The following is a 126762-nucleotide window of genomic DNA, read 5'->3' as shown; positions in this document are numbered from 1 at the left end:
AAGTCAGCCCATGTTTGCCTTTCCCTGCTGATCATCTTTCTATTCATCTTCTATTCTTTCATGGCAGACTGAAAAATACCTTGAAAAAAATATTAATTGATAACTACACATATACTCATACCTATGTCTCTGTCTGAAAAATACCATAGTCTTTCCCTGCATCTAGAATTGAAAATAATTGTCCTGTGTGTAACATTTATTTTTCAACATTATTGGTAATTTGTTTTTATTTTACACAGTATCCTAAGAAGCAATTCTTGTGTTGTGAGTGTTATGAAAATCGCATTTTTTTTTCACCTTTACCTATACCTGTTGTTGAGAATTCACCCTTCAGGATAAATGAGAAAAAAAGCCCACATCTTATCTTCCTAGATAGGAAGTAACATGAATTTATGGGGCAAATAAAGACCTTTTAGAGGTACCTAGCAGCTCTAGGGGACAGGTCTCCAGTCAGAAGTCAGCAGGAAACAGTGAAAGGATATCCATGGAGCTTGTCTTAGCCACAGGAGCAGCCAAGATCTTCTTAGTCCAGGGGCTGGCTGGATACATACCTGAGGTCATTACTTGTATTTCCTGGTGTTTGTTAAATGATGGAATTAAATTAAATTACAACCAAACATGAAGTATGGAGACTTGAAAATACTCCTCCTCAAATTGTCCCGCTTCAATGGAGCACTGGCTCAAGGCTTTTTAACCAGGTACACTTTCTGACAGCATTTTAAGGGCAGTGACTTTGATTTGCTTCCATCCCCATGTCAACAGGAAGACTTTTAATCTATTATTTTCACCAAAACATTTTCAGTTGCTTCCCTTCCTGTGTGGGTACCTGGAAGTGACACAAAGGAAGATATCCAGTACCCAGTTGTGCACCACACAAGATGTCCACCTCGCTTAAGGTATGGAAATCAACAGCTAATAATCTTCAGATTGAATGAAAATAATGATGATGAGGATGATGGGTTGGCTTTTTTTTTTAAAAGATCTCAAAATTTTACGTTACAAAGTATTTGCTAACAATAAAAAACAATATATAAAGTTTTTTGCAGTTTTTTTAAATTAATAACTATATAATATATAACATGAGTAGAGGTACTCATGTTATATAAACTTAAGGAGTAGTGTTTCTTGAACAAATTAACTGAAAAAAAAATTAAATGGTGTCTGTTCCTAAATCCTAAAATATGAACATAGAAATTTCTAGAGCACCTTGAAACAAACTTAAGGAACTGAAGGTTCTGAGGTACAAAGCGTGACCAGCAAGAGATTTCATTTTACTTCTACTGGGGCATATTAATTTCTATTAATACCTTCTGGTGCACTCATCATATAAAGGACTGCACTTACGTCACTTGTGCAACAGATTGGATGAATTAACTATGTTATTTGCTAGGCAAATGTGTTTCAAAGTCTTTGTGCAATAAAGATAAAAAATTCCTTTTTTAAATTTGAGAGCTTGAGAGCTGTGTAGGGTGAGGATTTTTTTTCTTTTTTTGAATTTTATCAATTTTTCCTTAGAGGTGTGAAGAGACATGCCTGTGTTCAAAAGATTTTCCATACTGAGAAGAACTGAACTGAATTACTACTTAGTGAGATAACACTACAGTTTCATTGAACTCTTTAAAAACTTTCCCATGAGAATGATACCTGAAATTGCTTGTTTTAACATGGCATTAATTTAAACTGTTTAGGCATTAATTTGTTCTCTGTTTTATGAGTGTGTTTTCCTCTTTTTTTTCTTCTTCAGGATCAGATTCATAGCTGGTTACAATATATGCCATTAGAATTGGGGAATTGAAAAGGTCAATGTAGATTTACCGAAACCTCAAGAATGAGAGCCATTTCTCAAAAGAATCTGGAATACTCTCCCTCTCCCCAAGCTCTTTCACTTTAGGAGCTTTCCAGATGTATCAAAATAGATGTGCATATGGGGTCATTGCCTGTAATAGATGACCACTCACCATGGGTGACAGTGCAACCTCCTCTGCTCAGCCAGACTTGACCTAGAAACACCAAGCAGCTGAAAAAGCTGACATGCAGCTGGACCAAGACACTGTCAGTGTCTCATGTACCACTGTGGGGTACAGAGGTTTGGAGACAGTCTAGTCTGTGGGTTGTTTCACCTCTTTAAAATGGTCATTTTACTTCCCATTTCCAGCTGGGGACATAGCACTATGCCTGCTGTGAAGCAAATGCAGAAGCTGGGCAGGGGAGGAAAGAACAAGGGGGAAGAAAAAAGTTTGTCTGCAAATATTTTAAACACAAGCTTATTGAAATGTTGACACCTATGTGGAAACAGCCAAGAACAGACCAATCTTCTTCTTGAAGAGCTAGTTGTGGCCTTCTTGGTAAGCTGTAGCATGTGTTCATGGGGATAAAATGTTCATGAAGGATTGTATGAAATGTGTATATATATATATATAGTATCTTTAGGATCTTGGTGTTTCTATGTTAGCTTTTATCTGTATTTATAAGATTAATTTTGTTTCTATCTGCAACATTCCAAAGGGGGGAAACAAAATCAAAGCCACAACATCTAAGACATGGCCTAAGCCAAGGCTTAGAGCAGGAATCAGTTCACAGTCATAGCCTGTCCCATGTTACCTGGGTATGATAGCATCCCCAGCATCTGTCCTGCTTAGGATGCTTGGGTTATTACAAACTACTCCTGCTAATAAAAAGCAGCACCCCAGAACAGGCATCAGTTTTATCCCCAAGCTGGTGGATCATATATAGCTTATGCTAATAATTTTCCATTTCCATATTACAGCAAATCCATAATTTTCCATTTCTAAATCATACTGCAGAAATCACTGTAAAAGATAAAATCAGACAGGGATCTTGCAGGTGAATAATTCAGTTTCTTTAAGCATCTTTGGTAGTATTTTCTAAGCATTATTTTAATTGATTTAAGGTAATTCCAAGCAGTGAATATGCTCTTTCTGTTCCACAGTGAATCTGATTAGAAAGCCAGTTAAAATTAAGAGGATGCTATTTTGACATGTTAGTCTTGTTTTTCACTCTCACCTCCTGAAATCTCAATCCCCCTGAACAGCTTAATCAGCTCAGGTTGTGCCTGCTTTTTCTTCCCACTCCACAACTGCTATGGCATAGTGGATATGTCATTGTTGAACAGCAAGGACACCACCTCTGCTGCCTCTCTCCCTCCTTTTCCTTAGGTAGGCTTCACACAGGTCCCTGCTGAGCCCTGGAAAGACAACACCTCTTCTCCTGAGGCTGCAACATCAAAGGCAGGTGAGTCGTGACTGAGTTTTCCTGTTTCCATACTGGTGTCTTTCCTGCTGCTGCTGCTCACCCTTACCCAGGCAGCCATTCCTGCCAAGGTCAGGTAGCACAGCCAAAGACCTGCCCAGCACCAGGAGGGCGAGCAGGTTCAGCATTTCTGCTCTTGGCTGCAGCACGGCCCAACCACCCACTTCTGCAGACCTCACTTCTGCCTTTCAGATGTGGTCTTTTCACTGTGTTTTTGAGATCTGGGAAGGAATTTGAAGGGGTTATTGATGCCAGCTATAGGCACTGCCAAAAGAGGTTATTGTGTATTAATCCAGCTTTCTGATGCTATGGAGCTAACCTGAAAACAGCCCTGGCCACATCCCTATAGGCCTCTGCCAGGCATGTTACTTTAGCTTCTGTAATGATACCTCTGCAGGAATGCAAGCAGAAACAGAGCTTACGACAGAGACACCCTATGAAAACTTGTTCATGCCACATACAAAATTATTTGCCTGTTTATATTTTGTAAGACTACCCATAGTACCATTGCACTATGTATATTTAAAAAACCTAAGGATGATCCATGATTAATGAACAGATTGACATCTGGAAACCCAAGACCTGAATAATGACTTTCCCAGGTTTTCTATGCAACTTGTACTAACCTCTTGCAGATAAATATTTCAAAACCAGTGGCCTGACTTTAGATACTCTAATAAAGTTGGTGTCTTTGCCAGAGCCACTGAGTTTAGTTGCTACATATAAGCTATGCACAAACTGTGGGTAACTCAATAATTCTGATAATCAGGCTGCCATTCTTATTTTAGATTACTAAATTGAGATACATCTCAGCACAATTAGAAATTCATCTTTGTAAACCTTGTCCTCTGTTTTGATGAAATTTGCCCTTGAGAATCTTATATAAGCATATAAAGCCTAGATGAATATCAAGTTTAGGACCAGGAATAGGATTTTTCTTGTCTGTGTTTAATTGTAAAATGGAGTTACGGGCATTAACCTGATTCACCAAAGGCATTAATAAGCACATCCATTAAATTTGTATATTGCTAATCTTCTGTTTGAGGTTCTCCAAGATCAAGGACTTTTTGATCAATTGAAACTGTCCCCTGAGCCTATCCTTCACACCAATGAGATCTTCTCTTTTTCGTGTTCCAAGGATTGTCTTTCAGTCTTTTCTGTCATGTTGTGTTATCATTCATGATTCTCAAAGGTAAACCAGACAGAAGACAGAGTTAAACAAGTTTGGAAGACTAAAGAGGCAGTAAAAAGAAAGACACAGGTAACTGGAAAAGATTAATATGAATGAGCGAAATGCAAAAGGTTAATTTCAAATTTCATAAGACAAACAAAATACCAGAGAAGAAAAGTTCAGATATGAAAAATATCCAGAAAATCAAGAAGAAATGTCCAGAACTGGTTTTGTTGTTTTGTTTTGCTTTGCTTTTTAATAGAAAATGTCATACAGCCTATTATTAACATTTAGGATTTACATGCTAAAAAAAAAAAAAAAAAGTCATGAAATAGATTAGTAAAGAAAGACAAAAGAAAATTAAAAGAAGGGGAAAAGAAAAAATGTTTGTGTTTGTGGTAACTTACATTGCTTTTTAATGATAGAAATGCAAAGACTGGGAAAGTTACAAAGAAAGACATCAACCCTTGTTTAAAAAGTCATGATTACTACAGTTAACTGTAATGGCTTTGGGACTCCTCAGCTTTTCTTAGCTAAAATCCTCACTGCTTAGCACCTATGAAGGTTATAATATTATAAAGCAATTGCAGGAGATTATGGGATTACTGTGCAACAATAACGACTTTAAACATGCCTTTAAAAATGCAGAAACTTGACATTAATAATTATTAATGCAATAATATTACTACATAGTTTTAATGTTAATATTTAATATATTAATGCAGAAACAGTATTTTTCTGAGATAGTGTTATAATTTTTCATCTTCTGTTTCATTCTTCCCTGGGCATATTTACTTCCCTGGGCATGTCCAGATGTCACTGTTTTCTTGTCTGACTGCACTAGACACAGCACAAGAGACAGAATCCATACCCAAGTGAAGAAGGCTTAAAATTACCCATGAAAACGAAAAATGGGAGTGGCTTCACAACCAACAATATCTATCCTGTTCTGGTGAGGAATTGTCCTTCCTATTCCTGGCTTTGATGCCATTTCACAGAAGAGGAGATAGGGTAGGAGAACAGCAGGATTTGAGCATGTTCATTGCTGGGCAGGGTCGGTGGGATTTACATTATTTTAGCAGCATGAAGGTAAGGTGCCTTGTCTCTCCTACACTGCACCTACACTCATCTTTCACTGGCATTTGTTTCCCTAAAACGCTCAGCAATTGTTGGCTAGAACAGAGGTTAGAAAACTTGCCCAATTCATTGACAGCTACAGAATGGAGAACAACCTCAATTCACAAAGTAGCTGAGTCCTTGCTGAAATACATTCCTGCATCTAGTAATCTCTGCACAGGTTGTGGTGTTTAGGTTCATAAATATTTGCTTTTGACCAACATTTAAACACTGAGGTAGTGAACAGATCCTGGTGCTGTATGAGATACTGAAAAGTCTGTAATGTTAAATACTAGCAATACTAGCTCCCTGCCCACCTCTGTCCAGCTGGGAGTGTATTATGGTTCAGGCAAGGGACTTGTTACTGTTACTTTAATATGTCCCATTCTCTGTGCTGCCTCCATCCACCAGTACATCACTTGCCAATGGTGGTAATGCACTTTTCTTCTGACTCACCATATTTTTTCAAATCCTTTCAGTACTGAAGGTTCTGAAGGTTTCTGTCTTTTTTTTTTTTTTTTTTTTTTTTTTTTTTTTTTTTTTTTTTTTTCCCGAGAGCCAATTCCATAGAGCTAGTAACGAAACAAATGAGAGGGAGAGAATCAGTTCCTGCAGGCCTTTGAAAAGGAATTTATCTACTTCAACTTGCAAATCACAATTCAGGTGGTATTTCTAACACCATGTCCATGCCTAACCTCTTTAATGCATGAGGGGCTTGGAACCTATGTGCTTTGGGAAATCTCTGTGTATTTGCCTTCATCTTTAGATGTGAAAAACAGAATCTTAGAATTTCAGTCCCTCTTACAGTTTCATATAAAAATAGTGCCTCCCTACAACACGGATGCACTTTGAAGAGAATTGCACAAAATTATCACTTAAAGATTCTTGGATTCTCTCTTGTCAGGATCTTATAAATTAAACAGCAGTGTTAGCATGCTTTTTTAGTTGCTGTGGTGTTCCTGCTGTTGGTTTATTCTGGTATGTTGATGGCTTCAATCGGACCAGCTGATTGCTTTCTGTTAGGCAATATTTCTGTAAATACTTCTGGTATTTTATACTTATACTGCAGAAATTCAGACTGCACCTGCAACTAGCACTATGCATTCGACTCCTTCATTGATCAGTTTTTCTCTGGCACACACCCCCAAAAGAAATCAAGTCTTTTCAATCCATCATGAGCTGCTGTAAAAATTTGCTTCATAGAATCTTGCATTTTCCACTAGTGACAATCAGAGCTGAAAAGGCACAACAGCTATATGGAGCACACTGCAACCAAGGACTACACTCATGAAGTCATGGAAGAATAATCTTGCTAAAATTCTGTGCTTTTTTAATAAAGGATCACATTTTCAAAGTTGGAGCCATAATTTTTAAGCACTTTTATAAAGCACCTTCAGTGCTGAATACCAATAGCAGGCACAGAAACTTAGATTTCCTCAGCACCTCTAAAAACCTGTTTACACGCAATTTGGCTGCACGAATATGAGGTAATATACCTAACCCAGGCCTAAAGACTTGTTCTATGCTATACAATATACTTCCAGCTTAAAAGTGGCACATTTCAAAACGCTCCAGCTATACCAAAATAGAAACTATGCCTCTTTCATTATTGAAAGATTCCCTTCCTTCTCCTCCCCCTCAACCAATCCACTACCTTTGGAAGAACAGACACCATCCATTCTGGGCACCACTGACTTCCAATAGAGCAACACTGGTCCATTATTGACCTCTTTGATGAAAATATCCTAATAACCAGCACATGGGAGCAACAGAGAGCGTGGGAGTCCCATTTCTTCATCATGTTTCAAATTAAATGAAAAGTTGTTCATGCTTGTGTCAAAAAGGAGTAACATTTAGCATCTCTACCATGTTTTTATCAGCTGCCCTGCCTGAGTACACAGAACCTTTGTGGTGGAGCTTGGCTGCACTGACACATCAGTTACTACCAGACATTGACCAACAATATTGATGTTAAATATTTGGCAAAACCAAAATTATTCACATGGAAAACTAAGTCACATTTAACATTCTATTCACTTATGTGTTCTAAAGCATGGTAAATATTCCAGTTTAACAATCCATTGGACACACTTCTTGAACATGACAAATAAAAAAAAAAAAAAAAAACCCTGAGTAGCAATCCCAGCACATATTGTCTAGAGCATCTTGGTAATTATTAGTCCCAGCTTTATCAGTCTTACACAGCATGGAAATAAAAGGAACAATCAGTATCATATTTACTGGTAAGAACAAAGGAAAAATAGGATGCCTGCAGTCCAGCAGCTGGTCTATGTTCAGCCTACAACTCTACAGCTTGTGAATTGACCATTCACAGTGTGCACTGTGAGACTGTACAAAGCACCTGCATGATTTACTGACTTTGATGCCATTAGAATGATTCCCAAATGTTTTCATATGTTGTGCCCCAGGGATTAGTTGCCTTGGGAACCACTTGTATTATTTACCATTATTTTCCTTACTGACATAGCATGATCTTGAGTGATAGCCTTAACTGGTACAGAGGTGGGGGTAGTGTACTTCTTGACCATCAGCCTCATACTCCGATGTAACAAAGCTGCCATGATTTTAAAGATAAGTAATCCTTCCCAAGCATATAGCCAAGCTTGTGTTAAAAGGTCAATTTATGCTATTTGTGTCTTCAGCAGAAAAAATAAAGCTAACAGGAGTTAAAAACTGATCTGTATAGAGCCGAGGAGTGTGTGTAGTGGCATAACACTTACCATGGATATGGCATCTGGGCTCAAACACTACATGTAGCTCCTGACAAAACATTTTGTTTTGTTGTCTTGCTGTATTGTATAACTTGAAGTCCATGAAGCTCCTACAGATGGGTGCATTCATAATAATAATAATAATAATAATAATCATTATTATTATTATTACATGGGAATACCTTGTTTCCAGAAACCAAAATACAAAAACAGATTAAAAGGAGAACATTTTCAGCTTTTGGGGCTATTTTGTGTGTTTATTTCTAACAGGGATACACATGTTTTTGGTAGTATCTCTAAGTAGATGGCATTCTAAACTGCCCCAGATTTTAATCAAGTTTAGTGCTATCATAATTTCTATGACAAATTTCAAGGAGTGGAGGCATTGTTGCCTGTAATTATTGCTCAAGTGTACTTATAATGGCTTTTTGGAGCACTAGTTTTTTACATACTAATACTACTATTATTCATTTTATGTAGTCTTTTGTTTAGCAAAGAGATAAGAGTATTTATTATCCAGAAAAGTGGGCTAATTTTGCAATGATATGCAGAAAACCCACCATACATTGTTGAACAAAAAAAGCAAACATAATGACAAATAACTAAGAGCATAAGTCATAAACAACACAATGTACTTGGTTTACTTTACAGCAGCAATTTTAATTCCTTCATAATTGACTTGTAAATTACCTTCCTTTTAAAAAAAAATGTACATCATCTGTTACTATCTGGGTTTTGTGTACTTCACTCTGAAAAAACACAAGAGATTTAGGGTAAAATTGATTACTTGCTCCTCTAGGTCTACCACTTCTTTCTGCAATGGCGTGAAGGTAGTTGTTATTTGCCTACAGAACAGGTCTCCAAGTTCTTAAGATTCATTAGGTTTTTCTCAGACTTCTAAGTCTGAGAACATTAAGGCATTTTGGCAGCTCTCATTAGGCAAATCACTAAAATCTATCTGATCTAGACACAAATCACATAAACCATTTTTGGACATTTAGTGATTATACTACCTCAACATGGCAAATCCATTCAAGGTTTTGACTTTACCGGACCTTTAAAGTCTAGAGACCAAGTGCTGTGCCCAGGAGGCTGTCCCTGCCCTTGGAGGCCATGCATTGGGTACAGCTGCAAAGCATCCCTGTAAATTCATCTGAACATCCAGACTATGTAAAGAAAGGAATTTATACCATGGGTACAAATGAGTTCTCATCAGGGCTCTACACAGTCCGTGTCTTTCCTATGGAAAGCTTTGAATACATCAGAAATCTCTTCTGGTCTTGTTACAGAGGGGAGTTTAGGAATCTTCTGGTGCTCATTAACATGAGTATATGTCTAGTTTGGGAGTTTACCAGTTGTTTTACTATTGCTGATCTCAAATGCAACACTTCACTGATTGCTGCTTAATTTTGTGTTGTTGACAGATCAGTAAAGCACTTGGATTCCAATTTGCTTTAAGCCATGTGGACTGAACAGGTTTCCCCTGCAACACTCAGGAAAAACAAATAACCGACTCAGTTGTGTAGATCAGTTTAAAACACCTCAGCTAAATATCACTGAAGGAAAGGGTCCTGTATAGAGGGTAGAGGTTGAGACATTGAGAACATCTCAGCCCAGAAAGTTTGTCCACACCCTTGCAATGCAGAAGGACTGTTGGTCTCTCCCCCATAAGGCTTATTTCTAGAGTGGTCTGAGAGGGAAAAGGGAAAGCCACCCAATGTGTCATTGGAGATGTTGGTGTAAGCCACTGAAGATGGATGAATTCCTGTCTGAAATGAGGAAATGCTTGTGTCTGTCTGAAGAAACTGTTCTTTTAAGCAAAACTCCAATATTCACATTGAAAACAGCAGCAGAAAATGGTACTGCCTCTGCCCACTCCTGGTACAAAACAAGCATAATGATCTCTTAGAAACAACCAGGAATAAAAGATGCAGGCACACAAGCACACATCCATACCTATGCCTGTATCTATCCCTCCAGTGAGCTCCTGAATTAGTGCAAACAAACCTCACATTCCAGCAGCACTGATAAGTGCAATGGAGGGCCTGTGCTGAGGACACCAGTTAGAGACAGCAGAGCTGCATCCAGGCAAAGCTGGAGGATGCTGCAGCAGCAGTGCTCTTGCAAGAGCTGTTCATAAGCAAAGGCAGGAAACAGAAACCATGAAGGAGCAGCTTGTTTCCAATTTGTGAGATGTCCAGAACTGGCACCAAAAGGGAAGGGTCAATCCTAGAAGTAAAAGCTCAAGAAATAGTGACCTCCCTAGCTGGGAGAAGAGCCAGGCCATGCAGGGAAAGAGGCAAAGGACTGAAATCTCTGTGTTAGAGAAACACATTGCATGCTCAGTAAAGGGCAGCACTGCTGAGCTTTGCTGTGCCAGGCGAAGGAGCAGTGTCCTCTGGCACTGGCTGATGTGTCTGTTCCTGAGCCTCACTGTCAGTCCCACACCAAGGGTCTTTTCATGGAAAGAGCAATCTTCAGAGCCTGTAGATCCCCCAGAGATGCTGGAGCCCCTGTCACTGTCATAGGTACCCACAGACCCACACCACAAATATCAAAAGTAGGGACTTGCAGAGATTTCTGTGGCAAAGGCTACATTTCAGACAGCTTTTCAGGTATCATCTGATTTCCTGACCACATAAACCACCTGTCTTCTTACCATTCCTGCCAACATTCATCTCACATTGATGCCATACACTGACATGTACAGATAACACATTAACTTTGGGATTAACACATTCTCTTTGGGATTGCTTTAGAATCAGAATGTTAAGGAGGTGGAAGGGACCCTAAAGATTATCTAGTGCAAACCCCATTGCCATAGGCAGGGACATCTCTCACTAGACCAGGTGGTTCCAGGCCTTATCCAGCCTGGCCTTGAACACTGCCAGGATTGGGACATCTACAACCTCCCTGGACAACCTGTTTCAGTGCCTCACCACCCTCACAGTAAAGATCTTTTTCTTAATATTTCACTTAAATTTCCCCTCTTTCAATTTTTTTAAGTACCCACATATATGTACCCACATATTTAATATATTACAATTCACTAGGTTTACCTGTCAAACTAGTGAGGAGTTAGCATACAAATATTTCCTCCACGTATTTTCTTACTAAAAACCTCTACAAGACCTAAACCATAAGGCTTAAGTACATAAACTCTGAAGTATCATGGCACTGAAGGAAAAATCAGAAACTTGTCAGTATTTAAATACACTACAAAAAGTCTCCTGCCATGTTCCCTACTAGACCTTTCTGCTTTTAGGAATTCTGTGTACAGAGGCTAGACCCAATGCTGATCACAGAGAATCCTACTATCCTACAAGGGAATGTGTCCTCTGAAGCATCTCAGTGGGCTCAAAGCAAGGAAAGTGAGCCTTGGAAGGTCTGAAGTTTCAGCCTGAGGAAGAATGCATAGGATTCTTCTTCATAGGATTATCTAAGGATAAACTCTGGTTTTGAATGTGCTGAGTGTAAAAGCTGAGCTGTGGCTTGCTCCTGTGACACTGCTCTTTCTTGTTCTTCTTCCCTCAGGTAAAAATATAGTGAGAAACAAGTTAAGCCCAAAGAGCAGTGTTCCTCTACGAAAAATGTTCATACAGAACATAAATTTCCTTTGTTGCACATGCTGTGTCTGTGAAGAGCTGCCTGTTCATCATCACAAAATATGAAATAACTACAGAAAACAAACAAACAAACAAACAAAAAACCCCTAGCATTCCTGAAGATCAATGAAACTTAGAGTTCTGCTACAATAGCAGCAGATTAGCTGCTACTCAAAATTTAAAAAAGAAAAAAGAGAAGCATAACCAAGGCTGTCTCTCAATCTGTAAAAACTTCTACAAAGAAAGAGCTCTAAAGAGTTAAACCAATGTCAAGAAACCTTCAGCCCAATGAAGAACAGGATGGGGAAAAAAAGGCAATGGATCAGTGCACTATTTGCCACAGTAGATAGCAGAGACATTAGTAGGAGACCACTTTTGATTGAAAGCTTTTAGTCTAGAAACTATTGCAAAGAAAAAACCAAACCAAAACAAAACAACAAAAACCCAAACAAACAAACTACCACAATTTTCTTTCTATTATGAATTCACAGAGCACGTGTGTGCCTTCGATGTATGAACACACACTCTCCATTTTGTAATTTAAATATCCTAAAGTTGAGAACAAGGTGGATATTTGTTTATCTTCTACCCAAAGAGACATTAATTGTATTTGCTCTGTGTGGGCAATGATGCTTCACTTCTTGTGATCCTATTCTGCGTATCTCCACATCCCAATCTGAGGTCAGAATAGTCAGAAGTGATTAGGCCAAAGTGCTCATGGAGCAAAATATGGTTGTAACTCCCTTCTAATTCAACTTTTCTTTTCTCTGTTCCTCTTCTCTAATCTAATGCTGGAATTCAGACTGCTGCAAGCCTCTAAAAAAATTAATTGTCCAGGCAACAGACAACTTGTCAGAGAAAAAAAAACAAACCAGAAGTCTTGAGGAGAGCTGGTTGTGTGCCCTCTATACACATCATATTGCTCCTGCTGGTGATACAGCCAGAGGAGCCAACAATAAAAACACTGGCCTGTACTTATAAAAGGAGCAGATTAACCAAAGGTTACTGTGTTTGTGAGCGTTCCTAGGCTGCCTTTCTATACAATACAGGAACCTGGCACTACCTGTCTGACACATGCAGACATTGGCCTTTGTAAAGAACAATTTGATCTCTGCAAAATGTTTTTCACCTTCCCACAAAAGTTCACAGCACAAGAAGCAGCAGAGCAGTGGAGTTATCATCTGTCATTCACAGATTCTTTTGGGCACCTTTGAATTTGGAAGCACAGAAGATATTTCTTCGGTTACTTTATACAAATGTGCATGACAGACTGAGCCAAAGACTGATTTACAAGCAATCATGGAAAATCCTGAAACTCAAATTTTCTACTCAGCAAAAAAGCTGAAGAAATTGTTAGTATGCTCACATACTGTACACAACCATATATCTCGCTCCCAAACATGTTGTTTTTTATTTCCTGTATCTTAGCTTACAACCCTCCCAAGAAGAAACAATAAGAGGAAAAACATGCCCGCAGTGTCTCACTAGCTCAAAAACAGAGGCTCTCAGAGGTAGAGAGCAAACTGTGCTCATCTCAAAAGCAGGAATAAAGCATTTAAATGGGGAACTACCACTTAAGAGCTTAGCCAAACATTCTTGACCAAAACACCAAGAAAAACCAAGGATCTGCCATTAAAAGCAAGAGATGGTTAATACAGCCATGTAACCTTTACCAAACCTGGCTGTCATCTACCCTGCCTACACCAAGCCTGTCCTCCTGGCTGCATGGAGCGGGTGATATAATTACTGTTTTCAGACCATCACTGCATATGTAACTAGCAGGGAAAGTATCCCTCCAAATCAGTCCAGACTCCTGACAGCAGTAATAAACTAGCAGCCGCTGCAACTCTGTGTCTTTGAATGACTCAGGCTTTTCTTCTTTGCTGAGGGAGCTACCTACTTAAACTGACAGCAAACATTGTCATGATAATTTTCTTGCTTAGTGTATGCTGATTCATTGCTGATGCAACAAGCGTGAGACCTGCAAGCTATTTTGAAAACAGGCCCCTCTCAGCAGCACCGCAAACTCATTTTAGTAAAAAAGAGTGGATTTCTCTCATGAAGTTTGTCATTGAAATTATGGCTGCTTCAGTCTCTAGGGGAAGCTTCTCTCCTTTCATGCAAAGTACATAAATTCCACTGGACAATTTAAAATGCATTAGCCATCCTGCTATGAGTAATTTGGTAATAGGTATTCCGTAATTCAATTCCCTTTTCTCTCTGTGACCACCTACCCTGCTGCTGGAATTCTTTCAATGGATATATGGAGTCATGTTATGCAGCATGTCTGAATTGTCTAGTGAGGCTTTTTTTCATGGCCTACCTTTTCAGTGTCAACTTAGCTACCACTACAACGAATAAAATCAGAGAACTGTGCCTTGCCTCTATAAAGTGAACACAAATCATAATGCAACCCTGGGGAAAAAGAGAAACAAATTTCAACACTCCAAACTGTCAGATCTCAGGCTTGTAATGCAGTTAATCACAAAAGGTTAAAAAAAAAAATACAGTTTAGTGGAAGACGGTGCCAATTCAGGCCTTCCTTTTCCCCTTATTTTGTTCCCTTCCTGTCATTTCTCTTCCACTTTCCTTGCTATCCATAACTCTATTGTCCCCTTGTTTTAGGCTTTAAAACAATGATGCCTTTACCTCTTGCAAAGACAACTGCTGTAAAATACAGCATAAAACTTAATTTTCTAAGACTAGTCCTTAAATCAGTCCTTTTTTTTCCATAATCAGTCATCCCTTCTTTGAATTTGGTTCCTGTCCTGCACAGACTATTTTGTTTGCCCTCACTGTCCCAGTCTTTAACACCTCATGCAGAACGAGCCATGCCGATGCCGACCCACACAAACGCTCCTCCACTGCAATTCACAAGTGTCAGCAAACCAGAAATTTAGTCATGCCCAGGAATGGTATTTGCCAACTCTATCTACACAGGCAAAATTAATATAAGCGTCATGATGCCACCCAGCCCAGTGAGACAGTGCCCCTGCTACACACTAAACCAGTTTCTCAGACAGTGCTCCTTAGTCAGCACTGTTTCATTGGAAGAGCTGTGTCACTGACTTTGCCTGTGTCCACTTCAGCAGGCTGGGCCATAGGAAGGCATTATTATATAGGGAAATCATTTTTCCAGCACAAACATGACTAACGACCATTAGCTTTGAGAAGGCCAATTTTCAGAAAAGGTGAACAGCTGGTAGAACCAGAATGCAAGTGAAGCATTTTGCAAAGAAAATGTTTCTTCTTATCACTTCCCCATTTCTCTTTCCTTTGTCACAAAGCTAGTGAATTTCATGGGTTTAACTCTTGATGCTAATATAAAGAATAAGAACATTTTATGACATCTACACATCTTAGTCTTCTCCTTCACAACACTGGTCCAGCGATATAAAACCACTCTTCAAGAATAAATAAGACAGAACTGACTCCAAAATACTACTTTTCTGAAACTCGTCCAAATTTGGTATGATTTTGTATCATCAATTTCATACTCTGAAAAAATAACTGCCCCACTTTCAATCCCCACTTTCATCACTTTCAATAAGTGATGCAAATTTACTTGGAGGTTTTATCATCATACATTAAAGTTATCTACAGTAGATAGTTTTGTTTAAATTTGTTTGCACATTGCAAACATGTTCATGTAACTTCTTATCCCTCAATAAGTCAGACCAAATACCTCAAAACATCTTCCAAGCAGCTCACAGCTGAACAATATAATAGCCTCTCTTTCAATTTCTACCCTCTTCTTCTCTCCACAGTCTTGTTTCCAAGTTGTCTTGTTTACAAAAGGCAATAACTCCTGGTGTGAATAACTCAGAGGAGGTTCACACTTTAACACTCACTTGACAAAGACACAGTTAATACACAGCTGTACCACCCACTCAGGCTCCCAGACTTGGTGTGGTGCTATTCACTGTATCCAGGACACTTTAGAAAGCCATGTTTCTCAGAAATACAGAAGCAGCTGCTTAGCTATGGATGGAGGGAAGTCTTATCGTGTCTAATGATGTTCTCCTGAAAAATGTGGAATCATAGAATGTTAAGGGTTTGGAATGCACCTCACAGATCATCTAGTCCCAACACTCCCTGCCATATGCAGGGAACACCTCTCACTAGACCAGGCTGCTCATGGCTTTATCCAACCCAGCCTTGAATACTGCCAGGGTTGGGGCATCCACAACTCCCTGGACAACTTACTCCCTTGTTCCACCACCCTCACAGTAAAGAACTTCTTCCAAATACCTAACTTAAAATTCCCTTCATTAAATTTGTACCCATTACTCTGTGTCCTATCACTACAGTTCCTGACAAAGAGCCCCTCTCCAGCTTCCCTCTAGGATTCTTCAAATACTGGAAGGCTGCTGAGGTCTCCACACAACCTTCTCTTCTCCAGGCAGAGCAGGCCCATCTTTCTCAGCCTGTGTTCATGGGGGAGGTGCTCCATCCTTACATCAACTTTACGGCCTCCTTTTGGCTTGTTCCAATAGCTCCATGTCCTTCTCACACTGGGGACACCAGCACTGTGCACAGCACTCCGGGTGGGCTCTCAGCACACGAGAGCGGAGGGGCCGAATTCCCCCCCTCGCCCTGCTGGCCCAACGCGGCTCTTGATGTGGCCCAAGTCCGATTGCCTTTCTGCCCTGCGAGCGCACACTTGCCGACCCATGTTGAGTTTTTCATCAACCATCACTCCCAAGTCTTTCAGCTCATTCTGGCACTGGACTGTCCTGGGGAGGGCTCGAAGCAACGACCCCCGGGGCAGGGCCAGGCAGGGCCGGGCCGGGCCCGGCAGCCGGGGAGATGGCGGTGGGCCGCCTCCCCCGCCGAGCAGCTCATGCGGACCCGCCAAAGGCCGACCCCGATCCCCGGCCCGCCGGGCCCCGCCGGAGGGGCAGCCGCAGCCCCGCTTTCCCCGCCCGCCGGGAGCCGGGAGCCGGGGCGGGGCGGCAGCGAGGGGCGGCGCCTCGGCGATCCCCGGGCCGCGCCGGGGGGAGGCGGCGGCGGCGGATCCGGGCCCGGCGGAGGCGGAAGGGGCGGGCGGACGTGGCCCTGACTCTGCGGGACGCGCGATGCTGGTGAGTGCGGGGAGGCCGCGGCGTTGTGTCGCAGCGAGGCCCGGCCCGGCCCGGCCCGGCCCGGCCCGGCCCGGCAGAAGGCGAAGGCGGCGGCGCGGGGCTCGGCACTGAGTCACGCCGCGGGGAGCGGGGGAAGGGGCGGCCGGGCCCGGCCCGCCCGCTGCCCGCCCGCCCGCTGCCCGCCCGCCCGCCTGCCTTTCTTCTCCCGGGCGCGCTCCCGGCCCCGGGGCGCGGGGGCGGCGGCGGTGGCCGCTCGGCCCCTTCGGGGATCCGGCCCCGGGGCCGCGGCCGGGCCGGAGCGGGGAGGCCGCGAACTGCGCACTCGGAGCGCATCGCCCCCGGCGGGGAGCGGGAGCGCCCCTCGGGCTGCCCCGGCCCCGCAGGACCTGCCTGGCCGCCGGGGGGCTGCCCGCTCCCTCCTCCCTCCCTCCCTGCGTCCTTCCCCGGCCTTCCCCCGTGCCCGCGGCCCCGCATGGCCGGGGCGCCTCGGTGCTGCCCCGGCCTTTCCGTCCCGCCCCGGTGGCTCCCGGCCCTCGGGCTCCTCCCGCAGCCCTCGCTGTGCCCCTCGGCCCCGGGACTGCCCACCCCAGCCTTCCCAGGCCCTGCTCGTCCCACGCCTCTGTCCTCTTTTTCCCTGCGAGCTTTTGTCCGTAACCTTTCCGGGCACTGTTTTGGGGTGTTCACCTGCTCACTGTCCTCCCTGCCCTTTTCTGTGCTGCTTCCTTTCACCCTGTTGTATCCCGGCAATCCCTAGCGATACTCGTGTGTGTCTAGGAGCTTTTTGGTTGTACCCAGAGAAATTCCCTGGTGCTCCCGGTACCATCGTGGCTGGGGGATATTTGCCACAGTTCGTCTTTGTCACCTTCTCTGGCTTGCTCTTGCTCTCAAGGACTGTGCACCAGGCTTCCCCTTGTTGCCACCTACTGTTGTGGCCTTACCAGAGAAGGTGCCCCCTGTAACCTTTTGTTTGTCCGTTAATGTGTTTATTGTCTCTATCCAGATGACTAGTCCTGCATATTTTGTTGTTTCAAATAACTAGCTCATTTGTTTCTCCATAACTTTGCCACTGCAAGCTATCTGTGTCCTTTCTGGGATCCTTTCCCCATCTTTCTTGTTTCTTCTTGAAGTTATATTCTAGCACCATCATTATCCCTCTGTTATCTTTCCCCTTCCAGTTTTCTTTTTCCCAGTAACCATTTCCTTCTTCATGTTTTTTTTTTCCCTTCTGATCTTACTCTCCTGTCATTAAAACCTTCCTTATCATCTCACCTAATACTCTCTTCTTTCCACATACTCCTTTCCTTTGTAGATTTATATGCTATCTCCCCCACTTTGTATTTGAATCTTCTAGCTATGCCTTGGAGGAGTAAGGAATTTTACCCTAGGTTATCTGAATACTTGAGTTCTGGTTTCATCTGGGGTAGAGTTAAACACTGAAAAGGCAGAGATGACTTACTTGTTTTGCTTTATTTTGTTTTGCTTTTTTACTGACTTCCTCAGCAACCTTTCCCTTGGTACATGTGTTCATACATAATCACATACCTCAGCCCTAATACAGACACATGCCCTGATGCTACTCAGGGAGAAAAAACTCTGTATTGGAAATCCTTTTGGCAGGACTGGGAGGAAGAGTCCACAGGGGCTAGAATATACCCATTGACTACATAGCTTGAATTAGGCCAAATAATGTTTGTAATACCATATTGTGAATTGGTACTTAGTTGATATGGAATGTATTTGGGATGCCTCCTCTTTGGGGAAGCAGTAAGATACTATACAGGTACCATGGTATGTGGCTTTCACTCACAATGAACTGCTGTAATGTTCTCTGTTGATGGTTAGGTGTCCCTGTGGCATTGGCACGTGGTGTCTCTGATGGTGACTTGACCAGAAAGAAGTCTTTTTCGTCTGCTTTGTAACTTCTTGTTTGCAGTATTTCTTGTACAACTTCTTATTTTGTGTCTGTTTTAGTTGCTTTGGTTCTTAAGATTGGTTACATTTCACAGTCACCTCATGAGCACGCATTTGAGGTGCAGTTTAAACACTGGACACGCTTGCCCCATGGCAGCATGGTGAATGCATTTTAATCCCAGGAGCCATTTGTACACCTAACTCTGGAATCCTGGTTCAGCACCTTGTGTTAACAACGTCTCTGGAGGAAACTTTCCATTGCTTATCCAAGCATCATGTAGAAAACAGTCTTAGTTTGGGCACCTAAATTAGGCATATGCGTTCTGCTCCTTGGCTGACAAAACAGTGGTGGTGGTTTAGCAAAATGATTCTTCTTCCACCTCACTCCTTTGTAGGCCGGTTTGAACTGGCCTTAAAACTTGGGCCTCTTCCTCGGACTGTCAGCATCAGAAAATCGCATTGCTTCAATTGAAATAACCTAAATTCATTTAAGCTAAATGGATGCACACCCTTATTTGGATACTGCTTTGGGGGTGCCTCTTTTTTGATTTAGCTTATTTGTAGTCTTGATGCAAGCTCTTGGATTTTAGATGTGTTGTTATGAAAACAATACTGAACCCTTAGAGAAAGTTCTCAGATAGTCAGCTTAAAAAGTGTTATCCTACAACTTGTATGTTAAGATCTCGGAGTACTGCTTTTCATCTGTTGTGTTTCTTAGGTGGTGCCTAGTTCTGTGTAGTTACAATTATTTCAGTGGGGCCTAACTTAATGATGAGTCATATCCCGAGTGCCAGTGGTTGCATGAATTGGTAATACCTGGAATCTTCCCTCTTGCCACTGAAGCTTGATTTTTTTTTAATTAATCAAAAACCCCACAAAATTATAGTAGATGAAACAGCTTTAAAGATGTTCCACTTGATTACACCACTCTCAACATCAAAAAATTGTTTTATGAACATGAAGTGAGGGATTTCCTAGTAAGAGGTCAGTATGTTACCAACTCTGCTGTTGTACTTCCCATGCTGTCCAACAGGGTCTGTCTCTGTGCATCAGAAGGAAAGCAGGGCAGATGTCCCACTTGGATGGGATATCAGGAGGATGTGCACAGGCAGTCATAGCAGCCTGCAGGTTGATACAGTCTTCCTGCTGCACAGACCTGGAAAAAAGAAGTGTATGGAAAACTTGGCCTTGGAAGTTCTGCATGTGCTTTAGGAATGCATGATCTCATTTTAAACAGAATATTTAGGTGCTAGCATGTTTTTTAGGTAAGAGTACATGAATAGAAAAATTTTAGTTAACTGTATTTTTCAAGCTTATCTCCATGTAAAAAGAAATGGTTGTTGGAACCAACATTTAGAGGTCTAACTACAATCTATACAGCCTGCAAACTTAAACTACTATTTTTTTTTGGTTTGTTATGGAGACCACTGTTTCCCTTGCTTGATAAAGGAGAATTTTCAGTAAGAAAATACAATGATTGGAAAATTATAGAGACATGTTGAGCTTGTCTACATGAGTAACTTACTGTTTTATTGTAAGAGTTGCAGGTTTTTCAATAGAAGAACTACTAGAACAAGAACAGATTGACTGTTCGTGTTTCGACAGCGCTGCAGTCCAGACCTGTTACAGACATGACTAAATGACTTGGTAATAAAATTGCTATGAGCTGATGTGCCCTGCTGTAGTGCTGTAACTTGTAGCCTTTAATGTAACCGCAGATTTAAACACTCATTGCATTATCCCAGCTTCTGGAAAGAGCACTGTTTTAGGAAATGATCTGTGTCCTGGTGGGTGGTTCTCCATCAGCTTTCTCTTTACCTACAGAACCTTTGATGTCACAAGAGAGAGCCTCTTCCTGTTGTTCCCTTACCTCTTATTATAAATAATACAAGTCAAAATCAAATGCATTTTTTTAACTAAATCAAACATTGATTACATTCCACTTTATTTAATGTAGTGTTTTGCAAATCCTTTTTTTATGAACTGTAGAAAAACGAGTGAAGGCTACTGTGAAAATAGAAAATTTCATAGAAATAGGAAAATAGAAAAATTTTGCACTTCAGGGAATGGATATAGAGTCATATGTAAATTTTTGCCAGAGTTGGTGTCTCTTTCTCTCCAAAATTGCACTACTTTCTTTGCCAGTTGTATCCTGAACTTGTGAAAAAGAAGGAGGTGATTCTCACCCTCTGTGAGACCCTTACCTGGAGCACTGCATCCAGCTTTGTGGCATCCAACCCAAGAAAGACATGCACCTATTGGAGCAGATCCAAGGGAGGGCCACAGAAGTGATCAGAGTGATGGAACACCTCTCCTAGAGCTGAGAGAGTTGGGCTTGTTCAGCCTACAGAAGAGACAGTTCCAGGTGACCTTATTGAGGCTTTCATTCAGTCCATAAAAGGGCATTATGAGAAAGATGGAAAGAGACTTTTTACGAATGCCTGTAGTGACAGGACAAAGGACATAAATTTTAAGTGGAAAGACAGCAGATTTAGACTGGTTATAAGGAGGGAATTCTTTACTGTGGTGGGTAGTGAGGCATTGGAACAGGTTAACTAGAGAAATTGTAGATGCCCCATTTCTGGCAGTGTTCAAGGCCAGGCTTGAGCGTCCTGATCTAGTGCAAGATGTTTGTCTGTGGCAGAGAGGTGGTTACTAGGTGATGTTTAAAGGTGTCTTTCAACCCAAACTGTTTTATGGTTCTTGAATAAACAGTATAACTTCAATGTGATGGTCTTCCAAAATCTCAGGAAAAAAAATTGTATTCATTTTCTTTCCCTTTGGATTCTTCTGGTTTTGGTGCCAGAAGGTTCCCTGCCTTGGTTTGATCTAGTGGATACAAGGCATTACTTCACAGCAAGACTAAGAATAAAGGATTAAGAAAATATATTTTCTCTGACATCTTTTTAGTTATGCACTAGATTTAAATATCAGTTCAATACCATTGACTTCTGTTTTTCTTTAAATTAGAAGTACCTAAAGGTGATATAAAATTCTCCTTGTCTTTGGTTTTCATTAGATTTGCTCTAGTTTATGTTGCTGTATGTCTCAAGCTTGGTGTTATTGTGCAGAAGAAATGGATTTACATGTAGGATGGTGAGGATCATGATGATGGAAAGTTTCTGCAGTGCAGGGAGCTTTTCACTCTGCTCTGATAATGTACTTATCTTTTGAAGCCATGCACATGCTTCTCCCATTTTATTGGAGACTGGTGGCTTTGCTACTGGAACCCAGATGTATTTGATTCATTAATATACAAGGTAGACAAAAGTGAAGCTTTTAAATTTGAAACAAGGACCTACAAAAGTTTGGGGTATTAGTAAGGCAGTCTCAACATAACTGAACTTAGAAACTTGTATTTTTAATATGCATTTGATGTAACTTGGCTTTTTGTTGCTCTGTGTTTTGGATTGTACGGTATCTTAATATGGATTAGAGTTCATAACTAAAGCTGGTGGTCTGACCTTAGTTCACCCTGTTTTGCTCTGTAATTTCAACTTAATTTCATATGTATGTTTGCAAGCTCCTCTGGTGTCACAGACAGTGGAGACTGTCACTTGGAAGTTTTATCCAAAGTTAAAAGGACTGAATTACGGGGGAAAAGGGATTTTAGGATTTCTTCTTGTTAGCTGTTAGTCTTTTCATCTTGCTTTTCATGGTAATAATTTCATGGGCAAATGCTCTGCTTGCTTTTGGGTAGCCAGAGGATAGACTTTTCACTGTACAATTGAAAATGCTTTTTTAGAATGTTTTCGTTTTCTTAAGAAAACAGACTCTTCTCTTACTTTCTTTTTTTCAGAGGTAACTTTGGAAAAGTTGTATTTCTGAAAACATGCCTATGCTAGGATACCATCACTAAAAGGAGTTGTATAAAATCGAAATTTATATCCTTAAATAGTTAAATTGATTTTGTTAGATTCTAATGCAGGCTTAGCTTTAAAACTTAATGGTGCAAGCTTAATCAACAAGAAGGAAGCTTTAAATGTGGGGTGTTAGGGATGTATGACAATTTTAACTTCTACGAATTAAGTTACATTGTTTCCCTTCTATACCAAGGGTGCCTGCTGCAGTCATTAGAAATCAAAACTGATTAAAAATTTCCTGAAAATGATACTGAATTTAAGCAGAACTAACTTTTTGTGAGGTATAAATTCTTTGCTGTAAGTTGAGGCTGCGAGCATTCAGACTTGATAGTTGAACCAGAAAAATTGAATCCCTTTCTAGATTTTAATCTAGAGAAAGAGAATTATTTCTCTTTAATGTAAGAGAAAGTTGTCATTCTTTTTTGGGCTGACTGTATTTAGGGATCTGGAATGAAATATATGAGAAGTCTACTGTTCTTTGCCAAGAGTGTTTGCAGCATTACACCACAGCAGGAATCAAGATCACTAGCACATATATCTGTGCACTTAATGTAGACACGATTTAAAAAGAAAGTAAGAAAATAAAGAGAGAGTGGCTTTCACAGGTCATGATTTTGTCACATGCAGGAAATGAATGTAAGTAACTGCAACAGTCCTTGATTTATCCATTATTTGTCACCTCAGAATGAAACAGTAGCATGAAGGTGAATATAGGAGGAAACTCTTAAATACTTAAGCTGTGCTCTTGTGGTACATTCGAATGTCTGAAAATATCAGAGTGTTCACAAGATTGATCGGTGTGACCGTCATCTTTATTTATAAATTGAAGTGGCAAACTGGATTGCATTGACCAGTCAAGCTCTTGCACAAGTAACAAGAAGGAAGAAGTTGTAAAATTAGCCAGCTGTTTGGAAGAGATTCCAGCCAGAATTATTTTTTGCTTGTTAGCAAGATGTTAATGGTGAAAATTTTTGTTGGTGTCTTTAACAGGGCAATATAAAAGTGTATGTTGTGGTGCTTGGAGTGCTGTTATAATGTTGGGGGATTTGTGTTAGGGTTCAGGGGCTTGCCCTGGATATTCCTGGAGGAATGTCCTGGAGGATATGCCCTGGAGGTCATGCTGGGTCTGGATCAAACTGTAAGACAACACTAATGTTTTCTTGGTGGAGATCAGTAGGATTATGATGTTTTAGCTTATTAAGTTGGATTTAGTTGGAGTTTTGATGTCTGGTAAGATCTTTTGGGGAAAACGGTTATGTGTAAGAATTGGCCTTGCAGGATCATTAGGGTCTCTAAACTGGCCCAAGGTATTTCAGAGTTTCTAGCCTTCTGTGTTTGTTCCTTCTGAATTGCACTGGATTTAACTCCCTGCTGCTGTTCAGTTTCCCCCTTTTTTTTCCTTGTTTGTTTCATTTGTTTGTTTGTTTCTTTTTTCTTTTTCCCTTTCTAAGAAAACAAGATATATTTCTGTATCTTCTGCTTGGCGTGTTGGGTATCTAGCAATTTTCATGGCTTGTCCTCCCTCATTTTCCTTTTCTGCATCTTTATGTGCGTTGTCCTTCAATATTTGTGTTTATTTGGGTTTCATTTGGCTTTGTTTAGTTTTTGCTTTCTTGTTTGTTTTGACTTTTGTTTGGGTTCGTTATGCAGGTTGTATCATATTTATTATTTAAGCCAGAGAGAAAGTGGGAATATTCAAGGCTCTTAATCTTGTGGTTGGACCCTGGCTGGATGCCAGGTATCCACCAAAGCCCCTCCATCACTCCCCTCAAGTAGACAGGGGAGGAAAAATACAGTGAAAGGCTCATGAGTTGAGGCAAGGGCAGGGACAGATCTCTCATTGATTACTATCATGGGCAAAACATACTGGACATAGGCAAATTAATTGAATTTATTATTAATCAAAATCAGAGCAAGTTAATGAAAAGTAAAACAATTTTTTAAAACACCTTTCCCCCACGTCTCCCTCCTTCTTGGGCTCTGCCTCCTCCCCACCAGCAGCACAGGGAAATGGGCTGAGGCACCGTGAGTTCACAAGAGGCTGTTTCTACCACTGCTCAGGGAGAAGACTCCTTCTCCTGCCCTAACATGGGATCTTCCCACGGGAGACAGCTCTCCATAAACTTAGCTTGCATCAGTCCTTCCCATGGGCTACAGCTCTTTGTGGACTGCTTCGATGTGGGTCTCTTCCCACAGGGTGCAGTCCTTCAGCCACAGCCTGCACCAGCATGGGTAACCATTCCCCACAGGCTCCTAAGTCCTGCCAGGAGCCTGCTCCAGCATGGGATTCCCAGGGACTCACAGCCTCCTTTCAGGCATCCACCTGCTCGGACAAGGGTCTCCTCCGTGGGCTGTGAGTGGATCTCTGCATCCCTGTGGTCTTCCATGGGCTGCAGGGGCACAGCTGTTTTACCATGGCCTTCGCAGGCTGCACGGGAATCTCCACTCCAGTGCCTGATCCTCCACTGACCTTGGTGTCTTCTCTGAGTGCAATTACATCTGTGGAATAATTTATTTTCCTTCTTAAATATGTTCTCACAGAGATGTTACTGCCATTTCTGGTTGTCACAGCCTTGGCCAGTGGCAGATCCATCCTGGAGCCGACAGGCATTGGCTCTCTTGGATTTGGGGGAAGCTATGGCCAGCTTCTTGTAGAACTCACCCCTGTAGCCCCCCTGCCACTACCAAAACCTGGTCACACAAACCCACTACACTTCTGTAAAACTTTCTTCCTTCTCTTCGTTGCTCCCATATCTTGACTTGATTCTCTTTGTTCTTCTCCTAATCTGCAGCATTCCTTTTTCCAGGGTGTAAAAGCTGACCATAATCAATGTTTGAAGAAGCTATGAAGCACATTAACTGCAGGCTCAGTTGAAAAATACTATAGGGTCTGCATCCTGTTTTTGACAGAGGAATATGCAAGACCTTAGGTTAGAAAGAGCATTTCAGTTTAGGAGCAATCTGCAAACTTTGCACATAAGGATTACTTCATCAACAACAAAGTGAACTCTCTCTGAAGATGGCCAAGCAAAACTTAAAAAGTTTTACCTGTAGTACTTAAGGATATGGTCCCTTGCACTGTTTTCCACATTGATGTTGATGCAGTGAAATGATCGTGAAGCTTATTGTTGGTGGGAGTCTAAATATTGACCAGGGTTTACTTTGGGTGGAATTGCAAAACAGAGAGTTTGCTTGTGTAGAATACAACAACAAACCTTGTTGAGTCTAGATCTAGCCTTTGTTTATGAGGCAGCTTGTATATGTTGGGGATTGATGTGGGTTGTTTGGGGGTTTTTGTATTAGCTACAGCATTATTGTAGGGAGATATCTGTCAAAAGCTGCTGGACTTGTTTGTTCAAGGAAGACAAAGGTAAAGCCGAAAGGATGAAATAAAGAAAGAATGTTGGAGAGCTGGTAAAAGAATAGGCAAAGAGAAGGGAAAAAGTGGCACCCTCCAGCTTTCTTGGTTTTCTTCTGAGGAATAGTTACTGATATTTTAGAAAAATCCTTGTATTCAGGCATCCAGATAATCCACATCAGTTTAAAAGGCTTTTAGTGAACAGAATCATGGATAATTTAAGTAAATAAGAAAAGTGTGAAAACTGCAATTCCAAATTACTTCCATATATCATGTTTAAATTTGAACATAAAAGTGAAATTTAGAGTCTTTATAGCTGTGAAGAACATGTCCAGGCTTTGTTTTATTTTTTCAGCTGGCAACTGTATCATTGGCGCATGAAGTAATGTAGGAGTGTATTAATTACAGTGCTTTAGTTATCATCGATCAGAGCTGTAAAACATGGAGGAGGGGGTGCGGGGAGAGCACTGAAGCCCTAAATGAAGTCATCATTAGGGAGATACAGTATTAACCACCCAAAATTTACACCAAATTTACACAACTTGGTCTTAAGTTACTGCCAAATTACACATACTTGCTTCTGCTTTTTTTTTTTTTTTTTTTTTTAATGCTGCACAGAATTTTTTACCACCCAAAGACAACTTTTGGAAGGGAGGAATGCATGCATAAATCTCTGCCTTTTCTCATAATGAGCTGAATTTAACTCCCTTGAAAATAAGATGAGCTAAAGCTTTTCACACTACATGTAACTCTGTTTTGTAATAATACAGAGGAACTGAACATTGTAAATTTTGTAAGTTATCTCTTAAAAATCTTTATTGAAAAGGGAGAAAAAATTCTAATATTTATCTTCTGGTACTGATTTCTGGAGTAACCATATTTTACAGTAGTTGTGTAATTTTGCTGGGGCACAGTGAAAATGTCTGCTATAGGCAGGTTCTCCAGATGTTGATTAATTACACATTTGTAGCATGTGAAGTGCTACAGACATTGTGCTTGTTCCTAGTCTTGCTTTAAGGATTGTGTCATGTGAAATGCATAAACTGTCTCCCTAGCTTATAGCCATTATATTAAGTGACTTAAAATAATTCTGGGAAGAAATACAAGTGCTCTATAATGTTGCATGTAGGACCATGGCTCAACTAAGCAATGTTACAGTTTAGAGCTCATAATGCTAACCTCAGCCAAAGTCAAATAAGCACAATATTAATTTGCAGGTACATGGATATGAAAGGTGTCTTTGAAATAATAAATTGTGTGTGCAAGTGATTATAGGAACAAAATAGAAATATTTCGCTTGTCTCTTTCTGTTCTATCAGACAAATATGTGCTGGAATGGAGGTTGCATCCTTCAGGAGTTAAAGCATTTTTTAACCTGGAAAAAATTTCAAGGAGATAGCTTGTAAATTGTAAAGGCAAAGAGGTAAAACGTGAAAACAAACAAATTTTGAATCTCTCACGACCTTATATTTAAATACTCATGTAAGTATATACCTATATCAGTATACAAGTATATACTTATGCAAGGCTCCCAGCACTTATATCTAATTAATCATGTAGATTGTATCTTACAGGCTAACTCCACAGCAGTGGAGGGAGGTATATTGTTCTTAGCTCTGTACTTAGTGTTTGCATGCCTTTTTCAAAAGGTGTTTGCATGCCTTCATGAAGAATCTTAAGCCTGGTTTGTAGGCTGAATCACTGGCAGTGTCCTTCCTGTCTCTGAAACTGTCCATGTTTGGTAAGAGAGGATATATGAATATTGAATTGACTGCTTTGGTTGCAACAGGGGTTTGGTTTATTTTTTGGTATGTTTTATGTCAAGCTTAATGCTGAAAAATAGGTGTACTTTTTGATGGGAATTGTAAGGCAAAAACTTAGTAAATAATCTGATACGGTAGTACCTAAGGGTCACTTCAACTATAGCCATTTTGAAATTTATGTCAGCTGGGGTATAAATTAGCATGCAGTGTTTTAAGTTGTTTTTAAAATAATATAAGAATAAGCACACAGCTTGTGCTAGACCAAAGGTAGTGTTTAGTGTTCTTCTGTTTCAGGTTTTTTAAAATACTTGTGTGATTGTGTCATAGAGTGTTCAATCAGTATTGAATATCTGGAGTAATCTGAGTAGTTGCCTTGGCTCCATGAAGAGACTTTGAGGGAATAAAACTGGTCAGGAACCTTATTGAGTGTTGCTGTTTGGTAAACACAAGAGCGTCTGTTGAATTTCTGGATCAGACTTGCTGAAATACCACTAAAGGAGAGCAGAATAAAGTAAGTTAGAGGAGTTGGGCTGAAAAATATGGAGAAAAGAGTTTAACAAGAGGAATTTCATCCTGCATTTTTAAGGGTGTGCCTGTACTAAATGTAGTCACTTTTAAAGCCAAAGATTAAACTTTTATTATGCTTTATTCTTTTAGCCAAGAAGGCTGATATTTTTCTTTTAGTGGCCATAAAAGTGAGCATGGTCACTGCACCAATTTTTATGAAAGATACCAACCTGCAGCCACTGTGCAAATGAACTAGCGCTGCACTCTTGTTACTGGAGAACTTGCATTCAGTTTTAGAAAATGGATTTGAGGCAGTGTACAAAGGTGAAATTCTGACTTTTAATACATATATTTGTCAACTTTGGAAACTTCATAATGCTGAAGGTTTTTGAACTTACTTTTAGTGACATTCTTTCCACCATAGCTTATTTGTGAAATTTCCTTCTCTTCCCAAATGGGTTTGGATTTAGTATGATTAAAGCCAGTCATTTAAACTCATACTATTAGACATGACAAGAATGTTCTCCTCCTATTTCAAATTAGACAAGAGATAAAATAAGTCTAGAGGTTGTGCCTCTTTATTGCATCTTTAAAACAGTGCTATCTGGGCTCTTGCGTCAGCTGGGAAACCTTGCTCTGAACCTGTAAGTTCTTACTGTGCAAGAAGCTGACAAGTTCAAATTCTATCTGTAATTACTGAAGTAAACTATCTTGAAGTATGTAATTTAGAAATAAAGGGTTGTGGGAGAACAACAGGTGATGCACCAGCCTTGGAGCTGTAAAGCTGAAAGTTATATTGTGTTGGGATGTAAAAATTAGATATTCGCCCCAGCAGATGGCTTGGGATGCTGAAATTCTCATGGGATTTATTGTGCTTTTTAGATGAACGCAGGGTTAACTGTCATATTTTCCTGAAGACCTCTTCCAGCATACACATCGTTTTCCAAAGAGGTGGGATATCTAAAAAAATATTCTTTATTTTTAGACTATCAATAAAAACAAGCCCAGTATTTTCTAATGCAATGTGTTTCGTTGCATATGAGGTTTATCTGTCATGATGTGTGTCCCCAAGTAACAAAAAAGAGGGAATAACATTTATTTGAAGAAAGCCTTTGAGGCCGTTTTAAAGTTTTGGCAGAAGTGTTACCTCCTTTTGTTTGGACTGTTTTAGTTGCAGTACTTCAGGGCAGGGTGGAAAGATTGGCTGGTATTGAACACTGTCATCCTGCTGCATCAAATTGTGCATATATTGTCTGGAAACAGCAGGAGAAATATTTCTCATGCAAATATAGCTGTGTCCAAAGCTGTAATGAACTGGGTTCTCTGGTCCAAAGCCGCAGAGTGGATGTTGCAACTCGGGCAGCTGGTTTTATCCTTGAAGCAGGTCAGCAGCAAGTCTGATCTGTTAGGGCGAGAAGGCGCAGTGATGGTCAGTTCAAGACCTGTTTGTGCACAGTCCTGCCAAGAGCACTTTGCCAGGGAGGGATCTCACTGATTTAAAGGTCATGACTTCATGGCGAGGCTTTAATTCAGGCAGTTGCGCACAGCCTGGGCACTGAGAAATCTGGCTTAGGGACTCTCCCTCTTTTTAGCGATTGGGATGTTGGGTGAAGAGATGTAGTGTAACTACTGTGGACTTGATTTGACCTTTGAGGTTCTTTTGGGTGTGAATCAGGGATAATAGCACTTCTCACATGAAATAGAATTTCATATGTTTACATATAATAGCAGCTGTGCCAAGTAACAAAGCCCTGCTCTTTCTATAAATTTAATACCGTAGTTTAGTTTAACCTCTAAGTACAAATAAATCTTTTCATAAATATGCTTTTGTAGTTAAAGAATTCTTATGTATTGGATTTTTTTTCTTGTTAAAGTAATATATTAATAACTACTTTTCTGTTTTTCTGCACATGAATAAATCTGGAAAAAATTGATAGTAGCTTATAGAATTATTCATCTATTGCCCTATTTTCTGGTTGTTAACCAGTAATTTACTGGAAGAAGTAAATTGTTTTGAGTCTGGGAAGTTAGCAAGATGGTATTGTCATTCTCTATTCATGTGTTTAATTGCAAAATTCAAATTGGAAGATGGTGAGGTAGTGTCAAATACAGTGGATTTATGACTTACAGAGAATATTTTTATACAGTGGACTGCATGAGAAAATAAAAACCAAAATTAAGTTCTTTTTCATAGCATTGTTTTTAGTAGCTACATCCTGACTTAAATACAGAGGTTTACTTTAGGGGAAGTGAAGGGAAAATTAATAAAGAGTGAGGAACACCTTGAATTGAAAAGATACTGGGAAAAGGTAGTATTCATAGATGCACCAGAGTTCATAAAAACTGGGAGATGTTTAATTAGAGAAGAGAATTAAATATTTCCATCATCATAGAGGAGGAGACTCAACACATGCTGGTTATGCTTTCTGCTAGCTTGCAAGGGATTGGCCTTTTGTTAGAAGCTCTTACACAGCAATGAAGTATTTTGTATTAGATGCACCAACATGTTTTTACACAAATGCACACTAACCTCAGGCTGCTTGCTATTGGCAGATGAATAAGCAAGTGACAGTCAGTTAATTCTTACATGTACTGCAGTTGTCGTGGGGTTGCAGATTCCAAAACTGTGTCTTCTTCAGTACCAGATTTAAGAAATCAAAGTGTTTCTGCTCTCCTGGATTGTAGACATTGAATTAATTTTCTTGCTTTTATTGCAATGCTGACTTAGGATCACAGTCCAAGACTGTGGGTGTGTAGCATGCACAGAGTATTTCCCACAGTGGAGGTGAATTGCCACTTGTGGACCTTTGTTCTTCCTGGATTTTGTTGCTCAGTCCTGGAAGCCCATCGTCAGTAGTACTGCAGCAGGTTCAATTTCCAGAAATTAAAGATGTTAAATGCAGACAAGGTATGATCTAGATTGCCCTTCAGCATTATGATGCATAATTGTCATGTGTCTTTAATAAGTAGCTTGCTTATTAATTAGAGAAATTAGAGAAACAAAAATGGCAGGGTTGACTTTTAGGCATGTGTTTTCTAAGATGGATATTGATTGAGTTCTTGCTTTTCCACCTAATCCTCTGACTATCTGTTTCCCCTGTAAAAAAGAAAACAAGCTACATAATCAGTTGTATGTCAGATTAAAATGAGACAGTACTTGCTGCTGAGACTCACATAATGAAAATACTTCTTGGTATTTTCACTTAGAGCTTGAGATTTAAATGTGTATGGGTGATGGGAAAGCAAAGGACTGTGAGAAGTGGTAATTTCTGTGTTACTGTAGTAAGGCTGTCATTGACTGAAAAGAATGAAAAAATGTCTCTATCTCAGCTGGTCTTTTTAGGGTCCAGAAGAAAAGGCAGAAGAGAACTTCAGATAGTTGGGTGGAGGTCAGGGAGGGTATAACAAAATACTTAATCTTCAAAACTCTGTGCAGCCTGGAGTGTAACATAGAATAGCCTAGAAGTATGACTTAACAGTAGGTCCTGAAGGAATATATTATATTTTATTTTCTGCTGCTCAGAGGTCAAGAACAAATAATAGGATTTCTTTGGTCTCAGCCTATACTATTCTTGATATTACAGAAGGGTTCAGATGAGCCTTGGATGACAGATTTATCATAAAGATGTATTGTCTGTGGAAGAAAGGAAAGCCATAATGTTTCACTGTGGTTTGAGTATTCCAGTCAGTGAGCTCTAGGGTGCAGAATGACAGAGTGGTTTGGGCTGGAAGGGATCATCTAGTCTAGTCTCCTTGTCTTGGGCAAGGACTCCTTCCACTAGATCAGGTTGCTCAAAGTTCCATTCAGCAGGGCCTTAAACACTGCCAGCATCAGGCATCTGAACTTCCTTGGGCAGCCTGTTCCAGTGTCTCACCACCACCCCCACAGTAAACAATTTCGTCCTTATATCCACTCTGAATCTACCTTCTTTTAATTTAAACCCATTGATCCTTCTCCGGTAACTACAGTTGCTAGTAAAAAGTCTTTCTCCATCTTTCTTCTAAACTCCGTGTATGAATGGAAAGACTCCAGTAAGATTAAGTTGGTCGTGACTTAGTACAAATCTTATTTGTGGGCTAATTTTTTACATTGTCATTTTCTGATATGTTCCTAATTTTGTCACTTTGGGGGATAAGACATCTTAAAATTGCAAACGTATTTTTATGGACTTTTGTAAAAATGGATCTTCACTGCTTGATGTTTTCAGTGGGCCTTTCCAGGAGAATATGTTCCTTTTCCATTATATCACAAGGCTGATGAATTGGTAGCCATCTATTCACTATGTCCTAAAGTTTGTGCATCTAAAACTCATGGGAGTAGTGCATTTTCTTACTTTCTGATTGTTTAGTTCACAATTCATTCAATATTTATTCTGTGTATTCCTATTAGTAGTTCTTTCTTCCCACCATGTTCTCTTGCTGGTAAAATGACATTGAAGGAAGTGGTGTTCTTCTACTTAGCAAAGAAATTAATGTAAGCTTATGCTTGCCAGATAGAAAAAAATCTCTGGTACCAAAATGCCTTGGCCTTTCAGGTTACCTGTAATAGAATCTCAAGTCTGGAAGAGTTACTGATAACTGAAGAAAAAGTTATTTGTAGTATCTTCCAGTTAATCTTCCATATCCATAAGGATGTTTGTTAAACAATGAGCTACCACAGAACCCAGAGTTGCTCAGAAGTACTGGAGTTTTACTGTTGAATGGGAAAAAACTGTTTTCCATTGCTGATAAATAATGTCTGCTCCTTGGAAAACTTTTTAATGTTATGTTTTGTTGTTAGCATTAGGTTTCTGTTGTCAGCTGCACTGGTCTAAGTACCTACAGCCTTTGGATAATTCTGGGTACTGTCTCATTTTGTAGTGAATTGCTGGACTGCAGAGTTATGGTTCTTGGTTTTGGTATTTCCCGTCTTAAGATGGATTTATCATCTGTGTAAATGAAAATATTTCAGTGAAATAATAAAATTTGTGTCTTTAATAAGGATAAATTTGGACTGTCATATAATGTATATGTTTTCTTTTCCTATTGCAGGTTATCTTCCTGGGAAACATCACTTTTTGTGTGTAAAGAATATCTCGCTGAGTTGCTGCAACTGAGTTTAGAATGTTACTTGACTTGTGATTCTGATGGAGGAATAACAAGAGCTCAGGCTGCTGCACTGGAAGACTTTAAAGGAAATACAAAATGTCATCGAATAGGAGTCAGAACCCACATGGACTTAAACAGATTGGTCTTGACCAGATATGGGATGACCTAAGAGCTGGAATTCAACAGGTTTACACCAGACAAAGTATGGCAAAATCCAGATACATGGAACTCTACACGTATCCTATTGCCTATGATAGTGCTTTTGCTGCTGGTAGATTAGAGATAGCTTTTTACTTTTTTAGACACAAAATTGCTCCATAACTATTTCGCTTAATGGTTTTTAAGAATGCATGGTTTTGTTTTGAAGATTGGCCTTTTCTATGTATTATTACTGGCAAATAGCAGGAACATTCTGTTGTCTGGAAAACTGGCTTCTGTAATTATTAAGACTACCTCTGTATTTCAGGTCTGATTACTATTATCTTTAATAGAGCACATGTTTAAAAAGATTTTATTAATAGGTCAAATTTTGAGTCCATAATGCACACAAAGAAAACAGAAGTTCTTCTTCTTTTCTGTTAGTCTCTGGCATTATGCTTCAGGTCTTATTGATAATCATGTCCAGTTACCTGGAAATTTTTCAATTGTCATTCTCTATGTAGTACTTTGTTCTTGACTTTCTTGTGTAATTTTCCAGCTGGAGTGAGAATGTCTCCAGTGGATTTTGCTTTAATTCCTAGCTTGGGTAGAAGAGAGCTATTTTCCAGTATGTCCCCCTTCTGGGTGTTGTTAGAAGATGCTGGAAGGGGGTTCACCTCCTTGGACAAATGCACTGAGTTTGGAAATTTCTAGGGAACTTGTTTCTGTCAGGTAGTGTATAAGGATTTTTAAAAACTAATTTGAAGGAGATGTGTCTCTTGTTGTATTATAGCTTTGGTGTTTGTCTTTAGGACTTCATTTAGAAAGGAAATTCTTTTTTATTTCACCTATAAGGTGGCATGTAATGGATTCGATGACCTTTGTTTTGCTTCTTTTGCTCTGCCTTGCCTCTTGTAGCCTTGTATTGCTCAGGAAAGTCAGCACTGCTTGAGAAGGTGGTGGTCTGCACACTTTGCTGTACATATGATAGAAATGATGACTGAACACGTTTCCTATCATTAAGTAGTTCTGCTGGTTTTCTCTAGAAAATTTAGAGTTGTGTTTTTTAATGAGGTTAGTTTGTGAACTGATGTCTATAGCTGTTGCTGGCACTGATTTGGAACTGCAGCATATAAAATTTTACTCTGTATTAATTTTTTTGAAAGGACAGCTTTTGGAGGCTATAAACCAGTCAATTCTGTAGCTTCTTGGACTTTCTAAGGAGGTAGAAAAGTTTTTCTGTGCATGTAATCTTAGCATCAATGTGTAATCTTTTCTATCTGTGCCTGCAGAATCCATGCTCCAGGGCATGGTGGGAGAAGCCCTTAGTAGCCTGCTGAGTGTTTCTAAGATACTTCTTTTATAGTGATGGGAAGATGAAATAACATTTGTTTAGGGTCAGAACTTTTCCTAAGATTTAAAATTAGTGATTTTTTGCAGCACTAGATTTGACATTGCTTTTGACTCAGTGAAACAAGTCTGTAAAAATTGAATGTCTGATAGAAATTTGACATGTGTAGTAGTAGAACCTCTGAGAGTTTTTTCTTCTGAGTGGTTTTAATATATTCTTGTTGGTGATGTCTCTTAAGCAGGGCAGCAGAACACTAAGTGCTGATTATAATGGTAATGGTAAAACACTGGCTTTTTCCCTCTCCTGATGTTCTCAAAGATGCGCAGAATGAAGCTGTAGAAGGGGTATGCTGTCTATTAGTTACTCATTTCCTCCTTGCTCCTGCAAGGGAGTTGTTGGTTCAAAAATAAGGACTGTTTTTGTTAATTTCGTAAGTAAATAATTTAGGGGGTAATTTTGGTGGTCAACTTGGATTAATGTAGTAGTTCAATAACTCAGAATATTTGATACTGGTTAGGCTGAGTATTTAATCTACTATGAAGATAGCAATGCATTTTGCATCCTATACCAAGTACATGTGTTCAGAAGTTGTGTTTAAAAGATTACACCCCTTTCAAAGCAGTAACTGTGACATATTTGCTCAGTCTTTTTGTACAGCAGGTCTTGTAGTCTGGTGGACTTTTATTTCAGGAAGCTTTGCTTATCAACCAGCTTAGTTTGGAAAGCAGAACAGCTGCAGATGAGCTTCAGCTGCAGCTGTAATTGGTCTGAAGATCAGTCCTCCTTACAAGAATGTCTTGACAATTGACAGTTTAGTCTTTCCACATCCTCTTTTGGCCTCTTTCTCTCTTTCCCCACCCACTCCCCTTTTTTTTTTCTTGTCAGGATATTCCTTCTGAAGTAGATTTCATTTCATCTCTCTAATTTATAAGAGGGGAACCATGCATACAAGCAAACCTACCTTCAGACCTATATCTGCTCTCGATTTTTCAATCAAAATTGCTTGGAGATGGAGAAGATTTTGTTGTGCCTTGGTCAAGTCCGTCTGGAAAAGAATTAGAATATTTACACAATCCAAACAGTTCAGACTCTGTCACACCTGCACTGGTTGTCTTTGTTCAGAGGGCCTCTTTTTGTGAAACACTGAGTTCAGTCTCTTGAGTACAAGCTGGAGCCTGTGCTTAAGATGGGTTTTTTCCCCTTCATTTCAGTGGGAGCAGAAACAAGCTGATTATTCGAGGAATTTTCTAGATCTGAGACTATTGAAGAGGTGAATGAAAAAATTTGTTTCTGTGTGGTGATTACCAAGTTCTCATCCATACTTCTTGTAATTTAGATTTATTTGTGCTTTTAATTGCGAGGTACCTTTTTTGTGAGATCAGATGATCATGTATTTCCTTCTTGTGTGGTTTGTTGTTTCAGTGTTTCATGTTTTTTTTCCCCGAAATGTGAGATTCTTGAAAATTAAATCTATGGTGTTTGTCTGTTCCTACCCAGATATTATGTAATTTCTAATACTGAAGAGCCTAGTCATTCCTACAACAGTAACACCATCTGACAAGCAGTATTACAAGCTAGCTCAGAATTGCATGCCAAGATTGGCTTTATGCCAAAAAGAGAAATAGTCAATAAAATTAACTAGATTTCTAGGAACAATAGACCTAACAGCACTACTAATACTGAGGGGGAAGGGCTGTGTACCCTCTTTTCCATTTAGTGATTATTAGTTTGGAGGCTGTGATCCACAGGACTCGCTTGTAAAAGTCAGTGTTAGTGGTGTATTTATACAGAACATCTCCTGGTGGCATTTAGTCTGTTTGGAGGAAACTTCAATTAGTCTGTTCAAGAGAGATTAGTACTTTTGTGTAGCAAGTTTTGAGTTCCTGTTTTGAATTGTTGTTTGAAAACCTATTACTTGATTTACTAGAATTATTCTTACTCAACTTACTTATATTGCTGTAGGCCACTTGTCTTTATAGCCACCTCTTCTTAACTCCATTTGATAGTGATAAAATATTCATACATCTTGTGCTATTTTCTTCTCTTTTGGCAGAAATCGATGTCCGTTTTTCAAACTAATTGTATGGTGAGCTGCCATTTATTTTCCTCAGACCTCATGGTATGAGAGGATGAATTGGGTTTACTCAACATTTGTATTGAAACTCCATTGAGAGAATGAAAGGGTTGTGTTACTTTTCTTGTTTTATGTATCTTAAGAAGATTCTCAGGCCAAGTATTAAAGTGTCAGAAAACTTTGCTGCACTGTATCAAAGTGGTGTAATTTTTCACAGTGATTTAGACAAAGAGCTGAGTAAGTTTCCTAAAATACTTACTTTTTTCGTCAAAACACACAGCAACAATTTTCAGATAGCATTGGAAAGAATGAATGGAAAGATTAGTGGTGTACTTCTCTGTTGTATGTGTGCATTGCTTATTTGAAATGCCAAAATTTTGACATAAACTTATGCTTTCCCTGCTCTGATTTAAAAAACATAACCTGAGAAGCATTTTTAGGGATTGTTTTAAACAATGGAGTTAATTTATGCCCATATAGAACAGATTAATCTTTTGTCCAAGTTTAATATTTAAAGAAAATTTGAGAAAAATAAGATGAGTTTAAAGATTCTGATTGCTATTAATTTATAACAACTAAGATTTATATCTCCATGAGGATATCTTAAAATGTTTTCATTGATAAGAAGAGTTTATAATACTGTGGAAGGTATGATGTGGTTGTTTATCTAAGATATAAATGACAATGTCCAGATCGCAGTGTTCAGATTGGCTTTCAAAGTCTTTCTAATGTTATATACATAAAAATTACAGTGTTGATTTCAACAGGTTCCTAGAATACATTTGAGTAGTTGATTGGCATCATTATCATATAGGTCTTATGTGGAAATTTGAGGAAAATGACTTTGTGACTTAAAATTTGTCTTACACCAGTAAATTGGATCTTACAAATGTGTTTCTTGTATTATTCCATTATTAGTCATCATTAATAAGTATTTTCAAAATAATTGCTTGAAGTTTGTGAAGGATAGGTAAAGGCTAGGCTGTTCTGTCACATTTCATTATTTTATGAAAAAATCTTTGCTTACTGTGATTCAGTTTTGTTCATTTATTTTAACAAAGTGGTGGCTACTGAATATCCATTGGATCAAATGTAAGTAATTATATATCAGAAGAGGCTACTGTAATCCTTTTATAAAATGGGAATTTTTTTTCTCACGTATTAGCAAGTGAATACAGGAAAATACTATGTTGAATATTAAATAATTAAGTGTAGTATGCTTACACTTTAAAAATACCATATGACTCAGGATAATCTGTCTTTTCATAAAATAGAAAGTGTATATATATTTAACTTTTTTTTTTTTTTTCCTGTGAGTAGATTCAGCCCCAGTAGTGTATCTTGACCAGGCAAAACCTGAAGCCCTTTTCCTGGCATCCATTTGCCAAGGTCTTTTGTAGTTGCTTCTCTTGCAATCTTTTTGCTTGTTGAATTCCTGTATTTTAGCAGGATTTTAGATGAGCAGATGCATATTAAAACTGTGAAAATGTCTTATTTTTCTAATCACATGGATCTGTTGTTACCAGGCAGCACGGTATGTTCTTGTTTTTTTCTTTATGAACAGATTCTATTCAGAAAAGATACTGAGGTGTTAGAGCATGCACTTTTTATTTACATTTCAGACACTGTTCCACTTTCTCTTAAGATTCTGTCACTCTAAGCCATCCTTTCACTTCAATGTCAAATTGTTTAAGGTCACTTTGAATACATCAAGGCAGCCTCTTCTGTCTGCTAGTATTAGTCCTGCATATATTCAATATCCTATTTCATAGGACTTCTCATGTTCCAGTTAGTGCTTGTGTGAAACATAGAAATAGAAGTAAATGTATCTGTTGACATGTTTGAAGGGTACATAATACACTTTTTCATATGTGGAAAGATACATGTAATTGTATGCATTTGTGTATATTTACAAAGATTGCCTCTTCAGTTTGAAAGAAGGGCAGAATATGTTTCTATTTGTGCAGTCATTTCCTTTCTTTATGCGCTCTTCCACAATGATTGCTTGCTGTTCTACTTGCTTTTTATAGTAACCAATAATACTCTGTTCAGAACCAACCTCTATCAATGCAAAGAAAGAAATTTAAAAGCAACCTCAGTTATGGAGGTTTTTACACTGGCATAAAGACTATACACTTTGTTTATGAATTTGGCTTTGAAATTTTGTGTTTTCCTTGTAACCCAGTGGTTCTCTGTGATTTTCTTGAGTTTATGCCATGGAAAGGGAAACAAGAAGTTATCTATTAATCTTCAGCTGGCTTTTGCTAAAAGTGTCTCTGATCTCAGACTTGTAGAAACATGTTTGAGCTGAGTTATGCCTGGATTTTCATAGCAGCTGCATGGCTGATGCTGTAATAGCACCTCAGTCTCTTGCTTCAGTCCTTCCCTGACTAAAATGGTTTGTCTAAAATTGAGTGACTTAGCAGAGCAGTTGTATCAAATCTAAAGGCTTAAATGTATCAATTAAAACTTAATCAGTTTTTAGCACAAGTGGGGAATGTGTGGGGTTGGGTACAAGATCTTAATTTTATTTTCTTTTTTTCTCTGAATTGCTTTGTGGGGGTAACCCTTACTTACTGGATGATGAAGTGAACATACATGAACTCTCTTGCTGATACCTCCCTGAAAAGAATGAAGGTTTCTGGGGTGTTTGTTTTACTGCTGATCCTCACAAAGCTAAAGTGAGTGTTCAGAGCGCTTGTTCTGAAAAGCGATTGGGATTTGACAACCTCGTAGTTTCAAAAACTCATGCAAAATTCCTTCATCTGTTTGACTCACAAAATATTAAAGTCATGTAGGCATGTCCACATTTCTTAGCAGCTGCTCTTATGTCTGGTGTAATCCAGCCTGGTCTTCTGGATTGCAACAGGACTTGAATGGCTTTAATTTTGAAGAAAATGTCAAGCTGCTCTTTAGTAAATATAATAAGCTGTGTTGTTTGTATTAGAAGTGGTTCTACAATAATACAAAGCTTCTATAATCTTTGCCAGCAATTTTCCTATCAGTGTTTTCAGTAACTCTCTGTATGATATTCTTGAATGCCTTTGCTGTAATCTAGGAAAATAAAGATTTTTGACAGAAGTGGAACTAATCTTAATTTAGTCCTGTAGGCCAGTTACTGAGCATGAAGTTAATACTGCTTAATATCTGTGAAATAGCAAGTTTATGTCTAAAACTGATACTAATAATAAGGAGACTAGAAGTAATGAGAGAGAAATTGTGATTGGACAGTTGTTTGGCTTGTGTTGTTGTTGTGGGCATCTCTGTGCTGTAGTTTGCTGCTGTGTTGTTTAAATTCTGTTTCCCTCTCAGTTGTTTTAATTTTACATATCTCTTCCTCATGCACACTTCTTCCAGTTATGTTAATTTTTCATAGCAAAATGGAAGAACTCTGGGGACCTGGCTGTGCTGCTGAAAGGTGAATCAGTTATTACCTCAGCAGAACTCTTTTTCTCTTAGAAACATAAAGACTTATGCAAAACTGAATGATTTATACTCATCCGTGTAGAGACTGAGTGCTTTCTTCTTGTGTGTTGAATTACTAAACTGATAATTTTTCTTGTTTGTTAAAACAAGTTTTAAAAAACAGGTTTGTTAAAACCTTCTTAGCTTTGTCGTTGCTTCCAGAGGAAGAAACCTGTATGGAGTACTTTGATACTTTTTGAGGGCAGAGGGTAGATTAGAGTTGACCATGGCACGCTCAAGCTTGTGTTTTGTTGGCATACTTGCTCAAAAAATATATGCAGTGCTGCTGAAAGAGCCTGTTTCACTTCCCCAGCGTGGATGCAGAAATTCAGATCTGCTCACCGAAGGGTCTGGGGAGAGGGACCGCAGTTGGTTGTAGTGTTGGTTACTTCTCCAGTCCACATCACTCCTGCCTGCATGAACTCCCATGCTACTGGAAACCAGGTGGCAAGTAAGCTCTCCAGCTGGATTGTGTGTTAGGGCCATGTTCTTCAATGAAAGTGATCTTACACCAGGCCTTAAATCCAGTAGGGTGTGGCAGCATGGGTTGTTTTTTTTTCCTGTTGCCCATCTTTAGAAACTGAGCCAAGGCTGTCAAAAGTAGTGTAAATTATATTGATAACAGAGGTGGTAAAATTAATTTGTCTTTGGCTGGTTTTTGTTTTGAAGACTTTTGAAGGACAATAAAGTTCTGAAAAGGATTTTTCACCTTGAACAGCACAATGCTGAATTATTTTATAAACTTCCTTGCAGTTTTCTACTCCAAATTTATTTGAGACAAGTAAATTAAATTTCTCCTTCACTGTAGGGAAGGTGTAGAGGTTAGAGGAGATTGGTCTTGATCTGTTCCTCCTGTAGATGGTTTGTCTGCTGGGCCAAAGCTTGGGGACCAGCACAGCTTCACTGTGGTTCAAACTTTTCTATTGATGAATTAACTTCTCTGCTTGTTATGGTATGCAAATTGTTGTACAGAATTGTGCAAACGCCCCCAAAAATGTTTTCTGGTAGCTGTTTGCATATGTATATAGCTTCCAGCATACAAAGCATGGAGGGATTTATTTTGCCTTCTGCAACTAAGAATCCTTTTCATAGCATTCCCCTTGTGATTCTCAGATGGACTGTCATGCACTTTGTTGTAAGCAGCGCCAAACTAATTTTGTTTTGAATATGTCAGTCTTTCTGTCAGTGACTGGCTCTAGCAGATGGAGGGACAGATTGTAAACAAAGTGTGAGAGAGCATGCTTTATGTAGAATATGTCAAAGAGTTACACTTGCAGACTGCCTTCTGCATGGGCAAACTAGCTTCAGTTTGACTTGCATGGAACAATGAAACTAGAGCACTTCAGAAGTGCTGTCTTGGACCCTTTGGCTGGCAAATCTCAAGCCAGAATAAAAGGTAAAGATGAGCATTACTGGAATTACTTTTGTTGCAGCTCTGAGGTGATTGCTGTCAGGCATGGACAAAAGGTCTCAGTCTCTTTGTTTACTTTACAAGGAATCCTGGGTTCAGTAGTAAAATGTATGGGGTAAGAAAATGGCTTATGTCTTCTAATCTCGGCCTTTTATTTTTTCTGAAGGCTGTTGTGATTGTAGAGATTAATAGAATGTTTTCATCAGGCAGTACTCTCAAAACCACAAGAATTACCCTTCATCTGGACAATCTTCATATTTTCAGGCTTATTTAAAGCTATTTGGGATAAGAGAGTTAGGGGAAGAAGGAGGCAAGACTGTCAAGGGGGTATTTATGAATCAGCCCTAAATTCCTATATTATCATGATGGAGAGGTTTTCTATAAACAGTTTAGAGAAATTTATGTATTAGCTATTTTAAAATTAACCTGTGGGGTAAACCTGCTTTTCTTGTTTGAGGCAAGAAAGTAAGTTGTGTATCTAGAGGAAAATAGTTGTGCTGTGTGATGTTCTTGACCTGAACAGGGAATTCTGAAATCAAAGTTTAGATAATAAAAGTAGCAACAGTGCCAGGGAATTTGAACAAACAAATGACTAGGAGGTGGAAGAAATCATTAATGTCCAGGAAATCAGTGGCTGGTAGAGATAAGAGGCTGATTAAAAGTTCAATTGCTTCAGTTCAATACAAATGAAGGCTTTATGTTATTGGTTGACATTGTGGGAAATTTAGTTATTTGGCATCTGGATGAGGTAACAGATTACAAAGAAATGTACACTGTGTATTTTCAAAAAGGGTTAATCTTTTTGAAAGAGCATTACTTCTTTGCACAGAATGCAATGACTTTCTGAGCAAGTTTTCAATATAGACTGTGAGTAGGCTTTTCTTGCAGTTTGATGTGAAGACCCTGACCCTTGCTCCTGGTGACAGGCAGGATACTCTGATCATTAAACCCAGTTTAAGGGTACATTTTGTCTATGAAATGTTTTATAAAATTAATTACAAGGAAGTTAACTGGATATTTGAAGACAATTTCCTTCTTGAGCTTTATTACTTAGAAGGAAATCTGTTTATAATTACTGTAATGCATTATATATTTGTGGTTTATAATTCTCTTGGTATTTATTTGTGCTGATGTCTTCCCATTTTATTGTGCTGGACTTTGTGAAGGGAAAGATAAAAGTCAAGTCTCTGCAATATATTAATTTCCTAGTTCATGGTGTGCTGTGGAAGAAACCTGTCTAGTGGTTAAAGCTGGGTCCACTTGTGTTGAGTGATAAAGTACTGGAATGGTCTGCCTGGGGAGGTGGTGGAGTCACCATCCCTGGAGGTGTATAAAGAAAGACTGGATGTGGCACTCGGTGCCATGGTTTAGTTGAGGTGTTAGGGTTGGGTTGGACTGGATGATCTTGAAAGTCTCTTCCAACCTTGTGATTCTGTGAAAACACAAAGCCAAATTAAAGTGTCTGGATTGGTCAATACAGTGTTTTCTAAGAAGGGATGTGACTCAAAAGCCTGTCCTTGGACTGTCAGTAGAAGAGTGAGTGCTCAGTAGCTTCATTCCTGTTGGCTGGTTGTTGTTTGTGTGAGTCATTAGGGTGATTTTTTGCTGTCACATCTGTGTCCTCATCAAGTTCAATTTGGATGGTACCTATCTAGTTTATTTTTCTTGCTTGTGGAATGCAGCTTCTTTAAGGATGCCTTCTGAAGTGTTTGAGGCAATGTGACTTCCACTTACTACTTTGGAAGAATTCTGAATATTTGATTTTTTTAGATCAGAAAACAGAATGTGTTCTTGAAATGTTACATTAACAGTTACAGCAAGTCTTCCAGGCTGCAGTAGTATAAGAGGAAAAAATACTGCTGTCACTTGCTAGGATTGTCTGCTGCCTCTCTGATACCTGGCTTAAAGATGTAAAGAGCAAACTTCTACCCTGGGACAGTTATCAGATTTTTCAGGTAGACAGCAGTGATATTGCAACAAGAACTCTAAAGGTAATCGAGAGGCACTTCAGAGACTTGGGATGATTGGTTAAGAGAGCAGAAGCTGAAGTAGTTTTACCTTTCTCCTTCCAGTTGCAAGGAATGATGGAAGAAGCAGGAAGAGCTGACAGATCAATACTTGGCTCTGAGCCTGGTGTCAGTGTCAGAATTTTTTTTTTTCTTTAATCAGAGCTAGATTTATATCACACCAGGCCTGCTGGTGACAGACAAGGTACACCTGTCTCAAAAAGGGAAAAGTACCTTTGCAGATACCTGAGTTACCAGGTCTTCTAGAGAGAGCTTTAAAGTAGATTTCAAGGAAAAGGGATAAAACCAGGGGGCAGTATGCCAATGTTTGAGGGATGGTGTGCTAGTGAGATCCTTCAGCCTGGTATGTCAGTGGAGGTGGGCAGTGGAGATCCATGTAGCTGCAGAGAGAAAAGGATCACTGTTAGAAATCACAGAATTGCCTGGTCACATAGGAGTTAGGGCTTCTAGCCAAAAAAAAAAAAAAAAAAAAAAAAAAAAAAGATGGTGGGATCAGCAGCCTAACCAAGTGGATCTGTATGAATGCATGCAGCACAGGCAGCAAGCAGGCAGCCAGTCACAAGCTCCCTTCCCAGGGGCTCAGGGCTGGAGCCAGTTCTGTTTAATCTCTTCAGCAATGACTGAGACAAGGGGATCAAGTGCACCCTCAGTGATCTGGCAGAGGACATAGTGTTGGGTGAGAGTGCTGATCTGCTGGAGTCTGGGTAGGCTCTGCAGAGGGGTCAAAAGAATCAGCTCCAGTGGGCTGAGGCCCGAGGTGTGAGGTTCAGCAAGGCGAAGTGCTGGGTCCTGCACTTCAACCACAACAAACCCAGGCAGTGCTGCAGGCTGGGGGAAGAGTGGCTGGAAAGCTGCCCCATGGAAAAGGACCTGGTGATGCTGTTTGACACCTGTCTGAACATGAGCCAGCATGTACCCAGGTGGCCACAAAGGCCAGTGACTTCCTGGGCCATATCAGCAATAGTGTGGCCAGCAGGACCAGGACCAGCAGGATTGCTCCCCTGTGCTCTGCACTGGTGAGGTCACATCTCAGATCCCATGCTCAGTTTTGGGCCCCTCTCTACAGAGACATTGAGGTGCTGGAGCATGTCCAGACAAGGGCAATGGAGCTGGGGAAGGGTCTGGAGCACAAGGCTGATGAGGAGAGGCTGAGGGAGCTGGGGGTGTTTAGCCTGGAGCAAAGGAGGCTCAAGGGGGACCTCATTGCTCTCTACAATTACCTGAAAGGAGCAAGGTGAAGGTCATCCCCTTCTCCCATGTAATAAGCAACAGGACAAGAGGAAGTGGCCCTAAGTTGCATCAGAGGAGAAGTAGATTGGATATTAGGAAAACTTTCTTTACTGTAAGTATTGTTCTGCATTGGAATGATACACCCAGGTGGTGGAATGTCTCTGGAGGTATTTAAAAGACCCTATAATATGGTGGTTAGGGAAATGGTTTAGTGGTGCTGTATTAGTGGTTGGACTCATCTTAGAAATCTTTTCTAATCTAAACAATTCTCTGACCCTGTGATTTTACACTGAAAATTCAGGATTAACTTGTAGCCTACAGTTGGGTTTTAGTGAATCTCATCTTAGGGTGTGCATTTAAATGTGTGTGTGTCTCACCATTACTGCTTTCCAGGTTTGTCCAGTGTGCCAATCTTAAGTGGCCAAATCTTTTATAGAAGATGGTGTTTGAAAGAATGCAGAAATATTCTCTTGCGTTTTCAACTACTGAATGTTGCTTGAGGCTAGTGTTGAAATTTCTTTCCGTTCAAATGAAAGCTTATGTATTTGTAGAAGACCAATATAGTAGCTCAAATAAATTCCATTTAAATAATCTTATCAGCAAATTCCACTGCTTTGTTTTCTTCGTGGTCTTGTTAAGTAAGCGTTAAATAAATTTAATGTTGTGGTCAGTACTTGCAGTCTGACACAATTTTACTGCAAATAATTCTGCTACAAATTACTTAATTTTCTTAGCTGTGGTTTGATTTGATGTGGGCTAATGCATCTTGTAATGCATTATGTTTAAGTCACAGTTGTATAAATAATAGCTTATTGAAATTAACATTGTTTTTCATTGTATTTTTAACATCTTATGGTGGCAAATGTATTCCTTAACTTTGCTGTCAGTCATGTTTATAACTACTGTACCAGTGTACACCAGTCTAATCAAGCACGGGGAGCTGGAGTACCTCCTTCTAAATCGAAAAAGGGCCAGACACCTGGAGGTGCTCAGTTTGTTGGCTTGGAATTGTACAAACGGCTAAAAGAATTTCTGAAGAACTACTTGACAAATCTCCTTAAGGTAAGATGGGGTATGAGATCGATCTGCACTTGTAGTAACATAAACTGGGCTGAGAAGAAAAGGTGTGTCAACAAGCCTAGAGGAGTATGCAGCCACTGAAAGTAAACTGAATGATCTTAAAATGTGCTTTTTTTCTCCATAGTCATTAGAATGTTTTGTTGGCTTTACCTCAGACACAGATCAGTCTCTGAGCTTGTACCTGCGAGCTGCTTTTCCTCTTCAAGCTGAAACAACAGTCCTGTGTTTCACAGAAGTAATGTTACGTGGCATCTTAAGCTGTCCTGTACTTGAGCAAGAACAGCTAGGCTTTCCAAGCAATTAACCAGCATATTAGGAATGCTGAAAAAATGGATGCCTATCATGTTGAAAATGCCTTACAGTAGCCTTTATTTTAGTTTAATAAATAAACTACTAATAGAGCTGGATGTTGTCTTGAGAGACATGGATGTCTTCTGGAGCTTTATCTGTGCTGTGCATTTTTTGCCAGCCTTTTAATTTCAAAATCTCATCCTGGCTTTGTGCTTTATTAATGTAGAACTAAATATATTAGCAGTATGTTACCTGTAAATATGTTGCATGATGTAGATTTATTACACAGTCAGTTTTTATACCCTGGTATGTCTTGATTGTACCCTAAAATTGCTCAACAGTACTGGCAAACTTGTGATTTCAGGATGGTGAAGATTTGATGGATGAGAGTGTGCTGAAATTCTACACTCAACAGTGGGAAGATTATAGGTTTTCAAGCAAAGTACTGAATGGGATATGTGCCTACCTCAATCGACATTGGGTTCGTCGTGAGTGCGATGAAGGTCGCAAAGGAATATATGAAATTTATTCAGTAAGTAGCTTTTTGAAGTGAGTGATTTGTCCATTCCATCTGCTATGTTGGCTTTATCATCCTGCAGATTACTCCTTGAATCTTGTAGGAGGTTCATAGAAATTTTGAAGAAGTGATCAAAGTGGTATTCTCCCTCCTTTCCCTACTCCTACCCCAGTATATTTGTAAAAATTCCAGGGTCTAAGTCTGAGATGTTTAAGCTGCCTTGTATGTATTGGGACTTCCAGTAATAGACTACTGAGGGTTGTCTGTTTCTGAATATTTGCTGCTTAGTGTTATCTGTGTGCCTCAGTGTGGCCTTGTCATCCCACTTAGAATTCAGCCAACCATTTCAAACATCACATGAAGGAGTAAATAGTATATAGTATTTTTTTTCTGATGACTTCAATACATTCCTAAAAATTTTTTAGCATGCAAGCTGCTAAGATTCAGACAACATTTGGTTTGTAGTGTAAGTTATTTTGGTACAGTTCTGAAAGATTAATATGTGATCTTGATAATTTTTTTTTTTAATGTGAAGTAATATAAATAAGAACTTAACAGAACTTCTGTATCTCAGATAACTAAAAGGGCTTTTTTAAAATAAAGGATAATTACTGTCCCTACTGGTGAAGCATTAGGAAAGTGCTATGCTATTTTCCTGCTTCACTAAAATAATTTTACATATGGTAGAAAAACAGTTGGTATCCTTAGTTCCCTTCCTCTTCACTCTAGTAGCCTGATGCAAAGGGAGTATGTCAGCTTGGAGGCTGCCAACAAAAAAAGCTGTATGTTTTCAAAGTAACTCACAGCAGGTTTTGTTAATTTCCAGAGTTGGCAGTGGATCCTCTGGTAGAAAAAGGAACAACTTAGTAAAGTTAGTGGAAAAGCAGGTTGTAATTTTGATGTGAAACAATCTCATTGCTTGAGAAATGTGTGTGCCAAAATATAGTTTTAGAAGTTCTGATTAGTTAGCATACTACATCAGCTTTCCTGAAAGGGAGCTACCCTACATGTATATGTGTATATGTAAGTATTTTCTTTATTCAATTTTCCTTCTCCTTTCTTTTACTTCTAGCTTGCCTTGGTGACCTGGAGAGACTGCTTGTTCAGGCCATTAAATAAGCAGGTATATACATTAATATATTTCAATTACAGTGTTATTTTATAGGGTTGATTTCATGTATTGTTAGTAACTACTTAAAAGAGTCGGCGGGGGGGCGGGGGGTTGGTGTGCACAGACCTGGAACCTTCTGCTTTGTGATACTAAAAAAAAAAAAAAAAAAAAAAAAAAAAACAAAAAAAAAAAACATATTTGAAGGAATAGGCTTTTTTGTGTGTGATTGAACCTTGATACTAAGACCATTCTGTTATCTCTCTGCTGAGAGGACCTTTGGCTTTTTTTTTAAAAAAAAGCTAAGGGGACTTGAAGTAGCAGTTCCAGTGGTTAGTAAGCCAGGCAGGAGTACAAGCTGATGACAGTCATGTCTTAAGGTTTGAGAGTCAAGATTGGATGAGAACAGACAGTGACAGGCTGGGATTTTGGTCTCTCCTAATATTATTGTGAGTTGTTAGATTTACATTGGTGCCTGGGAGACTCAGGTCAGCCAAATGTTTAAATTTAGTGAATGGGAACAAAGGTATTCCATCACAATTCTTAGGTACATGTTTATGTTGATTTCACTTCTTACCAGTACTGCATGATGAAGTAGTTGCAGCAGATTATTTATCCAAAGAACAGGTGGTTAGTTCAGTTCTTGCTACAGTGTTTTGTATTTCAGGTATAAAACAAAGAGAAGTTTGGCTTAGAAGGTGTTTCTTTGAAATTAAAGGAAAAAAAATACTAAGCACTTTAATACCCATATACACCTTGGCACTAGTTAGACTGTAATTATGTTGTATAACTTAAAGGTGTATCATTCTCTGTAGGAACTTTATATGTTCAGATCTCCTTAAATGTTGTTCTCAAGGTGCCTTACTTTTCTTGAATATGGAAATACACTCCTAATTAAGTATGGTGCTTGATGTACCAGCTGCTTTCTCTGTGCTTGACTTAACTTTTAATCCTTGTTTTCTAAGGTAACAAATGCAGTGTTGAAATTGATTGAAAAGGAAAGAAATGGTGAAACTATCAATACAAGGCTGATCAGTGGAGTTGTACAATCCTATGGTAAATGTGATTTCTTTAAGATTTTGTTACTTTCTTAAAAATAAATAAAATAAATTTACGTACCCTATCAGAACCCAGAAGTAACATCCCACCTCCTCAGATGTCCAGTGAAGACTTCTTTTTATAGTAACATAAATGCAGTTATATATTGTATATCTTATATAACTGCACATTTGTACTGATACTTTATACAATAACAGTTGATTATACCATATTTGTAAAACTCGAGAGTGCAACTGATAGACAAGAGTGTTCATCGTTTACAAATCAGTTATTAAGGAGCTAAATCTGGAAGTGGGGAAGGATGGTAGTTTGCATAGCAGAGTGGGGTTGCTTTTTCCCTCTTGCCTAATATTGCCATCCAAATTACTGACTAGTTTCATTAATAAAAGAAAAGCATATAATCTGGAACTCTTAAGAGCGAAAAATGAAAGGAGAATTTGAACTACCATTTGAAATAGTGAAGTTTTTCAAATCCTATAATCCTACATTTAAGAAATGTATCTAAAAGTGTAGTTGACATTAGTAATGTCTTGTACTGATATTTTTTAAATGAAAAATCAATGTACTTTTTAAAAAATGGTGCTGCTACAGTCCCAATTGATTGTTTTCATCTAAATTAGAAGGGGTGTCCTTGTTTATTTGCAGGAGACCACTTCGTAAAAAACAACTTTGTCATTTCTTGATCTTTTTTGTTTGGTTGTGTTTTTTTCCTTTAGTGGAGCTGGGGCTGAATGAAGATGATGCATTTGCAAAAGGACCTACACTAACTGTCTATAAAGAATCCTTTGAATCCCAGTTTCTTGCTGACACAGAAAGATTTTATACACGAGAAAGTACTGAATTCTTGCAACAGAATCCAGTCACAGAGTACATGAAGAAGGTAAATTACTTAATCTGCTTTGTGATTCTTGTTTTTCTGGATACTGATTTTTTTGGAGATGAAGGAATATAAATTCTAGGGGTTTATTATCAGTTTCATAAAATGATGGTTATTTTACAGAAAAAGGTAGCTGGTTTTCCCTGTAGTGATTTGTTTATGTGTTTATCTGGACTGAAGTTTGTCTCCTTACTGCATTTCAGTGAGTACAGTGAAAGTATGGAACTTTCTGAACAGTCAAAACAGAAGAGTAAGTTAAAATAAATTCAGATTTTTTTAAACTTCAACACACCCAAACAATAGTTCTGCTTTAATACCACAAGTTTACCATTTCCGTACAAGGAGCAGTGTGTTGACACTTTTATTGAAATACCTTCCTGAGCAAGCTGGATAAGGAAATACACCATTAATTAGCTTTAATTCTCTCAGAATATTTTAGTGTCATGAACCCTTACACTGCACTTCTCATCACAGAGGCCAGATTTAAATTCTTAACTTGTCTCAGGTTTTGGGGATCCCAGACAAGGCAACTAAGAGCAAGCAGGATAAACATTGGCTATTTCTAGCCTGGTTATTAGGTCAGTCTTACCTACCCAGTAGTAGATAGGTCATCTTCCACCTTGGACAAGTGCTGCTTTATATATTATTTTTTTTCTCAGCAAATTTCTTTACTTTCTGAATTGCTCCTTGTTTACTCCCTTTCAGCTTAGTTAAAAAATAAAGAGAGCTTTTCGAGTATGCAGCATGTAGATACACATCTCTCCCTACAGTATTCTTTGTGTAATGCTTTTTACCAGAGAACACATTCCTTCTTAACTCTTGGCATTAAAGTCAATGAATTACCCCAAAAGAAAAAAAAAAAAAAAAAAAATGGGAGGGGAAGTCCTAGAAATAACGCAGTAAAAGAAACTGTGCCTTTAATAGGTTCCCAATAATTACCAGACCCAACCTATGTTTACTTTTCTGTTACTGAATTAATTATTTTTTGCTACTTACCTTTCAAGTTCTTGTTTTAACTTTCATCCTAATATATGTATAAAGAGAAAGTAAGGAAATTTCAGTCATTCAGAACCTGAATGACTGGCTCATCCAGACTTCTTGGTACAGGACAGTAAGAAGCTGTCTGAAGCTTTGCTATTTCAAGAACTAGAGATTATGGGCAAGTAGAAATAACTTACTAGTACCCCAAACAATCCTCAAGGCTTCAGAAATCCACAAAACAGCAACTTGCTTTGCTTGAAGCTGATGTTGAAGATGAAAGCACACACAAAGTTAGCAGACAGCAGGGGAAATGTTCAGCAGGAAAGTGTTTAGCCTTATGTATCTGTTCAAATTAATATATTAGAGATTTATACAAGCCATGTGGACACTCTTGGCATCTCCTTACAGACTAGTGGCTATAAGATCTTACAAGTAATCTGATGGAAACATGAACTGTGAACAGGGTAGTCTGCTGTTAGTACACTTACTTGACATTCTCACTGAAGCACTGTACTTTGAGTTCTGTCTGGCAATAAATAGCATTGCAAAATAAAAAGAAACCTTGGAGTACCCTAGGGCACACCAGCAGAGCATGGCTGTTACTGTGTTTCAGTAGAATTGTGGTAGTGTCTTACAGAATAGTCAATGAAATCTTAACTAGAGCTAGGATTTGTGCATGTATTTATATAGGCAGACTTACTGAGTTTAGAAGGATTATGAATTTTTCTTCTCAGGCCAGACCTCATGAGTAAAGCTGGCATAGCCTGATGTGCTGTAGGGAAACAGGTCACTATTTCTTAAGACTGTGCCTTGAAATGTAGCCTTACACTGACATTTTAATTTTTATAGTTGAAACAAATGAAGATACTGTTGTGTGAGCTAATTGCTTTTCCTTTATTTCTGAAATGTGACTTTAAAGGAAAATGGAGTTATAAGAACACACACAAAAAAAGGTGTGTAAGGAAACATGAAGTTAGAGTAAATATTTCTTTTCATAAAAGAGCTCACTATGAGAGTTGACTGTTAAGATTAAAAGCGAAGGTCTAAGGGTGTTTTAAGAAGCAGCATTAGAAGCAACAGAATTTCCTGAACTGGAGAAATATAGAATTGGTTAAATACAGGATAAGTAGTTCCAATGTTCATAAGAAAGGTTTGCTGTCAGTGAGGAAGTTGATTGTTATTCTGTACTGGTGAGAAACTGGCAAGTACTTTGGAGCTGGAGCTTATATCCCTTCTCAAATTGCTGATTTCATTTCCTATATTTTGATCAGTGCTGGTTTGGCTCTAGGAGACAGTAATCCAGGACCATTTCACAAAACCTAAGTGCAAAATCGTTACAGAATGAGTGAAACTAACAGTGCCTGAGATGATTTAAAGCTCTCTCTATATAATGCAGTGCACTTGCAGTGTAATCATTCCTTTTTTATTGTCCAGAATATGATCTTTCATGGTTACTTGTTACTCTGGAATACTAGGAAAATGAATTAACCTAATTCCATTTTCTTGATGATTTAATTTGTTAATTTAAATAATTTGGGCTTATAAGAGGACCTACACCCTTTATCCCTAGTAGTGTGCTGCAGTTACAAATGGTTCGTAATGCGAATCTTTAACACTTTTGCAAACAAAACAGAGGTAATTGTTATGTAAACAATTTCAGCTTTACATTTTGGCATAAGTTCTATTCCTTGAGTGACATTTAGAATTTTAGTTTGCCAGGAAGATACGCGTATGTAGCATTTCATATGCCAAATTAAATGCTAGTATAATTTAAATGATTGTAGTTTATTGGGAAGCTTTTCTGTGTAAGAATGTAGATGAGAATATTCAAATAAATTTGTCATGGGCATAGTCTTAAATTGTAGTTTTCCTGCCTTTTAGTTTTGTGGAGCCATAAAATACAGTCATGTTTGTCTTAAACAAAACTACCTCTTTAGCTGGAGAGCTTGCTGATCCTAAAACTGCCAGCATCTCATGTCAGCGGCTTTCTCTTTTTCTGACAGCATATTTTCATCTGTAAACTCCTTATTCACGAGCAGCAGGAAAACAGTCTCGCTGTGATTCTCTCCCACCATTTAAACAGCCCATAGTATTTTCATCAACATAAACATCAATTCCAAATGTATATTGTGATTCCTGGAAAAATAACTGCTTAAGTAGGCGGCCCATAACACCAAACTAGAGAGACGATTGCTTCTTGTTGTTGTTTTCTAGAAGAATTTACTGAACAGTCACCTGTTTTCTGCAGTTGGATTCGTGTTGTGCCTCCCCTGCAGGTTTCATGTTTATCTCTGTGTTTCTGTAGGCCGAAGCTCGCCTTCTTGAGGAGCAGCGTAGAGTTCAGGTGTATCTCCATGAGAGCACACAAGATGAGTTAGCACGAAAGTGTGAGCAAGTACTTATCGAAAAACACCTGGAAATATTTCATACAGAGTTTCAGAATTTGTTGGATGCTGACAAAAATGAAGGTAAGGAGTTTCAAACACTGGCTTTAGGCTTAGCTCTCTCCTCCCCGATGATATGTGAATGATGTAAAATCTGGTGGCTAGCTAAATGTCATTTGTTCAGGAATTAGATTAAGAGAGAAGGTAGTCACTAAACTGATGGACAAGCAGGTTTTGATGAAATCAGGATGGCTGATGATACTGCTTCAAGATCCCTACCCCAATACCAGATATTAAGGCAGAACAGCACTAGTTGGATTTCTCTTAATGTGGCTGGGAGAGTTTCAAGAGCACTTGAGCCATCTTTCCAGCAGGAGCTGAAGCTTGTGTGAGAAAGATGGGAGGTGAAAAACAGACCAGTACTCATTCTAGCTGTTTCAGTTTAATCCATGGATATTCCTGAGTCAGCACTGAGAATTTTAAAATCTAAAGTGTTCAGAAGTATGTATAGGAAATGTTAAAAGATGAATAGGTGCAAATAAGTAGCTTTTAAAGTAGAGTATATAAAATACATAATATTGCATATAGAGCACAAGGAAAGGGTGTAAATTATTAATTGATGACTTAATTTTGGCTGTGAAAATGATTAAGTGTTGCTAATGGATCAGGTTTATATTGTCATAGACAATATGTAGAAGAAAGATTTCTTCATCACTTCCTCTGACATAAAGGAAGATTTTCAGAGTTTAGGTATCTTTAAGGAATTGTCAATTGTGTTGGTTTGTATGAGTTTCTTCAGGAGTTAATAGTGAGCACAAAATAACAGCCAGAACTAATTCCTGTGGATCGTAGAGATGATAACAATGAATGATGATTGTGATTTCCCAGTTGGGGAACTAATTAAATCTGTATTTCAAGTCTGAGTATGGCTCTATAGCTGAAATAATGCACTTATGAAAAGGCAGAATGTAAGAGATGCTGTGGTTAAGTTACTAATGATGAAATTGTTCGTTTGAGTGTTTTAAATTGTAACTGTGACTCTGTCTCATTGTATATCAGTCTTAAAATAGCAACTATGAATTATTACTATCTGTAATAGTCATGTTGATAACTAAGAGATGCTTCAAAATCAAAAAGGGCAATTCAGCATGATTAGTAGGTCAGAAGTTAGCTGATTCAAATGTAAATAATGTGTACTAGTATTTGAGTCAGATGTTGTTGGTATTTGTAAATATTTTCTCTGTAATTGGAAGAGATTTTAATGCGTGTTGGTTTGTGAAATGACTTTATAAATGATGAAATGACTTCTGACAATTGAAATAGCAATAGAACAAACAAGGAAGGGTTTTTTTGGACTTGGGACTCCTTCACAGACTTTTCTTTTTCTCTCCTACTTTATCAAGCTCATGGGTTATGTGAGCCCTTGGTACGATCACTTGCCATAGTGATGCAATTCCATAAGTTTGTCCAGGTTAAAAAGAAAATTAGTGTCTTGTGTCTTGGGCACTGTCTAGTTACGTATCTTTAGGTTTACTTTCATGTGGTTATTTCTAAGATTGATTAGACTTCCCTTAAGCACTTGAATTTTTTTCTCTTCTTTTTCAAAATATTTTCTCTGCTGTTATCAGGCTTCACTTATGGAAATTGTGGTAGTTCCCTTGCCCTTTTTAGGATTGATAAAGTTTCAAGACTAGAAATTCTATTTTCATTAATAGTCTGATAATTCGCTCTTTAATCTCTGTAATCAATTGATTCTCCAATTTGTGATATACTAACATAGCCTTTGGTAGACTGTCCTAAACTTAAAATAAAAGATTGCTCTTGATTAAAATATTTATTGCTTTGCTCTTGAAAATACACTGGTTTTGAGGTCCTCCCATGCAAACTATGCTGGAGCATATCCTATTACAGGCCACGCCTGTTGGTGTTCTGTAACTTTTTAATCTATTGTGCAGCTAATACATAAACTGGTTATAAAGGTTGCAGGACACGTTCCTCATGTATTACATACATTAGTGTGATACCTATAGGAAACAATCAGGTTTATTGGGAGAAGACTGTAATGATGTAGACAGAGTTACCATGCAAATCTCCCATGAGACTTTGTAGCATCTCTTTCATGTTTTGCCCAACACAGACATCCTGGTAAACCAACGTGTGAACACTCATTTGTGGGTAGATACAGCAGCAGTTTATTATATCTATGCATAGCATTATTTTACTACCTTTTTTTCTAAAGTTCTGTAGAGTATTCTTACGTTCTTAAAAAAGTTAACATCACGTTGCAGTCATGGTTTTCACAGAGAGAAAAAAAAGTTTCATTCTCAAATCTGTAAGTTTAAGCTTAACAAAGTTTTAAGTAAAGGAAAGTGTTATACAGAAACCTAACTGAACTGAAATGTCATCCCTTCAATATTAAAAGGCATCAAACTTTCTGTGTTGTATTTCGGAGTTAGGTAGAATACCAGCTCATTGATTGCTCTGTTTTGCTTATTCTGACAATCCTCTGGTAGTAAAAAATGGCTCACAAGCCGTTCGGAGAAGTCCTTGCACTTCAGAATAACTAGATGCAGCTGTCAGCTTTTAGATGGTTTTCACAAGGTGAAATATCCTCCTTAGTTTACAATAAATAATCTGATTGTTTACTGTTTCACTTGCCTGTTCAGTGAGGGCAAGATTGCAAGAGGTGACTGATAGGTTTGTGGACCTGGTTTATGACCAATTCAAAGTTTAAAGAGTTCTGCTCTCAGAAAATACCAAGCATCTATCCTGTTGAAACTAAATAATAGAAACCAAAACCCTCTTCAGTATTAGACTTTAGAAAATTGCTCATTGGTTTGGAAAGTCTTGGCTGAAAACTGGTGAGATTTTAATATGAAACCTTAACATATGTGAAATAACATGCTTTTTTCTTTTTTCTTTCAGATACAGTTATTAGTACTGGTAATCAGTCACTTAAAGTTATTTTTTTTAAAGAGATATCTTTTACTGACAGTGCTTTATTGAAGGAAATTTGTTTATAACGTTTCAATTTATCTGCTACGGTCATATCAATACATAACATTTTGCCTTAAATTTCCAACTGTTACCACTGATGCTGCCCAAAGTAATAGTGTTAATATGCAAAGGGATAAAAGTAATGTTAGATCTCTGAGAACTGTCCTGTTCAGAATAAGATTTAAAGGACAGTGGTCAGCTGGAAAGTGTAGTACTTACAACAGAGCCAGCAGTAACATTAATAACAGTCTCAAATTCATGGCAGCACCTCAGAATGTTATTTAAATAAGAGAGGTTTAACACCATTTTTAAAACATTGCTTTAAACCTGTGAAAACTAAAAATCAGAAGTAAATTTTCTGCCATTCAAATGGTGGGGTTTTATTCTTGAGATTTGTTGCATTGTGAAGGTAAAAAATAGATCCTAATATAACATTGTTTTCTCTTTAACTAGTATTAGCTTTCCAGGTGAGTGCAAAGGTTTGCTGTACTGTGTAATTGTTTACTGTCATTTTTTCTGGCTTTCTGCAGGAGCAGTTGCATGTGTGTTTTTGTGGACAATGGATGTTCCTATTGACAACTTGTAAATGAGAATTTGAAGTAATAGCCTGTAGAGATGAGAGATGTAAGCTTTCCTCTTTTTCTTGTCTTTTACAGACTTGGGTCGCATGTACAACCTTGTATCTCGAATCCAGGATGGCCTTGGAGAGCTGAAAAAACTTTTGGAAACCCACATTCATAATCAGGGTCTAGCTGCAATTGAGAAATGTGGAGAAGCTGCACTAAATGCAAGTATCCCATCAAAACAAATTGGTGCCACTTTTATATTAGAGGATATTAAATGCTTCCTGATAAAACTTCCAGTTTGCTTGTTTTCCCTCTCACTAATTGAATTTGTAAGGACTTGGCAATTCTCAGATGTTGGTATAAGGCTTAAAACAAAACTTGCATCACTCTGTTTCTACTCTCTAAGTTTTGGGGTCTTTGGGGTGTTTTTTTTGTTTTCATTTGGGTTGGGTGGGTTGTGGGGGTTTTTGTTTTGGTTTGGTTTTGAGGGGGAGGGTGAGTTTCCCTCTGAGGTTGTGCTCTCTGTCAGGATGTCGTGCTGCTTAGAAAGCTGGCTGTGCACATACAACACCCAACACTTAAACAATACACCTGGAAGTCCACTGTTTCAAGAAGCATAATCTGCAGTCAACTGTATTTTATTTCATCATCTTAAGGAATTCTGACTTGGATGGAACTACCCAGAGAAAGTTTCTGTTGGTTTCAGCTTTTTGATAATGTCTTTATTCTGTTTGGAAAAGCATAAGAAATAGAAGAAGGAGGAGCTGAAATGGTTGGAAAGGTCACAATATAAGGAGGAGATCAGATCTTTGGAAAGGCTACTTTTTTGATTTTTATCCCATAATTGTAATTTCAAACTTACTTTTGTATTAATTAGGGCTACATCTTGGCAACATGAAGTTGTTTAAATCCTTTGCCAACCTTCTTCTCTATAGACAATATGATGTTTTCCAGGGGAAAAGAAAGAAGGAAACACTGCATAAAGCAAGAACAGGATAGAATATAGATTCTGGTAAATTTTACTTGAAGTGGAATTCAAGAAGCACTTGGGCAATGCTCTTAGTCATTGTCACTGATAATAACAACATCAGTGTGATTCTTAGGGTGGTCCTGTGCAGGGTCAGGGGTTGCACTTTGATGTTCCTCGCGGGTCCCTTCCAGCTCAGGGTACACTATGATTCTGTGATTAACTTTGATTTTTGACAAAGTTTATTTTAACTTGTTGCTTTCCTGAGAATTTCTTGAAATAGCTTCATACTAAAGCAGTAATCTCTATTGAAGAGTGTAGTGTCTGTTGTTCACGTCTGTAGTTTCAAGTGCATGGCTTTTTAGTAGTGTTGATCTTCTCTAAATCATAAAGTAATCGTGAAGCAAGTTCAGGAATCTTCAATTTCATTTGTAGACGTCTCCGTAAATTTTGAAATCAGATCTGCTCCATGCTTGGCACATCCCCCTAGTGGTCATCATCACTCTTGAGGTTTTTTTCTGTTTAGGCCTTGAATAATTAGGCCAGAAAAAAATGAAACTTCTTGCTCCAGGAATTATTTAATCTTTCAGAGAGGGGAGGTCCGAGATTTGTATGTGTTAGTTGACTCCAACCATTTACAAAACTCCTCCTGCCTCTGACACTTTTTCTTGTTTCCTCATCTTTCTCTTTTATTTCTTACTCTACACATTTTTTCATTTTCATAGTGGTATCTCTGGCTGTTTCCCTTGGGAACTATCTTGCCTTTTCTTCCAATATCCCTCATACCACTGTATTGCTGTTCATCATTGCCTTGTTACTCCTCTATCAGACTGATTCTTCCCAGCTTCATTTACCTGTACTGTGTCTAAACACATAATCAGCTGAACAAATGCTTCTCAGTTTCTCTGTAGTCAGTGCAGAAACAGTCATACCAGCCTGACTCATTTCACCTGTTTTAGATTTTTACTGCAGAAGGAGTTGTGCTCTACTCTCTGTTAACTGTATTAACAAGATTGCTTCTCAGTCAGAAGATTTGTTGCTTTTTGTACCTTTGGTTTGTTTTTTTTTAGTCCTTGTAATCAGTACTTTTCTGAATGTCCTTCAAATCCACTTGCATTCCATGTCTCAAAAGTTCTCAGTAATCTCAGTTCTTTATCTCCAGCGTGGCATTAGATTGGTGGTCCATGGTAGTGTGTGTCTCTCTTCAGTGACAACGGGAAATCTTTTTCAGTATTCTGATAATACCCTTCCCATATTCCACCACTTCTTGCCAACAAGACCTTCTGATCTCCAAACCGAAGACTTCCAGCCTTTTTTAGTCTGTTGTGTAGTAGCTGTCCTGTGTCCCTGATGATTTACTTGCCCATCGTTGTCCCTTATTCCTTGAGTCCACTCCATCTTTATTGAGAAGCAAAGATCAGTAACTGCACATAGAACTCAGTCTGAGTACAATAGACTTGATGTTTATTGGCATTTGGCTGCCACTGGGTGTTGAACAGATAATTTTTAAGAACTACCAATGACTGAGATGTCTGTACTAAGTTGTACCTGCTGGAGATATACACTACTCACATCCTTACTAGAGAAATTTTCCTCTATAGCAGCTGCCATTTTATGATTGTCCAGCTCTCTCAGGTGAGACTTGAAATAAGTTTAAGTCAAATAAGTTTAAGTCTTTGAAAATATTTGCAGCTGTTGAGTAAATACTTAATTGTCTTTTGTTTTATGTGGTTCACTCTGCACTCTGGTTGCTGTAAATGACAGTTTGCAGTAACATCAGGCAGTCCTGGACACAGGACCTGAACCAGTCTGGGTACTAGTTCACAGACTTTCTCCACACAAATTTTCTTGGGACAGTGAATAGCTCCATTTTCGAGGAAGTAGAGAGCAGAAAGTCAACAAGTTACAAAACCCAATCTCTCCTCATTGCAGGATCCAAAAATGTATGTACAGACAGTGTTGGATGTCCATAAGAAATACAACGCTTTAGTCATGTCTGCATTCAACAATGATGCTGGCTTCGTGGCTGCACTAGACAAAGTAAGTGCATGTAGTGGCAGATGCTGGACTTCTTTTTTATTTCCATGCAAAATAAAAAAAATTGTCTCCCAAAATTTCACTGTCTTTTGGGATTTATAGGCTTGTGGTCGATTTATAAATAATAATGCAGTGACGAAAATGGCTCAATCATCCAGTAAATCCCCAGAGCTACTGGCACGATACTGTGACTCTTTACTAAAGAAAAGGTATGTCCTCAAAGACAAATGATTATTTCATGTTGGCTTTTATTTTAGAAGGTTTTAGCCTATGAAGTTTTCTACTGTCTTCAGAAACGCACCTTCACTTTGCAAGAAATTAATTGTATCAAATTCTGGATACAAAAATATCAGTAGGACCATTCCTAAAGGTTGTTGTTTGCTTTTCTCTTTAAGGAAAAGCGGAGGAAATAAGCAAACCTTTTCTTACCTTACAGGAATCTTAAGTTTTTGTTTTTCAGTGAAACTGAAGGAGGGGTTTTAGGTAGAGGTTTTTACACTGAGAAACTTAAATTGGGTTGTATATTGTTACTTTCCTCCTATTGTTTTTTCTATACCTTCTTCCATCTGGGTGGAAATTGAGGAGGACAAAAACTGCTTTCTAACCTCTCATAGCTCATATTTTAATTCAAGGTATTTGATTTGCCTTTAAATGATTCAGCAGCTCATATGCTGAGTTGGTGTCAATTGAATTCATACTGGAGTGGTGTCAGTTTTGTCCCTGGCAACATTTCTAGTTGTTTTGGTGGAGGAAAGAAAGCCACCACCAAACAACCCAAAAATGGGAGAACTTGCTCACTTTTCCCTTTCCCATCCCCTGCTTCATTCAGCAAAGGGTTTATTTTCTCCTTTACAAATACTGACTGTGTGCAGGGTAGGTTTGGGGTTTGCCTGGTGGACAAGCATGAGATGGAGAAAGACAATGTGGTGCCACCTGAGCTTTCACCCAGTCAGGTCCTAGCTCTGTTAGCTGGTCTCTTCTCACAGTACTAAGATAAGAAATAAAGATAGCATTTAGCAGGAGGAAGAGAGAGGTCCATGTTTAAGCTGGTAAATCCTGAGAAGTACCAGGCTACCAACAAGGCCCAAGCAAGTCATGGTCCAGGACTTCAACCTGTGACATTTGGGAACTTCAGAATTGCTGACAGGTGTAGCACTCAACTGTTCACTTCATTACATTGTTTCCTCTTTAAAGAGCCTTTGATCCCAGAACTACTCAAATTTTCATTCTTTTATTTCTGAAGCTTCCATAGGCATCTGTGTGTTGGTTTAATTCTGCCTGTTTGAGACTCATTAAAAATGCACTTCTTTAATTGCAGCTCAAAGAATCCAGAAGAAGCAGAATTGGAAGATACACTCAATCAAGTGGTAAGATGTCTATAAATACATATAAAATATAAAAATTATTTTGTTTATTAAAAAACCCTTTACAGCAGATTTAAAGTGACTAAAGTGTTGAAGCTATGCTTTTACTTTATCTGTATATACATATAAAATACATCATTTCTACATCTTTTTATATCGTATATCCACATACATGGAATATGCTCTACATGTGGAATATACAGTTCTTGTTTTAAAATAGTGGCCATATTTAGAGCAAGCACACACCTTCAGTCCTTCCACTCTCCTCCCAAAAAGCCAAACAAAATCCCTAATCTTTGAAATTAAGGAGCTCCTGCTACAGCTTTTTTCAAGACAAATGTTTAAATATTTTTTCCTTACAAATTATGTTGGCTTTTCCAGATGGTTGTCTTCAAGTACATTGAAGATAAAGATGTGTTTCAAAAATTCTATGCTAAAATGCTGGCAAAGAGACTTGTGCATCAAAACAGTGCTAGTGATGATGCTGAGGCAAGCATGATCTCCAAACTAAAAGTGAGTATTCCATGGCTGTCCCATGATCTACTGCCTTGCAGGTCTTCACACTGTTTTGGAAAGCATTGATGTACACCCTTTCATTTGTTTATTTTATGCACAGAAAAATACACAGCCTAGTTCTTTTTTTCTGGGTTGTTTTTTTTAGTCATAGGAACTTCTAGTTCCTATGGCATGTCTGTCAGATGGAGCTAAGCTTAATTATTCTTAACCAAATGAATGACATGGATTTAATTATTCAAGGGAATAAGTTGCTTAATTTTGTTAACCCATAGTTATGCAGAGTTAAGCAAAATGCAGCCGACTACCCTTTGAGTAGTCTGTTTTGTTGTATTTTGCTTAATATTTAAACAAAATTTTCTTTAGTTTTTCATGACAGTTAAAGCTCATATTCCAGGGAGATCAGCACTTTGAGTGAGGGAAATATGGAACTTTGTACACCTTCTTTTAAGGAAATAAGTTCCAACACTTTGATCTTCCCGTTATCCAATGTCAAAAATGTGTCTTGCTGATGTGTCTGTGCTTTTGAAATGCAGCAAGCGTGTGGTTTTGAGTATACCTCCAAGCTGCAGCGGATGTTCCAAGACATTGGTGTGAGCAAGGATTTGAATGAGCAGTTTAAAAAGCACCTGACCAATTCAGAACCACTAGATTGTAAGTAATACCTTTAACTAAGTTACTGTTGCATAGTGTAGCTTCCTCTTATTTTTGCAGAACTAAGGATGTGAGGAAAAGATTTGACTTACACTGCCACAAATTAGAGTTAGTGTTCTTCTGACCGTGATAGCTGGGATGTTTAAATTAGTTTTCTAGGTCTGTTCTTTGTCTTCTAGTAGCTCTTTATGTATTTTGTGAGTCACCTCCTCCTGATTTTGCAGCTCACATTTAGGTACATAAATAAATTAAATTGAATCCTGTCTTGTCTTTCTTTTTCTTTTTTTCTTCTTTTTTTATGTTTAATTGGAGAGATATTTTTCTTCGCACAGTTTTGATTTTTAACTGTTTAATACTTTGACTTATGTGAAAGTATTAAGGATAAAAGTATATTGTGTTCCAGTTTGTTAGATACCCCTCTCACCTTTCTATACTTTTCAATTGTAGCAATTGAACCAAATTCTGTCAAGAACTGATAATTATTTCTTGGATTACAATTAGAGTTGTGTATCATCAGGCTTACATTTTACTTGGTTTTGTATTATTCGTACTTGACTTGGCCAAAATGCCTTATGAGTGTAGGTGTGAAAGGTCTGTTCTTGCAGTTGGGTACTGTGGAGTGAGAATGAACACTTAAAATGTTCACACTTCTGTGTTTAAAGAGAAACACATTGTAGGGATAGAAAGAGAGTAGTAACTTCTCCAAATGCGAGACAGTTGAGTGCCTGTAACAGTAAATCTAAAGCTCTCCAGCTGCAGTGACATCTCCCATGAATATTTTGATCATACTCTGACAAAAATAAAAGAGTGCTTAATGATTTTTTTACCATGTTAGTTTGACCACAAGGCCAGAACCATTTCTGTGTTAGAACTGGAACTGTGTTTGAAGAGGGGGTTAGGAGAAAATGGGATGATGCAGCTCATCCTCTTCACTTCTCTTTCAGTGGATTTCAGCATCCAGGTGCTGAGTTCTGGATCGTGGCCGTTCCAGCAGTCCTGCACATTTGCTCTGCCATCTGAGGTGAGGCATTTGAACTTGGTCCATTTGAACATGGAATGATCATGAGAGAAATTTATTTTACAAGGCTGGTGTCTCCTTCTGTTCTGTTGTGTATTACAGAGGACTATAAGTGTCTCTAGTATTTGCCTATTTGGCCTGAGGATATTTGGAATAAGATAATTGAGTAAGGTAGTAGGAGAGAACTGTGTGAAATCCATGTTTTTGTATCTTTCCCATGAAAACTCCCTGGTTAATGAATCTTTCTTCAAAATATTCAACAGCAACTAAAGCAAATCTTTGATATTGCATTTTTCTAAATATACGTAATTTAAGAAACTTTTTCATACCATTGCTTCAGCTTTGCCCAGTAAAATCTTCAGATATTATAATAATTTGTTTTCTGCTGAGTTATTATCCAGAAAAGACAAGACATGAATATTTAATGTGAGAAATAAGTTTAATGGTGTTACCTGGAGGATGAAGGTGGTTAAAACAAATCACTTTTCTAGCCATGCTTAATGTGTCCTAAAAGCAAGAATGAACCTTAAATGCCTGTTTACATTTGTACTCTTAATGATACTTTAAAGGGGAAACTCATAACTGAGTGAAGCTTTTCATCCAGTCTGCAGAATTTGAATACTTCGAGTTTCTGTTTGTGTTATTTAGACAACATAGTGGTTGAGGGTGATCAAATTTGATCCCTTGTTGCTTCCATAATGTTCTAGTAAGGGTAAATGAAGGTTAAAAAATATTTATTTTTTTATTACTGATGTTTTAATACAGTTAGAACGGAGTTACCAGAGATTTACTGCATTTTATGCCAGTCGTCACAGTGGAAGAAAATTAACATGGTTGTATCAGCTGTCCAAAGGGGAATTGGTTACCAACTGTTTCAAAAACAGATACACATTACAGGTAAGGACAAGTCATGCCAATAGAAACGTTTGGTGATGGTTGTATTCAGAGGACTGGATACAGCCAGTAGAATCTTCACTGTATGCTTATTTTATTTACTGTACTGATATTAAATATATGTGTTTAAAAGAAAATTGACTTAGGAAATGGAGCACATTGCCTGTGGTTTAAAGAGGTGTTGAAATGTGTTTTGTGAGACAAATACAACCTCTTTGCCTAGGATCTCATGCTGCTTATACTTCCCTGTCTGCTTTCTCTCAAAAAGTAGATGGGATGGGGAGTTCACTGCAGTGAGAAGAAACAAGATAATGTCAGACTTTGACCTTGTCATCAACATATGTTAACCCTGTGGTGATAGACATGGATAAGCCACTGATAACTGCTTGGTGTATAAATTTGTTTTTTATTATTCTGTCGGAGTTGGGAGAGTTGTGAGGATGAATTCAGTAGTCTGTGTTGGGTTTAATGGACGTTAAATGGGTAAGAGTTGGAGTGACAGAGGAAAACAATTTAAAACTGTATTAGCAAGTTATGATACCATAATAGAAGATTTGATGAAGTGTCTGAAGCAAGCTAAATGATCCTAATCCTGGGGTTTATGCTTAGATAATGCTGGAAGGGGGAGTTCTGGTTGTAAAAGCAGCATTACATTCTTTATCTTTATTAGCACCATTTGGATATTCTCTGTTGTCCAAATATTCCAGTGTATGTGCTTAACTGGTGAATTTCAGGCTGTTCAAATTCAGAAAGTGTTTGTAAGTTCTCATTTTCTGATTCCCCCCACCCTTTTGTTCTCTGTTTTTGGATCTGTCAGGCATCCACATTCCAGATGGCGATTTTACTGCAGTACAACACAGAAGATGCCTACACCGTGCAGCAGCTGACAGACAGTACTCAAATAAAAATGGTAGTGACTCTGCACATTTTAGCACACTCTTGTGAGCAAGTGTTTTGGTTTTCAGGGCTCTTCCTGCTATCATAAGAAATTTGGATTACACATGCTTGGAGCTAGAATCAGTTTCTGTCCCAAAGGAGACAGATGTGCTCTCTTCTTCATCAGTTCACTTTCCTGTAATTGTTATTGCCTGGTCTTCTGATGAATCTTAGTGCATGTACATTCCTGTTCATGACTGGAGTGAATTGTCTAGGTTCCTGCTGAGCTCTGGTTAGAAGTTTTCAGTGTTTCAATGCATTTATTTTAAAGACAACATTCTAGCAAAAAAAGCATTTTCTGTGTATGATTGATCCATGCATCTATCATTCTTTTATATCTCAAGGCTTTTTTACATGAACATAGTAAATCTGCAGTTCATTGGCTAACTCTCTCCTGTGGAAAAAGTTCCCTCTGTTTCTTTCCAAGCAGGCTTTATGGCCCACAATTTGGCATTTATTTGACCTTTAGTAGTAGGTTTGAATCAAGTCTGCTCTGACTTCTGGAAAGTTAGGTATTCCTATTCAGTAGAATCTTTACTTCTAGAAATGCATATCTAGAAAGTTATCATTGCTGATGGATTACAGCAAACTCAGAAATCTTAGGGGGTTGCCATTTATTACAGACTGTGGTAAAATAGCAGCTTTGCAGGCCTGCACAGAATATTGCCAGTAACCTTCTGGGTGACCAACCAGCAACAGAACCAGAATGGATCCCCGTTAAAACAAAAAGATGTTAATCAGAAAGCAGACAGTGCTTGCTTTCTGAAGTTTAAACTTACCATGGTCTATATATTTGCATGGTTTGGGAAAAATGGTTTCTTAGGCATGTAAATCTGCTTGCAAAATAGTTCCTCAAGCAGCTACTGGAAAGATTTCTTGTTTGGAATTAGTATTACTTAAGAATTTTACTTTATTTGACCAACCACAAGGGGGATATGTCATAACACCCAAAAAGGACATTGCTTTATTTCTGTGAACTATGTTTTTACTGGGGTTTTTTTGCCCCCTCATTTTGCCATGTTGCACACTCATTAGTCCTTAGTCTAAATATGTGCATTCTTGTTCAGGTTTTTAAGTTAGACAAAAGTGCTGTCTGTCTGCACTGATAATATTTTCTATAATTTTGTAGGATATCTTGGCACAAGTTCTACAGATACTGTTGAAATCAAAATTGCTTGTAAGTACTCTTGCTTTCTTATGACTTGCTTAACATACAAGTTAAATACAAGTTAAAAGTGAAATATGTTAAAGGCTATTTATTTGCTTGTTTATTTCTTGCAGGTTTTGGAAGATGAAAATGCAAATGTTGATGAAGTGGAGTTAAAACCAGATACTTTAATAAAACTGTATCTTGGTTACAAAAAGTAAGCAACATACATCACTTAGATGTAATGGGTAGCATCCTCCTCTGCTTTCAAAATCTGGGTGAAACCTAATATACTTGGGATGAAAGCTTCAGGGTTCAAGTGCCAGTTCAAATGTAGATCCAGTGTGTACCAGCAGTTAAAGGAGAGGGCTGGCAAGTGGGGGGGGATGGGTGATTTCAGCTCTCTGACTTTGTCATAAGGTCTCTCAAGGCCTGACATATTTTCCTATGTCCTTTTTGTTCCTTGATTCTTGTCTAATTCTTGAATAATTGATTCAAGTGCTGCCATTTCACCAAGGTGTGTTATTCATGTGTGCTCTGCAAAATCCATGATATTTTATAAGGTTACAGTAGTGTCCAGTGACCAGCAAAGGTCAAAGGCATAAATGTTCATCCACTACTGCTAACATGAGAAGATCAGGCTCATTTTATAACCATAGAGTATACAGTGATTTGAAGACTTAATAAACACAGTTTTCAGTAGATTTTATTACTTACATTAAACAGTTGTGTATTTTAAGCTGTTTACAGCACTGTGGTAGTTTTTATCATGCTTACCAGAGCATAGATATAAACACACGTAAATTCAGTGAGGAGTTCAGTACTTCCCGAAGATAAGATCTCAAGTGAAAGAAACATTTAAAACCTTTCCTTGTACCTCATCCTTATCTGCTTTCTATCCCCCTTTACCAGTAATTAAAGGTTTGAGAATTCATGGTCTGTTGGATTAATGCAGTGATGGAAACAGCTCAGTGTTGCCACATTGTGCAGCTGCTGGTTCCAAATTTATGATGGAGAGCACTGTGCTAAATAACTAACAGATCCTCTCCCCAGTGCAGCTAAGAGGCTGAGCAGAGCCCTGTGCTCCCTGATGCTGAGGTTTGCTCCCCACTTGTGACACAGAACCTTGTCTTGAGAGTGGCCACGTGTGGTAGTGGGCTCATCTCAGCACAGCCATCAGTGCCAGGGAGGGTGTGAAAGGAAGGCAGAGCTCAGTTCTACAGAACAGATTTCTCCACATTATGGTCAGAATCCAGTCTGTAAATCAGAAAGGTGATTCTGTTTCCATTGACTTCCTTTGTTCTCTTCACTGACTCCAAGCTTCTTACTACACACAGAAATGTTTTGAATACAGTGTGCCTGTACAGTAGTTAGACCTCACAGATCACTAGGATGGACTCAGTAAGTCATGAGATACACAGACACTCACCAGAAAGGTATTTTGTTTCATTGGTTGGTTGTGGGCTTTCTTTGTTTTTATTTTAATTTTTCTAAACTTGAATAAAGAGCGTCTGAAGTTTTCGGAAGAGCCAAAGTCCTGTATTGTTATAAAGTAATTGTGGTGCTGTGGCTTTTGTTTTGGAGTTGAATTTTGTTTAGAGTTTTTTCTGTGTTTCTTTAGTTTTTAAGTCAATTGTTCATTAACTTCTGCTTTTCTTTATAGCAAAAAATTAAGGGTAAATATCAATGTGCCAATGAAGACTGAACAGAAGCAGGAGCAGGAAACTACACACAAAAATATAGAGGAAGATAGGAAACTACTGATTCAGGTGAGTTTTATTGCAGAATGCTGTCATGAACTCAGAATCACAACTTTATAATCATTTAATGAATCTTACTGTAGGGTTTTCCTAAATTTTGTTAGAAGACAACATGCTGTTGCAGTGCACTACGTTAGAGTTCAAAAAATGTGTTTAAAACGTTCTTAAAGGTGATTGGAGTCTGTAGTAGAAACTGGAGGAAGGCGTTTCTACAGACTGGATGTGTTCTTCACATTTGTTGATGTTGATGAGTGTTTGGGTTCCTCGGATGCACACGTTCACTAGACCTTGTCCTGGGTGAAAAGTGAATAATAAAAAATTAGTCAAACCCAGGTTGTATGAAATTAACAGTGGTTTTGTATCAGTTCATTTCGAATCCACTTGAGAGGCAGGGGAAGAAAATACATACATACCACTAAGAGAGTGTCACAGTAAGGTTAAATATATAAAGAAGGCTTTTTGCTACACAAGTAGTTCTGTGTGGCTCTTGTTACCAGTTGGTGCTATTATTATTATGACTGACTGTAAGCACAGTTCTAAAAGTTCATGTGTCAAAACGACTTTTGACGACTGTGCTGTGGAGACTCTGAGTTCTTGGAGTCTCTGTGAGTAGCTGACACACATGGGCAAGCTTTTCCCGGCTGGTGCTCGAATTGGTTGTGGTGGTGCTTCTGCATGGGCAGACATGATCTAGGGGAGTTAAATGCAGAGGGACAAGTGCTTTGCTCCTAAACACACCTTCCCAACCTTGCTGTGCAGGCTGCTATTGTGAGAATCATGAAAATGAGGAAGGTTCTAAAACACCAGCAACTGCTTGGAGAAGTGCTAACACAGCTGTCCTCAAGGTTCAAGCCACGAGTCCCTGTAATTAAGGTATGTGAAACCCCCATCTCTGAACCTGGATTCCAGGAGGTGAGGAGGATGTATACACAGACAAAACACATGCTTCTGAATTAAAAACGAAAGCTAAGGAGATGGGATGGGCAAGGACAGGTTTTTTGAGTTGCAAGTAGGAAACATTTTAACCAGAAATACTGCATTTCTCTTAGGGTAGCGTCCATGTTTCACATTGTTGGCAGTGGTGGTAAAATAGTAGCTGGATTGCATCTTTTCACATCACTGTCAAGCTGACCATAGCCCAAGGCTTACCTTTTGTTCCTGTTCTCCCAGTTCTGGGACAACAGTCAGCCTTGGGGTTGGCTCGATAAAACAGTTTCCTGCTTTCCTTTACAGTAAATATATTGGGATGGGAGGGAATTGTATTTCGTTATTTACTAATAATTATATTGTTATATTAATTATTCATTTATGTATATTAATTTCTTCATCAGTTTGTTTAAGTGAATTCACCAACAGTTTTTGCATCCACAACCAAGGGGTAGGTGGGGCAAAGGAGGGGCAGTGAGAGCATTTGCATAAACTGGCACCAGTGCTGGGCAATGACACAGGCAGCTCCTCACTGCTGCTGCTGTCTTTCATGACCTTACATAAGCTCTCTGCATCTTGGTGCAATTCTTTATTTGCTGCCTTACTCTGGAGTTGCTCAGCATACTGATGATCTCCTAGTCACACCCCTGGAATGGCACCCAGTGTATTCAGTTTAGTGGACTAGCAAAGCCTTCTGCTTGGATGTGGTCAGGAGGAGAGTGAACTGCTGTGGTTTGTGTCCTTTGCCCACTCCCATCCTCTGCTTGGCAGGGACTCCATCAGGGGTCAAAATCAAAGTGTGGGGCAACTCCACAGAGGGGTTTTACACCGCTGTCCCACCACTTACCTCTGTTCTGCTCCTCCCACAGAAATGCATCGACATCCTCATTGAGAAGGAGTACTTGGAACGTGTAGATGGTGAGAAGGACACCTACAGTTACTTGGCTTAGCATTTTTATTAGCAATTACCTGACTGTGTGACACTCGGCAAGTAGGTATGTGATGGAAAGAATGAAAGCGACAGAACTTCATAGCAGCCACCCTGCTGCCATTTGGACCTCCCTTTTTAATGACTGAGACCAGGACTCCATCAGCCAGTCTCAGATTTACATCAGAACTGCTCAGGATTGATACATTTCAAGTATGTAAATATGGACACCAATGCCATTTAACCTAATTTAAGAACAGAAAGGAATCAGACCCTTCTCATTTAAGGGTTGCATGCTACTGCATTTAAATCAATACATTGGCTATATGATAAACAGCTGCCATCACAGGCAGCACTTATACATGTTGGCAGCACTTGGAGAGCGAGTCTGAATGGACCCATGTGTAATCTGCTATGAAAAACCATTTGTATAGTGTGTTTCATTTTTTAATGTGTGATAAATAATAAAAAAAATTTAAAAGATTTCTGTACAAGTTGCATTTGGTTTTATTGTTTTAAGTTTCATGACTTACCTTTCTAAATGTAAATAAAAGGTATAATGGTTATGAAAGCTATTAGAAATTCGTTTTGCTTTTCCTCCCCATTTTCTGGTGCTTTAAGAACACTTTGTTCTCTGAAGATACTGTCATCTATCATTATCTGTGCATGTTATTTCTTTTTGAAGAGGAAATGTCTGCGCTTTGAAAATATAAGGAATTGTGATGATTTCACAAGATATGCGGAACAGAAAATACTCAGAATATACGTGGCAATGCCTGGTCATCTGAAATTTGAGCTGGTTTTAATATTGCTCATTGTGCCATAAAGTGCATCACACTTGCATAAATGCTGCCTAGAATAAAGGAGGTTTAGGCTGCCCATTTCTTTGACTGGAGCAGAAAATTAAGTGTGTTCCTGAAGAACAATTCCCATTAAATGCAACCTCTGATGGGAATTAAAATACTTCAAAGTGTTACTGCACATGCCTTGATTGACCAGGTCTCATCTGTTCTTTTCACAATGCTTTATGAAATGAGTGTTGGCTTTTTACATGCTACAACCAAAATGCTGCCATCCTCACAGGTCTGATTTTTTGTAATCTCTATTTTCTAATCTTGATCGTGAAAATAACTTCTGTAGCCATTTTACCCTTTATGGAAATTGTAATTTGTTCAGTGTTTCTTCTTGCAAGAAAGGAGACAGGTTTTATGTTACTAATGGTTCCCTCTTGAGGGAAACCAATGGTTACAGCTGAACTCTGGGTTTTAAAAAAAAATATAGAGCAGTTCAGATGTGATCCAAACTGATTTGGAAGAGGGGAGGGGTGTCATCTACATTTGGGATGTTGTATGCTTGCTATTTCTGTTCTGAGAGAGCTAATTAGGGGCAATAGGAGCATCTTGCTACTCAGTTTTAAAGTTGCATTTGGAAATTTAGAAGAGTGGAGCTGGTGATGCCTCTTAATTTTTTTTTTTTTTTCTAAGATGCTGTTTCGCTTTTGTAAACCTTTCTTGCAGAAAGTTCAGGGCTAATAGATTTTTTTAGCAGGATGTGCGTGCAATGATGACAAAGAAGGATCCTGAATTCCTTTCTAAGTTGGAAGGCCAGAAATCACCTTATCTGAGCTACCTTTCAAAGCCCTGGGCTGGTTAAAGCAGGGCTTTGTGTACTGTTCATCCAGGAGTTGTGCTCTACCTGAGAAGGGAGGAAATCAGGTTTTTACCTTTTGACTGTTCTTTTCCTCAATGAAGTCTTAGTTCTTACCTGGGCCACCACCAGGTGCCTGCTGTACATGGAGTGTGGAAGCAGGAAGAGCTGAACTCAGCCCCAGGCTTGGAGCCCCCTCAGCACAGCAGGGAAATGGTCACTCTGGACAGGATTTCATGGACTCACCCTGTGCCTGCCCTCCCCCTGCAGCTGATTTGACCATTTGTGTTCTACTTTGTAAGAGGCTGCAGAGTTCACAATCCACTAGCAAGTCAGAAATAAATGTGGTAGCCTTGTACAGACATGTAGCTGCAATCTAAACAGAGAAAATAGAGATTCTGGATGAAAACTATACATTTCTCTTCTGCATCTCTCTCTCTCTCTCTCTTTTTTTTTTTTTTTAAATGTATGTGTAATTACTGTTGTATTCATCATTCAGTTTGGTGCTTCAGGGAAGCCACAGTGAGGGCACCTTGTACCACAAGTTTGTCTTGAAAGTAGTGTTTGTCACAGCAATCACAGCTATTCTGGCAATTGTGGGGACCACTCCTGTCTCACTGCAGCACCACACTCACCCGACTGACAGCTACACTGTTTGCGTCTCCACACTGATCTTAAATGTGACCCAAAGTAACAGTTACAGAAGGAGGCAGGTATGGAGCTGCCTTTGCACAGAAGTTACAGATGAAATTCACATTGCTTTCTCAAGGGGCTTGACACAAAATTCCAACTCAATTCCAGTTAAAATGAAGAAGTTCAAGTATCCTTTATTCAAGGTTGAAAAATGTACCACACCACATTATTGCAAAAGTTCATAGGTACAAAACACTTTGCAGCTGGTGAGAAGGCAATAAAAAGTTGGTTTTTTTTAAATTTGTTACTATAAATTACTGTTACAGTACTTTGCAAATACAGAATTTCAAATTGCATCATTTTTATTTTTCTAAAATTGCCCACAGTACTAGAAATTCCTGAAGATAAGGCAGCTGTTTGTTTAAAAGAAGAGGTAGCTGGTGTCAAGGGATTTCCATTTCTCTTTCAATGCCCACATACTTAAGGGCATCAGCTTGGCTATATCTGAAATTAAAAAAAAATAAAAAAATCATAAAAAAACCCCAGTATCATGGAACGTTTCAGGTTCACTGTTCTGACAGAATGGCGCCACAGCCTGGAATACTCTTAACATTTCCCATAGTTCCCTCAGCAGCTGGGGTGTTTCCTCCTTGTGTGAATTTGCCGGAGCATAGCACTGCTGACCCACTCAAGAAACTACTTTCAGAGGTGTTTGATCAAGAAGAGATGAATCACTAAAATTCCATACTTTTTCACCTTGAATCTCACAGTCCTGAAGTTAATTTTCAGTACTGGAAAACAGCTGCATTTCTCAAGGTGGACCTACACAGTATTGCCACTGGACAGCTTGCTTCTTGTCAAGTGAGATGATTGTAGAGGAAAGTAAGGACACATTCTTAGCAAGCACTAATTGGCTGCAGTAATTCTGTAATTTCATTCTCTGAGTTCCTTGCCTATTTCTGAATGATGGGGGAGGTAACTTGTACCTAGGGAACCCAGCCAGAGAAAGTCTGTCCCCATTTGTCACCACACTTTGCTCTACAGGAGCTGCTGTTCCAAGTTTGCAGGCTCTTAAAGCTGCTTTGCTCAAATCAGTCTTGCTATGACAATCTGACTTAACAAAACCAGTGTGGGGAGTGCTGCTTCTTAGCTGCTGAGACCTGAGGTTGCAGGGACCACACAGGCACAGGAATAAACTCTGAATTACACAGATACTGAAAGCTAATCCCATCTGAAATCATCTACCCACCTGTAGTCAAAGAACAGTTCTTCACCAGTCTGAATGGCTCTTTTAGCAAATATTCCTATTCTGTGATCACCGTTAACCATCATAACTGTTTTAAAAGAAATTAGGTATGTTAGTATAAATACTGATAAAATGCATGGTAAAGAAATATCTCACCGTACTTGAGACATTGATGAAAAGCAAGTAAATATGAGACTTACCTTTTGCATAGCAGTTGGGATTTACTGAATGGTTTGCAAATCTAATTTTGTTGCCCTTGCGTGTTGCATCAACCACAAAATCTGCAGGGGGCAGAAAAAACAACAAAACCCACAAATGATGGATGGGTCACCTACAAACACATTTTTGAGTTTAATACCTGGTGTACTTGGATCTTAGCAGCTGGAGAAGATAACTGCACATCTTCCCTGATGGAAAAGCTGGCCCACCACCCTACAGCAGCTGAACTCTGCTGTCCCACACTGCTTTTCCTTTACCTCCTGCCACAGAGGCACCACCTTTGCTTCTCCTTGAAGCTTCTCTACTTTTATTGCACAAGGACAAGCTTCATAGATACGCTGAGCCAATACTGACATAAAGCAGCAGGTCTTTTTCCTTATTTCAACTATTTTCTAGTATTTTATGCTTGACACAGTGCAATCTGTATTTTTCTCTTCTAGTGGCAGCAGCCACATACCACATATCTGTATGTGGCTTCCCCCCCGCCCAGTAGAATTACTATCATAACTGTCTGCTGATTTAATTCAGTAAAATTACTTCAGACAACACCTGCTTTTACATTCTTCAGTCTCCTTAATATCTGCACATAATTTTACTCCATGAAGTTCTACTCCTCTTGTATAGCAGCTTGTGCAACAGGCTCCATCACTACATCTAGCTGACTACCATTTAGAGAAAAAAAACTCCAAAGACTAGCTATCAACAGGATGAATCCACACACTGGTAGGGAAAGATGTGTGGAAAAAAATTCTCATTGTTGCCTGCTGTCTGCAGAAGAACAGGGCTGAACAAAATGCTGAGCATACATTACTTATGCTGCCAAAGGGTTGCAACTAATGCATACATACCATTATTCAAGTTAAACAGAAAGCTGCACATGTATTTGTCGTACACTTTTCCTCTTCTGTCTGCCTCATCCTGAGAAATAATCTGAAAGAAGCACCACTTGTAAAAAAGAGAAGCACTACTCCACTGTGTAACCATAGCAGCTTAATGTTAAACCACCCCCCAACCTTCTGAAAGACAGGTGGGAGTTTCTTTATTCTCTGGGATCCAAAGTATTCTCAAACAGTGTTGTTTTCAGCAAGCATTCTGCACTTACCAAACATCCATGCTTTGCTCTTAGCATAAATAAACTCTTTCAGAGCAGAAGAGAAGCAAGAATTGCTTCTCCTCTCAAAATCAGGACTGCATACCTGACTCTGGGTTCTTTTTGCTACAGAATACTATTTTCAGTACTATACTAAATGATTTGCCACCAAATTCTAAGCATGTGTAACTGAAATTTCATCTAAAATAAAAAGGACGTTCCAGCCTCTCCTTCTCACAAGAATCTGCTTCAAAATTTTTGTGACATTTCAATTGTGTAGCTCCTGGAGTTTGAGCCTGTGACAGCAGTTACAGCCTGTGACACTCAGTCAGCCACGTGGCTCTGTCTGAATGTGACACCAGGTTACAGACAATGGTATCCCATGGTCAGGCCCTGTCAGTGCATAATTTCATCAATTAAGCTCATACCCAGTGCTCTCCATCCTTACCTCACCACAGTATTCAGAGATGAATTCATTCTTCTGTACAGGATCTTTGATAAAAATTCCCCAGCCTGCCACATCTGAAGGTGCCAATAGTAAGTGCTGTGGAACAGAAAAACCAAAAAGTTTAGATATGCCTGGCTTATATTTGAGTTCAGGGTTTTTTTTTTAATTTTGTTTTATATTACTTAGTTGTATCACTTAGTGAAATGTATATCCTGGGACTCCAGGAGAGCAGACAAATCCGGAGTCTTCTAATGATCAAACACACACTAAAATTACAACTTGTGGATCAGAAGATGTATGTAAAAAAAAATTACCAAGTATTTGAAAACTACTAAAAATTTTAGTTTAACCACCCCAAGACACCTTGAAATGAGGGGGTTACATAAAAATTCATTTACTAAAGACTTCAACCTCAAAAGGTCTGCAGACACTGCTGATTAGCTCAGTAATCAACTATTTTGTGAGAAAACGTTCCAGAGTAGAAATAAACTTTGGCTTACTGATTTATTGACTTATTTATTTACCAGAACTGAGTGGGCTTTCAAGACTTAGTAGACTGTATAGAAGTTTATGCCTTAGAATCAACAACTGAAGAAAGAAACAGCTTCTAGACTCTGGGATAAACTTCTTTATGCTTATCTGGGGAAAGATTGCTGAGGTATCACTTTAAAACAGCAGCCTATTTGCAATTAAGAAGCAAAGCCTGAATGGGAAAAAGAGATATTCTGCTGCAGTACTGCACAGAAAACACTAACTGGTACATGACAAAATGTAGATAGAGCTTAACAGCAGCACATGAGCAAGCTAACAAGTGACAACTCCCTTGCTGTTTTGTTTGCTTTGGGTTTTTTTGTTTTCCCATTTGACAGCATGAAGGCAAAGAAATTCCATTATCTGGCTTGAAAATACAAGAACACCTCAAAACCCAGGCAACAGACGTGCAGTTGTATAACTCTGGACATACTTTTTTGGATCCTCTCTGAATGCTGCAGTTCTTGCAAGAAACATTTTTGCTGTCCCAGTGGTCAGCTGCTCCACAAGTCAGGCAGAGGTCAGGATCACACTCACGGACAGCCAGGTAACAGGGGCACTGCTTGGTGTTGCATTGTGCTTTACAACGACACCCAGGAAAACGATTTTGGCCTACAAAGGAATGTGTGGGAAAGAAAAAGAGCAAGTATGAAAAAATAAGGAATAAAATTAGGACTGTGCAAATTACAGCATATTAGAATAATGGTAACACAGCCATTGATATCTGTGTAGGACATTCAGAAGTGCTGCAAATTCTTTCCTTCCCTGATTTTAATTACTCTTCCTCAATTTAAAGTCTGAAAACTGCTTCTGACTTCATGCAATGGCCAATTACAAGGGCCAAATTAAACTTAACATGCTCTCACTCTTTGACACGATTTGCTGCTCATGTAACTGTCTGCAGTACGGGCAGACTGGTAGTACACAACTCAATGGTGAGACAGTGAGACAAGGTTGTAGATAACTTTTAAACATTTTACTTACATTCTGAGCTGCACTGACAAAACTTCTCACAGAAGTTTTGAGCAATTACACATGGGCATGAGCTATCACAAGGCTGACGTGGGTGATCACATGGCTGATAGTTGTAAACGTGATTCGATGACCCATCTGAATAAAAATAGCAACATTTTGTGAAGTTGAAAGTTGCAGACAAACAATATACAGTTCCCCTGACTCTAAGACAGAAATTCCCTTTAGTCATTTAACTAACAAGCCCAAACATGAAGAAAAAACCCAAACCCACAAGTGGGGTTAAAAACCCAAAAGACACAAAACCAGAACTGTAACATTAGCGAGGTGTTTTACACCATTACCTGCCTTCCTAGTGCACCTTGTTCTGCCATTGCTCAGCTGCTTTGAGTATTCAGGGCTGAAAGTTGCTTATGTGGAAAACTGAGAAATGAAACTACAATGGTATAATTTCCTGTCTGAACATGTTTTGGAATAGCACTGATATTATTCATCAAAGTAAATTTGCTTAAATACCCAAAGCAATTTTTAATGTGGAAAAACAGTCAACTTTCAAACAGGTAACGCTGGCAATATAATTCCTTTATTATTATTATTATGCCACTGTGCTTTCCCAAGTCAATTTTCCAGTACAGACAATGCTGAAGTCTTCTAGGCAAGAAAGGAACTACCAGGGACAAGTCTAGAGCTTTACCTCTAAAGCAGCTAGGAGAATTTGGTGCTATATAAATTATATTTGCCATTAATACTCTTGAGCTTGTTTTGGGTTTGCATGAACTGGTAAATTTGTAAAAATGCTCAAGTTAACAATCAGCAACAAAAAAAGGGAAAGACAAACTGATCAATTATTTATGTTGCTAGAAGTCCCAACCATTCTCAACAACTTTTCAGAGAACTGTTTCTAAATTAAGCTGGCTTAAAAAAAAAAAAAAAAAAGGCACTTTTACTGCAGCTCCTATCCTTAATACCATTTTTACCTGTGCTTCAAATGAGGCCATGTTGGAAAGACTGTAAACTCAGCCTCCTTTCCTTTTTGTGGAATTATACAGAGCTCTTCCAGCTATGTAAACCAAAGAGTACCTTTTGTCCCTACAATATGTGTAGCGAGAGTTAATGTTTTTTAATTTTCATTCCCCTAGAATTTCTAGCTCCCCACAGAACATATAGTGGCCTAACATTAAAAAAAAAACAAACAACCAGGCCCCCCCACAAACAACCAAAACAAAAAAAAACAATAGTAGAATCTTAAAAGTTCAGGACATAAATTGAATGGAAAGATGCTAACCCTTTTTCAGCTGTATCTTTCTGCAATGAGCAGCCCACAACCTGCAAAAACACAAAACAAACAAGAAGGTTGACAGGAACTCCTCCTGCAGTGGGCTCGGAAAGGCAGCTGCATCTTGCACCCAAACTTGACTTAAGATGGGAAAGTTTCTGGAGACATGAACAGCTGCTAACTGCACACAAGTCAGCAGGGCTGCAGCAGAACCACCCTGTCCCAGTCTCTTGGGCTTGACAAGATCAGAGCTCTGCAGGCTGCTCCCCCCACTCCCCACACCATTCCTCTAGTCCCAGGATTGCACAGGTGAGCAGTCCCCACCCAGCCCAGCCTAGAGATGCCTAAATTCAGGTGGCCTTGCAGGAAACCCTGCCAAGAGCAGGCTGCTGGAGCTGCTGCTGGCAGGCAGGAAGCAGCAGTGAGGGAAGGATACGAAGTTGCAGATCTGGAGGGTCATGCCCGAACAGAGGGCCCCATATGGGACAGCTGTTTGCTGCTCAGGACTTGGCCCCAGCACCACTCTGGTTGTCACCTACAGATCACAGCCAGGTCCTACCCTTCATCTCAGGAGCTCTAAGTATTTGACAGGAGACAGTGTCTGCCTGGCACAGCCACACTGATGGGACCTCAGTGTTCCTTCTGGCTGGACACTTTTCCCCAGTTGTCCTGGCTGGGGGTGCTGCACTGAGCCTTTCCCCTTCTAAGTCTACACTCCTTTCTCTTATGTCCTTACAGTTTTCCTTCAGTGTCCCCTCTCTCAGGTAGCTCAGCCAAGCACACCCCTTGCCAGAAGTTTTATTTCTGTTGTGTGGTGGATTTTATTGTTTGCATTTGCTGCTTTGCTGGGTTTTTTTTTTTTAACATGCTTTTGGTTAGTATATAACATAACTCACTATACTTGAAAATTCTTGCAAGTTACATTTGTCCCTGTATTTTGTACCCATTTCAGATTGCAAGCTCTTTGGCCAGGGAATGTCAGCTATTCCATAAATACAGATACAATCAAAAACGCCTGTCTGGACCTTTAGTACCGAAAGGAAAACCAGACTTTTAATTTCAGTTGTTTTATTTTTTCTTCAATTCTGTGCATTTTAGTTACCACTTGTATTTCAGTGAACACGCATAAAAAATTAGATTAAGGATTTTCAGAGTTGGACTTCCTTAGTATATCATGTAACAACATCAAGACAATATGGGAGAAGCCTCATTCCTTGGCCAAATAATACATTGCCAGCTGTATCAAGCAACCTCACTTTCTCTGCAGATGTACTGAGCTGCTCAAAACACACATGAAAACAGGTACTAAAAGATCTCCAGCACAGAGCACCTACAAAAGCTATTCTGCCTTCCAGAGAATGCAACACTCCTCAGAAGTTTACACACTTAAAAAATATCCCCCACTGTAACTACTTAAATAGGACTTTTTAGCTGCTACTTCTTTCATAAAAGCAAAGCAGCTTTTACTTCAACCAAATGGTGTGCAGCACCGTCCAAAAGCTTCAGATAAATAAGATTCTCTATAAAATTGCCCTTCTAAAGCATTACTATGAGATTTAACTTAACGACCAGCTTTCTTAAAAGCACTGAAGGACCCCATATGAGTTAGAAACCCACAAAGGCAGATTTGTCCAAGTAACTAAGGCTGAGGAGAAGGAATAAGCCCAGCCTCACAGAGTACTGTAATAAATAGATGACATTCCTATTAAGAGTGATTCACTCTAGAAGAAAAGACTACCAACATGTATTTATGAATTATGAGACATTGGCTCTGCAAGAAGACACATCCCATATACCTGAAAGGAGTGCAATTTTGACTTAAATTACTCTAATGCACACCAAACTACTTTCTTTCTTGTCTACCTGGTATTTGGAAGATGTAACATACCATATTTTTTAAAAAATATTTCACAGAAACTTGTCTGTCACCCTAAGGTAATACAAACCACCTAGCACAGCAAACCCTTAAAAGCATTCTGTGGTCAGACTGCTTAAAATACTCTTTCATTAGCAATTAGTAACTTTACTTTTTCTCCTAAAGTAAGAGAAATCCTAACTATCCTAATACTTTAAACGTACACAAATGTGCACACACATCAACAAAGCATTAATAGTGACAAGTCAAAGCAGAAAGAACACTACAGGTGGCAGTCACAGTGGGAAAAAGATCCATCTGCTCTGCCCCTCTTCTGGAGAGATGGGTGTCCCAGGAGGGAAAGTGGGGCTGGAGACAGCGGCAGTGACAGGAACTGTGGGGAATGGCACAAGACAACAGGAAGCAGGCTGCCAACACTGACCAACTCAACAGGAGTTTTGACTGGCACAATCCAATACATTCACTGCCTTGTAACTTCCAAAAACTGCCACAAAGCACTGCAAGTTCCCCTGGTTAGTGCACAAAGCTGGAGCCTGAGCAAGCACCATTCTAAAGGCAGAGTCATTTTTTATCTGCCCTATATGAATCTGCAATATCAAACAGAAACAGAAGGCAAGACCTGGTCCAATGCAGCAGGAAGCAAAGGCAAGGAAAGGACAAGGTTGAGAAAGCACTCACAACTTGAAGCTTCATTGTTTCATTAAAAAAAAGCCAACTGGAAACTCCATGGCAGGTTTCCAAGCAAGCCAGTGGATCTGCACATCTGGTTGCTGACATCTGCAGGAGACCCAGCTTAGAAAACAAGTGTTTCCAGAGGCATCATGACAGAAGCTGTCAAACATACTGTTCTTCTCTCTTAACAACCTACCAGACTTTGCCTGCCAGTGGTTTTAGGCAGCAGCAGTGTCAGCCAACCCAGCACTAAAACCACTTTTTGGAAGAAGCTGCTCTGGCATTTCTTGCTTTGCACAGGGATACTCTGCTATCAGAAAGAGCACTAAAAATTCAAAATACATGCAAATTGTGTCAAATATGTAGTCAAGTCTTTGCAGTGTTTGATTTTCTGGCACCACTCAAAGACTTCAGCCTCCCAGATCATCTTATTCACAGCCTCCCCACCACTCCAGGACTCAGCCTTCCAACCAGGTAGCACATAGGAATATCTGTGCTAATGCCTCAGCTGCACCTTTTGCCTGATAACAGTGAGACTTTAAATCCCGACAAAAAATCATCCTGAACTCTTGGCAGAACTACATAAGCTATTCAAACACATGCAGTGAGCAGCAGTCCAGCAGAAGGTAGATGCAGGAGGAGGAAAATGAGAAAGTGGCAAAAAAAAAATTTCAAATAAAATTACTAAGTGGCCTCTGAATAGGGGATGAGGGAGAAGAGGAAAACCAAAATAAAGAAGCAGCTTTACATGGCCTTAAAATCAGTATCAAAATAGAGGAAGGAGTGCTGAATAGTTAAAGCAAATTCAACTCAGCTCCCAGCAATGGAAGAAAAACACCCATGAAAGTATGAACAGTACTGAAGTACACTCTCCCTCCAGCATACACCCATGCTTTTCAGAATTCTTTCTTTGTTCAGGTTTTTTACTGAGTTCTATGCAAAGTACTCACTTCTCATCACGGCAGAGTTTTCTCAAAATAACAGGTTAATCTGATACATAGGCCAGGCTCTGACACTTATTGGTTCTCCAAAAAGCAACTATATTAAAAGTCTTCTTCTCCCACTGATCAGCCATATTACAGCTATCTTAACAAATATGACACAAGAAGGAGGGAGACAAGACATTCCATTATCCAAGAGGGGTGCAGTCTTGCTGGCTAGTTGCTCTGTAGGCCCATATGGGCACCAAGATTACATGGGAAATAGGCAAAGACTAGAAGAGAAGACTTCATCTGCTCACAAATCAGTTACAAGAGGCCAGGAAAAGCAGCCTTTTGCTGCTGCTTTTCTCTCTGGTGGCACTGCTTTAGCTCAAAGCCACAGGCACAAGTGGAAAACCTGCAGACAGGTAAGAGCCCTGCAGTAGAGGAGGGCAAAAGGAAAGGAAGGGCCTTCCTGGCTCTAGGATTGGATTTACTCCAAGAGTGAGTAAAATCAACTAAAAGAAAGGAAGAAACAGAGAAAGATTTCCAGATGCTTGTCCCAATTGCTGGTTGTGGGAGATCTTCAGAGCGCTCAGGTTACAGCAGGATGCAGGCGGCCTAAACTGCCCTCCTTTTAAAAAGGCTACTGCCATGCAAGAATGGAGACAGCTTGATTGCCACCTATTCTGGGACATGAAATTGTGAAATTATCTCCTTCCTTCAATGAGAGTTTAAAGAATTAAAGAGCATTTCAAAACTAAATTGCTAGCATTAAAGTTTTTATATTGGCAACTAATAAAAATGAAAAAGTCAAGAAACCCCATGCAACGGAGTGTGCTTTCATTTACTTGGGAAAAAACAACTCCTAAACTAAAAAAAGTCTTGAGAACTCCTCCAAAACAATGTTAGCCTGGTAATCATACAATCCATTTCAGCTGATAAAATATGTTTAAGCCTTTTAGCTGCTCTTTTTAAATAGATGTAGTAGCACCATTTTTACAGCAACTTGTGTGAATCTGACAGCAAGCTAATTCTCAGCTGCATATTCCAAACTTGCACCATGGCTAATAACCTAAATTTAAACAGCCAAGCCCACCAAATGCCCAAACACTTGAAAACTGTGCCAACAGCATTAAAATCAATAGCTTTTGTTGAGAACAAAATCTCTTCCAGATGCTCACTCAATCTTTTCCCAGCTCACGTTGCCTGCCTCTATGCTACAAAGCAGAAATATTCTATTCCATGTCAACAGGATCTTTGAACAAGTTCAGGAATTTCACTAGGCCTGGAAATAAATAGATAAGCTAAGACAGAATCAAGAAGAACTGATGGGAGAAGAACTGGAAGGACAAATTTGAGGGAAATTAAGGAAAGTTAAAGGGAGAAAGGGAAATTATACGGGGAAAAAAGTGTACTTATTGCTTGCTAAAGAAGCGTTTTTGCTAATTTTCAGTCAGCTTTTTATCTCCTATGTTCTTATATCTCCAAATAAAAATAATTAATGCAGAGCTGCATTTTCCAAACCTTGGAATTCTCAAAAAAAAATGCATTTCACTGAAAGACAGTAGCCACTAAGCTTTGCAATTTCAACAGAAATTGTGTCAAATGATCTTTGTGGCTCCAGAAAAGCATAATTCTGTTCTTCATTGCAGCTTCATTTCAAATAATAACTTGTTAACCTGGTTCTTTAGTTGGTGTTCTAGGTGCTAATGAAACTGGGGTGTTACAAAGGAATAGTCTCTCCTAAAGAAAAACAAGGCAAGCCTACTAGCTTGCTATCTGAAGCTTACTAGAATACACTTCATCATAAAAAAAACCCATAACTATTAATTTTAAAATGCTATCTAATCATTACTGAGTCCTATTGAAACACTTCTAAATTTAATGTTTATCGCTCTAAAAAATAATTATACCACACTATCTTGAACATTGCAACAAGCTGTATAGGTGATTTCTAATCTAAACAGAGTTTTGACTGCTTGCATCAATGCACCTACAAGAACCTGGCTGTTAAAGAGCTCAAAATGAAAGGAAAGGGAAAGAGAAGAGAAAGGCATGCTTGCCAATGCAGTAAGACTTTTGTCTGAAACTAAAACACCATTTTGTTTTATTGCTGCAACTTTTGGTTTTGGAAGCAAAAGAAGAGCTGCACAACTTTTCCTCCAAACACTTTCCATTCTGATCCCCTGCATCTCCACTTTATTGTTATGCTAAGGGTATTTTAGTAACAGATTTACCTGTGTTTCCTTTTCTTCTTTCTGGGAGGAGTATCAACATCTTCAGCAGGGACTGGTGCAATAATACTAGATTCCTTTACTCTAAACTCATACACCTAACAAGAGATACCATAACACATCCACGATAAATCTCTCACTAGTACAAAGTTGCTCATATTCCAAGTTATTATGATTTCCTCCAACCAACAACTTAAAGATTATATCCAGTCATAGTCTCTTTTCAATACATTTAAAGTTGATTATTTTTGTCATTTAAGAACTGATACTCTAATTTTAAGCTCCTGTAAATTTAATTTAAAAACAGTTTTAAAACTAACTTTTATGTATCTGTGGTATGAATTCTGGACCATAGCATTCTTGGGAAAACCAAGAAAATTAATTACTTTTCCTTTTTAGTAATCAATACTAGTATTTGCATACTTTAGCTTTAAAAGTAAATCACTATGACTCCTAGCAAGTAGCTTCCCTTCTTACCTGTCTGCACGTTTTGGTCCCAATCAGTCTGGCAATTGCACAGAAGTTGTCATAGTAGGTGCCAATAAGAACTCTAAACATTGAAGCTTCTGCACCACTCCATTCCACGTTCTCTGGAGGCTCAATATTTGGCTTCATCTTTATTGGTGTTTGACACCTAGAATTTGCTTCTGTAATAAATAATCGAGAGTAAGGCTACATTTCAAAATTTACATTGCCTTTCACAATGTCAAATCATTGACTGCAGTTAAAAAATATCCCAGGCTTTCTGCTGTTGTTTCCCAAGTGCCAGAAAAAACAAGCACTTTTCACATGCCTCTTACAGAAGCTACTGAACAGTAGCTACTGAAATTACATGACCTACACATAAACTGAGACAATATGGACATTCTCTTACAGTTTGATTAAACTCATATTATTCTGTCTTTTCACTCAATTCCATACACTCCAAACACACGTTTTCTAGGATTGCTCGGCTCGACCTGCGTTGGCTTTTTGCTACACTTCGTTGCATTGGGATTTTTGTAGTTTTGGTTTTGTTCCACCCTCTCAAGCACTGCAGCTCATTGAGCGAAGCAGCACCGACCAGCCTTACCAGAGGAACTGGATGTCTCATCTTTCTTTTCCTCCTCTCTTTGTCGTTGTTCTCCCCGCCGGTCTCAGTGCCAGCCTCTCGATCGCTGTCCGTGTCCTTGGACTCTAGGACGTTGATGGTGGGCGTGCTGGGCCTGCTGGTGTTGTTGGGGAGCCGCCCCCTCCGGCGCCCGCCCGGCCGCTTCGGCGGGGTCTTGATGCGCTCCGCGGTCAGGGCGGCCGCAAACTCCTTCGCGCCTTCCTGAACACAAAGCATCACAATGTACAGCAAAGGAATGGAGAAGTGTTCTCACTCATGGTCAGGGCTATGGGAGAACACCTTCTGCTTGCACACTGAGTAGCTTCCCATCGTTCTACAAAATAATCGCTGGCCCCAGAATTCCAGTTAAAGGCACTCCAAACAATGAAAACAAGTACTTTTGATGCTATCATGGAAAAAAAATCTACACGTACAAAGTACTCATGTCAGTATTTTGATTCACCTTTTATTTTGGCTGCCAAGTGAAAAATAATTCAGTACTCAATTTTTATTTTCCCAGATAACAGAAAAAAATTTAAATTTCCCACAGAAAGCACCCATGAAAATATAAGCACTCATCTTGCACATGGCACTCAAAACAATATGTGGTCTGCATTTTTTAAAATGCAACCACTGGTAACTTGTTTTCTAATGAAAAGGGATATGACATAGTGTAGCAAGTTTTCAGATAGGAAAGTTGCATAGTTTCTCAAACTAAAAAATTTAGGGCAATTATGAGAGAGATTTGAAATTATATTACTAAAGACTTCACTTTATTAATTTCCATCCTATTGCTTCTTAAGATCACAAGTCCCAGACGGAATCAGCCTTTGGCAAACTAAAAAAACTTCTGTAATTTTTACTTGTGACATAATTTACAAAAGAGCAAAGTCTGCAGTTCCTTGACTAGATTGGACAGAATAGCAGCAACACCATTATTAGGAGATAGTAATATTTCTTTCCTACAAATATCTCAGGCTACATCTACAAGTATTCCTACTTGAGGTGATTGGAAGTTAAATTTTCTCTCTCGCAGGTAACATACTTGACTGCAAATGACCCACAAGCAGATGGACTATCCTAGATCCAGCACATCCTTAGATTAAGTGTCCCACTATACTGCAGCCAGCACTAGCACTCAGTGAATTGTGACATATAAAATTATCTTACCAAATGTTGATAACAGTGAGGTCCGCAAGGCTTATTATCTAATGCTGTTTCTGTATTCTTTCGTTTATAAGTATTGGGAGTTGCATGGAATGCTGTTGAATCAAAACATCACATTTTTAAGTTTTCATATAAAAATACATTAAATACATAACCTCAAACTGTATCCAAAACACAAGGTTACCAAGACTTTACTAAAACCAGAATAAAAATGCTAACAAATAGAAAACAATATATAAAATAAACCCCATGTAGTAACATATAACTTACCACTTAAATACATAGAGACAGCACATAGGTCAGTTTCACCTATCATGGAATGGTTTGGGTTGGAAAGGACCTTAAAAATCATCCAACTCCTCTCTGCCATGGGCAGGGACACCTTCCTCTAGACCAGGCTGATTAAACCCCATCTAGCCTTGCCTTGAACACTGCCAGGGATGAGACAGCCACAGCTTCTTCAGGCAACCAGTTCCAGTGTCTCACTTCCCTCATAGTGAAGAATGTCTTCCTTACATCAAATGTAAACCTATCCTCTTCCAGTTGAAAGCTATTATGCCCATTTACATCAGCAAAGACAATCATCACATTTGTTTCATGTGTCAAGGAAGATTTGGTGTATCACTCTTTCCAAGAAAAGAATAGATTTTGTTGTCATATTAAACAGAATTATTCAGGGCTTCTCCTATTAATGATCATCTGTTCAATGTGTAAGATTCAGTTGTTAAATTTCTATCATGTCAAAAAAATCCGACCCCATTCACGCTTTGGAAAGGTAATAGGACCCACTTTACATCTTCATCAGTGAGAAGGACACATAAGCATTTTTGCTCTATTAGTTTATCAGCATTCCAGCTAAGCTGACAGGATATAAGCATTCAGTTCCTGTATCCCAGCTGCAGGATAAAAATAAGTTAGCATTGCACAGTCACTCTGGGTAAGTGAGCCAAGTCTGCACCTTGCATAGAAGTGTCTGTTCCTGTCTCTGACAGACTCAGTATAGCTCTGTAAAAGCTGCAGGACAGGGACTCAGAAAGGAGCAGAACTGGGTATGTTACACATGCAACACAAGCACCCTGATAACGGGAGGGCAGAGTTTCCTCCCCATTCTCTTTGCCAGAGCCAGCTCTTCTCCCAGGCAATCCCTGTCTCCCAGCAGGGTGTTTTCAGAGAGACTGACTTCTCATGGTTTTGCTGCAAGTCTCGGGAACTCCTCTATACCCCTTAGAGAGCTCTTCTGAAGCCTGGAACACTTGTCACTGGACTCTCACCAAAACTCATATATTCATGCTCCCACATTATATTAGGAGCTTTTTGAGATACTATCATAAGTTTTCTGCAATTGTCTTTTTAAAAACAACTCATCTGTGCTCAAGGAAAAATCACTTCATTTTTTAGAGAGAGAGAGAGAGATAGATATCAATAAATATCTTTCCCTCTAAATGTGTTAACAGTGGCATACAGAACTGCAAGGAAAAAAAATGAAGAATGGACTGAAATTTTAAAAAAGAAGAGACTACTCAGTGCTAGGTGTCTGTTTGCTAATGCTCCATGAAGATGCTCAACTTAAAATGTGCAATTTCCAAACTATGCAGAAGTACTTATGCTGCAGTTTTACCACAGCTGCAGTTGGGCAACTGTAATTTACAGTGAATTCAGTGAATAAAAAGTGCTAATATGTTTAGAATTAAAGAAGAAATCCCTCCCCTCTTACTCATATTAATCTAAAAGGGCTATTCCACGCCAACACCTCACACATCTCCTTCATTAAGCGATTTTCTATCCATCTTATTTCCAGATCATGCTCAAGCCTTCTCTATGTCCATTATGCTTTAAATACTCAACTTTTTAAATGCAGTTCCTTCCCTGTTAAAGCACGTGGGCAGAGCCCACATCTTCCCAGACAAAGCTTTCAAAAGCAAATTCCATTTCAGTGGTCTGATTTGCAGCATAGCTCTGCAAACACTTGTTTCATCACCAGTGGGGTGGGAGAGTGACCAGTTCCATCTTGGAATCATCACTTCATGTTTCCCTCCCATAAAGGAGGGTGATTTGAAAAATCAAATCATAAATTCTATAATATTGTGTCTGTATTAATGATAGCAGCACATGGTAACCCTCCAGGAAAGCAATGTACTCTTCCAAGGCTTTCTCAAAATGGTACAAACAATATAAAAGTAACACTAAATAAACATTACACCCCTTTCTCCAGACAAATATGTTATATTTTATAAATCTGGAAAAACAAAAAAGCTTTAATTTGCTATATATGGGCATATAGATATGTAAAATTTTTTTACAATCAAGTGTAGGAATGTAATTTATGTATATTGTTGCCATAAGTGCTCTTTCTTCCCCCAGATTCCAGTTAAAAGCTTTCATTGCTATGCCACTTCTCATATTTCACATATCCTTCAAGTGTTCATATATTCTGTAGGTAAAATATGTTACACTTTGTTACAAGAAAAAAGAAACCGTGCAATTTAATGCCAAGTTATTCCACCTTCTAAGAAACAATGAGATGATGGGAGCTCTTTACCCAAAAGTGGGAGGGAAAACTCCCGTGTTTTTCAACACTGCATCTTTAAATTTGCACAGTATACCATTTCATTCAGGGTTTTTTTCCACCTGACTGTTTTTTTTTTTACTTTCTCTTCACACTATAAGGAAAATAATTTTTCAGCAATGCAAAAGAACAGTAAAACATTTGCGAGCCATGATCTCTACGAGACTGCCGCAATGTACAGAAGTCAAAGCTATTCTTTTTACATGTCACTTTCAGATGCAATCATTTTTCTCACAAATTTATTTGTGCAAGGTTCTAAAATGAGTGGTTTTTTAAAAAAAACTGTTTTCCTTTAGAAAATGAAGAAATGTTTAACTTGTAATATAATGAAACAAACCAACCTTTGTTACTTTTAAACCCATGAGACCTCAAAAATAAACTGCATCTGACACTTAAAATTAGAATCACATCTTATGTTCAACTATTTAAAGAACACCCAACATGGTACAGTAAAGACAACTACAGTCAAAATCTACCACCCCTATTGCGAGGTGTTTTTAGGGGGAGGCTTGTTATAAAGAAAGGACCCAGGACAAGAATAAAACTATTTGTATAGCTGTATTATGAATTTTTAAAATATCAGTAGTAATTAAAAAAAAAAATCACAGAAAACTTTGTAGAATTTCCTAAACACCTGAAGTCTGTATTTCTTTAATGATTTCCTTAAGAGAAATAATTCTAAAATGGTGTCACTAAGCATGTTTTCTGTCTTCAAGATTTATTATCTGTCTCATCCCCAACGGGCTCAACTCTCATTTTCAATAATGTGAAAGTACACAGGCAACAGTTTAGCCTGAAATGTACATTTGCTTCACAGTCAAGCTATTTGGGAAATTCTCCCTACCTGATATTTTTCCTTCTTCTAAATTCTTTGTTAGTCCAGACATTTAGGCATAATTCCTTGCTGTCAGCAAATGAAGTCGGTACACAAGTTTTTTCAGTTATGTCATCACCTGCACATAAAGGGATTGCCAGGTCGTCAAGGGGACTTGACACGTTAAAAATCTAATGATAACTTTTCCTATATTTAACTCAAATGTTCTAGAACAAAGACTGGAAACTCCACAAATTAAGGCTAATCGTAACAAAAATGGAATCTAAGAGGGGGAAATACAAAAAGCAAAACCACGCCTAACAGAATTCCTGTATTTTTTTTTAATTCTCTATGCCTTCTCAAGAGATTTACACCTTTCAAAGTATAAATCTGATCACTGTAGCCCACCACATTACCAAAGTAATTCATCAAAAATGTCATCTGCAGAAGCCAGGACATCATCCCACAGCACTTGGCAAATGCATGAAACAGAACATAGAGGCAACTGTAGAAATGTAATAAAAGTGAATTTGTTAAATTGTTTCAGAGACACTGAAAATTGATACTGCCTTCCAATAACCAAAGCAGTTTTGGTTTGTTTTCTTTTTTTTCCTTTTTGATGAGTTACTTATTCCCAGCAATGAGCCTGGCGAATTTTGGCCAACAGTCTTAAGATTTCACAAAAACAAAGAGGCCAAACAACTGACTCAGTTTTTAACAAAAAAATTCTGTGCTCTAGACAGACACACAGACAGACAGACACACAGACAGAAAACAATCCTCTTTCCTTGGTGTAACTACAGACAAAAGCAAAAGGAAGCAATGCATCCAAAGCAGTGAGCAGTCACTGTTGCAATGGAATTTGGGTATGTTTTCAGGGAATAGCAACTGAAGCATCAGTTTACTACATCCAGAGTCCAGTGTTGAGGCCACACAGCGAACATCAAGAGATCTCTTTGCAGTGATTACATATCAAATATATTATCATCAGACAACGAATGTGCTGCATAGACTGTCACAAAGAGCACTGTCATAACCAGTAATTTCACCCTCCATCTGACACGAAAGCACATCTTGAATGCCTCCACAGTGAGAGCACTATGCATCCCTCTTTCTACCATGGCCCTGAAATCCTGAAGGGATGATTTAAAGTTTGGACACTTTTAACTACGAGGCACGGTTTAAATAAAGCCTTGGACATAGACCACTTTGGAAAGAACACCAAACTTGCTTAAGGGACGTATCAAAAATCACCAGCAACAAGAACTTAGGCAATCTTTTAGTATAAACACTTTGTCTTCCATCTGAAGATTATGAACACAGAGAAAGGAGGCACAGTGGTTTTGGCTTCAAAGGATGCTGCTCATGTGGGAACTGACGTCCTTCAAGCAGTGACTTAGCTCTGGACATTCTCACTGACTGAATCTAGCATCCAAGAACACGATAAAAAGTCAAAGACTGCAAACCCATTCTTCACAGCACTTATATGAAAAAAAGTATCTCAGAACTGGTGCTCAAAACTGTGGTCTGGTAAAGTATCAGGTACTCAACATGTAGTCAGCAAAACCTTTCAGTTCTACTTCTATCAGTCTGCAAAAATGACCATAAAAGGCAAATCTACATAGACTAATAAAACAGAGTAGTGAAATATATGTGTGCTTTAGAGGAACCACCATCTCCACTGAAAAATCCCTAAAAGTTTATAAAATCATTGAAAAAAATGCCTGAAATGACAGCAGCAGACATACTTAAAGTCTTCAGAGGTGCCATTAGAGTAAGGCTGTTCTATGTCCAGACAATGCTTTTTTGTTGACTTAAGAATCAAAACTGGCACCCAATCTCTCTGCTAGACTATTGAGAGTGTCAAGCACTCCTAAAACCCCTGCCAGACAAATGGGTTGCCAAGAATCAGCATACAGCTTCACTTCCCTGTCCTACAGACTAGGCCTGCACAGAGCACTTCTTAGAATGAGTGTCCAGGCAACTAAGACACCACAAGACCTACGGCTTCACAGAACACACTGTGCTGAAGCTGGCTGGTCAAGACAGCAGCTTACTCTAGAAACTTAGCTGTTCTTAAACATTATGCAGAAGTAACAGCTTCCTTTTACTTTTTATTTTGTATTTTCTAGCAAGGCCTGTCAAAGAATATAAGGAGAGTGAAACTAACACACCTAACTCCAAAATGCTCAAGTACTAAAGGAACTAAGAACATGAAAAGCTTCCCCCCTCCCCATCATCTGAGAACAACTCCAATTCTTCCTCAAACTGAAAGGCAACCAAGGGATATGAAAAAGCAGCAGCACTGTGCAAAGCCTTGAGTGTGGAGTACAAATACAGGCAGATTGCATGTGTGCTGGATGAGGAGCTGCTGACAAAGCACAAGGATTCCCAAATGAACATGCACGCGCACTCTTGGTGGAACATGCAAATGAACAGCTAAGTCAAAAGCAAAAAATTAATTGGATATAGAGGGCATCACAGTATACTGCTACAAGTTGAAACCACTTCATATTTGACTGTTAGTTTCCCCTTTACATTTAATTCTCTGTCCAGAATAATTGTCTCAAGTAGCACTTCAGAATCTCTTCATACTTTGCAAGTGAAAGCCAACATCACTGCTAAGCTCTTGTCAGCTTGTTGGCCCAAAACAATGGGGCAACATGAAAGCAGTTCAGGGGAAAGGACATCACAATTTCTAAAACTCAACTCTCTGAAACAATTCTTCAAATAACCAAGTACAACTAATGTGGCTAGAAAGTAACATGGCAGAATAAAAGAGAAAACCATTCATGAGTGTTCATTCTCCCTACTGGAAAATGAAGCAATTCTAATGAATAACCAGGATTTTTTATGAGAAAATACAGCCCATTCTCCATGCACAAACTGAGAAAGTGTAACAGAAACATAGTAGAAAATAATGTAGCTTTCTTGTAGACCATATAAAAAGAGAAGTGATGTTAGAGATAGGTCCAAGTCAGGAATTCTATAAAAAGTCCTAAATGCAAAAAGGATAACAAACTACCCATACAGGTGCATATGTTTTCCTGAGGTATAGTTTTTACTGCAAAATAATGCCAACATGTATAAGCTGTTTTCATAAACTTTTAGAGATATTCCTGCTTTTATTTTTTCTTTTCTTTCCTTCCTTCCTTCTGCATTGGATCTTATGGTATTTTTAAGTCTCCTGACTTACCAAAAAAAGTAAGATGCATACGAGCACACTTTAATTGTACTTACGATGTAAGAAGCAATCATATTTAAAACAGCGTCTACAGAAGAGTGTGTGAAAAGAGTGCAGGCTTTGCTCCCTCTGAACAGATTTAGCATTTGGTCCATCTATGTTCGGTGTGCACTCAGGAGGAAGAGCTCCAGGAAGCTGCTGCTCAGTGAGTTCTTTGTATCTTTAAAGGAAAATAATAGAAATTATTTATTAAGTATTATTTTTTTTTATAAAAGTGGTTTTTATTCCAGTACCACTCTGCATTTTTAATGACAACTAAAAAAAAAAAAAAACTAAGAAATATGTGCCACCTAAAAAGGCCAATCTGTTAGTGACATGACAAGTTATTAATTCCATGCTCATTAATACAAATTGACTAGGAAATAATGCATTTGTTTTCAAGACCATCATGACCTCATATATAGTATCACTAACTCCAAAAAGGATATAAGATTTTTTTTTAGCAGTAGCTTCTATTTTACCACTTCAAAAAAAAAACAGATTATTAGAGACATACAAGCACCCACTTTTCAATAGTTTACAAGGAAGGCCAATAAGCACTTCTGTACTGTTTGACTTGAGGAAAAGAGCCTTTCTGTGTCATTTCCAGAAGTTACACAAATGCCACAGAACTAGCTGCAAAGGGGACCATTCTTAATCAACAAATATTTAATGAAGGATTTATTTCATAGAGGAATCTTTGTTTCATAAAGCAACACAGCAGTATACCCTAAGAAATACGTTCTTACTTCTCTTTCAATTCTTCTGCTGTACCCTTGTCTGGAAACATTGAGGAAATGGCTTCAAATATCTTGTCAGAAGGAAATCTCCGAGGTGGGTGGGTTTCTTTCTCTGCCAAGGAAGCAAAAAAATTTAAAAAACAAAACCAAATATTTCTGCTCCTTTGCTACCTCATGAAGGTGTTCAGAGAAAGGGGAAGTTCACCAAAATTCTAATGTTAAAAAGACGTAAAGGTTTTTATTTCTTAATCACTTACAATTTTAACTGTGTTAAGTGTTCTTCCCTGGTGAGAAAAATCTACTAATAAAATTTAGAGAAACCATTATTTCACCAGCAGATGGAGATGGAAATTCAGAACTCTGCCTGCTTTAGAATAATGATACATCATTTCCTGAGGAGTACTAAAGCATTTATTAGACTGACACCTGACTGATTTTTGGTGCATTTGACTGCCTCAGTATGCCAATGAACAAATCAACAAAAGTGCCTTTCATGGTGTTCTCAATACAAATCTTGAACTAAATGACAAAGGAAATTATGAAAATTATGCTGCTTTAGACCTGAAAACTATCATATAGGAAGATGGGTTTAAACAAATTTATTGAGTGGTGAAACAAAACGTTTTGGGTGTAGTTTTAAAATACTTAAGTTTTAAGTCTATCTGAAGATAGACATACCCATCCTGTTACCTTCCCGATCTTTTTGCTTGTCATCTCTTTCATCAGGATTGTCATCTCCATCATCATCATCTTCATCATCACTATATTGACCAAGTGCATTGACCAACTCAACAAATATTTCGTCATTGATAAAGCCACATTCTGAAAACCAGCAAAATTTGGGAGTGAACAAAAAAGCACAAGGTGTATATGAAGTATTTTTAATCCTACCTACACTTTAATTAAATTAGGGCAAATGCTGCCATTTATGAAAAGCAATTTTGTCATTTTCCTCTCTTAAATAGCAGTGTATGAACCAAGACAAGTTAAAAATGTTCATTATTCATTTCTTAAGACTGACAACTGGGAAGGGAAGAAGAAAAATTCCAACATTTTTTTTCCCAACTCCCTGTGCTACATATTTATATAAATCTCTTTTCCTTGTAAGACAAAAAATACTACCAGCTACATTATTTAAAAGATTTTATGCCAGAATCCCAGTTCCAACATGGTTGGGTTAAGCCAGTCTGGAAATGCATGCTAACAGTCTATAAAGAAATCCTTAGGCAGCTACAGAATCTCCAGAGAGATTTTTGTTTGGTAGTCCCCTAGCATCCACTTCCCACAATAGGCCCCACTGGCTGGCTGATAAAAAAAGAATACGGTTATATACAAAAAATTCAAGAGAAAATCGAAAGATACAATGCTGCATATATCTGTTTATTAGATTATATTCTGCTGTGACATTCAGATGGCAGAACAGACTAAATAATAAGGCATTTCTGCACAGAGGAAAAAGCATAGTTAGTGCTGACAGAGACCATTTTTCAAAAAAAAAAAATAAAAACAACCATGAACTGTAGTGCTTATTATAATCCTTTTGAACCTGGACTGCTTTGGATATCAAAATAACTTAACAAAAAATAATAGTTTTATTACAATGTAGACAATGAAAATAGCACTCAGATGTTTTAAATAGACTCTTGATATACACACACACAGGTTAGTACAAATTATCTCCCAAAAGTGTAATTACAGAGCTAGTTTAGAATTCTGACTCTTACATGGGAATGCCTCTGGATTACAGATTCCCACAGTATTTACATTTAATTAGAGTCACACAATACTAGTTATTGGGAGATCAAAAAAAGTCTTTCTACTTGTAATATATTTTATATATTATGGAGAACACTTGATAATAGTAATTGCCATCATAAACTTGTATCTCAAGATGCTCAAACAGGATTATTTTTAAAGCTGAACACCTTTAACAATAAATTAAATCAATAACAGAAGACATTTAGTAGTAATGTCATCATTTTGACATAACCAGTTATCTGACAGGAAAATCAGCAATCAGTAAATGTAGAAAATTATCCAAAGGCCAAAGCCCACAAAACATTCCATGTTTCTTATGAAATACAAAGGCAGCAGCTATACTGAGAACATCAACAAGTCTAGTGTAAGGCTGAATAGCATTTATTACTGAATCATAGGCTTAACCTCCATGAATGGTACACCATGAACTCAAAAATGTGGTTCCCTTTCTCAGACACTTCAGCATTAACAGGAATATGAATAATTTTAAGAAGATATTCTCTGTTTGAGTGAAGGGGTGGAATGTGTGGGTAATAATTCTGTGAAAGGGGAATCACAGTAGTCATGAGAAACCTCTACAACTGTGAAGTTGAGGCTTGTATATGCCAGTTCTGAGGGAGCACAGAGCAAGTGAAGGGTCACCACTTCACTGAGACTTTAGCAAAGTGAGAAACAGATTACACTGCAGGTAGTCCCACACAGGAGAATAGGTAAACTACACCTCAGAATAAATATATGTAATACTTCTGTACCAACAGAAGGATACAACTTTGCTCTGTAAGCTGATTTACAGAGAGGGGGTTTTTAATAGCTAGCAAGTTCCTCAAAGAAAGGAAAGGGAAAAAAACCCCACAAACATACGAGAGGTTATTCTGTTGAATCACATCTGCAAATATTGTCATTATCAGAGTTTTGCATAATCCTCCTGCAACTTTCTGCTAGGCAGGACATATATGCACATTACAATATCATATTCCAAAGCTCTGAACACAAAATTGACCACAAATCACTGTATGGTGTAAGGAAAAAGTTAATGTGCTTAATTTCTCCACATGCTACCTAAAACTTTGCAGCCTAATGAAAAAGCAGAACAATAAATTTAAATCAGGAAGCCTGTTATACCCAATGTTTACATAATGTAGAGGTTGTAGAGATACTGCTGTAACAATCACACATCAGGCCTTAAGCAACACTACAACAATAATTTATATAGAAAGAAATGATTAGTATACCTGAGTGTTTGGGCTCACCTCTGTCTCCATGCACTTTCCCATCATAGTTCTTGATTAGTTCCTCAATAAAGGTACCATCCTGGTCAAGCACTTCGTCTCCCATATACGGAATGTTATGTAAAACAGTTTCATCCTCTACCTAGGAACAACAGTGATAAGCAAACAATTTTAAATTCTGTAGTTAAGTGACCATTTCTGCATTGTTTTTCACTATCTACAGAAGTCCCTACCTCACTATCTACTATCTGCCTCTAAGAGAAAATCAACTAGCTTCACTGCCTTAGCACATTTACCATTAACTAGAAAAACAAAACCCTCAATGACTTTCAACAATTTTTTTGCATTCTTGGTGGCTAGCTCAAAATAACACTAGCTCCTAATCTTAAGATTAGCAGAGCATTTCCACAAAGCTTCTAATATGGAAACCCATTAAGTTACCTGGCTTTGGGAAGCTTGCATTTGGTAAATTCATTTGTCCCCTTCTGGTTCTCTCTTACAGTAATGTAGGAAACCACAATGGGAGCCACCCTTTCATTGTTTGGCCAGAGATAAGAAAATATGCAACAAAATTACTCTAAATTTAAAGTTGTTTAAAGAGCGAAAAGAGAAACATGCCTGACAATTTAATCTGAACTCCACTGTCCCTTTTTCTTGACTGCATATAGACTAAATGTATTAATACTTCCACGTTTTATCAATAGAATTTTTGGACCTTGATATTCAGCTGCATCTTCCAATACTACAAAAGAACCTTTTATTGTTAAGAAAACAAACTTTCCTGCTGATCAGGATTCTGTAGCAATCCAAAATATCCAAACATTGTTAAATTGAAAGCAAGGAGAAAAACGCATGGAAACACTCTGTAAGTATACTGATAATAAAATTGTTTAAACTACTTTGTAACAATTATTATTAAAATAACTAGTCAGTAAAGGTGGTCATATACAAAATTATATGACAAAGATTTGCAATACACTGAGCTTTTCAAAAAGTCAAATACCTATATCAGAAATCTAATGTTATGGTTTAGTGAAGGTAATCTGAAAAAAAAAAAAAAAAAGGCATACTCAGATACAAGAATGACCATTATGTGGGAAGAATATTTCAGGATTTAGTTCCCCTTTTTCCACAAGAATTACTACTCTGTTACAGATACATTGGTTGATTGCTTTACATTAAAGCATTCATATCCATCAGAAAACATTTCTCAGTACACTAATTAGACACTTCCAAATAAAACTCTATTTGTTAACAGCCACAAAAGACAATAGGTCACTTGAATTAAATAAACTTTACAGCAAGATTTTGGATATAACTTAGGTACATCGAGGACAGAGATTCAGTTTGCAAACTTACCTTTTTCTTTATTTTATTTGGGGGAGCTTATTTCTGATTATTACTGCCCTATTACCAATACTTAAAGTAGGGAGGGTAATCGGCAATAGATTTTGCTGGGATACTTCTAAAATTAACATCTCCTTTTCTCCATACCTTTCTTCTCCCTACACTTGTTTCAACTTACCATAAAATTCTGTTGAAGGGGAGACCAAGAATACATTATAGGCACAGAAGCAACAGCATTGAGAGTCTTCAGTGGGATGACTTGTTTTGGAAAATCAATGTCACTGGTAACAGAGCACTGAAATAAGAAGTTGAAGTTACACTTACATAGCAACGTCAAGGAAAAAAAAAAACAAACAAAAGTAAACATAGAACACTCTACAATGTACAAAATTCAAAGAGTTTCTCAAAATCAGCCATATCAACATTTGATAAATGCATCAATTTTTTAAGGCATAATAGGAAAATAAGTTTTAGCAAGAGAAAAGGACCTCAAAAATTATTTCTATGTCAATACCTTTGCTAATAGATCACAATAGGGTTTTTCCACTTATTATTAAGTGGCTGTGATAGTATTTTACTCAGACTATTCAAACTACAATACAAATTAGATTTGGTATCTCAAAACAGATTTAGTACCTGTTGCTGCTGCTATACTGATGTTAGTGTATTTACTCAGACCATCTGAGAGGCAAGTGAATTCCCCTGGCTTCAGATCAATACACTGCAGAAATCATGTATTATTTATATTATAAAAATAAATATAATTTTACTTTAATGCCAGCAAGACATCTTATATAAATAAAAACTCCATACGTCTTTTTAATTCCTGCCTTGTTTCCCAATTATTGTCTTGTTTATCTATCCTCAAGCCTTTCATTATGTTCACTGCTTGCAAAGGAAAAATGAAAATTAGCTCTTAATATGTAACGCTGGATACATCAGTGAATTTTTCAGTTACAGCATTCTGTTTTGGATATTCAGAGATTTATGTAGCCTCCAAAGGATAAACAATGCATGGAAATACAACAATTTGGTTATTCTTGCACCTAATAATCAACAGTTAACAAACATAGATCAACTTCTCAAATACTTGGACTGCAGTATGAAGAACTGAGGAAAAAGTTACAAGCAAAAGCAGACAGGAACACACAAAGCTAGAGGAAGTACAACAGAGAAGATTTGGAGGTAGGTAAAACAAAGCTTAGAACAGCTGTCATAGCTACCTGAAAGGAAAAAAGGAAGTGGAGACAAAAGATCTTTCTCCTTTCCAGAAGGGAAAGATGAACAGAGCTTCACATTTCTAAAGAAATACACAAAGTAATGTAACAAACAATATACAGACAGTCTCCTGGCAGAATGACACAAGCCAGATTTATTTCTTTTCTTTTTAATCTGCAGCAAATGAAATTAGATTTCTGCTGTGTATATTAATATTCTAGACACCGTTCTATGCTACTGCTGCATTCCCATTTCAGGTGAATGTTTAATTTTCCAACTAGCAGCCACCTAGCATATTTTTCATGCATTTTTAAAGCAAAATACTACAGTAAAAGCATTAACTACTTTTATCTTTGGAACTAGAAGTCTCAGGCTGACAAATGGGCTACATCAAAGTGACTCAGTGTTTGGTACTAAGCCTCAGTTTTGCTGCTATGCTGTTCCGGTATGAAACTCAGTTTAGTGTCGGGGAGGCCTGCACAGGGCATGTTATGGTCTCCACTTGATGCTGACTGTCACCAGCAATGCCCTGCACTCTCCACCAAACACAGGAAGGCTCTCACACAACCTTTCTATTTCTAGCCGGAGTCTTACGCAACTCTGAAGAAATTCAGCATATTGAGAGAAGATTTTAAAGTAATCTTTTAAAGTCTCCACCATTTTTTCATCTCACTTCTCTCACTATAAATTATGGCAGCCTCAAATCAAGCATTAGAGTTCTGACTCATGAGACAGAGACTGGATTGAATGTAGTAATTAGTGTGCTCTATCAATACAGGCAGGAAATTAACATAAAGAATAGTGAACACCATACTTAAAAGAAAAGAAAAGAAAAAAGAAAGAGGAACAATCTTCTACTAACAAAAAAAAAGTGAAAATTGGATGTGTACCCCACACAATAGCTATAGAGCTGTATATGAATAATTGCCTGTTCAAGAACATTTAAAAGAGAACACTCAAAGTCCTCATCTCCTTTGCATTTGAACATGCATGCACACAAATGCACCTCTGTGTGTGACACACTCCCACTCACCAATTTGCCACTAAAATTTTAGGAAAACGAACTCTGCAAATTTCTTTGCAGATAAAGTACTTTGGCTTGCCTTTTTAACCTATTCACAGTAAAGTCTTTTCATTCTCACCCTACTGAAAAGAATTCGCTTTTCAGATTACAGATAAAACAATCTTCAAATTTGGTAAGTGTGAAGAAGTGCCTAAAGAGCAACTCAGAAATAAGGTAAATTAAGCTGGGATGAATATAGAAAGCTGGAATGGGCTTAAATCGCTGTTGAAGCTACCATGACACAGCCCTGAGCAATATGCTCTAGGACAACCTCGCTTGAGCAGGAAAACTGCACTAAATGACATCCAGTGGTCCCTTCCAACCTCACCAATTCTGTGGAAACCAGCCTAGGTGCTCAAATTATGCCACAACTATGGAAGTGTTTTTCACAAATTTAGTATCCAGTCTGCTTGTGCAACACAAGGATTTATTAATCTAACTCCAACAGGAGCAAGGGTAAACTCCCAATACCATGGAGACAGAACAGTTCGATTAAAAGATGCTGAGGTATGATCCAATCATTATCAGAAATAAAGAAGCTTCACTTTTGTGTGTCATTCAAAGCCAGATAGCCTGCTACATATTTATTGCTTTGTAGAAGTCATACGATCGAAGTACACAATAAATAAATTCTTTAAGACACTGATACAAAACACATTGAGCCGTCAAGTCGTATCATGCTGAAAAAAAAATATTTAAAGAACAGCCAAGTTTGCAGTAATAAAACGAAAACATGCTAACAACCTTGTAAGTGGAATTACCACAACACATGTTAACCAACCTCCCTGGTCCCGCGCAATGAGCTCACAGAAGTCATGATGTGAACAGGCTGTATCCTACGTTGTTTCCATTCTTGATTTAAGATTTCAGTTCTTTCCAGTATCTTCTGACGATTAGAATTAAACATACTCTAAAAATTAACCACAACATTATAAATAAATTAAAAACTTTAAATTCATCTGTTAGCATCTTGAGGCATTCTAATATTTAACCAGCCACGTTATAACAAAAAAATGTACTTAAAACATACAAATTTAGTTGAAACATCAGTGAGGTTCAATATAATTCATTATCCCTTTCTTCAATTCACGCCATGTTCTCACATTTAGAGTCACACACTTAGCATGGAACTAAATTCTAGATGGAATTTGAAAGAGTATGCAGCTAAAGAAGTTGCCATATTAACTCTCCACAACCTCTTCTGGTACTTAACATTCTCGAGTCAATCATATATAAATATGGTCATACCTGTTTATAAGACCTTACAGTTAAGTTCTCAGTAGGTTGACAAAGTATTCAACAAAATTGTTATAGCAAGTGTTAACTGTAAGACACATACTTCAGAAAATAATCAATACTTGTAAAATTTTATAAGCAACAGAACAAAAAGATAAAGTACCTTTACTTCATCAGCACGTCGGAACCTCTTGAGCTGCCTCAGTCTCATATATTCTGATTTTACACGTTTTCTCCAACAAATTGGTCCCTTCTCAGATTTTTTTCCTGTTTGACCCATGATTATCCTACAAGAGACAATGTCACGTTTGTAATACCAAATCTGACACCACTGCTTACAGAAGAAGTTAGATAGGAAAGCAACATTCCTTTAAGATCTTTCATATCCAAATCCTTTAATTCCTTTCAATCACACATGCAATACAATCCCAATTCGACACAAAAAAAGTAAAACATATTTAATGATAGGCACCAGAAAACAGTAATTTTAACTGCAAATCAGTGGACCCTTCATATTTGCACTTTTAATGCCTCTATACAAAAAGGTATCTGATGGATTTAAAGGGGTGAAGAGGAACAAACCAAGATTCTCATTGCAAAGATACACACTGGAATTCTTGCAAGTAGCCTTGTAAATTAACTTCTGGAGAACCGTGTTCATGGCAGACAAACCTCCTTGCAGGAAGGGTCCTCTTCACTAAGACACCAACTCTGAAAACAGACTTCTGGAGTTGACCTCACGTACAAAGAGGTACCCCAAAGAGTACTCAGTCCTCCCACCCAGCCACTCAAGCATGAAAAAATTGTAGAAATTCAGACAATGAGTTTGAAACAGCCAGAATAAGAGACTTTGCTCTTTTCTCAAGTATTCTATAAGACCACAAACTGCCCACTGATTCCACTTTACTGATCACCCTCCTAGTGCCAAGTGGTTCATTTTTACATTACAGGACTGTTGGCAATGAAGTTGTATTTTTATGTTATAATCCAAATGCCTTGCTAGAATATGCCAATCTGCTCCGTATTTTTCAAAATCAAGGACCGTATGCTACAGCTATGCTGGCAATGACTATTTTGACAGCATCCTGAAACTAAACCACTACATCAAAGACTGGCTTCTTCTCAAGAGCTGCATTGTAAAACCTACAATATTCCACTGAATAGCTCAAAATATCATTCACATGGACTGAAAGGCTGAAACATCCAGTTGCCCAGGGTTAATACATTCTCAAACAAGCATCATCAGTTTGAGCAGGAACAATTCCAGCCCTCCTAATTATCAAGGCAGGTCAGTGTGAACAGAAGTGTCATCTTTGGGCTCGAAGCCAATGCCAAGTGCTACCTTCACTGCCCCACACTACAGCTCCCCTAACAGTTACAAGTACAGCTTTTTCCAACTTACTCGAAGCTTACTGCTCTATTTTCAGCAGTTCTGCAGAGGTGAGATTTGAGTTCCACCAGACTTGATGATGATGAGAGGGAGAAATCAATACAGAACCTGGTCATTCTCAAGACTATGCATTCATTTACAGTAACAAAAAGGTACTAAGTCTACAAAAGCCTGAACTCATCTTCATGCAAGACTTAATAATATTTTGCACGAAAAAGTATTGAGGTTTTAGATTTAGGATGAAAAAATAATCTACAAACAAATAGCAGAATTGCCAACCCAAATAATGGGAAATATCCTTTGAGGAAAAAAGACACAGGATACAAATAACTACATAATGCACCTGACTAGACAGAGAGTGAGGATGGAGAATCACCTTGGGGAGATAAATACAGAACAAAGTGTCAAACACAGTTACCCTGCTTCCATGCACAAGACAGCAAGTAAAATCCACTTGTGCCTCATTCAGCACAACTCTAGTGGTTACAAAAGATAAAAAATAAAATGCTACTTTAAAAAATAATCCTGGAACATTCATGTTAGACAAGACAATCAGTGATTCAAAGTGCACTATGATATTGATTAAAGAGCAGCATAAAAGCATTATGAAGTATAAAAAATACACTGTATCATGTGCTAAACTAAGCAAAGTAAAAATATTGAAAAACAACCCGTTAACTAGAAATAAGTTAGACATAGAATAAGTACCATTAAATAAAAGACAATCTCAAATTGTAAGCAGTACAGAATATCAACATTGCTTCAGTTATTATTCAGCCAAAAGACATGGAAAAAGCATCAATGAACTCAAAAGATAAATGAAAGCTCAGCTGACAATACTGAAGTAACATAGCACATAAAACTCAAACACAAATTACATTTACTTACTCTAATACTGCCCCAACTACAGCCCTTCTTACTCTAGTTTCCTGGAAAATAACAAATGACTCCAGCTTAAAAAAGCTTTCTTTACTGAAATTAAATTGCCAGATAAGCCCTGCTCATCAGAAGCAGATCTATACAGAAATCACATATAACTGGATTAAAAACAATAGACCAACCCAAAAGAATTTCCATCTTTCTTTCATGCAACTCAAGTACAGCCCCAAGAAGACCCCACAAACAAGGACTTAAGACCTGAGAAAAATAGAGTCCCATCAAAAAAAAAAACAACCAAACAAAAAAAAACAAAAAAAAAAAAAAAAAAAAAAAAAAACAAAAAAAAAAAAAAAAAAAAAAAAATCCAATCTATTCAATTTTCCAGTAATGAACAAATAAACAAATAAACAAATTAGAAACTACATCTTAAATGGCAAGTCCATATTAAGAGAAAAAGCACTTAGTAGAAAGGAAGCATATGCACAGAGAGTATAGAAGAATTATATCTAAGGGGAAAAAAGGTGTCCTGGATGCATGTTTGTAAAAAATTTTCAGAGATTGTCAAAATTAGTATTACTGGTCTCTGAGCAGTAGATCTAAGTGAACCATGTTTCTATGTTTTTGGGCAGTCTAACGTAACCAAAGCAGAATTACATGCATTGTAGTAGGAGACAATTGGTTTTGTGTCCCAAATCTCAAAAGAAAGTACAGAATAAAAATAAACCAAGGCAGGGGGCAGGGCAGGAAGAGCATATTCAGAGAGTTAATTCTCATACTTGATCTATCTCATAAGTGATCTATTATCTTCACATTAGGACTAGAGACAAATGCCACTGATGATTTCTCATGCCAGTTCAAAGTTTGTCCCCAAAACTTTAAATTTAAGAAGCTAGACCTGAGAAACTGAGATAAGAAGTTTCACAGGCAAGGACAGCCAGTGTTGTGGAGCAAAAAACAAGAACTATGAAAGTAGGGTGCTGTACACTACTTCCCATCCCTGAGAGCAAAAGTAATTTGGAGAATTAAAAGACTTCAGGGAAACATCAACATAAACTCAGTCTCTGGGGCAAGTTTAGGGCTGTAGATGCTGTCCCAAGCCTACTACTGGTCTACTTGCCTACTACCTGTGTGTAAGACAAACCCCTCCCAAATCACTGTCTTGTCCACATAAACAGCAGAACTGGTGAAAGTGCTCTGAACTGTAACACACTACACAGTTCCCACTTTGCTAGATAAGACAAAAAGCCCACACATTTTCCTTAAACTACATTGTATGGGAGTCACAGCTATGACTGCAGAGTAGAGAAGCTAGTGAATGTTAAGATCAATTTGTCAGAACTAGTCAACTTTTCATATAAAGTTTCAGAATATTCCCTACAGCAGCCGAAGTGGCACAAACTAAATCCCATCTGTCTGAGAATAGTTAAGCCTGTCTTAAGACAGCACAGTTTGAAACAGTTTCCATTTAATAAATAAAACATGATACTGATTGTCTTAGCTCAATGGTCTGATTTCCGAGAGCCCCTAGGCCTTGTCCCTCTTCTCCGTCTCCATTTCCCCTTCTGAATCCCACCAGTTCTTTGTATTGTTTTAAAATCTTATTCTTTCCCAATTTTTTAATTCTTTTGATTAAAATGGTCCAGAGAAACCATCTAACTGCCAAAGAGCAAAGTCCTCAGAAGTTCTATCCACAAAAAAAAAAAAAAAAAGAAAAAACTATGTAGCAGCCAACTCAGTTATTTATGGGCAGAGTATTGCCTCTCCAGAAAAGATACAAAGAAAGCAAGCAAAACCCCAAAGCAGTGATACTGTTTCTAGAGAAAACTCTTCTTCCAAAGTGCACTATGACTTCCAAGCAAAACCTCAGCTAGCCCGGACACATCTCACCTGGCATCACAGTAAGGAGGGAAACTCCCCACACCCTCTCTGCAGAAGAGGGAAAGCTGTGAACTCTCTCATTCCACACTGGGCAATCACCCCAATGCCATGACAAAAAAGGAAATAATTTATACTAACGAGAGGACCAATGTTATTCCAGACCCCCACCAAGTAAAAAAAAATAACAAAACTGACTCCTCTTAAGGAGAACAGTAAGGGGGTATTAGGAATGAGACCCACTAAAGCCACCTAAACACTGGTTTAAAAGAAAAGCCTACAAGAAAACAGAAACAAAGACATAGATGTTCTTTTCAGTTTCTACTCATACTTGCATAGCTGGAAATTAAAAATAAAAAATGGCCGCATCTTAAAGCATATACATTTGTTTCTTAAAAAAAACCTGCTGAGCATTTCATAATTCTGTACAAGACCCACATCTTTGCAGTAAGTTTTTAAGAAAATTCATGCCTGTAAGCTTAAATCAGGCAACCCTTACATTCAGGAGACAAATTGTGTACAATACATCTAGGATTCACAATGAGACAAAGAAGTGTAGGACAATTTCAGCTCAAATTGCTCCTGTTTTGCCTACACAACATAGAAATAGCCTTATTTAAACACAACGTCCTATTTTTCTTTGATCATTTTGGCAATATCCATCAGTGACAGACAAGCGCACACATAATTCTCTAAATTAGGCAGCCTATTCAAACAGTCATACGGCTGTCAAAAACTGTATTTAAGCTCCTCTGGCTACCATGCCAAATTTCAGGGAAAAAAAAGATAAATTAATGAAAATTTTCAACTGAGAAGCATGGGAGAACAAATGAGGGGGCTTGCCCTTTTAAAAGAACACTGTTAGTTTGTAATTGCGCTTAATATTACACAGTATTTTAAGCTGTAGAAATACCACATTATCTTCCCACTACTCAGGATTCCTATTTGGAGATATTTATGAATCAAAATATATCTTGTACCGTATAGTATAATTTACAATTTTTTTTTTGTGAATTAATCAACACTCATAAGGTTATTCACAAACCTTAAATATATGCTAATATAATACAGCAATTCAGAGCACTCTTAACCACCAGTTTCAGTGCAGGAAGTAGGGGGACAGTGAGGTTGGAGGAAAATGTAAAACCCAGTAGAGACACTGCATTTGAAATCTGATGCAAATAGAACAATGAAATAAGTAATCATGGGGGGTTTTGATGCCTAGAGTAGTGGGAGAATAACGAAGGTATAAAATAATTCAGATGGGGGGACATGGGCAGGCAGGGGAGAAGTACTGCTTCCACCTCTCCCAAAGCCAAATGCTTTCACACGCGCTTCTCAGAAGCTGCAGGTCCAAAGGAATGTATTTACCTGCAGGATCCTGCTCAATGGATGATCCCACAGTGCTGCTCGATCTCCCTTCCAGCTCACCTTCAGCATGCCCACAGCTCTGTCTACAGTGTCCTGCTGCCACTGACTGGAAAGCTCTGTCATGTCAAATACGGTACCCTCACTAATTTAGAGTCAATACTACATCATGAAGGTATTTAACCAAAGTAACTTCCTCAACCTGACCATCATCCCACCCTTCCCAACTCCTTATTTCCACCCCAGTACAGCTCATTAACTAAATTCAACTGACCAATGATAAATAGAAACTCACAATTGCAATTGTTTTCAGAAACACAGATGAGTTTCACGATCCCATCCACAGCTGTGGCATCCTCTGCACGACTATAAAGCAGGAAGAATTTTATAGAAAATCAGGCCAGCACTAGAGAAAAACTAGTGCAGGCAGTGAAACCACAAACAGGCACTGGTTTCATACATCAGTTTTCTCTGGAGTGGCAGGCATGCTCTTTAGCTGTAAGCCATTATCAGATCCAGACAGCACACAAGTCTTTCAGCCTGAGCTTATGTAACCTTAATAATGGACAAATTATTACATAATAAGCCCTACCTGAAGTCAACACAGAACTCCTTCAAGCATCTACAGAACTTAAAGAGAAAAAAGCAAACCAAAGAGAAAACCAACCACACCCCACCACACCCTCCTATGTTTTTTTCACAAACCAAAAAAAATTTCTACTTGGGCAGCGGAATTTAGGACAACTTTCACATTCAACCCAAAAATGGAGAATTTTAGCAACAGAAGGGATTAACAACATTTTTCCACAAGCCTGCAAAAAAAATACAGTACTTGATAGAAAACAGGAAAAAAAGAACAAATATCCCCACAAAGAATGCACTTGAAGTATCAAAATTCAATGAGTTAAGCTTAGACCTGAAGTTGTTAACTTTACCAAACTACCTCACAAAGAATTCATATTTTTGTTACAGGATTTTACACAGCACAATACAATAAAGTGATTGTTCAACTATAGCAAACTGTTTTTCAGATATGTTAAACTGAACTTTAGTGCTGAGAAACACTTAGGAATTTCCTTTTAGTGTTCTGTTTCGTGCACCCTAAATGCAAAACAAGATAATAGAGTCCATGAACCTATCCTAAATTTTTCCAGAGTAAGCAGCTTCCAGCACTTACTACAACTATCAAGCACCTGAAAAAAATGCCAACAAACCAATAAAACACATACATATAGCCAGACTTCAAAAAAACTAACTTGAAGATTAATGCTCTAATCTACCAGATCTGTCTCCTGCATGTATATCACCCTTTTTTTAATAGCACAGAGAGATACATTTAAAAAACTCCATTCAAAACCCAATATTATTCTTTTTGATTAAGTAAGAAAAATTGTTTAGTTGTGATTTCAGAGCTGCTATGTCTTTCAACATTAAGTTATGCAAGCTGTAGGTGTGGGGGGATGGGGAATGACACTCACAGAACCTCAAAGGGCTTTTTTACCTGTGCTATTACAGCAAACACACAAAAAGATACGACTAGAAGTTTTATAGTTGCCACTCTGCTTTCTGGATTTTCTAAAGCAAAACAAAACATGGTTTTCTTTCAAACTTATCTATGTAAAATACCACGTTCTCATTTCCATGAGAAGAAAAATATTCCCAAGGCCACTGTAAACTTGGGTATTTCAGAGCCCAAACTAGACCAACTAAAAAAAAAAAATCTCTGAAATACAATATAGGAAAGATTAATATAGTTTATTAATAATATTTCACTACAAAAACAACTACAGCACACTTTATCTTTTACAGAAATAATCAGAAAAATAGATGGGAATAAACTGTAGTGTGTTTTTACTATTTTACATCACAGAAATGTGGTATTTTAAGTTTGTAGTACAGTTCAACCTATTTTTAAAGAAGAAATACCTAAAAACACTTATATATGCTTTAAAATGTATATCATGTTATTCCATATGCTGAAGTACTATATCATTAAAGGCAGTTTAAATTTCAAGAAATAACTTACATCAAATGCTACCATCAGTTCAACTACCTTCCTCAAATACTATTTGGTGTCAGTTTGACCTGGAAAAGACATCATCTGTCCACTGTACCAGTGGTCACTTATTTCTACTTCTACACAGCCTTCTCTACTGTGAGTGCTTAAGTGCTTATGATTCTGTAATCAAACTAGGTCAAGAGGGAAAAAAAAATCTGTCTGAACAGCCCAGAAAATGAACATACTTGGTTTTTAAATACATTTTTTCAGTGAAATCAGCTCCACATGCTGGTTTGTTCAGCAGCTACGGATTTGCTCAATTTGTTCAAGCCATGAATTCTTGAATCCACACAAGGGACAGAGGGGCAGAAACAAGAGGCAAAGAACTAAAACTGGAAAAGGAAACAGTTCAGGCTTCGACACAAGCGTTTGTCAAACCATGCCGTCCCTCTGACACTCAGCTGTGCTGGTACAGAAAAATTATTGTTAAAAAAACAGAAACAGGAAACATTTATTAAGCCATCCATGCCAGCTGTGCCACTCTTTGGGCAGATAAAGGCCAGCAGCTTGTATTTGCCTACAAAGGCTTAACCAGTATTGGGTTCTCTTTGGAAGTATCTAAAAGAAAAGGATCAGCTCGTTACCTGATCTAAGCAGGTAACTCATACATTTCATCTGCTCTTCCTCACTCTGACAGGCATCAGTGGTTGTGGATGATGTAGGTTAACAAAACACTCATGATCAGCCCTGACAAGATTACATGTTTGGCAAGAATGTTCTTGATCACACAAGAGGTGGAAATTTTTACAGGCTATTATCAAAGACAAAACTATTAACTTTAATCTGATGGAAGGAGGAGAACCCTCAAGAGCCTAAGATGTACCGATGCCAACCCCAAACTGAGTAGCAATGACTGTGTGTGAAAATTCACAATATTTCCTCTTTTTCCTCCTCCAGTTAGCAGAAAACCCCCGGCTTGCAAGTAGAATTAAAAACCTGTTCTGCAGTGTGGGTAACAACTGCAGCCAAGACATTTTAGTGCCAGCCCTCACACCAACACAAACTGATGGTGGCTATAGTATAGGCTTTCCAGGTAATATGCAGCTCCAAAAGCAGAAGGTCTGCTGCCATAAATAGGCATGCTTTTATTATGAGCAGTCTCATTACAAGTAAGCTCCTCTTATTGTGACAGCTATTTATCTGTAATTGCTATACGCAACACTAAAATATATTTCAATTAGTAGAATCCCTTTTACACTACCCTGTCACTACAGTGTTGTGGGGCTGTTTATGTACCAACAACGTGAAGATTTTGCCTCCACTGGAACTGCTGTTAAATCCAAGGCCAGTGTACTTTCTCCTTCCTGATACAAACACTTGTTACTAGCTTATTAGCAATCACCTAACAGAATTTCATTTTGAAGAACAACATTTTAACCAAAACTAAACGGCACATTCATTTACCTGATTGATTTTGGAAGCTGATGACAAATACATCCCAGTGTACTTCTCAACTAGAACCAGGAAAGGAAGTGGGATCTTAAAATGGCATTAATTTCCTCTCTTCATTGTCTGTCTACACTACTTCAGCATCTCTGACCAAGTTACATAGCAAATATGGTAAGTTTGATTGTGCTGACCAGTTACCTCAAATTATATCTTTCCTGCACTCAAAGGATGCATAGTTTACTAACTGGACCAAAGCTGTTCATGCTGGCATCATAAATACCCAAACTGGCAAGGAAGAAGCAGAACCATGAAACCAGAGGCAAGGGAAAGCAGGAAAAAACCTCTCCTCTTCAATGCAACCATTCCAGCATATCATCCACTTGTCTCAGACTAGAACATTTATCTTCCACACCATGTAAAACATATCGTTCACACTGTGTAGTTTTCTGTTCTTTACAGCACTTTGCACAATCAATGCAGTTAATGTGTTAACTACTTCTGCAGGAGTAGCTTTCAAGAAGCTGTTTCCTCCTATCTCTTGATCACCTAAAGATCTCTCTGAAAAGATGTAGTCAGTGGCAAACAATAGCAGCAAACTTGTCTACATCACTTGCCAGTGCAAGACAAATGAAAAGCTAGTGTAGGTTCCTTCAATTGCATTCTGCCTCATACACCTCACATCCCACTACAGCCACTCAACGAGTATTAGCACAAGCTGAAGGCTTCAAGGCATGTTCTATTTATTCTTACAAATATTCTTTTAGAATACCACACGTAAGCTCCCCAAACTCCTGAACACACTCTTAAGAATGTGTTATACTTCTGTCTCTTTCTGGACCCCAACAAAATTGGACGAGTCACTCAGAGAATTTCAAGCACTACATAATGGAATTAACTCCCTGAATAGCTCACTTTCCTACACAAATTGGAGCTAAACACAGACAATCACAGAATTTGAGCACTGTTCTAGCTTTTCTACTGAAACATGCTAATCTATGCTGAAATGAAAATACAAGAGGCAACAGACAAGACTCAGTAAGGGATTTCATTTCAATATAGGAAGAAAATTCTTCCCAGTGAGAGTGGTCCAGCATAGGATCGTATTAAACGGAAGTGTCAGAATCTCCATTCTTGAAAATAATTTAAAAGTGGTCTATGATACGATTTCAGTGTCGGCCTAACCCAAGTGGGAGACTGGATCAGATGACTTCTAGATCTAAAACTATTCTACAAGTCAACACATCTCTCAGCTGGGCCCACCATCTCAAAACAAGGACCACACTATTTCTAAAGCTCATGCCAGGGAGGTTTGCTTGCCTTTTAAATTTCAGTTAATATTCAAAAGATGAAAATAATCAGCGCTAACACTTTTAGTATTTCAATCTGCTTCAGACACAATGTGAAAAGCATTACCATTAAAGGAACAATAATTTGTGAATTAAAATGCTTAAGAGCTTAATCAGACTAAACTCTTGAGTTTGGTGTGCAATCACTGATTCTTACAACAATAGAAACATTAAACTAGCTAGTTTACACACTCCTTTCCACTACTATTCCATGTGTTGGTTCATTCGAAGGATGCCTTGTCTTGTTAACAGTGCAGTTGGAACTTTCAGCTCTCTTAGAAACTGTAATTAAAAAAGACAGATTGGAAAGCTCTTCACTAATTAAGAAAGCAGTCTAACTAGAATGCTTTAACTGAACATTATGTTTAAAATAAATAAAAAGATCACATACAAGGGCTGTTATTTTCAAATTAGTTGTCTTCTTATCCTAATGGGGTTCTGCTTCTCTTATAGCCCAACCTTTGTGCCTTTGAAGTGTCACTCTTTTCAGACCTTTTACTTTCTGCCATTTAAGTGACTACAGCCTTAGCTTGCACTTGGCATACTTAAGATCAGAAGGCTGCTCTCTACCCTGGTATATTAAACGGTTGTCTTTTGGTTCGGGGTTTCTTTGGGCTCTTTTTCACTTTTTTTTTTCCATATTTAAACTTGAACATATTCTAGAAGAAACCACTAAGTAAGTCAAGTAGTACACACTAAGCACTGGTCCACAATAAGCAACTATTTTATGATTTGGTTCCCCCAAAACATTAAACGTGCCACCTCAATTATTTCTTCCTAAACACAATGTTTTTTTGGGCCTTGTTACTACCCCACTAGCTCTAAGTTAATAGCCCCCAGTTGATAGTTCAAGACACTCAAGACTAATGAGACCATTTCCTGTGTCTTTTGAGTAAGAATTTCAGCTAATTTCAAAACAGGCTGATAGAAAAAAAATTCCCCATTTCGTGGCAATTTCACACCTGGTCATGACGTGTTGATCTATCGTATACAAAATGACTATGTACAGCCTTTTCTCTTACAGCTGTGTATGAGTGGCTACCTCAGTGAACTAAGAGTACAGTTTCATGGCATATTTAATCCAATTAAACTACTTATTTGTAATAGTACTAGTATGAAACTAATTTATAAACTATAATGACTATATTTTTATTTGCAGGAATATTTCCCAAACCAAAACTAGTTACCATTGGAGGGGTTGTTAAAATACTATAACATAGGCAATCCCTTGAATCTGAGCTAAGCAGTGTGTCAGAATTTCCTCTAAATGGCTGATTTTTAGCCTTCCTGTGATAACAAGGCTGATGAACCCCTTTGCATACATACTCTACAGAAACTTCTGATGCAAATGGCAAACACGAACCAAATGGGACATGGTTTACTGTCCACTAAGTTACATATATGATCTACAACATTTTCATGAAGGACTACAAGTGCTCTGGCATTATGAAAAGCTTCAGCATGTACATATATTCTATAAAAAACAAAGAACTTAGATATTAGGGAAGTCATTAAAAAGAAAATTACAAGGGAGAAACACCACTTAGGGCTGCAGACACCAGTGTGTCAACAGAGAGCAGCCCCTGCCCAAGTAATGCCATTGCAGCCAACCACCATTCCAAAAACTCACTGTCACTGCTCTCTGCTCCAGTTTGTAACATAATTACATACAGTATTTTACAGCAGCTACAATCCTGCACTGTACACCTAGATGTTGCTAGGGAATGCTCCTATCTTAGATATTAGGAATTCTAATCTTCATGCCAGATTTGGTAGGAGCACCTGTTTCCCCTCCGTATATTTAACTCCTGACTTAGGCTTGCCTTGATCACAATATGTATTTTCCTTCATCAATTACTGTTTCCAGTCTGTTTTTAACAGTTGAAGTAATCTCTCCAAACACAGTTCCTCATTACTGCCCAAACTTATCAGACAAAAACTGCCAGCTTTGACTTTCAAGCATCACCCCTACTTTATGCTGGCATTGCTACAAAAAGAAGCCCTTTTACTTGCACCTGTGCTACCATTTCCCTCCTGACAGCAGGAGTATTTTTACAGCCATTGACAGAAGCAAGGAAGTTCTCTGGCTGAAAATATCTTGCTGCTTTTGACTGAAGAAAGTGAGCATCCAGTCGTTCTGGCCCCACCTAAAGACACTGACCCATGGCCTTAGGCATTCCAATTTTCAGCTCCTTGTGACAGTATTAAATGCCTACGTCTGCAGATCAGCTTCTGGATGTGCTCAGTTCATACTACTTATTATTTGAAATGCTCTCCTCACTTAGTAAGTCAGAGCAGTTCAGGTTTACTGACATACAAGACAGGAGGGAAACATGTCAGCTCAAGGGCTCACAGAACTCACGTTTTCGTCAAACATGCTCCCTATCTGATTTTTTTTTTTTAAGTATAAATATTAGTTCACCTCCTACAGCATTTTATTTCTTGCTTTCTCCCCTAACAGTTCACTCATATACACAGTTTAACACTATGTTGCATTAAAATCGTTCTCAGGAGTTTCTACCATTATTATACACTGACCAGGCTGATATTAAAAACTCCTGCGGACAAGGAAGAAAGAAAGGAAAGAATGAGGAGTCAAGAAGCTCTTGGATCTTAAATAGAAAGAAATGGTGCTCCACTCCCTTTTGCTTCCTGGAAAAACATGAGAAATCTTAATTTATCATCTTGCTCTTTTTAAATGAGAATCTTCTAATTTTCTGCATTAGCAAAGCTAAGCAACTGCCAGTATTCAACACCCTTTACTCTATCTGCCAACATGCTAAAAACTTTGCAGCTCAGAGTTTGTAACTAACTCTTGATCTTCCACAAGCATTTCAGAAAATAATCAAATTTGTGTTCCTTAACATCTAAAATAATTTTAAACAATCTGCTTCAGAAATTTAAATAATAATAATTAAGAAAAGCCACAAGAACTCATCTGGTCATGACAAAATCCCCAATCATTTTAAAAGTTTTTGTAACTAATTATAGGTTGATTAAACATGAAGTACCTGAGAAAGATCTCACAACAGCACTGTTCTAGAAATCAAGCTTATTTCAGATTTTCTGTGAGACAAAGAAGGAGGGCACCAATTTGATTACTCCTTTTTTTCCTAATAGCACACTGCCTTCAGATTTATTTTGACATTATCTCATTTTGTGGGAGTTCTTCATTTAGAATATTTACTCATCAAGAAACACTGGTATGGATACTTCTCAGTTTCACTCTCTTCAGCAGAGAAAAAAATGTTATGTCTGTTAATAAGAAAACAAGATTTCAATACAAATAATTAGTTTTTCAATACATTTCCTTAAACAAACACAACAGTAGAATACAAAAAGTAACTCAACATAATTTGTTTTGAGACAGTCCTTAAAAGAAAAAGATAAATCCATACTGGAGTGTTCTATCTGTATAAGCAAGCCTGCAACTTTCAAAGCTATTCTTCCCTTAAAAAAAAAAAAAAAAAATCTTTCTGTGTCCCCACTTCAGTATTTACAGAAATAAAAACAGACATGAAATCATTACTGAATACCACTTAAGGAATAAGAGTAACCCATTAAAAAAAAAAAAAAGAAAACTTCTGAATTCCCTACATTACCACTTTCTTCCAGCACATTTCAACATTTGATACTTTTAGAAAAATACCAGTTTGGAAATAAAAATAAGAAGTCCAAGTACTTGTCCACTTAGGTGGGGGGAGGGGAAAGAGACAACCAGGAGATCATAACCAAATATTTCATATAAAGACTGAACCCAAGTGGCAGTAACTGCCTCTGACTGACTTCTCACTTCACTTCGGACAACATGAGCCAAAAACCATGCAGCAGGTAATGCAACTATTTGCTCTTCGCTTGGATATTTGCATCTATAAATACTTCTAACATTTGGATGGATGAGTAAGATTATTTGGCTCAAAAAAACAAATAAAACATTTAAAAAATCCAAGCAGCACCACAGCAACAAAAAGTTTCAAGCCCAAATTTGATCAAACGTTTTACAAGTTACAATTAAAACCATCCCACGTTCCTCGGAGCAAACCAAGCCTGGCTATTTGTCAGGAGAAAGCAGAGTTTTATGCAGAAAACTTGAGCTTCACCTTTGAGTTGCTCAAATGTGTACCTCCAGAATTTCTCTTCACACTCATTCACAGACACCCAGAGGAGTTAGATGACTCCCACACACATTCCAATTAACCTCTGTTGCCTAACACCTCCATCTCTTAAAAACTGAGCTTTTTGATATCCTGGATAAATCTGGCAGAAAAAGTAACACTTGCTGGGAACACTTAAGACACGTCTCCACAGGCAAAATAATTTATGATGTGAATTTGAAGAGCACAGACTATTCCACCTGAACTTGTTTTGTGGACACACCTTTTATACTCTATAGACTAAAATAGCCAGAGGTTCTTCTGTTCAACCTATACTTGCAAAAGCAACACACACTCCACACATGAAAAATCCCGATAGTACAACAATTCAAGTTCAATACTTATTCCATACTCTTTCCCTGCTTAGGCAAATAGCCTGAACTTTTAAAAGACATTACACTTCCACATATGCAGAATTTACTGTAGAACAGTCTGGCAAATTTGAAGCTGAACTGGTATTTGCCATTTGCCTGAATAATTCCAACATGAGCTTCAAATGATGAAAGTAACCATAAGAGTTATTTTAAAAACGATCATTTTAAATGTCACAAAATAACTGGGTCTAATGTATAGCATCCTTATTCTGTAACATATACAGCAATAAATCCACCTGCACATTGTATTAGGTGTTGCTTAAAAAGGAAAAAAACAACAGATAGTACTTTTCCAGGAGCTTGACTTAATACAGAAAACTAATTAGAAACAGTTTATCTTGAAAAAAAACAAAGAAAAAGCCAAAATGAAAACAAAACCAAAAAAAAACAACCCAACATGCAACCCCAAAAAAATCTGCCACCCTCCAGTGAAAAAGAAAATCTCCCTAAGGCTCTGAAAGAGAACTGCAAATACTAAATAAGGTCTTGGGACCTTATGCCTCCCAGTTTCAAAGCAACCATGTACTGAACACGGGGAATGGTTAAACTATGTTAAGAATAAAACAACATATGTCAATCTCTTCTTCCAATAATTACTGGATTTAGCTTTGCACTAAACACATTGGCAATAAATACTCACTAGAAACACGGCACAAACTAGTGGACATACAACAGGAAGAAGTTATCACAAAGGACAGAATTTACACTGTCCTGGTTATATACTGTAACACTAAAAGGGAGATGATAATAATGACTTTAATCCGTTTGCCATGGTGCAGTTCCACGGGTAAATCAAGTATCTATAACACACATCCAAACGACTTCTTACAGAAGCAGCAAAATGAATTCCAGTTCTAGAATTTTTTATCTTATTAGTAAAAACGAAATCAGACTACACACCAAAAATATAAAGCTTGCCAGATCCACTCAGGCTAAGAAACATGGAAAGGAAACCAGCACACATTTAAAAAAATTAAAATTATATATGAGTTAAAAGATTTGAGTTTCCTTCCTTTCAAATACTTTGTTTCTTTAAATTACATCTGATGGCTTTGGGATTTAAACCGAACATGCAGGCTGTGAATAGAGAATGCATGGCAGGAAAAACTGAACTAACCATGTACAAGGCAGAATGGAAAGGAGCCAGATACAACAAAAAACTGACAAGGGAAATAGGCCTGGTTCTAGATCAAAAAACAATTTAAAAACATAAAGAAATCATACCCTCCTGTAAAGATTTATTTTCAGTGCATATCTAAAAAAGCCTAGGATGTGAACTGCAATTTGTACTACTTTGCTTGCATAATTACACATACAATGTTACTCAAGCAGGCACCATATGTATATACAAAAAAAGAAAACTAATAGCAAATTCTGGAGTATTCTGTAATTGTGTATCAAGGAAGTCTTTATTTGCACACAGTAAGACACCAGTTTTACCTCATTTGCTAATGAAATCATATATATCCCAATTAGAAGCTTTAGAAGTACTACATCACATTTTCAAGCAAATGACAACACTGTGCTGATCCACTCACATCATTACACTGTTATTTTTATCCACAGCATTCAGATCACGCGCAGGATCTATCTAAATGTCCAAATGGCCTTCTTACCTTAAGAGTACTACTGATTTTACCACTAGATAGGAAGCAGAGAAGGCATTATAAATCATTCCAAGTCAACAGCAGTTTTCACAAACAGAGCAGAGGCACATTAAATGAAAAATCCTATGTCCAAGCTTCAGCCAGGTAGGCAAAAGCTTTCTTAAATAAGAGCGTGATCCACACTAATTTGGGGGCAAGCATTGTTGGTTTATAGTTTTGTCTCGACACAGCAGGGACATTAATAGACATCTTCTTCTCTCCCAATATTTTTAAATTACAAAATTAAAATTTAAATTACCATTTTCAAACCTATGGCTGAATAATTCATTATATATTTAAAAAATTCATTTCTTCTTTAGCATTTTTAAGAGAAACTTGTTAATTCTATATGCAAATTATACCTTTCACTCTTCTTCTTGAAGAGTAAATTCTACTCAAGTTTACTAGCGTTACTTTACCTCTTAATTCAGAACCAAGTCCACAGTCTGACCCATCTAAGTGGGAATCTAGGTGTACAATTAGAAAAAAGACTGTGACAATCAAACTGCCTACTACTACCAGTTACAGAAGGCAGTATGTTTTAGAAAACTTACCTGTTTCCTGCTTGGAGCTCAATAGAACCACCCCTCAATAAATTTTATTTTTAGTTTCACCTCATCCATAAATAGACCTACAGAGCATCATCCCAAAGTCTTTAACTGATCTCTGTGAGAACAGATAGGATATCTACTTAGTAATTCTGTACATTGTTTTCCTTTTAATCTTTAGCTCAACAAAATACATACGTACATATACTTTTATATATACACATTATATGTATATATACTTTTTGTATATATGTATATATACAGAAGTACATATATATATATCTATGTATATATGCCTTGGGCATATGCTCAGAGCTAAAAAACAAACCTGAGCATTTGATTAACTTGTAACAAGTGTTGTCATCGCCCCCCTGTGAAGCACCCCTCTCTCTTCTGCATACAATTTATACAAGTTTTTGCTGGTTTGGGTACATTTTACACAAGATTTTAGTTTGCCCCACTGTTTTCCTCACAGACATAACTACTTTAACCAAAATTATTCCTTAAAATACGTCAGTGCAGGAGTTACTCATCCATTTAAAGACTGACTTAGCCACTCCACAACAGTTGTACAAGTCATACACTTAGGTGTTAAATGTGTAGATACATTTATAGATAGATACATTTACAGATGCTGTCTTCAATCAGACACCACTTCAACGGGCCCAGCACAGCTCTCCATGGACCTTGCTGACAGAAGGAACAGAAGGTTGGAAGCAGCTTCAACATTAAAATAAACCTCCTGTTACTGTCCTACAGCTTCTGTTAACAGTGGTCTCGTTTGTTAATGTAAGTGTTACGCAAACGCCTCCATCAAATCATTAAGGATTGTATTTACAGTATGCAGCCCATTTCCTTCACTCTTTAAAAAAGTCTGGTAAAGTGAATTTTGCTCGGATAAGTAATATTGCCAAAATTACTTTATCAATTCAGTGAACTTCCTTGCTTAGCAAAGGCCAAGTTCTGTTTCTGAGATTTTCAGCATCCCTGCTGGGGAAAACGTTATTCCCCCTAAAGCTCCACAGATACTTTTCCTCAAGTCAGCTAAGATCCATCTGTAAGTACTAACAGCAGAATTACAGAACTTCCAGATTACAGCCAACACTAAAGTTTTCCACAGCACTTTCGCTCAAACACAACGTAAAGCAGACATTTATTAAATGTGCCTTCTGTCAGCATTGCAGCCATTTTTTAAAACAACTCTCACTGTTCAATCACATGAATATAGAACCGCCATCTAAAATTGTTCTTCAGTTTTAACATTACAGCTGTGAACTCATGAAAATGGATCCACAATCTATACAGCTAAGGGAGCTGAACTGTCTTGTGAATGGTGAGTGAACACCTCTTTTGACTAATTGCAAGAGGAATTTTAGAGTTCACCAACTTTCCTGGGAGCACTGTTGGCCTGCACTGGATTCTAGATGTAGCTTATTCTGACATAAGCTGCTTTACAGAACGGGGCTTGCACTCTCTCTATATCTAATACAGCTCATGCATTCAGTAATGCACTACAAAAATTCCCTTCCCCCAAGTCAAAGTTTCTTTGCAGATACATTTTTACATTGCACCTATGAAAGTTGCAATGTTACAGAACAAACAAAAACCAGTCTGAAAGCACGTCTTCGAAGAAAGCACCATATTTCAGCTTGCTGGCAATTTTAGCAAGAAAGGAAAAAAACACAGCAGGGGGGAAAGAGTTGAGCTTGAATTTCAAGTCTCTGGCCTAAGTTTACACACCACTACTTTGGCTCATTTTAAACTGAGCAGTGACATTTTATGACTTTTTGAAGGTGCAGATTTCCAGTGTCTGCCACTTTTCAAGGTGAAATTACGTATTTAAAAAAATCTATGAAAGAACCCAAAAGTTTTTCCTGATTTTTCTCCTAAATTTAAGTCTTGAATCCTTCCAAAGTTCCAGACAAAAATAGCAGTTGGCATCTCATGGAACATTATACTGTCACAGACTTCTCCACAGGTTGTTTAACTTTAATTGTTACTTTCATTTCTCATGGAGGCAGAGGAAGGAAAAAAATATTTTTCCTTTTTTTCTTGTAGAGGAAACTCCAGAACAAGAAATGTGACATTTTTTATCCAGTACTTCATAAAGTAGTAGGTCTTAAAAACTTTCAACACATCACAGAAAAATTCTAAGTCACATCTCCTAAAATACTGGAAGCGTGTTTTCTGAAAGATTTTGTAGCTTTCAAATATTCACATTTTAATAACCACTAGTGAGACTAGTTATAGTACAAGTACTACGTACAAGTAATACTCATTCTTCTGCAGATGCTTTATTGTTACCACAAATAAACACTCCCCGGACTCTCAGTTTGATACAGACACTGGGGACAAACGAAGAATGACCTTTAATTTTTTATAAATTGTATAAAGAATCTGAATGTGCCAGCCCCTAAAAAAAATACTAACCTATCTCTGAGAAAAAATCCTCACTTAGATGTGAAGATTACACTAAATGTGCTCGTAAAAACTCTTCACTGAAATCTGTATTACTGAGAAGCAAACTCACAATAGCTGAAACTAGAGTTGCTACACTTAAGCAAAGACAAACCTATTCTGCTAGAATTAAATTGCCTTCTCCAAACTGTTAAATGCTTCTCATCAGAGAGAACAAGAATCTGAAGTTCCAGCTTTAACAATGCAAAACGCTTTTCTTTTGCTTCAATAAAATCAGTGTGGTGCTTTGCAAGTCAGAAATAAGCATCTCGAGTAATGCACAAGTTTGTTATCCCATTCCTGCCGCAAATCTGTGCACGCACTGCTTTTCTTTCGTGTATGAATAACCATTTTGGAATCACCATGAAGACCTGGACATAAATGTTAAATAAACGTGCATGATGCCACAACACACCGATTTTTTTTTTTTTTTTTATTGGATATAGATCCAACCAGACATTTGTTGCTCACGGGCGGCTCAGCCCAGCACTCTCCTTCGCCCCTCCCCAGACACCTCAGATTTTAAGTGCTCCGTGTCGGGGTGCTTGGCCACATTAGACCCAAACTCCCAGAATTTTCAGCTATTCATGAACTTTCTCGCGGGGCTGTGGGAGATGGGGATCACACGGTGTCCTCCACGATTAGGAAGTTGGCCGGAGCGGCGGCCGGACCGAGTTTCCCCCCGGTCCCTCCTGAGCTCCGCTCCCGAGCCCAGAGCGCCCCAGAGCCGGGGGGCGCCCCCAGCCCAGCCCAGCCCGGCCCGGCCCCGCCGAGCCACGCTCAGCCTCCCGCCCGGCTCGCCCCGGCTTCCGGGAGCCCGGCCGGACCTGTCCCGGCCTCCCGGGAGGAGAGGACGAGCCCTGTGCCGCCTGCCCGGGCGGGCACACGGATTTCCCCCGCCCGGCATGTGCCGGGCTCTCTCACACACACACACCACACACCACACACACACCACACACACACCACACACCTCCCTGTGCCCGCACCGGAGCCGCCGGCTGGAGCGGAGAGGAGGGGAAGGGAATCGCGGGGTCTGCCCCCCGTTCTCTCCCTCGCCCGCCGCCCGCCGCCCCCCGCCCTGGGAGGAGTGAGGGCGAGCTCGTCCCCAGCCCCGGTCTGCGCCGCGCCCGGCGGGGATCGGAGCCGCCGGCCGGGCTGGACGGAGCCAACTTAGACAAAGGGCACTCCAGACTCCATGTCTCCCCCTCCAGCTGTCACCGGCCCGGAGCGCGTGTCTGCCCGCCGGCGCCCCGCGGGAACGGGAGGCGGGGGGCGGCCGCCCCTCAGGATCCGCCGCTGCCGCTGCCCCCACCCTCCCCTCCCTCTCTTCCTCCTGCCGCCCCCTCCCCTCCTCCCCTCCCCCATGACAAAGGACCCGGGTATAAATAGCCGCTCCCGGCGCCGCCGCCGCCTCGAGCCCGCGAGGTGTCGCTCGCTCGCCCGCTCGCCCGCTCACTCACTCACCCGCCCCCCCGCCGCCCCGGCTCCGCGCCTCCGCCGCTCCCGCCGGTGCCGCCGCCAGCTCCGCTCGGCGCTCCCGCTCTGCCTCCCTCCGCCTCCGGCTGCCGGATTCACCCTCCCGGACCGAGCGCCAAACACGCCGACCCAATCGCCATCGCGCTCATTGGCGAGCGCCGAGCGCCGCCCCCATTGGACGGCCGGACGCGGCCGGGGCCCCGCCGGGCCAATGGGGCGCGGCGGGGGGCGGGGCGAGGGGCGGGGCCTCGCTCCCCACGTGCGGGGGGGGGCAGGGAGGGGTGGGGAGAACTCTTTGTTCTCGCGCTGCCCGCGCGGGGGGACGGGAGGCTCGCGCTCCCCTCGCGCCCGCCGCCCCCCGCCCCCCGCGCGCTTCCCCCCCCTCACGCGCCGCGCGGTGAGGCCGGGCCGGGCCCGGGGCTGCGCTCGCCGGAGAGGCGGGAAACTCCGCGGGCCCTCACGTGGAGAACGGGCAGAGAGGGAGGGGAAAGGGGAGGGAGGCGGGCGAGAGGATTGGCGGGCACCGGGAGGGGCCGCGCTCCCGCTCGGCGCCGCTGCCGAGTTTGAATCGGGCCGAGAGCGGGAGAGGCGTAACGGCCGTAACGGTCCCGGGGGCGGGAATGCCGGAGCGGGCCCTCAGCCCCGCCGCCCTCAGCCCCGCCGCTCCGCCTGGCCGTGCCCCGGCCCGGGAGCCCCGCCGCTGGAGGTCACCCCAGCCTTTTCCATCTCCGGCAGGGAAAAATAAAATCGCCGAGATAAGTTTTCCTAGCGGATGCTTAGCCCTCCCCTCGTGACCGCATCCCTTTCCGATGCTTCCCGCATGCAGTGCCGCTTCCGAGATGCGCTGGAGCGGTCGCCGTATCCCTAATTCCAGAGTCCCGGCATCCTTCCTTACCAAATCCACCTCCCCTCTTCCCTGTGGCTCCCTCAGAGCATCTTCAGGGGCAGGAATGAGCGGCGGCCACCGTAAACTGCTAAAAGTCTCTGGCGGAGGAAATAAATGACAGACGCGTCCTCATCGCCAGATCATGCCGTGGGCTCGCGTGGCTCACGGCTCTGACACGCAGGAGAAGCGAGGATGTCTCAGCCTCGGGGGCCGGGGACAGCCCACGCCCGGGGCAGCCCCGCCGCTCCCGGCGGATGTCTCTGCCGGCTGAGTCACTTCGCCTCCTCGTGTTTGACCTTTGCTTGCCCAAACTTTGCCGCCACCAGCCCTCCTTTAGTGCACCGCGCCGCGGCTTCCTCTCCCTCTGCTCCGCATCCAGCGCGGTTTCCCCTGTCGTGGGGGGATGTCATAAATCGCGGTAGCAGTAAAGGCTCGCAGCCTGTTGCTCGCTACGTGCTGTCTCCAGCCTCTGAGGTTGCTATCGCTTTCCCTCGTTTCTAACCCACGAGCCGTGCTCATCAATCTTGTTGTCGAGGGTGTATTTAAACCCTGAGGATTCGTGCTCCGTTACTCTGCTGTCGTCCTGCTCTCTGGCTGCTCCAGCCTTTACTCCTCTTCAGCAGGGAAAAATAAAATTGCCAAGATAAGTTTTCTGATGGTACTATGCACTTCCCTGTGACCAGATCCCTTTCGGACACACTTCCGATGTGCACTGGAGCAATCGACACATCCTTGCTTCCGTCATCCTTCCTCACCAAATATCAGCTCCCCTCTTCCTTGTGCTACCTCTGCCTTAGTGCTTCTTCAGGGTCAAAGCTCAAGAAATGGGCAGCGGCCACTGTAATGAGGTCCTGAGTGATTAAAGTGTCTTGTGAGGGAAATAAATCACCAATGCGCCTTCATTCCCAAATAATGCAGTTGGCTTTTGTGTCAAGCAAGGCTCGGTGTTCCTCTACTTAAACACGATGTGCCTCTGTGTTTTTATAGTCTCTTTCTATGTGTAAGTACTTAAAATTTCCAGATTTCATTGTGTATTAAACTTGCAGTGAGGTTTCAAGTGTGGGCATTCCTACGCTGTATGTTCTTGATTTACCTTATAGCTTTGAAAAGGGGTTCCTAATAGTAGCTATTTTCTTTAAAAATGTCTGGTGTTTTGTGAGTTACAAGCAAAAAACACGCACCAGAAATTATTTCCTGTTATGATTATATGTCATATCGTGGTAGATAGCTATAACCTTCCTCTAATTCTAATGGAGTGGCTGACAATTGGGAAGATTATCTTAAAAATATTATCTTTGAAAAATACCAGTCATTTCTGGAAATGCAGCTGTTTAAAATCTATCCTGCCCCAAGATGGCTGCCACCACCAAAATGGCTACCTAGTCCTTTCACAATTTAGGTTTTGTCATTTATTTTGATCCTTCAAGTTGCCCTTCATGAGATCTGGTTTTGATTAACAAGAAAAATAACAATGGCTGGTTAAGAGTGAGGTAACTTACTGTAACAGGTACGCTCAGCCACAAGGTGGAAAGATCTGCGTTGTACACCCTAGCCTGTGAACTAGACCTCAGCACTGATCACATCCTTTTCCTCTCTTGCACAGAAGATTATTCATCTGCTATGCCTGAAACTGATGGTTACTAGAAAACTTTACATGTTTTGAAGTGGGTTACTCTTTCCCCTTTGCACTGTACAAAACAATCTCTCCAGCAAGGCTCCATTCTAGGCTCTTAAAATGATGAACTCCTGTCGAGAAACTCCATGAGGTGCTGATTTCCTGATCCATAGTTCAGGCTGGCTCAAACAGCACGGAGAATTTTAGCAAGTCTTTGATTCTCTACACAGGGGTTTAATGTTGCAATGAGCTCCATACAGACTTTCTGTTCTCACAGAATAAACCACCCAAGTAGTTTTCTGTTTCTGCTGTATTTCTGTGATTAAAGAGCAGCTATTTGAACAAAGATCTGTGTTATGCAGAGACATTCAGATTGGATGTTTAGGCAAAAATATTGCAACAATTTTTGAAAGAATTACAAAACCTGGTATTTTGAGGATCCCTTCTGAAAGGGGTGAATTCTGGCGGCAGAGTGGAACAGTGTTTTTGAGAGAAGTGGCTAACATTGAAGAAATATACACATGTTATGTGACAATGAACTAAAATCAGGCTCAAGAAAAAGGTATCAGTTCTAAACCCTCCTGGAACTGTTGAAAGCATTTGCCCTTTTTTTATAGCTAATGCACTGTAGAAGAGCTTTTTCCATGTTCCCAACACATGAATGTAACATGTATGTTCACATTGTATGTATGACTAAAACAGAAGAATATGGATTTGTCAGTGCTACATCACTAGCATCAATTAGACATAAAAATAATTGTTTGACAGCATCAGAGGATGTTCCTAACTATGATTGTTCCCATGGGGGGATTCTTACATGCCTCTTTTCACCCTTTAACGAGTGGCATTTGAGTCCAGGAAAAAGAAGGTGTGAATAAAAATTTGCTACAAAGCAAAATTACCAGTTAAGTGGTTTCTTTTAGATATTTTTAACATCTCAAATAAGGTGATATTTCCAAAGTATAGATTGTTCTTTATGCACTGTTATCCTAAGATTTCCTTGTAGTCAGAATCATATGGGTTTTTATTCATCTGGCTGGGGGAACTAAGCAAGACCTGTCTGGGAACTACCTTGGCCTGGAATAACGTGAGATGTTGAGCAGTTTTCCCCTTGCCCACTCAGTTTCTTTCAGGAGAGGCACAGCAAGGCTGTCCCCAGCACCAGCATCCCGGAGCAGACAGACCGGTAGCTGCATCTGTAATTCTTGTAGATAAGCTGGTGACTTGCTGATGGCAGCGTCGCTTTCCTTTGTGCTCGGGAATGGCAGCGTAACAAAGCTGTGTGCAGCTTCGGGCTGAGTCTCCTCTGTGGCTGGGCTGGTGGGCTCCACGGATTAGTCACACAGCCTTTAGAGATTCGGCCTGCTTGTGTTTGAGCTCCCTTGTTCGCTGGGGAGGAGGGAAGGAGGATGCACACCCTGTCCTGGTTACACCCAGCCTTACAATCAAAGCCGGTAGCGCTGCGAGTAATGTTTCATCCAACAGAACGTTTGCGAGCGTGATCTTTGTTTCTTTGGTTTTTTCATATATCTTATTTATTCAAGAAGTGCCATCCATACATTATTCATTCATTTCCTAATCCTGTACTTTTCCTGAGACCCCAGCTTGTTGTGTGTCTGAAATTCTGCATTTTGGTCCATGTGAATTTGATGAGATTTTGCAAAGTGTTTACAAACATGGAAATGTAAGTACAATCTAAAATCTAAAGTAAGTACAGTCTAAATCTGTTATAACATTTATCTCTTTTGCACAGCGATGATTACACAGAATCACCATATGCCTTACCCTTTTTTAAGTATTGGCCTCTTGTAACATTATTATAAAAGACCAGAGATTTTGTGTTAACTTTTAACAAGCAATTAATGATTGTGCTTTGTAACTAGCCACTTTGAGATCAGCTGTGTTTTAAAATG

General features: G+C 38.9%; 2 protein-coding genes across 3 annotated transcripts; one reads left to right on the top strand and one right to left on the bottom strand.

Moving 5' to 3' along the window:
• Positions 1-16906: 16906 nt before the first annotated feature.
• Positions 16907-70678, top strand: CUL1 (cullin 1). Of its 2 annotated transcripts, XM_083867319.1 has the most exons (22): positions 16907-16978; positions 33412-33704; positions 46052-46226; positions 46900-47067; positions 48125-48175; positions 49126-49216; positions 49936-50099; positions 53383-53545; positions 57115-57245; positions 59924-60031; positions 60131-60237; positions 61347-61395; positions 61774-61905; positions 62442-62559; positions 63504-63580; positions 64343-64474; positions 65289-65381; positions 66537-66584; positions 66689-66771; positions 68218-68323; positions 69074-69187; positions 70111-70678. In XM_083867319.1, exons 2-22 carry the CDS (start codon positions 33565-33567, stop codon positions 70189-70191), a joined length of 2331 nt encoding a protein of 776 aa, XP_083723445.1. In that variant the 5' UTR covers positions 16907-16978; positions 33412-33564; the 3' UTR covers positions 70192-70678. The 2 variants fall into 2 exon arrangements, with proteins under 2 accessions (XP_083723445.1, XP_083723444.1); XM_083867318.1 differs by lacking the exon at positions 70111-70678 and having other exon boundaries at positions 69074-69366.
• Positions 70679-72617: 1939 nt separating this feature from the next.
• On the bottom strand, positions 72618-123305 carry EZH2 (enhancer of zeste 2 polycomb repressive complex 2 subunit). Its single transcript, XM_083870682.1, is given in 21 exon segments — positions 72618-72953; positions 73699-73783; positions 73896-73976; positions 74763-74844; positions 75453-75548; positions 76417-76595; positions 76968-77093; positions 78241-78281; positions 83940-84034; positions 84414-84583; positions 85009-85047; positions 85050-85248; positions 86197-86288; positions 92814-92977; positions 93546-93648; positions 94215-94358; positions 96545-96665; positions 98049-98165; positions 100933-101061; positions 101551-101674; positions 123244-123305. Coding segments are annotated over 20 exon segments (2241 nt in total). The 5' UTR covers positions 101668-101674; positions 123244-123305; the 3' UTR covers positions 72618-72892.
• Positions 123306-126762: the final 3457 nt, after the last annotated feature.

This window comes from Zosterops lateralis (assembly GCF_965231275.1).
Source record: "Zosterops lateralis genome assembly, chromosome: 1".
Taxonomy (NCBI): Eukaryota; Metazoa; Chordata; class Aves; order Passeriformes; family Zosteropidae; genus Zosterops; species Zosterops lateralis.
Note: the sequence above shows the minus strand (reverse complement) of the source record. Positions and strands in the feature narration are given on the sequence as shown.

Excerpts from the sequence above, each read along its gene's own strand:
- CUL1 (XM_083867318.1), top strand. The coding sequence starts at position 33,565 with ATGTCATCGAATAGGAGTCAGAACCCACATGGACTTAAACAGATTGGT. Across the intron at positions 62,560-63,503 it reads CAATTCAGAACCACTAGATT|TGGATTTCAGCATCCAGGTG; the intron begins GTAAGTAATACC and ends CTTCTCTTTCAG. Across the intron at positions 65,382-66,536 it reads ACAGTACTCAAATAAAAATG|GATATCTTGGCACAAGTTCT; the intron begins GTAGTGACTCTG and ends ATAATTTTGTAG.